A 144179-nucleotide genomic window follows, 5' to 3' on the forward strand; every position below is an offset into this window, starting at 1 on the left:
TGATTTGACTGGTAAAAATACAATGGGCCACTTTTAGATTCAGAGAGTTTATCACTTCCATAGTCAGCAAAACAAACAATGGCTGGTGTCACTAACTCCCCGTAACCCTGTGTCCCACAGAAGAAAGGGTAATGCTAAAACAAAATGGGACAGAGGCCCTGACTCCCATTGCCGAGAAGCCTAATGAAGATTGAAACTATGTAATTTTGCTTTTGCTGCTCTATACTGAGAGAGACAAAACAGAAAGCCCAGTGCCCCAAAGAAGGGAAGAAGTGGTTAGAAACCACCTTGTGACAGAAAAAAGAAATAAGGATCTCCAAGGGAGATAGTCTGGAGGCAGCTCCTCACAGGTCTCCCAATCTCTGGGACAGGAGGATCACAAGTCCTTCTCCAATATTCTTATATGCTGCACCTCAAGCCTCTGTGTGATCCAAGGTCTTCATCGCATAGTGGATCTGAACATTCTAGGACATTCAGTAGCATCTGTACCTTCACTCCATTGACACTTGTAGCACTAGCCTCCAAGTGGACAAAAAAAAAAAATGTCTCTAGACATCGCTAAAATTTTTTAGGGCCAAAACTTCACCCAACTGAAAACCACTGATGTAGAGTTTAATCCACTTTTCACATCCAAACATTATATCAGGGCAAACATTTCAGTATATATTTCTCTTTTTTTTCAGTATATATTTCTAAAATAGTTTTGAAAGCAAAAGCACAATGCAATGCCATTGTCACACCTAAAAAATTAACAATGTCTTCATACCATTCAGAAATTAGTCCAATTTCTAATGGTCACATAAATATCATTTTTTAGTGTTTTGAAATTTAAATACTAAGACTATGCTCTACATTGGTTGCTATTTTATGGACTTTATGTAATCAATGGATTTCTTGCCATTGTTTGGCTGAAGAGGCAAAGCTTGTTCTGCAGAATATTCTCCAATCTGGACTTTGCTGATTGTGTCCCTGGGTATTAGTATACTTCTTTTATCCCCTCTGTATTTCCTGCAAATTGCTCTGAGATCAAGAGGTGTGGCCAAAGTCAGGTTCTGTTTCCTTGGAGGACTATTTTATAGATGGTTCAGAAGCACAGAGTAGTTGAGCTTGTCTATCTGTCATGTTATCCATAGTTAGTGCTCAATGCCTAGATTGAATCATTCATTAGCGGCAAGGAAGCAGAGCAACTCATTACCGTCTTCAGCAGTCATTTTAAGATGAGATCCTCCTCCCTATTTGATGGCTCAGAGGGACAGTTTGGATAGAAAAGGTTTGTAACAAAATATAAAACACTTGATCCTTTTTCTAGCCCCCAATTTTCAAAATATCCAGCACCCTCCAATTCAGACAAGTGAAGGTTTTGGTGGTTTTGTATCCATAGTGCATTTGCATCCAGCCTTAACTATGTAGTTAAGAATAACTTTGAACTCTTTTTTTTTCCTGTGGAAGTATTTTTCCTCTTTATTTTTTCTCATTATTTACAGGATAGGATCAGTATACACATATAAAATTTTTTGCTGAATATGCTGATGGTGATATGCTGCAGGAACAGCAGAAGTAGTCCCAAACACCACTCAAACAGATCAGGAATTAATCTCTTTTTTAATCTTTTCATATCCATTATACAACTCAAATATCATTTTTTCCTACATATGGTGTTAAAAACCTAGTATGCCTAAATCAAATTCTGTCTCAAATGATTCTTGTTAGCATAGTTATGTTTTTATTTGAATTAACATGGGAGTGGAGATCAGCATCATATTTGCATGACTTGTGGGACCTTTCAAAGGATTTCAATTCATCAGACTTCTCTATACTGTTGTAACCCAGTCCCATAATGAGTATTTCCCTTCAAATCATCATAACGTTGAACTCTTAATCCTTCTGTCTATCTCCCCAAGTGATGGGGTCACAGACCTGCACCATCGCACCAGGCAAATGTGGTGACAGACGACCCCAGTCATTCTGTGCTCCTTCTTTTCTTGACATAGTACTATGAACTTGTGGATTTAAACTTATTTGGGAGGCTTCAATCTATCGAAGTTCTCATTCTTATTGTTGTTTGAGTTTTTCATCTTGGCTGGCAGATGTCTCTTCAAGTTGGATCCCAAGTTCTTTTCACATTTTCTATCATTTTAAAAAAGATTGATATATGATACTCATGAGCACATTGTTAGCAACAGTTTTACCTCCTAAGTCTCTGTACTTACTATACTTTCATAATTGCTCAAAAGAGTGTTGCTGAACACACGTGAACTTGGACAAAATTCAAATTGATGGGCCCACTGAATTAGAATCTCTGATTTTCATGAGTCATCTTGATGAGTTGCCATGATGGAAATTTCAAAAGACAAATTCCCAAAGTGTGTGGAACAATGGTAGGTTCTCTTCCTTTTGAGTTCTTATGGTTGAATGATAGTGAAGTTATTCAACTTACTATTTTTCAGGAAAAAAGGATTACTCTTCTTTGATACTATTTTATCCAATGCTCACTTATTTACTTACTCAAGAAAAAAAAGTTTATAGCAATTATGGGCTTCTGCAGAAGGCCACTGGCTTGCATACAGTTACTCTACTCATGGTTAGTGAGTCATTTTACATAGCTCCTCCTAATACTTTAGTAGGTTAGGTGTTTAAATTATTGCTTTGGGGCCTATTGGAAGTTTTTATATAGCAAACTTTTGGGAACACAAATAATAATAGCTATTTCCTCATGAAAATAGCTCATAATGAGGATTCTTGGGGAAAAACATTTAATAGTTGGGGTTAAGGCTCAGAGGGTAAAGGTACTTGCCATTAAGACTGCCAACCTGAGTAAAACCTGAATTCAGTTCCAGGAATCAACCTGGTGGAAGGAAAGAACCAACTCCCACAAGTTGTCACATCCATGTATGCATGGTGGTACAAGCACATGTGAGTACACACACAGACACACACACAATAAGTGTAAAAAAATGTTTAAATCTATGCTTGTTTTGTTTTGAAGCAGGGGCTCACTCTATAGCCCAGGCTGGCTTGGAAATCACAGTGTAGGCCAGGCTAGACTTGAACTTGAAGCAACCCTCTTGCCTTAGTTTTCCAAGTATGGAGACACAGGTGTGTGTTGCCGTGTCTGATTTCCAGATGTTATGCTCCAGTCTATTAGACCAGAATCTCTAGGGCATTAAAACCAAGCCTTGGTGTTATTGAAAACTCTCCAAGTAATTCTCTATATAATCAATATGGAGAACTGTATTAATCAGGATTTTCTAGAGGAAGAGAACTTAAAAAATGAATATATCTGTGTATGTATATATATATATATATATATTTGTTGCATATACATATATATACATATATGTTACAATTCTGTCCAAGTTCACAGGAGTTCAGTAACACAGTTGTAGAGCAACATGAATATATATTATATGTATATAAACATATATAAAGGGAATTTATTAGAATGGCTTATGGGCTGTGAGTCCAGTTAGTCCAACAATAGCCATCATCTAATAATAGATGGTCTAAGAATCCAGTAGTTATTCCGTCCATGAGGCTGGATGTCTCTGCTGGTCTTCAGTATATGCCAGAATCCAGAAGAAGTAAGCTCTGATGCTAATGAAAGAATGGATTTGCCAAGGAGAGCAAGAGCAAGCAGGCAAAGAGAGAGCAAGCTTTCTTCTCACTCTCCTTTATATAGGCTGCCAGCAGAAGGAGTGGACAAGATTAAAAATGGATTTTCCTGGCCGTGGTGGTGCACACCTTTAATGCCAGCACTTGGGAGGCAGGGGCAGGTGAATCTCTGTGACTTCAAGGCCAGACTGGTCTACAGATTGAGTTCCAAGACAACCAAGAACAGCTAAGGTACACAGAAAAACCCTATCTCAAAAAACAAAAAAAAAAAAAAAAAAAAAAAAAGAAAAAGAAAAAGAAAAAGAAAAAGATCTTTCCACCTCAAAAGATCTGAGTTAAAGGTGTGTCTCCCCACCTAAAAGATACAGATTAGAAGTGGGTCTGCCCACTTCAAGTGACCCAGTTAAGGAAAGATCCCTAGCAGGTGTGCCCAGCCATTTGGGTTTTAGTTTGACTCCAGATGTAGTCAAGTTGACAACCAAGAATATCTATCCTAAGAACCTTATGGAGTGAAACAAAGATGATGCAAAGCTTTATTTAGGAAGGAACTTAAACGTTGAAGTGTTAGGCTCCTTTTTTTAAGAACAGGACATTTGGCGGGCAGTGGTGTCGCACAGCTTTAATCCCAGCACTCAGGACGCAGAGGCAGGAGGATATCTGTGAGTTCGAGGCCAGCCTGGTATACAGAGCGAGTTCCAGGACAGCTAGGGCTGTTATACAGAGAAATCTTGTCTCAAAAATCCAAAACCAAAACCAAACCAAAACAAAACAAAATAAAAACAAAAACAAAAAACCAAAACCATCAGGGCAGTTAGTATACTGGTGGGGCTTGGGGAAGATAATTTTTGCTTGTGCCGGCCGGCTATTATCTTTTGGAGATTTACACACTACTCCCAGAGAAGAGGGCCTAATGAATCCATTTCAGCTCACATTGCAGACTAACTTGTATTGTGGTGATGGCAATGCCACTTTCTGAAAGACGTATGGGAGCTGTGAAGGCAGCTTTTCTTTTCTGGCTGTGGATAGAGCTCAGAGGCTATCACACACTCAAGTGTTGAACCATTGAGACTGAGCTGCATCCCTCAGGCAGAGTATCATCTTCAATGTGTGTTTCCTGATGATGTTCTACAAAGACATCTTCTGACTGAGTAAAATAGGAGATATATGGGGCTTACTAAAAGCTTTTATCTGGCTAATTTGTATCATTAAATGTCATCCAAACTAAATGAAAAGCTTTCAATTCGAAGGCTATCCAAAGAGAGAAAACTGATCAGAACATTGCAAATGCTGAGATACTGAAGCAAGTGTGCAGTGAACAGAGCCTTTGAAGTGCCCCAGTCCTGAATTTCAAACTCAGTTTTGCACAAGCTCTGAGACCTTGGGAAAAATCATTTAATATCTCCAAGTACTGCTTGTTATCTGCACACTAGGCATAGTGCCTGCATCTGATACAGAGTAGGGTCTCATAATTTTTAAGTATTGAAACTACAAGCAATGTATTCTTCTGAATATCTCGATAGGAGATATCAGGTCAGGCTCCCACTAAGGAATGTGTAGCAGGCAGAATAACAGGACATCAGCCTCCCAAAGATGTCTGCCCTATTCCTCAGAAGCTGGGACTACATACATTAGCCTACATGGCAGAAGGGACTCTACAGATGTGATTTAAGATCTCAAGGTGGGAAAAAATCTCTCTGCATTATCCAGATGACCCAAGGACATCGCCAGAGTCCTTCTAAGTGAAAGGAGGCCAGCGATTTAGAAGATGAGATTATTCATGCAGAGGCTTGAGTGATATGATTGCTGGCTTGCCCATGGAAGAAAGCAGGCCAAGAAATGTGGGCAGCATCTAGAAGTCAGAAAGGCAGGGAACCAGATTATCCCTTGGAGCTTCCCAAAGTGCAATCATGTGGCCATGTTGATTTTTAATCCAGGTAGATTCACTTCAGGTTTCTGACTTTGGTCCAGAACTTTAAGATAATAAATCTGCATAGTTAAACTTTGTGATAAATTGTTAGGAAACTAACAGAAAATTCAACCAACTCAATGGGCATTCAAGGATTTTGAGTGCAGATTTTGCAAGACAGTCACATTGGAAACACATTTAAAAATCTGTTAGTATCAAATCCAAGGATCATAATGACAATCTATTTGTAAATGATTGCATCTAACCTGCCATATGATCTTGATAGCTTGTCAGACTCATTTGTGCCATACTTGGATGACTCCTGGGAAGACCCTCAGGACTCTACATTATGTGATGCAGTATTGGGAAACTGAGTCTGAGCATGGTGTGGCACATCTGTAACCCTAAACCTCAGGAAGTAGAGTCAGGATATTTGTAAGCTAGAAAGGTCATACTTGAACTGCACAGTGTGACCCTGTTTTTTGTTTTTTGTTTTTTGTTTTTTTTTTAAAGAAAGAATAGAAGCCTGGAGGTGTTGGTGCATGCCTTTAATCCCAGGTTGGGAGATGAGGCAGGTGAATCTTTGAGTTCAAGGTCACCCTGGTCTACAGTTCCAGAATGGCCAGGGATACATAGAGAAACCCTGTCAAAAAAAAAAAACACAAATGAACAAAAATAATAGAACTGATTATGGCAGATACTAAGCAAAGAAGACAGTTGTTTAAGTGGATGTAAGGAAATGAAAATGTGATCAAACAATTGGGGGATAATTTGATTACAGTATCAAAAAAATGTTAAAAGCCTTGAAAAGGCAAGTACTCTGACTTAACAATTCTACTTATAAGAAAAATCATTGGAATGGAAAAAAAACAGATTACTATGCATATCATTCACATACTCCAATTCTTTCATGGTTCCCATGATTCCATATAGAATAACATGGTGATACCGAAGGGAGACAGCAGTACACCCATTTAAGGTAAACAATGAAGACTGGCAGGTGAGCATACCAGTTGTAGCTTTGTCTAGATTTGAATCTGGTTGAATTACCTCAGAGGTCCTTCACCCACTTTTGGTAGATTTGATTTTCATTAAAATCGCTGAAACTGTGACTGTGACTAGCAGTTGCAATAAATTGGTGTCTGGCTTCGTACAGTTATCAAAACTACCATTCAATTTTTTTGGGTTAAGGAAACAAAAATTTAATTTCATAGATGCATGAAATTAAGCTATTACATGTAAAAAACTATCAAGAGTTTTACTTATCTACTGTGGTGGTTTGAAAGAAAATTACCCTCAAAGGGAGTGACACTATTAGGAAGTGTGGCCTTGTTCGAGTAGGTGTGGTCTTGTTGGAGGAAGCATGTCACTGTGGAGGGGGGCTTTGAGGTCTCATATATGTTCAAGATACTACCCAGTATCTCAGACCATTTCCTGTTGCCTGCAAGATGTAGGACTCTCAGCTACATCTCCAGCACCATGTCTGCCTGCACTCCGCTATGTCCCACCATGACAATAATGGACTGAACCTCTGAACTGTAAGCAAGCCATCCCAATTAAATGTTTTCCTTTATAAGAGTTTCTGTGGTCATGGTGTCTCTTCATAGCACTAGAAACCCTAACTAAGACATCTGCTGACATTCACTGAGTGAATTTAGTATGCAAAAGTTTTACATTTAAAATATGCTCAAATCCAAGTGGGGAATTTTTACCCATTTTTGTATATAGTATTATGTGTTTCAGTCATGTTAGACTCAAATCCCATGAGGGAGGGACCAAAATTTACACAGCTTCCTGAGTGTGATGGCGGCAGCACTTGGAATTTTGATTAAACTGCACTACATGTGTGATTATTACTTGTAAACAGATGATTAGATATTAATTAGACAATAAGTGATTGTAAAGCACTTAGAATATAAAAGTGTTTATAAATACCACCAAGTGATAACAACAATAATTCTTTACTGACTACACAGCTGCTAATGTCAGTAAGAATGATTTTTTACAGCTAATAGCAACTCTAATTTCTGCCCCAAATCCCTGTTATATCTGGCTTACAATAGAAAGAAAATATATACCATACTTCTACTGAGTTTAACCATCAGTATTTAGATAAATGCATTGTATTTTAAGGAAAAAATTGTATTTCTTTTCAAGACTTTCTCAAAAACAGGTACAGCCACTATGCTCCGCTGTTTGTCCCCTTTGGTGCCAAGAACTTGAAGTGTCAAATATTTGTTTTTTGGGGTTTTTTTTAGTTTTTAATTATTTATTTATGTGGTATGGGGGGGCACACATGTGTATCTGTCACTCACACGCCACAGCATGTGTGTGGAAGTCAGAGGACCACTTATGGGAGTTAGTTCTTTCCTTGCACCTTCTGGGATCCATGGACCAAACTCAGGTTATCAGGCTAGGCAACGCCTTTCCCTATTGCGCCAGCTGGCCAGCCTGTTTATTTTAGATAGAAGATGTTAGATGAGAATTAGTTAGCCACACTTTCATTATACAGTATATTGATGTTTTGGGTTTATGCAGTTGCCCCTTAGTGCCACAAAACCGTGCTCAGAAACAGTATATTTTGGTCAAATGAGTGAAGGCTAACTTTTTCTTGGTTACTATAGAAGTTGAAAAAAGAAAAAAAATACATTTTTAAGAACAAAACAAAGCACTTTAATTCTATATTCTCGAACTTTTTTCTTTTCAAAAAAATAAGTTTTGAAGTTATGTTATGCCTCTCCCAGTGGTCTTTATGGATCATGGCCTTGTATGAACCTTGTTCTTAACAAAAATGTTTGATTGTTCTATCATAAGTAAACATGAGCACCAACGTAAGTTCAGATCCATGGTTGTACAGATTTGAAATGAACTATATGAATCAAAGTGAAGAGTGCTTCATGTTTCATGACTTCAAGAGAAAAGGAATAAAGGATATAATGGATGACGATATATACCTGAATCACCCAACAGTTTTGTTAACAAAGTAAATCTAGTTATACTGAACAGTGAACCAGTATAGCTTATTGGAAAAGAAAGTTCAACTTTGATTCAAGAAATCTAGACTTTTATCATTTACTATGTAATGCTGGCTAAGTCAACTAATCACTCTGAATCATTGAAATTTTTAAGTATTAAACTTTGTGCTACAATGATATCATCTAATGAGTGAAAGCACTACAAAAGGGTGAGATGCTCTCCATTGTGAAATATGTTTATTACCATAATTTTCCTGGAGTAGATGAAAAGGATTTGTGCATGGGTTTCATTACTTAATATAGTTGGTTTTCTCCAGACTGTCCAGGTTTAGACCTTAACCTTGAGCCACAGAGGGACAACTGGGGATGTGACTCAAATGAAATTCAACAAGAGAGGGAGAGGTTATAGAATCTAGATGTGCCTCAGGGGGAGGGTTCTAAATAACCTGCCCTATGACATTTCCTCTACCTCTACTAATTACAGATAGTAAGCCACACCCTTACTCCTTACTTCACCTTTCTTATTTCTTTGCCCTGAGATCCACATACCTTTCTAGTTGCACATGTGCTAGCCAGTCTTGCCTCACCCCTAGCTCTTGATGCCTTTTAGAATGAGGGTAATGTTCTTTTACCCAATTTCAAGAGTAATGTAGCCACTTATGGTGGCACACGTCTATAATACCAGCTGCAGGGAAAGGGGCTAGAAAAAGCCAAGACTAGGCTGGAATAGCATTAGTAGTCATGGCCCTGGTTATAGAACTGGCTCCCAGGGAAGCTAGAAGCCTGAGCTGCCAGGTTCAAGAACTTAGAATGAGTAAGAGTCTGACATAGGTTACTCAATGAAGATCGGCATCTTGTGTAGAGGCAGCCTTTGGTTTGCTGGGACAAGGAAAGAAGTACAGGAGAGGGGAGAGTATCTTCCCATCTAGAGACAGAAAAGGCTGGGGGTACAAGGCTGTGGTCCAGGCCCTGGGACAAGAGGGCTTCAGGAACCAGCTAGACATCATAACTTAGCTAACTAAGCAAGCAAACTTCCTACCTTGCAGTGAGCCTCCTAGTCTAGAGAAGAAATTCAGGGACCAGTTAAGAACCCTATAGGCAGCTCAGTGACCCAGACTACCCTGGGAGTTAGGTGCTTTCCAGTGTGAACATGTGACTGTAGCCCAATGTTTACAAACTTTAGCATATGTTACAATACCTATTAAACCAGGGGTTTCTCTTAAAAACCCAGATTCCCAGCCTCCACTACCTCAGTTTCTCATTCAGCAGGTCTCAGATGGGTGAGACTGTCTGACAAGTTACCAGGATTTTTGCTGCTGCTTTTCAGGACATAACAGTTTGAGAACCATTTCCCTAAGGCAAAATAAAATAAAATAAAGTAAAATAAAATAAAAATATAAAATAAAATAAAAAAAATCCAGATGGAAAATGTCAAGAGTAAGAATGACAATGGCACTCTCACATCATCCACCATAGGAGGAAAGGAGCTTTTAAATAAGAAGAAAAGTGTAAAAGCCTAAGTGAAGCTCAGGGGTTTCAGAATGACTATTCTAACCATATAGAAAAAGTTCATTGAGATGTATAGAGTTTGGGACTGTTTGAGTGGCTACCTTAATCTAGTTGTATGATGTTTTCATTTGTGAGTTCACTACAATAAAGTGATTTTTTATTTTAAAATATAGTGCAGGGTTTGCTTCTTACACACTGATCACCTCAGTAGAGCAAAACCTGTAGCTTGAGGTGTTTTGGGTTTCTAGAAAGGCAGGTAGAATAGGAAGGAAAGGACCCCTCTTGAGATGACCCAATAGTTGCTGGGATTTTTGCATTACTAGAGTTGTCTTTCACTCAAAGATATTTTTAGTTATGTGTGTGTACACGTGTCTGTGGAGGAGGTAGGTGTGTATGTATGTGAATATTGGTGCTTGGGGAGGTCAGAGGCATTGTATCTCCCTGGAACTTGACTTACAGGCAGCGGTGAGGTGTCCAATAATGGTACTAGCAATTGAACTCAGGTCCTCTGCAAAAGCAGCAGTATCTCCTCTTAACCACTGAGCCATCTTTCTAGTCCCTAAGTTCTCTTAAGCATAGGTAATACACTGTCAAGTGATGTCGTCCTGACTTAAATGGCCAGGTTTTTGTTTTTTGGTTTGGTTTGGTTTTTTGAGACAGTGTTTCCCTGTGTAGCACATCTGCAGACCAGGCTGGCCTCAAACTCAAGAGATCCACCTGCTTCTGCCTCTAGAGTGCTGGGTATTTTTATTCCATCCTTTGAAGTACTGTTTCTCAAATTATGGTCTCTGTACCTGTGGCATTAGAATTACCTAGAAGCTCATTAAAAATGCAAATACAGGCCCCATCTCAAACTTACAAAGTTTGGTTTTGGATTTGTCATGGAACTAATAATTTTCATTTCTAAAACATTCCCTGGCAGTGATTCTGATGTTATTACTGCTGGTCTGGGACCACACTTGGATAAAAACCATGGTTAGAGACAAAAATGAAAGATTTAGAAGCACAAGATTTGTCTTAAGTGACTTCTTCCTTAGTTCCTTTCTGCTATACCTGCTGCATCTCTGCTCCCCACCCTACATTCTTCAAATGTCGGCTCCATTGCTTATGAACTTTGAGACCCTAAGCAATTACTCTAAGTTGCAATTTTCTCACTTATAAAGTGGGGATAATAATAGGATCTGCTTTGGGTTCTTATGAAGATTAAGGAAGATCTAAGTACAGTACTTGGCACTGCATCTGTGCTTAATAAATACTAGTGATTTTATTTCTTACTAATATTAGACATGGCCTTTCACTAGAACAAATACCTCTGCAAGTTCTTTCCTTTGAGCGTGTGTCTTCAGAATGCTCCTCTTAAACTGATGTTCCAGGACAATGTAAACACTAAGACACATCATTCTGTGTTTTTTCTCGGATTGCCATAAGCACTTGGACGAGAGCAGGGTGCTTAGGAGAAGGGACTTGGAACTGATAAAATGAGAGTATAGGTCCTATACTGTAGGAAGGAATATCGGGATGCTAGATAAGAGTACTGAAGAACAATTGACGGTAAGACTGAGAGGGAACGACTGGCTGAGGGAGGAAGAGAGGGCAGGCAGACCTGGCAGGAAGGCTGGCAAAGACAACCTACCGCCTTCAAAGTTCCTCTTGTAGCAGCCCCAGGGATAGACTCCAGGGTTACAACAGGCCTTAGGCATCTGCCAGCATTCCTGTTTTATGCCGTCCAGAGGGTGAACACTCAGGGGCCCTCAGTGAATTCCCCAAGAAGCTCTCGGAGGCAGCGGGCAGTTGGCCCAGTGGTTTGGGGCTTTAAAGTGGCTCTGTCTTCAGAGTGACTCTTATTTAGCAAATATTCCGACTACAACTGCATCATACACTCATGCCAGAGACACGGTCCTTTATAGCTATGCTCTTTAGCGAGGCGTCTGGGGCACCTCAGGAAACAGCTTTATCTTATCTAGGAAGTGCAGGGAGTCCTTACCAGGCACGGACAGAGACCTTCAGAAGTGAATTAAATACAAAAAACAAAAACAGCAAGTTCAGGCCCCGTGGGTACAGCAGGCCAGCCAATGGGCCCCGGCCGCTCCCAGGTGGAGTGGTACTATGATGACAGTAACCAACCAGCGCGCTCCATGCAAATGAGGATACTGTATCCGCACCAGACGCTCCAGTGCTGTCTGGTTGTTATAGTGATAAACTGAGGCCCTGCCTCTGGGCTTCTCTGAGAAAGGGGTGGTGTGTGTGTGTGTGTGTGTGTGTGTGTGTGTGTGTGTGTGTGTGTGTGTGTGTGTTGGGGGGGTAACCTTTTTACTTCCCCCCAGGGAAGACAAAAAGAAGGGAAGAAGAAGGGGGATGGGTAGGGAAGAGAAAAATACGTGACAAAGAAAACATTCTCTGCCTGGGAGGAGACTCCCAGAGGGTGTAGAGCCGGAGGGAGCATTCACTGGCCATGCCAGTACTTACCACTGATGCTGAGTCAGAAACAGGTATCCCAAAATCCCTTTCCAATGAGCCTCCCTCAGAAACCATGGAGGAAATAGAGCACACATGCCCACAGCCTCGACTGGTAAGTAAAGACAAAGGATGGAAATGTATGCGTGGCTATGGCACAAAAGAGTTCCTTCTGTGCCCGCAGTCAGCGAGGAAAAAACGATGCTGACAGGATTTTCATGTAAATGAGAACGGAGCGGCAGCCTAATCCTTCTCAGCTGTTTATACTTAGCTCCGATACCGGACACAGTTCTCAGCTTACAAAGCATTATTGTATTGGTCGGGTAGGAAACGGGCTTCTCGGGATATGGTGCGGTTTTTTTGTGCTTTGGGAGGAGAAAGAATGATCTTTTCCCCCCTTTTAGGCGTATTGTCATCTAGAGGTGAAAATCCTACAGTACAGTTTTTAAAATGGTTTTCTTCTTCACAAACCTTGGACTGCTTCCCCGGTGAAGTTCTAAATTCTAGCTCGGGAATGATCTGTCCTCCTCAACTGTTTTCTTTCTTTCCTTTTCTTTTCCTTTCTTTTCTTTTCTTTCTTTCTTTCTATATATCTAATGTCTGTTTTGGAAAAAACGAAAACGACATAGAAGCAAAACTCCCCCACTCCTTTGATATTTTCAAAATAAATAAATGGTCCCTCGAGGATGCATATAGAAATAATGCGCATTTAAAATGAAACGTGAACCTTTTCGGAGGGTACTGGAGGTTTCTAGTCAAGCAATGGCTACATTTATTTAGAATGGGGACGCATGCCTTTAAAAATGAGAGTATGGAAACAGGGTACTCGAGCTTCCTTCTCAGAAACTGCAGCTCCATCGATCAGCTTCTCTGCCACTGGTTCTGATCCCTTAGATAAATGGGGAAGTTTCTTCTCAAACACTTCAACAAAGTAGCCTCAAGGAATTAAAAACATGTCAAATGGGTTGTGGGTTTCCTGTGGCTTGAAGTCCTATAGAACTTGGGGAAACTGCTCTTTGAACCCCCAAATCCAAGACACACACTGGAGGGATCCTTTTTTCAGTGATTCTCCCAAGTTAAAACGTAAAATGTTTTGATTGGCTGTGGAGTTTGACACTAGAGAGACTTTTTTTTTAAAGAATTTTTTTTGGTGTAGAATTTTCTGTGAGCCCCCACAGAACTTGGACTTACAGATTTCAATGCTAACGTATTATGGAAGTGTTATTTCTTAATAAGGGTTTGAGGGCAGGCTTGGATCAACTTTCTGAAATCAGAAAAACAGGGGAAGTTATATTAGAGCAGTTTCTATGTCTTGAAGCATGCTTTTAGGGTAATTTAGGATTAACTGCTTCTTAGCCCTTTATCCAGTGACTGGATGGCATACCTCATGCAGCGTCTTATATCAGTACATTGTTCTGATAAGTTGGTTACTAAAGTGGCTACCCCCTCTGAACCACTAAACAGTTCAAGCTTTCGCAGTGGGAAAAAAGTTGACCACTAAAGGTGTGTTACAAAATCTCCCACAATATATATTTTTAAGTAAATGCAATACAAAAACTTGAAACCATGTATGTTTGGATAAAGAGAGGGCACCGGAGAGAAAGGCGTGATCCAGCACCAGTTTTTATTACTTCTTTTCATCTTTTCTCTTTCATCTTTTAGCTACTCTGCTCCCTGGTTTGCTGGCCTGAGAGAGGTGTGCACAGATAATCAAGTTCAGGTGGCCTTTTCACTTTCACTTTTGACAGCTCCTCTCAGGTGCCACACTGTCACCTTCCACCCATTTTCAGAAATAAGGACTTGAGAGAATGCCTTCAGAGAATATAAGTAACTTCCCTTTGCCACGTTGAAGGGTCACAGCTGGGCACTAAGCCCAGAACAATATACCTGAAAAGTCCAAGCTCATTCCTGTGGAACATATTCTTCAAGGGAGATATAGTCTCTTCTGTCTTTTTGGAGGGGGTGGGTGATACAAGCACATCAGAGGTATGAGAGGTATGTCCCAAAACTGAACTGTTGAAATAATTGTTTTGATCTACTTTGATAAAAAGGTTCCATGGGCTGCTGAAATTGGCAGTTTACATACTGGCTTAAACTAAATTTTAATGAAGATTCTTTCTTCTTAGGAGCAAACTTTGATCACTGTGGAGTTGGTTATGTTCTAAATTTTTATTTAATTATCACAGCTAAATTTTCTTTGCCTGGGATTTTACTTCGGTAACTAAGGCACATGCTAACTACTTAATGAAGTTTTTTGAAGAGGAGCAGCACAATGAAATGGGTTCTTTTTTTTTTCTTTTTTTTTAAAAATATTTATTTATTTATTATGTATACAGAAGAGGGCGCCAGATCTCATTACAGATGGTTGTGAGCCACCATGTGGGTGCTGGGAATTGAACTCAGAACCTCTGGAAGAGCAGTCGGTGCTCTTAACCTCTAAGCCATCTCTCCAGCCCTGAAATGGGTTCTTTAGCTCTTTCTGTTGATCATAAAGCACTGCCAATAATTCCATCATTCCAATGCTATTAAGTCTGTGTTTGTCCACTCACCAAGCTAATCATATGTGGGTCACTAGTGATACAGCCATCTACAGGGTGGGGAGATTGAGTTGCATAAGTAACTTTGGAAAGTTCATGAAGGATTTGAGAGAGGCCTGTTTAGGAATGAAACTCCATACTCAAATTCCATTTCAGATGTCAGGTCCTGTCTTCCAGTCATTGAGGAAGACAGAAGCTGGCATTTCCTGAACAAAAAAGGCTCTAAAGGGATCCATATTTTAAGTGCAAATCTATAATGGTATTTATACTACTGAAGGTGAAATTTTTTCTGAAGGGAAAACATATAGTCTTTCCAGCTGCTTTATTCCGCGTTGCAGAAAAATTCAAAAGGAGAGGACTAAATAGAATAAATTTGCATTGCTGAAGAAATTATAAAAGTAATCACTAAAAATTATTTCACTTTTATGGTAGTTTATATTTTAGGAGTATAACCTTATTACCCTTATTACCATGGTATCCAGTTGGAGATGTTTCTGAGAACTTTTCATTTTATTATATTTACTCTTTACTGGTTTTCTGCTCCGTAATGTTTCCTGCTTAAATATGATGCAACGTGACTCAGAAGCTTGGATGTGAAGAAGAAAATCTGAGTGGCCTTGGGTGATATGATGTAACAACCCTCCTTGGAAACCTAACTCCTGAGGGAGGAGCGCTCCTTTCAAGCATGGACTGTCCTCAAATCTCCCCAGCCCTCTGACTATGCCTGGACAAATCCTCTGGGACCAGCAGGGGCTCCATAAACCCTTCCTAACAAGGACCAGCTGTCCTAAAAGCTGTCTGCTTGAGGATTTAGTTAATGACCTTGGTCAAGTTCTTTTGGGGTACATTCTGTTGTCAGAAGGAAGCTGTAATTCTAGCCTACAATGGTCACTTCCATGAAGATGGATGTGGCCCTGATCAACTTAGAATGCTTTGGAAATTAAAAAAAAAAAGGGGCTGGTTCAATATGCCACGTTAGCAGGAGTTCATTTGGGGTTTTACTTCAACGTGGAGAAGCGCCAAGAGACTGCTGTCTTGCAGAAGGTGCTTTATGTCAGTTGGGATGTAGATACTTCCCCACTGGTACTCAAAAAGATGACTGGATTTCCAGCTCTCAGTGTATTTCCTTTACTAGTATCACCATCTGTTTAGAGCAGCATGCATTTTAAAAGCAAGATGCTTTTAATGTGCTGCATTGGTGCAAATAAATGAACATAAGCTTCCTTGGGTATTTACTGTGGCCAACTGGAATTCTGCCCAAGGTTCTTGTTAGAAGTCTTCCTGCTGATCCCTGTCCAAAGAAAACATCCATTTCTTACCGATTGATAATTGTCAGGTGTATTGCCCATGGAATCAATGAATTTATTCCTCTTACTATTCTTCCAAGCACTCATTTGTCTAATGCTAAACTTCTTATGGGAAAAAAAGCTTAAGTCAAATAAAATATCAGTACTTTGCTTTATTTTGGTGTTTGGGCATATAGAAATCACAAGGATGCATAGCTAATCATTCAGACAGTTGGGGGATTGAAAGCATCCAAACGATACAGGACTTTAGAAAGTAACTGAGAGGAACCTCAGTCTCTTACCAAGCAGATTCACAGCCACTCAAGGGGTGACAACTTCTAAATACAGCAATATGCCAGGTGATGTGGAGAGGACTAAAAGAAGTGACTCCATAGCCCCCACCTTTAAAGATCATTTCCACTTAATAGAACACAGTAGTCTGGTACATGAATGCATGCCAGGATGCTGAAATCCCTTGAGAACATTTTTGTAAGTGTGACTTTAATATATTGGGCTTTCTTTTTAAAAATTTTTTTAAAATGTATTTATTTATTTATTTATTTATTTATTTATTTATTTATTTATTCATTCATTCATTCATTCATTCATTTATTTATTTATTTATTTATTTATTTATTGGTTTTTCAAGACAGGATTTCTCTGTGTAGTTTTGGTGCTTGTCCTGGATCTCTCTCTGTAGACCAGGCTGGCCTTGAACTTACAGAGATCCATCTGGCTCTGCCTCCCGAGTGCTGGGACTAAAGGCATGCGCCACCTCCGCCTGGCTTTTAAATTTTTCAAAGATTTATTTGTTTATTATGTATACAGTGTTCTACCTGCATGTGTCCCTGCAGGCCAGAAGAGGGCACCAGATCTCATTACAGATGGTTGTGAGTCACCACGTGGTTGCTGGAAATTGACTTCAGGCCCTCTGGAGAGCAGCCGGTGCTGTTAACCTTTGGGTTTTCTTAAAGGCCATATTTTATCCATTGAGCAGTACTTCTGAGCAGGGAAGACTCTGTTAACCTTATCCCCAAGTTAAGAAAAGTCCCACCATTTGAGGGAAAGATTCTATTTTCTAAGCCTTAACTATATTTTGAGACAAGAAAAGGATCAGTTTGGAGCTAGGGAAATGACTCAGTTGGTAAAGAGCTTGTCTTACAAACATGAAGTCCTGAGTTTGATACCTAGCACCCATGTAAAAGCTGGGCATGGTAGCACACACCTATAATCCCAGCACTGGGAAAGTGGAGGCAGGAGGATCCCTCAGACTTGCTGGCCAGCCAATCTAGCTGAATTGGTAATTTTCAGGTTCAGTAAGAGACTCTATCTCAAAATATAACATGGAGGGCAATTGAGGAGGTCACCCAGTGTCAATCTCTGGCCTCCATACCTACACATGTGTACCCTTACATGTGCAAACAGATACACACACACACAAGATCAGTCTACTTTTTAGGGTCTCTTAAAGATCTGTTGTAAGCAGCACACTCCAGCCTTTAGAGCAGTGCTATCCAATGGAAATACAGTTTAAGTCATATATGTAATTTAAAGTTATCCAGCAGCCTCAGTTTAAAAAGGGAAAACAATTGTAACAATGTACCTTACTATTTAATGTCATATCATGACAATTATGTCAACATGTCAGCCATATAAAACTATTGTTTAATATATTTGTGTGCATGTGGTATGTGTATACATGATTGTGTGTGAGGGTGCATGAGATGGCACATATGGTTACAGATATGTGCCACCATATCAAGCATTCATATGGGTTCTGGGATCTGAACTCAGACCATCAGGCTTGGGTGACAAGTACTCTTACCCACTGAGCCTTTTTCTACTGTTTTATTCATACAAAGTCTAAAATCCAGTACATATATTACACTTAAAATACATCTCAATTCACAATAAAGTTTCAAGTGCTCAGTAGCCATATATGTCTTTCAAGGAAACTCAGACACCTTTTTGCCTAGGCCAGTTCATGATGAGATCTGAGGATTCACAATATAAGGTTGGGACTATAGCTCAATGATAGACCACTTGCCACCTAGCATCCATGAGGACCTAGGTCTAAAGCCCAGTACTGCCAAAAAAGAGGAATCTTCACTGTTTAATGCACATATACATACAGGTAGTCATAACAAGCATTGAACACCACCTCCAATTTTGTACTCTTGTATTTTCAATGTTAATCTATTCTGTTTCAGTTAGTAGGCTATTGCAGTAATCTAGATGTGAGTTAATGAGTTTGAGGTTATGGGGTAAGTGGGGAAAGAAACCTGGACAGAATTGGGAGATATTAAAGAGACAAATGCATCAGGATTTGATAATTTAGTCTGAGAGTTGGCAGGGTCAAGGAAGACTAGTTTTCCTAGCTCCACTAAGCGGGTGCCATCACTGCAAGTGAGCATCAAGAAGGAAGAGTGTGTGGGTGATGTGGAAGACACCATGGGGATTTCCATTTGCTATTATCTAGTTAGTGTTTGTGGAACTCAGGGGAGACTTTTCAACTGATGGTAGAGATTGTAGAAACAGCACAGAAGAGAGAGACATCGAATTGATGACAGTGAAAGTGGGTCACCTTCTGGATATAGAAGGAAGTGGATTGAAATAATTATCAGGAAAGATGCCTCAGGATAACACTAATGGTGGGTGACTCATTCCTGTAATACTAGCACTTGGAGCCTAGGTGGTGGCCTGGCTAGATTTATGCCAACTCAACACAAGCTAGAGTCATTTGGGGAGAGGGACTCTCAGTTGAGAAATACCTTGGATTTGCCTTGGACTAGGCATGCCTTTATATCTCAGCCCTTGAGAAACAGAAAAAGGTGAATTTCTGTGAGTTCAAGGCCAACCTGGTCTACATTAGCAAGTTACAGGACAGCCAGGGTTATAGAGAGACACGTCTCAAAAACAAAACAAAAACAAAACAAAACCAAACAAACAAAAAACCACGGATTTGCCTATAGGCAAGTCTGTAGTGCATTTTCTTGATTGATGATTGATATGGGAGGGTTATGGCTCACTGTGGGTGGTGATACCCCTGAGCTGGCAGTTCTCTGTTGTCTAAGAAAGCAGGCTAAGCAAGCCAGTAAGCAGCATTCCTCCATGGGCTCTGTATCAATTCCTGCCTCCAGGTTCCTGCCCTGTCTGAGTTCCTGTCCCAACTTCCCTCAGTGCTAGAGTGTGGTGTGAAACTGTAAGCTAAAATAAAGCCTTTCCTCTGCAAATTGCTTTTTGCTCATGGTGTTTTATCACAGCAATAGGAACTCTAATTAAGACAGATGGGAATATTAACAAATGTGAGGCTAGCCTGTACTATATAGCAAGACTTTGTTTCAAAAACAACAACAAAAACCCCACATAAAATAAACAAATCAGCCAGCCATGGTGGCACACACCTTTAATCCCAACACTCGGGAGGCAGAGACAGGCGGAACTCTGAGTTCGAAGCTAGCCTGCCTGGTTTACAGAGTGAGTTCCAGGATAGCCAAGGATACACAGAGAAACCCTGTCTTGAAAAAAAAAAAAAACCCAGAAACCAGCCAACCAACCAACCAACAACAACAATACAATAACAACAACAAACCCCAAATCTAAGCAAACCCAATCATCAGTCACCCCAAACAATCCTGTGGCAAGGCTAACTCTAGGAATCTGCCTTAGTCAGGGTTACTGTTGCTGCGATGAAACAACCTGACCACAAGCAACTTGGAAAGGAAAGGGTTGATTTGGCTTACACATCCCAAGTGACAGTCTGTTGAGGGAAGCCAAAGCAGGACCCTGGAGTCAGGAGCTGATGCAGAGGCCATGGAGGGGTGCTGCTAACTGGCTTGCTCCTCATGGCTTGCTCAACCTGCTTTCTTATAGAACCCAGAACCACCAGCCAAGGCCCCACCCACAATGGGATGAACCCTTCCCCACAAATCACTAATTAAGAAAACAAACTGGATTGCTTCTCGGCCTTTTGGCTAAGATCAAGTGTAGAAAATGAACTGGGCCCCTCCACATTACTCAATCAAGAAAATACCCCACAGACTTGCCCACAGACCAATCTTCTGGAGGCATTTTCTCAATTTAAGTTCCTTCCTCTCAGATGACTCTAGCTTGTGTCAAGCTGACATAAAACTAACCAGCACAGAATCCATGTACACTAAACCATCCCAGTGTGTTCTTGGGAAGGAGAACAGAAGAGCTGCAATTAAATCTATTAGAATATTTCTAATTCTTGCCCGTCTGTACATGAAATTTGGCTAAATTAATCTATTTTTATCCTTAAATCTTCCCAGGACAGAATCCCAAGGAAGACATTTAAAGAGCCAACAGAGGAAGGTTTATGGAAAGGAAAGAGAAATATATTTCTTAAATGACTTGAGAGATCAGGGTACCAAGGGGAGGGTAAGTTCCCCGCGAGAACATCCAGCGTCAGCAGAGAGATCAAATGAGGTGAAAAGAGAGAAGGAAGAATTTCCTGCTGGATTTAGGAAATGGTCAGCGGTTATGTTTTGGTAAAGCTGTGTGAGTAGAGGTCAGCTAGCAGGCATCAGGCTAAGGACACTTTAGAGGAAGTAGATGCTGAACTAAGAGTTAAGAAAGCAAACAGAATCTGTAGTGCCCGGAGGTGGGAAAGCAGCATTTAGAATCAAGGGAGACTAGCTTGCCCCTTCTTTCTTCTTCCCTTCACTCCTTCCATCTGTCTTTCTTTTCTTCTGGTTTTCTTTCCTTCCATTCATCCAAGATGCTAACGCTTTTGGTTGACTCATTCTTTTAAGATGACAGAACTTGTACTTGAATGTAAATAGGGAAGGGCCAGTGGGAGAGGGAGTAGGTAGAGGTGAAGGTGGCCGAGAGAACCGAAGGATGAAACTCCCCTTGAGGCTAAAGAGGTTGGGCACCCGTGCAATACAGAAACATTGGCTTCAGGCAGGAAAAGGGAGAACACTAGAAAGGAATGTTTGCATTCAATTAACGTATGAGAAAGGCTAGTGAAAGTTTAAGGTCCCTCTTATCTGATAGCTTCTGCAAAGGGAGAGGGAAAGTTAAAGTGGCTTGGTTCTGGCAGATGCAAAAGTATCAGTCTGTGGTTTCTGGGATGCTGGGTCCTGTCACAGAGTGTTTTTCAGAGATTGTCAGACCGGGAGTAGGGACAGGTAGAAATGCCTGGAGAGAGGTCATTTGGTAAAATACTTACCACACAAGCATGTGGATCTGAGTTTGATCCAGAACTTGGGCACAGCAGCACAAGCCTGTGATCCCAGCTCTGTGGAGTGAGATGAGGCTCTCTGGGGCTGTCCTTCCAATCTAGCCAATGAAACAAGCTCTAAGTTCAGAGAGAGACACTCTGTCTCAAAACCAGTCCAAACCAAATCAAACCAACCAACCAAACAAACAAGCAAAAAGGAGAGAATAATTAAGTAGGACACCCGAAATCAACCTTTGACTTACACACACACACACACACACACACACACACGCACGCACGCACGCACGCACGCACGCACGCACGCACGCACGCACGCAACGCATGCCTACAAATCGAGAGACAGAGACAGAAAGATGAGGGGAAAGGTATGTTGGTTCTTGATAAGACAGAATGATGAGAGCAAACCTGGTCCTTTGTGGCCTCCAGAGCTCTACATCAACTGCCAACAAGACGAACCTAGGCTTAGCCTGAGGGAACTGGACTGGCCCACAGTGAAAGGGTTGGGAGTTGGTGAAGCTGAAACCTAGTCTCCACTCACTGAAGCCCGCTGTGTCATTCAGTCCCAGTTTTGTCTTGAAATTATTGTGTGGACCTAAGCAACTCACTTTTCTTCTATACTCCAACTCTAGCACCCTAAATGAGTCAACTAGGTGATGGTTGACCATGGAGTGTGAGCCACTGTGGTATGTCTGTTGGACTTGCTGCTCCAGTCCAAAGTCAGGTCTCTGCCACTCCTTGCTTCTCTTTCATTTTATCCATTTGGGCCAAGATAGGTTGAATGATCTTACGGTAAGACACACCGGCTAAATACTTGTAAGAAATGTTCACAAAGTACTTCGAAATTTTACATGAATCTTGTACAAACCACTTCTGACTTCGGCTTTTTGTCTCGGTTGCCTCCTCAAAAGATTAACTGTATTCCAAATTGTATTTGTTATATTCTAGTCATTGTTTAAAGAAAGCTATGTTGAATCTTCTCTTCATGTGAACAATAGCCTCCTAATTTACCTGTTTCATAATACTGAAGTTTGAAACATTGGCTTTCTTCAAGGCTTGGCAGTAGCACATTGAATTAGAGGAGTTTTCTTAACAGAGGCTGTCCATCTAAGTTCAGTGCTTGGGTTTAAAACCTAGCAGCAGTGGGAAAAGCAATAGTCTTGAAGCTCCTGTGTCTTTAGCTAATGCCTGAGCAAAGCTTCTCAGTGACTCTTAGGGAAATAAACCTAGAAAAAGAATTCTTCTATCTGATCACAGGGGGCAGGAAGAAAAAGAGAAAAGAAGGAAAGTGGGAATGAACTAAGGCAATGCAAGCCCATTTTCTTCCAATAATCTCCCAGGTAACAGCATCTACCTTGCTAGGGTCTGATTACCCGTTGCTGGCCTCAGACCATAGTATTATTGTTTTAACATTCCTACCTTCCTCTTTATCCCAGCATGAACTGGGTTAGAAGGGAGGCTAGAGAAGCTGACCCTGCTTGGGGAAAGACAGTTTAGCACTCAATGATATTGAAGGCGGACTTGAAAACACAGTGATTAGAAAATAAAGCAGTGAGCCCTGGTAGTGTAAGCCTGTGTAATAATGTGCAGGGCCACACAAGGCTAGCCTATTGAGCAGGATTCATTTTCATATAATCTCCTCCCTCCAGCCAAAGTCTTTGACTTGGTGTTTTTGTTTTCCACTCCGTAATTCATGCATGCTGAACCTGACATCAGTGTAAAAGAACACTGAGGGTTATTTAAATGGGCATTTAAGAAAAATAACAACAGCAATAATAGGTTAATAGAAAGATCATGAATGATGTGTAGAGCTTATTGCCAAATGAATGATGTTGAAAGCCCATTCCTAGGACACATAGGTTTCTATGCTTCATCTCTAGTTTGCCTAATAGTGATTGTAGGCACAGTCACATAATAATAAATTGTATTGTAGCTCCAAATTGTTTAGTTATAAGGTAATTGTTCTATCCTGGTTCCAGGCTGGAGGTCTTACTCATTTTTCTCTGTAGGTGATGGAGAAATGGTACAGCCATTCATAGTCACACTGTATTGGGCACTGTGTTGAATGCCCTATATGTGTTAAATACATTTAAACAGGCCACAGACTCATGAAATAAGAACTATTATTCCCTACATTATAAGAAAATCAAGAAAAAAATCCCGAACACCAGATACTAACTGATTAAGCAGAGATTTCAAATTAGCTCTGTCTCACTTCTCAACTACATACGACCTCAAACCAGTGAGCTACGAGTTACCTGCGCAAGCCCCCAGGGAATTCAGAAACAGTATGTGTGTGGACGGAGTTTGAGGAATGCTGTATTTAGCCCTCTCATGGCACATTTTTAATTTTCAGGACTGGGGCTGAGAAACAAATCTGATAGCTAAACTTTTTGTAGTAAAATTAGAAATTCAAAGTACTATTTTTTACAATGCTGGGGAATAAACTCAGGCCTTTTCATGTTAGGTGTGTGGTCTATCACTGAGCTACAGCCCAGTCTCAAAGGAAATACTTTTGACCCAGTAATTCCTCCACCAAAAAAACTTGTACATATGACACACGCACACATATGTACATATGACCATACACACACACACACACACACACACACACACACACACACACACACACACACAAACAAACACACACAACTCCTTAGTATGTTTTACCCAAATGCTCAGTAGAAGAGGACTAGGTAAATAAGTTCTAGTATATCTATATGACAATGAGAATGAAGAACAGACAACCACCAGCAAGAAAGTAGTTAAGTCTCACAAGCCAGACATGAAGTAATATGTACCACATAGTCTTCTTTCCATAACATACAGAATAAGATAAACAGAGCTCACCAGTGATGTTAGAAGTCAGCATATAGTGGGAGGGTCATGGGATGGATGATAGCAAAGGTCAGTGACTTGATCTGGATGCCCTCTATAGCCAGGTTTTTAGAAGGGAAAACCAAAGAGCTGTTGTTAAGGCTATCTAATCCTTCCTATATCTGTCGATCTCTACAGGAATTCTGGTTAAATTAGTCTTCTTCACCCCCACAGTCTCCCAGGACGGAATCCTGGGAGCAACACTTTGAGGGCTAATAGAGGATGATTCCCATGAAGAAGACAAAATGATATTCCTTATGTAGGCAGGAGATTGGGAGTCCAAGGGCAACACCATTACTTCATTGATAATTCCATTGCTTCCCCATAAAATAATAAATTAGTCTTGGCTAAAGAAGTCATATATTTTGCAGACTGTATCCTCTTTGGAGCATATTTGTCCATTGCTCAGAAAAGCACTTTTATTATTAAAATCCAATCTTGCACATACTTCAAGCTGAGACATGTTAGAAATAGCTGTACTCAATCTGACTGCATAGCAAACCTCCCACACTACATAATTTGTTCTAATGCTTGTTTCTTCCAATCCTCAGCAATGTTTTCTATATGTCTTCTAAACATATTTTCTGACAAAAGAATGCATTTTAGTTTGACATCGGTTTTTTTTTTCCCTCCTACATGTTAGAGTTACTTGTTTTACTGTGGCAGGAAGAAGAGATTTTTTTTCTCTTTTAAACTACAGGAAACTGAAAAAATACTTCTAAATATTTATCATTACATATGACAGTATTTTTAAAGTGTTGGGTTGAGTATCCCATGACTTGAAACATAAAACTTAAAAGAATCATTTGTCGCCGGGCGGTGGTGGCGCACGCCTTTAATCCCAGCACTCGGGAGGCAGAGCCAGGCGGATCTCTGTGAGTTCGAGGCCAGCCTGGGCTACCAAGTGAGTTCCAGGAAAGGCACAAAGCTATACAGAGAAACCCTGTCTCGAAAAACCAAAAAAAAAAAAAAAAAAAAGAATCATTTGTCTTCATGTTCTGAATGCTTCATTTTAGAATACTGTGCTAATTACAATAGATTTATATTGCCTCCATTAGCTGATATTTTGAGGTATGATATATGCTCAAACTGGACCGTCTTGGCATTTCTGATAGTCTTCTGTATAATAATTTTCATTTTAGCTGTCTTCTTGTCAGATGAGATTAAGTCGTCATTGGTTGTGCCTGATCATGTGGCTGATGCAGCACTCACACAGGGAATAAAAGAGTCAGCTCTGTCATTCTGCTTCCCTTTCTTCTTCTCCCTCTTCCTTTTCTGTGGCCCTTTGGTTTTTGTTTGTTTGTTTGTTTGCTTCATTTTGTTTTGTTTTAAGGCAGGGTCTAATGTATCCCAAAGTGACCTCCAACTTGCTATATAGTCAACGATGACCTTGGACTTTGGATCCTCCTGCTTATACCTCTCCAGTCCTGAGATTATAGGCATGTGACACCAAGCCTGGTTTTGTGTGGTGCTGGGGATCAAATTCATGGCTTTGTATATGCAAGGCAAGTACTCTGCCAACTGAGCTACATCCCTAGTCCAAGGTCCGCCATCTTCTTGTTGTTTACCTATGCTGCTATTATTTTTGCTTGCCTATTTTGTTGTAAGAAATGTTTCTTGAAAGATTCATTATTATTTTTAATTATGTGTATGTGTGTTTGTGGAGGATATAGGCACATGAGTGTGGATGCCCTCAGAGGTCAGAGGCATGGGATCCTCCTGGAGTTGGAGATATAGGCAGCTGTGAGCTGCCTGGATGTGGGTACTGGGAAACAAATTCAGGTCCTCTGCAAGAGCAATATGGGCTCTTAACTACAGAGCGATCTCCAGCCCTTCTTATGGGCTCTTAAGTGGAGCCATCTCTTCAGCCCTTCATTGCAGGAAATATTTTAAGCCACTAGCTGCTCTTGTGAGTATCTATCTAGTTAAAATTAGGTAATACAATCCACAAAGGCATTGATCAAAGCCTAGGTGAACTATATATAAATCAGGCCACCCAAGTTGGACTCTCCCTTTAGGACACTGACTTGGTTAGGGTTTCTCTTGATGTGAAGAGACACTATGACCAGGGCAACTCTTATAAAGAAAAACATTTAATTGGGGTTGACTTACAGTTCATAGGTTTAGTCCATTCTCATCATAGTGGGAAGCAAGGCAGCATGTAGGTAGACATGGTGCTAGAGAAGGAGCTGAGAATTCTTACATCTTGGCCTGTAGGTAACAGGAAATGGGTGTTATACTGAGCAAAGCTTGAGCAAAGGAGACCTCAAAGACTGCCCCTGCAGTGACACCCTTCCTCCAACAAGGCCACACCTACTCCAACAAAGACACATTTCCTAAAAATGCTACTCCCTATTAGTTTATGAGGGGCATTTACATTCACACTACCACAGACACCATATATACTTCACCATGACAGGGATGGAGTGCCAGTGTAAATCCATATGTTAATGTAATGCTGCCTTTCTTGAATGATGAGATGAAAAGTAAATCAAAATATAAGCACAAGAGTCACTGTCCACTGCGTTGTGTTCTGCCTTTTACATAAGGAACCAATAGTCTATACATTTCAAATCTTGCCCTTGGGTGCCACTGTAACAGGGGAGATCTGCATTTGTAGACTGTGTGTTTTGTCCCTTAGAGAAATGCTTTTCAGCTGCTTTTTCTTTCTTTGGTTCTGGGGCTCTTCCTGGCATGGGGAGTGCTATGAAGGCAAACCTTCAAAACAAAACTTTCTTCATCTAGGAGCTGTTACTGAGCTTGCAGGGACTGCGACCACATCATGTAACATATCTTTTAAGGTAGCATGGTGCAGGGGACTTCTTCCAGAACTTGCCACCAAGAATGCTGGGATTTTTCTCAATAGCTTTTTTTTTTTCCTTCCTTAAACATAAGAACAATGATACTACCTGGTACCTTTCTTCTCCTTGTTACTGGGACTGCTCAGAGTTAAAGTCGTCTTTGCAGTCCACCTCTCTAAAATGCTGATGACTGCAGCATGCCCTCCTGCACGCTCACACGCTTCCTTTCCTCTCGATCTTATCTTCTGATGTTTAGAGCTAGCGCCCGCACACCAGCACGTGCCACGTAAGCATTCTATCACCGAGCTTCCCTTCCGGCCCTTACCCAGGGTCTCTTAAAAAACTCATCCATATTTCCTTATTTCCCCAAATTAAGCAAGTTTTAAACTCCCAAGTTTGACTCTTTTTAAGCCACTTGAAGATTTGGGGTACAATATAAGAGTACAATATGTGACTGATGCTCATCATAAGCTCCTTAAAGCTCCACTACCTAAGAAAACATAACTTGGAGTAAGGAATTTCTTATCTCCAGGTAAAGATTCTTTTCTTAGTACCAGTGCCTATTAATGCCATGGATCTGAGATCTGTTAACTGTAAGCTGCCCTTCCATTTCAGAGGGTGTCACGTGTGAAACAACAGCCCACACTGATTATAGGGCGAGATTTGTTGGGAGACACTTCCCAATCTTGAACCCATTAAAATATGAGGGAAGGAAACAGACATTTTACAATCAGTGAAATGTGATTTCAGGTTTAGTTCTAGGATTCTTCATGCTATTGAAAGTCACTGGTGTGTGTTCTGAAGGTAGCCACATGGGAGGGCCTTGCAGTTTATAGGTGGCCATTGTTTTTAGAAAGCCCACACACCAGGGCATACATAATACAGTGTCTCACCCCTGATCTCCAGAAGGCAGTGATTACTAGTCTGACTTAGATGCAGGTGCATAGACACTCACTTGGTTTTGTTTTGTTTTTTAATTTGTGTTTTTGTTTTGTTTCTGAGACGAGGTCTTACTCTGTATCCTTGGCTGTCCTGGGACTCTCTATGTAACCCAGGATAGTCTCAAACTCACAGATAAACACCTGCTTCTGCCTCTCCAGCTGGGATTAAAGTCATGCACCATCACATACAACTGGTCTAATTTTTATGTTTTTAAAAACTAAACTATCAAACCCATCTACATTACCCATTGCCTCTTCTCCAATGCCTCCCATATCTCCTTCAATATGTTTCCCTCTTAACTCCATGTGCTTTATTATTTTTGAGCCCATGGAGTCCACTTAGTACTTCCTGTATGGAGATGGGTGTGGGACCATTTATTGGAGCAAGAATAGGCTCTCGGGTGCTGCATCCCTGAAGAAAACTGATTCCTCTTCTCCCAGCAGCCATTAACTGCCAATAGCTCCTCGGGTAGTGGTGGTACTTTGGGACTCCCTCCCTAATCCAGTTCGCTCTTGGACTTTATCTGGCTTGATTTTGTACAGCTCTGTGCATGAATGCACAGTCACTGCATGTCTGTAACTCCAGCAGCCCTCACACGTCCAGATGACTGCAGTGAAGTAGTTGTGTGGAGCTTTTTTCCTTAATGGAGTTCTTACAAGGCAAATCTAAATAAAGTAGCAAATGCATTTTTAAAAGATATTTCAGGTAACTTTTTAACTGTGCTGTATTGTTTTGCTTTTAAACAGCTTCAACCTACTTATTCCCAACAATAGAAAAGTGGGCAAGGACAGGTTATTCTCAGAAGAAAATACAAATGGCTAATAAACATTTGAAAAATGTTCAATCTTTCTTCTAATCAAAATAATGCAAATTGAAACAGCATGATGCCATTTTTGGTCTATAAAATTGACAAAGATAATACTTAATGCCAGTGAGATTGCATTTTTCCTACATTGTAATGTGAGTGTAAATGATTCAGCTTTTGTAGAAGGTAATTTACCAATATATGTTAAAACATTCTTCAAATGTTTATCTTTAAAATGTTTACACCCCTGATCTAAGTAATTCGGCTCCTAGGCATCTATGCAGAGAAAATAATCAGAGGTTCACAATTATGTTTAGAATGTTACTTTAATTATGAAAACATTTAAAAAATTAACCCTCAACAATAGGGAACTATTTATGACTTTTTTAAAGATTTATTTTATTTTTAATTATGTGTATATGTGCATGTCTGTGCATGGGTATGTGCGTGTGTATGCATAAGTGTCCATAGAATCCAGAAGAGGGTATCCAGTTCCCTGCAGCTGGAGCTACAGGCTGTTGTGAATTGCCTGATGTGGGTGCTAGGAACTGAACTTGGGTCTTCTGCCAAGAGCAGTATGAACTTTTAAACACTGAGCCATCTCTCTGGCTCTATTTATGATTTTCCTATTTAGTGTAATATTTTATTGCCTTCCAAATTAGTGGAGGTTGGAAACTATTTAAATGATATGATAAAATACTCATGATGTGTTGGATGAAAACAGGACTTATGCAGTGAAATTCTAAAGGTGTTACTATGTATACATGGCATATCAGAAAGGCTGAAACTAAACCTCAAAAGTATTAGCAACAGTTGACTCTGGAAAACAATCATTGGAGACTTGTTTTCTTCTCTTAACTTTCCCTAGTTTCCTAAAATATACTATGATGATAAGAGACATTTATGACATACTGTTAATATGTGCACTTCCTTCCTGAGTTTAATGTCTATTTATGTCTTTATTAGTAATCACTTTTTCCAACTACCACCCAACAAGTATTTATTAAGGACCTACTCTATGTCAGGTACTGCATTGGGGAGTAGAGCTATAGCAACAAAGATGGCAGACCAAGTCCTTGCTTTCTTGGAGTTTCTGTAATGGTGGCAAAAGACTGGCTACAAATTTAGTGTGTCCTCATTTGCCAATTTGGACCCCTCTTCTACCTGCATTCATGCTTTGAAATGCTACAATGTGAGTTTATTCCAATTGCCTTAAGTATCACTTATATTCAGTCATCTTCCTATTGCCAGCTTAGTCTTCTCTCCCAAACTTCAGACTTGTACATACAAGCCTGACATCCCTACTTGGAGATCTAACAGGAACATCAAAGTGAGGGAGAACAGAACCCCAAATCGCTGCATCCTTCCTACCACAGATTTCCTCTTCTAGTACCTTTCCTATCCAGAGAATGGTAACCCAAGTGGTCCAGCTCTTCTGCCCAGTTATTTTGGAATTATCCTAGCTCCTCATTCTTTCATACATCATATTCAATTTATTCCAAATTTCATTTATCCAAAATCTATGTAAAATTTGATTTCTTATTACCTCTGCTGCAGTGGTTTTGTTTCTACCTCAGATCCCTTAACAGTTTATTTTCAGCATATCTGCTAAGGCTCTGGTAAAGCACAGTCAAAGCCAGATGTGGTGCTGCATGCCTGTAATCCCAGCATAGGAAAAGCTAAGGAAAGACAATCAAGAGTTAAGGCCTCCACCAGAGAAATAGTGAGTTCAAGGCCAGCCTGAGGTACATAAGATCTTGTCTCAAAAAGAGAACAAAAACCAGAGGCTAGACAGACGGCTCACTGGGCAAGAGTGCTTGCTGCACAAGCATGAGAACTTGAGTTTGGATTCCAGCATCCCTGTTTGAAAACAAAAAACAAAAAAACAGATGTAGTCACATGCATGTATATAACCCAGTGCCGTAGTGGGGAGAAATAGGAAGATTACTAGGACTTACTAGCTGCCAGCTTAGATTCCGTTTCAGTGAGAAACTCTGTCTGAAAGAAAAAAGGCAGAGAGCACTAGAGGACACTAGACATCCTCCTCTGGCCTCTGGATACACACACACAGGGATGGACGCACACCCACACCTACACACATACACTCACACACATAGATACCCACACCCCCACACTCCCCCCCCCATACCACATATTTAAACAAAAAGATCAGATCACACTTCTTTCCTGCTGGGAACTGAACCTGAGCTCTTGCCCATCCTAGGCAAATGCTACCATTGAGGTACACCCCAAGCCTCTTCTTACTTCTGTTTGGAGACAAGGTCCCACTAAATGGCCCAGGCTAGCATTGAACTGACTCTGTAGCCCAGGCAGGTCTTGAACTTCAGCCTCCTGAGTCGCTGAGGTTACAGACTTGCCATTTTTCTTTCTGTCTCATTTACTCTTGAGCTCTCTATTGCCTTTCCTCACCTTATTTTTTACGTAGCATGTGATCAGCACTTAACACACTACATATTTTACATTCGTTTTGTTGTTTATCATTACTGTTTAGTGTTATGCAGACAGAACTTATTTTATCTGTTATGGCCTCTAATGTGACCTCAGAATCTACAACAGTACCTAACACACACTAAGTAAGTACTATTCAAGTGGTATAAAATGTTGGACAAATGAATAATGGGTAGATATTATGACACTGATTTAAATCCTTCAAAAGCACAAATGAATTCTAAAACTTCCCTATACATAGGAATTATATCAGCTAGTTTATAGATAATAGGTGAATAGCTCTTCTTTCCTATAAGACCTGCCCTCCAGATTCAGGACAACTGATCCTTGATTAAATTTTCTGCAACTCTGAAATCACAGAAGAGGAAATACTTTAAATTTATTTTTACATTTTGCAAATTACATGAGTATGTTCTCATCATAAGAACAAAGCAAAATAACGGTATATATCTACTCTCTAAAGAGGTAATTAAGTGTCTGATGTTTATTTTTCTAGGCTAAGTAGTACTTTCTATGATGACAAGAATATTCTCTATCTACACTGTCTAGTATCTCTATTGGCCATATATGGTTACTGAGCACTTCAAATGTGGCTAGCATGACTGAAACATGACAGAGATTCTGTTTTAAATTTTGTTTCATTTTAAGTATCATGTTAGTATAAATAGCTACATGTGAACAATGGGTATCATGCCAGCATAATTTTTATATATTTCTATATTACTCTTCCCCCTCCTTTTTTATCATAAATGATATTACACAGTACTAATATGCATTCATACTGTTTAGGGATTTCCATTTTACATTCAGTAAAATATCTTAGAAATGATTCCTTGTTGATATATATATATATATCTGTCCCACTCTTTGTAATGATGCCTATTACTTCTTAATATGTCCACACAATACTTAACAGAATGAGAAAATGGATACTTCTTGGTGTTGAGCCATATTCTGGGCCTTGTTGTCCTCCACTCCATGGAATTCTGCTGGTAAGGCCTTCATATCAGCTGCCTGATGTGGGATTCTACATAATCCATGAGCCAGTTCCAGAACCTAGTGGCTTGTATATGTCAGACCTCTAGTCAACTGTTAGATGGTCTGCTTTTCTTTCTTTTCTCTCTTCAAAAAGACCAAACTGTTGTGATCCTAAATTAAATCTGGATTTGAAATTATGTTCAGACATGAGAAAATAGAAGTTTTTATGATGTCTTTTTAAAATTCTCAATCTGATCAGTCCAGTTGTCGGTCGGCGATGGACAGTGCATAAGTACAGCTACTGTATGTCATGTTTTACACTCGAGTAATAACTGTATCATACAATTTATAGAGTACCTGATAGCTCTCTCTGTGTGCACGTGCATGCATGTGTTTATGTGTGTGTATGTGTTTGTGCGTGTGCATGTGTGAGAGGATGCATGTGTATGTGTGTGTGCACGCACGTGTGCACACAAGTGCATATACACTATACACGTACATGTACGTGCACTTGTAGAAGTCTTACTATGTAACCCTAGCTACCCTTGAACTCCTATTTGACCTAATCTGGCTGGGAACTCATAAGCCTCCTGCCTCAGTCTCTTGAGCCTCTCTTCTATACCTGGCTATCTAACAGCTTTTGTTTTAGGTAAATATTTGACAAGTCTCAGTCAAAGAGGTTCTACAAAAGCAACGTCCAATATGTAATGTCCTTCCCTTTACAAAGCCTTTGGGAGTGTGGCTTTTTTTATGGCACTGTGGTCCACCGTGACAAATAGGAGGCATTTTCACAAGTAATGGTTGGGATTCTGAAATATTAAATTAAGTAGGAAGAACTCTGTGGCCTAGCACCAAATCTATGGTCTTGCAAGGCCCTTGTCCATGTGAGGTTCAGGGCACTGGGCCAGGGCTTCTTAACCCTTAAAACCCTCCCTTTTACTTGGAACATAATCTCCTGTGCTTCTCCAATTTTCAGTTTTGCCCGTGGTTCTCCAGGGAGGCATGGTCTATTGTTCAGATGACCCCCACTATTCTAGCCACTTAATTTCTATGATTTGTATGTTGAAAAGAATGGGACTTTGGTTACAAATATGAAATGACTGGAAATTGTGTATGCCTTTTGAACTACTGTCTTCTGTTGTTCTAAAAGTGCCACTCGTCACTTTGGGAGATTGCTGCCCCAGAGTCACTCTCTTTCCTGCCTTTCTTATTTGTTCCTTTTTTAAATTCTTATTTGTTCCTTTTTTTAACCTACCTTCCAGACATCTAGCATCACTTAACTGTGTAGCTTGTGCTAATAAACACTAGAAAATGTCATCTGGGTCCCTTAGAGTTGGTCCAAGCTGAGGCTTGCAATGACTACATGTGAGACATCTGACATGCTTCTCTAAGTTGGGGTAAAAATAATGGCCACATGCTTTTACTTCTTCAGTTAATTGTTTGCGTTTGCCCTTCATGGTTATAAGGAGTTTCAGTATCTTCTTTCTGAGGTCTCCTCATCCTGTCTAAGAATATTGAGCTTTTCCTTGGTTCAGAGGGAGCCCAAAAGGCAACTGAATCGAAAGGATCTATCATTGTTGTTGCTTCTTGTCATCAATTGATATCACTATTGAAGGCAGGTATTGTATAGTTCACTGGAAATTGTACAAATCTTACAGAGTTGTTGTACAAACAAAATGAGCACGTATATTTGATATTTTATGTATCACTACATATACAATCAAAGACTTAGTTGATTTACTGTGTTATTGGGCCCCACTTTCATGTCTTACAAAAGGCCTATGTCTGGAATATATCATAGTATACTAGTAAGCATTTGGGCTTTGGTAAATGCTGAGGAATGGGTAGGGACTTTGGTCCCCTGTAGACATCTAGATAGTTCAAAGGCCAAGTTGGCCCCATCCTCTGTCCTCCTAGGAGACTCCCAGTATCTTGTTCCCAATGGTTCTGAGGTTGACCCATTGCTTATATGTGGAGAAAACAGAACCTAATGAGCATAGATTCCTTAGTAGTCAAAGGAATTGTTCTGCTCCTGAAAGGGGATTGTTTTAAAAATTGTTGTCTAAAGTTCTCAGATGAAAAAATATTACTTCAAGTCACATGAGGTAGTTGGTGTTTGCCAGGCCCTTGCTAAGTCTTGGTGAGTATAGAGTTTAACTATTTTTAACTTAAAATTTATTATTGTCATTATTAATTTGTGGGTATAGATGTCATACTTGTAGAGGTCAGAGAACTGTAGCATGAATCTTTTTTTGTTGTTTTGTTTTATTTTTTTAATTTTTTTTTAATTAAGAAATTTTCTACTCACTCCTCATGCTATCCACACACACACACCCTCCTCCCTCCTCCCACCCCCTAGCCCTCTTTCCCAAGCCACCCCGCATCCCCACATCCCCCAAATCGAGGTCTCCCATGGGGATTCAGCAGAGCCCAGCTCACTGAGCCTAGGCAGGTCCAAGCCCCTTCCCACTGCACCAAGGCTGTGCAAGGTGTCACACCACAGGCACCGGATTCCCAGAAGCCTGCCCATGCACCAGGGACAGATTCCGATCCCCCTGCCTGGGTGCCCCCCAAACAGTTTGAGCCAAACAACCATCTTCCATGTCCAGAGGGCCTAGTCCAGTCCCATGGGGGCTCCATAGCCACCAGTCCACAGTTCATGGGTTTCCACTAGTGCTGTAGCACGAATCTTAAAAGGTCTTATTAATAAAAACAAACCTGGAGCCAGGTATTAGGGTGAATGCTGAAAGATCAGAAATAGAACAAGCCATAGCTAACCTCACCTTGCCTGTTTCTCAGCTGATCTTGTTTCCTCAAACTGAAAGCCTCTGTGTCCTCATCTGAATGGATCTCAGCTGAACTGCTGCTAAAAGCTAAAAGCTTAAAAAGCCTCTAGTTCCTGGTCCTCATGCCTTATATACCTTTCTGCTTCTGGCCATCACTTCCTGGGATAAAAGGCATGTGTCACCATGCCTGGCTGTTTCCAGTATGGCTTTGAACTCACTGAGATTCAGACAGATCTCTGCCTCCTGAATGCTAGGATTAAAGGTGTATGCTACCACTGTCTAAACCTGTGTTTAATATAGTGGCTGTTCTGTTCTCTGACCCCCAGATAAGTTTATTGGGGTACACAATATATCAACCACATTTCCCCTTTTTTCTTTAAAATAAAGTTATAACAAATATAATAAAAAAGTATATACAATACATATAGTCAAAAATTACATTAACAATGTCTAGTCCATTCACATTTGACAGATTCAGACAAAAACTCCATTATATATATTAACAATGTCCAGTCCATTAACATTTGACAACTTCAGACAAAAAAATTTGTTTCTTATCCTATTTAAAACAAGTAGTTCCTTTTTAAAAGTAGATTCAATAATCTACCTTTTATCTTATCATATCCATATTCTCTCTTTTTTCTTTTCTGAGTAGATTCAAAAGTCTATCTTATCATTTTTATATCTTTCAACAGCTTTGTGGAGTGAGTTCTCTCCATCTACTTTTACATGGGTTCTGGGAATTGAACTCAGGGTGCCAGGCTTGAATGAAAAGCACCTTTACCCACTGAGCCATCTCATTGTCCCAATATAGTGTTTAATTCTCAACCCAAGGGTTATTCTGCATCACTTTTGAAAGGATATTGTAGTTGAAGTTTTCTCCAGTCCCACTCGGGCCTGCAGCCTCTCTGACCCAAGTAAACACACAGAGACTTATATTACTTATAGACTGTATGGCCATGGCAGGCTTCCTGATATCTAGTTCTTATATCTTAAATTAACCCATTTCTATTAATCTACAAGTTGCCACGTGGCTTGTAGCTTACTGGTACTTTTACATCATGCTTCTCATGGTGGCGGCAGATGGCAGCATTTCCTGACTCAGTCTTCCACTTCCCAGAATTCTCCTCTCTGCTTATCCCGCCTTTACTATACTTCCTGCCTGGCTACTGGCCAATCAGCTTTTTATTTATCAAACAATCAGAGCAACACATTTACAGCATACAGAAAGACATCCCCAGCAGGATATCTTCTGGAAAGCAGGGCTGCCCCTTGTTTATTTTTACATTGTCCCCATTCCAAGCATAGTTGTCTTGTATATTACAGAAAATAACCACTTCCCATGACAACTGCTGTTACAGGTGCTCACCTGTGTGCATGCTGTACACACAAGCACAACCATGCACTTAGGGATTCTGTCTGTCTTCCATCTCTTCAGTTCTCCCATTTCCTTACTTCCAGGTTATGAGAATCAACAGCAAAATGCACAGTACACATAAACTCTATCTTCATCTTTCAGTAAATGTCGTTTAAAATTTTTCTGTTTTAAATGCCACATCCTCTTAATACACTTTCCTTATGAAATAGTACTTTGTCTAATAAGTTTTGTGACTAGTACATAAAATACTTCTAAAGTCATTTATTTTAGATCATTTGATAAAGATTCACTGTTGTATACACACATAAATGAAATGGCTGTGTATGGTGGTACACACATATAATCCAAACATTTGAAGACTGAAGTAAAAGGTTTATGAGTTCCAGGTTAGCCTGGGCTATATAGCAAGTTACAGCTAACCTGGGCTAGCATGACAGTAAGACTCTATCTTTAAAAATCACCGCAATAAGAACAGCAGAACAGAAACAGGTAACGAATTATTAATAGAAGATATTCCCATTTGGGTCTGGAGACATGGCCCAGCAGTTAAGAGCACTTGCTGCTCTCCCAGGAGACCTGGGTTTGATTTGCAGTGCCCTTGTCAGGTGGCTCACAACTACCTGTAACTCCAGTGCAGGGGATTGGCTGCCCTCTTCTGGCTTCTATAGGTACCCACATGCACACACACATAAAGACCCTCTCATTTGCAACCACATTACTAATTTGGATTGTGTTGTCAAAATGCACTCATAAGTCATTTCTCTTGTTTGTATGGAGAACTACATTATCTATCATTGTATAAAAATATGTAGTGCTATGTGTGGTCTAATGAGTAAGGATAGCAACTGTAGGTACAATGCATTGGGTACTAGGTAGAGTATACATTATGATCTCTGCTTCTCACAACAGTCATGCAAGATAGTTACCCCTTTCACAGATGAGGCTGAATTCAGATAAAGAATTTGCTTTTAGGAACACACAAAGTCAAATAACTTTCTTACCACATATATAGCTAGTTCCTGCTAAAGAGGCAATGTTGGGTCAACCATGACTTTCCCTGCCACAACTGTTGGACCCAAAGTACACCTTCCACAACTCCAACCCATTCTGGTTGTGTCCTAATTTGAAAATATGAGCTTAGCCAGACAGATTCTACTTTATGACATTTTTTAATGGTACTGGGGATAGTACCCAGGGCCTTGTGTGTATTAGGCTACCTACTACTCTACCGCTGAGGAAGATTATGAATTCAAAGTCAGCCCTGGGCTACCTGGAAAGACCTTGTCTTGATACAAACAAGCAAATAAAACAGCCTTAGGGGCAGCTTGTGAAGGGAAACTGAGAAAGCCATATATAAGCTGAAGTTCTAGGGAATGTAAAGCAAGCAGAGACTTGACTGTGGGAGAAGGATGCAGGAGGATGGGAGAAGGATGCAGGGGGATGGGAGAAGGATGCAGGAGGATGGGAGAAGGATGCAGGGGGATGGGAGAAGGATGCAGGAGGATGGGAGAAGGATGCAGGAGGATGGGAGAAGGATGCAGGGGGATGGGAGAAGGATGCAGGAGGATGGAAATGCAGCAGAAAGAAGTACATGCTGTGACAGCCAGCTTGGTGCAGAATTCTTGGCATGCTGAGGCTACACTCTGCCCATTTCCTCTTTCCACTTTCTGTGCCTGAAAATAAATCCCCCATCCCTTGAGCTAACTTTAGTGAGTGTTTTTAACCAGAAGAGCCTAATTAAAATGTGCACTCAGTAAGTGCTACAAAGGATATTTGAACACTAGTCTTACAAGCACAAATGGAACTCCTTTGCCACATTACACATGTTTCTCTGGTCCTTTAGAGCCCACAAAGTCACTTCAATGTATCTGAGAAAAAAAAATGGAGTCACATTTCCCAATTCTTTCCCCCAAGTCTTGGTTTGCTTCCAGAGTCCCGAAGGACAGGGTGGGAGTTACAAAAGTCTCAGGCAGCTAACTAGGAGATCTCCAAACAAAATTGCCCTAGGATTCCTACTTCAGAGTGGAAGGTATTGGATGGGACTACAGGATAGGGCCGGGGCAGTGTTCTGTTCTTGCCAGTATAGAGAACATGGTGTCTTGTAGAACATGGTCTCATCAAGAGCAGGGACTAACTTCCAGGCATGATGGTACATGCCTGCCTGCTAGCCCCGCACTTGGGAAAATGAGGCACGAGGATTCTGAGTTCAAGGTCGGCTTGGGCTATATAACAAGCCCCTGTCTTAAACAAGAAAATTTTAAAAAGCCAGGGACTGGGCTAGACTTATCTCCACATCCAGCCTCAGATTTTAGTATAGCACCTGATATATATGTAAGTGAATGAATGAGGGACTGAAGAAATACGAATAAATGAATGGCAGAAGGAAATCACATCCCCTGTTCAAATGCCTAGATCCTTCCTCAGTCAAATCTTCCCACGTTAAGGAATAGAACCTGTCTCCATCTCTAATAAGCAATTCATGCAGCATTATGAGTAATGTTTACAGTGACTAGTGAACCTTAGCTTTAAAAAAAATACAACTGAGGATGATGTAGTGGTGACTGTGGTAATGGTAATGACATAGCTCAAAGACTGCAAATGGACAACTCTGGATTGCCCTGTTTACAAAAACACCACCCGCTTTGTCTTCCTCTGTCTGGAGAGAGTGAGGTTTTCATTTTAAGAGGCTGACTAAAAAATGCAGGGCCACTTCCTGGGCAGGCTTCCAAGTGACTACATCTTTTTCACAGCATTCCCCAGAGCGTCAGCCCAGGCTGCCTGGGGCGGGGCCTCTAGCCATTGGTGGCTGGGGAAGCTACCACAGGAGCAGTTATCTGCAGCCCGCCAGAATTGCTGTGCTTTTAGGCTCTCTCCGGGTGCAGATATCAGCCTTGGCCTTTGCATTGAAGAGACGTCAGCATTTGTGATTGGCCAGGCTGGTGTGTGTGTGTGTGTGTGTGTGTGTGTGTGTGTGTGTGTGTGTGTGTGTGTGTTACAGGAGATGTCGTGCCACGCTTCCGAATATGAGGTTCCTTTCAGCCGAGTGTCCCGGGTGTGGGTGAGTCTAAATATCTGAAGACTGCCCTTGTTGGTTGGAAAATGCTCAAAGCTGGGCATTATGGTTTTCCAAGGGCATGACTTAGCATATTTCTTAATCTTACTAAGCCTCGGTTGCCTTTTCTGTGAAATAGGCACAGGATGATGGTTTCCTATGGAAGGCTAGGAATATGTGTGCAGCTAGTGTGTTGGGAGACCAGAAAGAGATGAGAGCTCCAGAGCATCTCATCTAGCATCTTGCATATGGTAGCCACTGTACAGCTCTATTATATCTTCTTTTTAAATTTTATTTGTTCTTATTTTTTTAAGACAGGGTCTTACTATATAGCTCAGGTTGGCCTTGAACTCTCCATCTCCTTCCTCTGCCTCCTGAGTGTTAAGATTACATGTGTGAGCTACCATTCCTGACTTGCTCTTAATAGTCCTGATGCATCAGTGAAGGAGGACAGGGAAGAGACTGTAACAGTGCTTTATTTCTAGGAGTACAATGTTGCTCTGGCAGGCCCATCAGATATAGTCTACTTCTTCCCCCAACCCCTTGGGGCTCACTCTTTGAAGCCCGAGGAACATTGAGAAACTCACTACATAGCTCACGTTGGCCTGGAACTCACTGTGATCCCCCTGTCTTGGTCTCTTGAGTGGAACACTGGGACTACAGGCGTGAGCCATCATGGCCTGCTATATTATTCTTAGTCTTACCTGTCTACCAAACAAGAAACTTCAAGGGAGGTTGATGGTGCTAAAGAAATGTTTATCAGAATGTATTCATCCCCTTTCTCTTTTTTCCCCATCTAGACCCTGACTGCACCTGCCCCATTTGCAGATGAATCCAGCTGCCAGTGCCAAGCACCTCACGAAAAACTAACCATTGCCCAGGCCCGCTTAGGAACACCAGGTGAGGCTGCTGTTCTCAGTTTTCAAATGGGCTTTGTCTTGACACTTGAAGTATCACAAAGCATTATGTGAGCAGTGCTCACTTTCAGAGTGGAATTTTGTGATTAGAGCACAGTGCAAGAATGGGGACATGGATGTTGAGAACTAGTTGGATGTGGTAGCTTACAACTATAATCTCAGCACCAAGGAGACTGAAGCAGGAGGACTACTGTGAATTTGAGGCCAGCATGGGTTTTGTAGTGAGTATTCCAGAACAGCCCGGGGTGCAGGGTAAGACCCTGTTTAAAAAAACCCAACGCAATAATTTATACAAATCAAAATAGCCAAGGCAAAAATGTCATTTATTAATTCTACAGACACTGGCAAGTCATGAAAAATATCTGAATCCATCTTCTCACTTGCAAAACAGGGACAATGTCTTGCTCCATGTGTTTTTTTGTGAGAGGTAGATTCTGTTAAAAGTACCATTTTTCAAGGTGTTGAAGAACTAAGCCACTATAATTGTAACTATTCTGAAATGTCTTCATTTTTATGTTTTAAGTGAGCCCTAAAAAAAAAGACCATTCTGTTCCAGAAGTGTATTGCTCCATTCATTCCTTTGGTCAATATCATAGACCAGTGGGGAAAGGATGTAAAAGGAACTTAAAGTACCATTTCCGCTTGCCAAGGGCTCTCATGCTAATTAAAGAGACAAGACAATTAGACATGAAGGAAAGCCATAGGCCCATGTACAGCACTGATGACAAGTTCCGAGAATGGCACATTCATGTGGCCTGGAGAGGTCGGGCAAGATTTCAGGGAGGGAGCAGAACCTAGCTGGTTCTTTAGGGAAACGTTTTGGACCATGTATATAGAAAACAGGAAGGTATTGTGGGAGGGTAGAATAGGAACAGTGCAGGAAAGCACAGTAATAGAGCTGTGTGAGAGTAAATGGAGATCATTCCAATTGGTTAGGATGGAGTGGAAAATAGGACTAGTTGAGTGGGTTAAGCTTTGAGACATATGATGGCATAACAGAGTAAGTTCCTACTGCCGTTGAAAAACCCAACCAACCAAAACTTAAAGGAATCCATGGGGCAAGGGGCAGTGGATTAGCTAATAGTAATAGGCATTTGTTAAAGGAACAGGGTACTAAAGTCCTTATGTGTCTCCTGCCATTTTCCTCTCACAACTCAACATGGTCAGTATTTTCAGTATTGCACACATAAGGAAGCAAAGGCCCAGGGAGTCTGCAAACTGCATAAGGTCTTTCAGCTGGGAAGTGGCAGGGCTTCCTACACTGGAGCCTGCATCAGAATCCCCAGGAGGACTTGTGGACAGACAGATGGCTGGAACGCCCCACTGGAGTGTCTGATTCTGTTCACAGGGGGGTGGGACCCAAGAAGCTGCAACTCTGACAACCTCCCAGGGAATAATGCTATTCTGGAAACACCTGTTGAGTTGCAGCGCTGGGGTCTCAGCTCCAGAGTGCTGTAGCGCTTGACCCTCTGAACCATGACACTCTGCTTCCTCGTTAAGGATACCCCTCAAAAGTGTTGAGGTCATTGATCCAATTTTATACTTAAGTGTGTAAAGAATCACATGGAGGGGCTGGAGAGATGGCTCAGCAGTTAAGAGCACTTACTGCTCTTCCAGAGGATCCAGGTTCAGTTCCCAGCACCCACATGGCAGCTCACAGCTGTCTGTAACTCCACTTCCAGAGGATCTGATGCTCTCTTCTGACCTCCATGGGCACTTGCGTGCACATGGTACACATACAGAAAGCAGGTACACAAACACACATAAACTACAGACTACAATAAAAATAAGTATTAAATAAAATAAATACAATAAAAATAAGTATTAAAGAAAGAGTTTCCCTAGTTCCCCATTCCTCTGCCCTCAGACCAGGAATGGGGATGGCCATCTGAATTTTTTGTTATTTTGTCTTTTTTTTTTTTTTTTTTTTTCAGAGCTGAGGACCGAACCCAGGGCCTTGCGCTTGCTAGGCAAGCGCTCTACAACTGAGTTAAATCCCTTACCCCAGCCATCTGAATTTTTAACAAACAGCCTGGATAATCTTTAAGTTGGTGGTTAGAGACCACATACTGAGAAATACTGGCCCAATAATAAAGTCAAGAGATTTTTATATTTCTGGTTGTGAGCCTAGCCTTTAACGGCTGAGCCATCTCTCCAGCCCAAGTCAAGAGATTTTTAAATGAAAATTTGCGTGTGTATTAGTACTCTTTCTATCATTCTGATAAAATACCTGAGGAGAGTTAGGAGGAAGAAAGATTTAGTTAGGCCTCGCCTCCTTGTTTCCGCCATCTCCCAACAGAACTGTCTGTCACCTGGGAACCAAACCTTCCATGTACAAGCTATGGGGGCAGCGGGAGTTGGGGCGCAGGCGGAGTGAAATGAAGATCCAAATGAAAACAAGGTGGTTATGTGGAAAACAGAATGGACCTAAGGTTAAAGGATACGCTTCAGATCTGAGCAGAAAAGGACCTTAAGTTCCTGTAGAAGTTAAGAGACATCTACTTGATAGGCTATCCTGTCCCTATCTCATTTAATTTTTGAGAAATCCCAGAAGACCGGAGAACTGCTGTCAGAACGGAGTAGACCTAGGACTTCAAAGCCCTTTCCCCTCCAACCCCTCCTTTATCCAGCACAAGGGCCTTCCCTGTGAAAGGCTGTCCTCAGCTAACCTCGGGGCCAAGTGAAAACATGCTCAGGCCCTGAGCCGAGCTGGAAGGTGTGTGAATACAGCAGCTAAACAATACTTTCATTGGAATGATTTGCTCTGTGTTTTCAACTTCTGTCAAGCCACAGTCTCTCTCCTCTCTCTCCCTCCCACCCTCCTTCCCCCTCTCTCTGCCCCCTCTTTCCTTTCCCCTTCACCCCCTTTGAAGAGACCAGGAAACCAGGTTCCTCTCTTTGCTTTAGGCCCTGCAGGAGTTTCCCAGTCTGGAAATTGCTGACACGTCACAATTTTCAAAAGTGATCTTACTGCAAAATCAACTCTGCAGATAGTCTTCAAATTTACTAAATGGCCCTTTCCCCAGTAATTATGTCTTCTTTCTTTACTTTTCTTCCTCTCTGCTTCCTGAATTCATTTATCCTGATCACCTCTGAATCATTAACAAAAACTTCCACAAAAATGCCATCTGCTTTCTTGTGGGATTTATATCTTAAAACAAAATTTCCTCAATTGAATTGCAATTGAATAAGAGCATTGAAATCCAAGATCCCTCATTAGACAGTTTGTTATTTCAGAGCATTTTCTGTTTACTGCGACTTATTTAGAATACAGTATAAGCCTGTGAAAGCAATTCTGTCTGTTCAAAATAGTATATAATTGAAAATAGTTGCAGTTCTCAATTTGACATAAAAATCTCCGTATTTTTTATTGGAGAAATTTAATTTATTAGCAACGTTGTACCATCTGAATCTATTAATGTAATATGTCTTTATGTTTTAAATTAATGAGGATGAGTTGCATCAATAACTAATCACAATTTTAAATCTAAATCCTAAATCATTTAATAGAAGTTTGCAGTGATTTCTTTGTTTCCAACTCCCCATTTTTCAGTGTGTGGTGCTGAAGTTTGAACTCAGGCCTTTGTATATGCTAAGCAGACACTCTACCATGAGGCCATACTCCATCCCCTAAATATTTCATTTTATAGCATTAATATAATACACGCATATATTTTCAAAGTCAGTAGGATTCTTAGGTTTATACGGAAAATCAGCAAGCTGGTGAGATGATTCAGTGGGTAAAAATATTTGCTGCACTGTCATGATGACCAACTTTGAGCCCTAAAACCCAGTAGGAGTGAACTGATTTCTGAAGTTGTCTTCTGACTTCCACATACATACTGTGGCATGCATGCATGTACTCCCTCTTCCTCCTCCTCCTCTTCCTCTTCCTCCTCTTCCTCTTCCTCCTCCTCTTCTGCCTCCTCCTTCTCCTCGGCTATCAGGATGGAGATACGAACAACAACTTTCTTCCTCCATTTTGTGCCCACTTTATATACTGCATTAGTGAAATCCAACTATTCAGCATTCCCTTCTGATTAGAAGGAAATGGGTCTCTGGTCTGGCTCAGCAATAGCATCCTATAGGACTAGAGAGGACTAGAGTACTGATTGGTTGTTTCTAACCCAGAGCACCAACCCCATATAAAAAATTGATACATTGACTGCCTTCTCTTTTGGGCCACATGCCCCCTCTCTCTTATACCACACGGGGACGTTGTACAATGGTATTCTGGGAAACATTTTGCCTTCCAAGGTGAAATGAGACTTGCTTTGTAGCATTTGCCTATATCTGGGGTAAAAATATTCCCATTACAGCTCACTTTGGCCACCAATGAACTTTGGAATTGGAAAGAAAGATGAGCAATAATCTGAGCACTGAGTAGACATCAAAGCATCACTGTGTTTGAGAACAGGACTCAGGTCTTTCTTCAAGCTCTTCCATTTCTGAGATCTTGATGTTCTCACCAAGTATGTGATAAAGAATAGGAATTTTAAAAGCCATATCCAAATAAACGTGGCTGCATGTGGTGGCACATGCCTTTATCTCAGCACTCAGGAGGCAAAGACAGGCACATCTCTGTGAGTTCAAGGCCAGTCTGGTCTACATAGTGAGTTCCAAGCCAACCAAGGCTACATAGAAAGATCCCATCTAAAAAAAATAACATGAAAAAGAGTTTGCAGAGGAACATTAGAAGCCTTTTCTTACCCTGCCATTGCCTCCGTCCAAGGAACAGAGCCTATATAAAACAAAGCCTCAGATTCAAATGGGAGGGAACCCCCCCCCCCAAATATGCTGCATGCTGGATGCTTTGGGGACTATATTCAGCTCACTTCCACTCTTTTTTTAAAGATGTATTTATTTATGTATCAGATCTCATTACAAATGGTTGTGAGCCACTATGTGGTTGCTGGGACTTAAACTCAGGACCTCTGGAAGAGCAGCCAGTGCTCTTAACCTTTGAGCCATCTCTCCAGCCCCTCACTTCCATTCTGGAGGGTAATTTTTCCTTTCTTAATAATTGTCTGTTTTTATTCCATGCCTCACTTAAAAGGTAGGACTATTTCTTCATCTGTCTTCCCGGTGGTTGCCAGGATTTCTCCCTAAATTCTACATTGTCCTCAGGTCTCTTTCTGAGTCCATTTCTAAAATCTTTACTTAACAAGATGAAGAACTCTAAAAGTCAACCTCAGTTTTCCCAGTAACAGGTAGATTCCACTGGTTCAGACATCTAGATTTTATCTGGGGTCAAGAGAACTCTCAGTGCTCTGTGTCTTCCTTGTTAGGTAACACTGTGAGTTGGGTTCTTGATTTTTTGTTGTTGTATTTTGACGCCTTTAGAAGAGTCTATTTTTTAAAAAAAATCAATTTCCTGCACTAATGTTAAATTGACAATGTGTGGATATTGTGTCTTCTGTAGGTAAACTTACGGCACTGTACTGATGGGAGGGGCTCCCTTATTCTGCACTTGTGTTAACCATGTCTCTTTCTTCCACAGTTGACAGGCCTGTTAGAGTGTATGCAGATGGAATATTCGACCTCTTCCACTCAGGTCATGCAAGGGCACTTATGCAAGCAAAAACATTGTTTCCCAACAGCTACTTGTTGGTAGGAGGTAAGAAGTGCATTTTCTTTGTCCAGAAACTCCCTTATAATATGCTTCCTGAAAAATATCCCTTTCACATGTCCATCAATAAAACCTGACATTGTTAATGTTTCCAGTTCAGCCCATACCACCTCACTTGTTCACTACCTGAAATTTAAAGTGACATTTAAAACCATAGGAGAAATTACATCATGAGATTGTACACCATTGTACCAGAGAGAGAGAGAGAGAGAGAGAGAGAGAGAGAGAGAGAGAGAGAGAGAGAGAGAGATTGGCCATTTCATATTTTCCATTAATGCTTTTCTCCTGCTATTTTTGACATGATCCAATTTATGTTTCTAAAATTTTCTAGATGATCAAGGAAAAAGCAATATTACTCTGATTTCAAATCTCGGAGAACTAAAGGGGTTTAGGATGATTGGTGGAGCACAAGGTCATTATCTACTTAATTGTGTGTGACCTGAAGCACTTAGGACAGTGTCATGCTGATAAGATAGGCCTAACTGTTTGCACACCCTAAGTACAGTGTGGTGATAAAGAAATGGAGATTTATACATCCAGGCCATCGGTGTTCACAATGAAGGAGCCGACTTATTTCCTCAGTATAGAAAGAGAAACATGGTTTGATGTAGACGGACATTTCATCCTTCAGAAGGCTTACCTATTCCAATTTTGGTGAAAATGTAGTACTTGACTGTGGAGATCTGCACATCACTTCTGTAGCTCTGGAAGCAGTACATCCAGTCATTGTGATTAGTTTCATATCCATCTACTGGAATCAGTGTCCATGCTGTTACATTGGACTAGGCACTATAAACCTTGAGATCTCCAAGAAGGAAAAAAATCCAGGACATTCTAGTATCTAATATCGTGTTACATTATGCAAATATTTAAAAATAGTACTTTCTGGAAATATTTCAGAGGGAAAACTTGCAGATTTGGCTAAGGGTGCTAACCGTGTGACTATTGAATGGAGTTCTTTGAGAATGATAAGATGGTAAAAGCAATGGCTAGTAGGCAAGTCATATGAAGGGAGCCAAAGGAGAAACGATTTCATGTTCACGTCCCTTTGTCCTGTCTCCAGGGCAAGTACTGCCACCTGGAGTCTCCTGGGCTACTGGAGCTCTGGGGAGACCTCTGCAGCATGTGGACTCTGGTCGTTTAGGTGCTCTGAGCTCAGAGGAAGTTTGGTATGGGTGGGTCACAATCAACTATGTGACCTAGAATTTGAAACTCTCGCGTGGGTCCACGTGAGCCTTGGCAAGTCGTCACTTTACATTTTGCTGCCTCTGGTGCCTTCAGAGGTTTCTCCCTGTGGATTTCTGGTCCAGTAAGTCATGATATATATTCTATATATTCATATTCTTGCCCGCTTTCTCCCTCTCTCCCTCCCTCTTCCTTTCCCTCTTCCTTTCCCTCTCTTCTCTTTCTGTCTCTCTCCCTCCTTCTTCCTTTCTCTTCCTCTCTTGGGTAGATGTTTACCCTCTGCCTTTATTTCTCTGAGAAATCTATGAAAGCTTGTTGGTTTTTCAGTTATTTCTTCCTTTCACTTTTTATAGTGGTGTGGTGACATTTAAACTCTAACTCTGCCACACCAGGAGCCGAAAGTATAACACTGAAATTCTAAAACAAAATTATACCCCGAAATGCTGATACATAATGGTAATCCTAGAACTGGGGAGGTTAAGGTGGGAGAATTATAAGTTTGAGGCTAGCCTGGGCTATGGAGCAAGTTCCAGGCCAGTTTGAGCTACTCAATAAACCCTGCCTGTCCAAAAACAATTAAATTAATTAATTTAGTTAGATAAAATTGTTTCTCAACCACTTAAATGCCTCCAGTGGCATCTAAAAACTTTGAAATGTGCCATTATACATTTACAGAATACAAAAAACTTTTAATTTTTTGAATACTTTATAAATTTCCCCTTTTCTCCTCAAATTTGTTCTTGCCTATAAGTTTCCTAGTGTGACACTTCAGTGTTTATAAATCTTTTAGTTGCCTCTGTCATAGTCTCTAAAAGAGAAATATGTGTGTAAATCAGAACACAACCAAGCACCACATCATGCTTTTTGATAAGTCATTATTAAACAAAGGTAAATTTGATCAGCAATTTCTCTCTTAATAAAATGAAAAGGATATCCTTACTTATGGATGTACCTGTGGGTGAATATAACTTATTGCTAGATTGAGGCAAGGTATAACAATAATTTTGTTTATGTTTCCATTGCTGTAGTAAGTACTGAAATATTTGATCACACAAATGTATAGATGGGAATGGAAGGAGTTAGTTAAAGTGATACCACTCAATTCATTGAATTCTTTCTGAACTATTTGCCCTAACTCACAAAAACAATTATTAGCGTCGCTGAAGCAGTCTTATTTGTTTGTCAGGTAGCAGTTTGATAAGATCTCTTGCAAAGAATGGATTGAAAATGGTCTGACCTGCAAAGAGATTTCTTACAAGCTTTTTAAGAGTCATTTGTTCTTTCCCTTTCTGGGAAATTATAACAAAAGGTTTTATCAAGACTTATCAAATGGCTCTTAATTATCACCCTTGCTTCTTGAAAGCAACTTATTCAAGCAGATACATGCAAAATGAGAGGGGAAATGGAAGTATTGGTAATTGCGTTATACCATTGCCAATCCAACAATTTCTGAAAAAAAATGTTTTTGGCATTTACTTTTAAAACATTTAAAAAAAACGAAGTGTTGGGGCTGGGATTTTAGCCTACTGAATTTGCACAATATACCTTCTAATCTAATTGGCAAAATGAGTCCTGTAGATGGATTTTTCTTTGGGCTGCCAGCTCACAAATGACACAGAGATTTATAATTAATTATGAAAGCTTGGCCTTAGCTTAGGCTTTCCCCCAACTAACGCTTATAATTTAATTAATCCATATTTTTTAATCTACATTTGTCCTTTTGGCTTGGTTATCTTTGATCTGTCTATATACGTGACTTCTTTAGTGTCTCATTGGTGTCTTTCTGCCTGTTTTCTTCCCAGAGTCCTCTCTGTCCCCACAAGTCCCGCCTAACCTCTTCCTGCCTAGCTATTGGCCATTCTGCTCTTTATTAAACCAATCACAGCAATATATTTTCACAGAGTATACAAATATCCCACAACAGAATCCTTATTGTCAGATTTACTAAAACCTGGAAACCAGCATAATGGTTTTTATCAACTATATTAATACATTCCAGGAAGCTTTATGAAAAATACTGAGAAATGATCATAAAACGTACTTTATAAAATAGAATCATTCAAGATTAAAATAATAAAGATGCAGCAAATATTATAAACAAGACAATGAGCCAGCATCGCTAATTTGTTACAATGTGATACAATTCACAGAGAAGATTAGAGGGTTTTTATAAGAAGAGAAATAAGGATTTTCTTTTTTAAGAATTATTTTCCTATTTTTAATAATGTGTACATGTATGTGTGGAGGGGGCGTTCTGCGCATATGAGTGTAGGCACCTGTAGAAGCCGAAGGTGTTGCATGTCCCTAGAGTTGAAATTACAGGTGGTTGTAAGCCAGAATGTAAGCCACTTGATGAGGGTGCTGGGAACCAAGCTCAGGTCCTCTACAAGGGCGGTACTTGGTCTTCCATCCTGCCCCGCCCCCCTGCTCTTTTGAGACAGAGTCTCACATGAGAAAAACATTTTTTGGTTTTGGTTTTTTGAGACAGGCTTTCTCTGTGTAGCCCTGGCTGTCCTGGAACTCACTTGGTAGTCCAGGCTGGCCTCGAACTCAGAGATCCACTTGCCTCTACTTCCCGAGTGCTGGGATTAAAGGTGTGTGCCACTATCACCCAGCAAGAAATACGTGTTTTAAAGGCAGGTTATTCTAAGGTAGGTGTGGTGGTGCACACTTTTAATCCCAGCACTCAGGAGTCAGAGGCAGGTGGATCTCTGAATCTGAGGCCAACTTGGTCTACAGAGTGAGTTCTAGGACAACCAGAGATTCACAGAGAAACCTTATCTCAAATAAATAAATAAATAAAACAAAATAAAAGGCATGTTATTCATTCTTTGAATTCTGTGTGTGTGTGTGTGTGTGTGTGTGTGTGTGTGTGTGTGTGATTGTAATGTTTGTCTTTCGGGAATAATTCCATAAAATCAAATGTAAAAATCAGAAATAACTCAATTATCTTTATTAGGTACCATGATCAAAAGCTTCCTAAGTATTTAAAGAGATAAAGAGGCATATTACTAAAAATAAATTATAGGTAACTTTAATTTTTATCATAAAAAGGTAGAAAACAAACATTTTAGAAGGTAAAATTAGATAAGGTCTGTAAATGAAATATTTTATGATGGGAAATTATACAGTAGTTTTTAATCTTCCTCTAAAATAATGCATGTAAAATATAATGTAATGCATATAAAAATAATGTAAATGTTTTACCCAGGCCTTTATTCCAGTGTATCTTAAAAAATTTATAATTCTGGAAAATATTCCAGATACATTTTTGAGATGTAGCAGTAGCAGCCTATACAGCTTTGGCTTATTAAAGTGATTTTGAAGTGAATAGCTGGAAAAAATGCTTACTCTTAACTACAAGAGAAAAGCCATTTTTAGGATTCAATATGAGTGTTGAGAATAGCTGGAAAAATGCTTACCCTTAACTACATGAAAGAGCTATTTTTCACATTCAATATTTCTTTCCAGTGCTCCTTTTGCTTTGAATTCCTGGACCTTGGCCCTCAAGATCCATGTGTTCTTTGATAATACACGAGAGAAGCAGAAGCAAAATTGTTAGGCCAAAATTTGCATCATTCTCCATTCTACTCTGCTGGGTTCCTAACACCAGCTTTCACCTGTAACAGAAGTGTGTGTATGGGGAGGGGAAGACAAGGAGGCACTAGAGCAGGGCTTCTCAACCTGTGGGTTGTAACCTCTTTGAGAGTCCAAGGACCCTTTCCCAGGGATCGCATATCAGATATCCTGCATATCAGATATTTACATTGCAACTCATAAGAGGAGCAAAATTACAGTTATGAAGTAGCAACGAACATAATGTTATGGTTGGAGGTCACCACAACATGAGGAGCTGTATAAAAGGGTCGCAGCATTAGGAAGGGTGAGAACACTGCTCTATAGGTCCATGGTGCTCTACATGATCTTTAAAGTTTGTGCCTAAAGTGTCACCCTCACCCTTCGAAGTGCTCCATAGTGAGGTTTGCATGGTGCTCCTTTCTGGAACTGTGATGAGGGCAGTTTCAGATATAAAGACTTCCTCTGGCATATTAATTTTAAGAAATTATACTGCCAGAGGCTGAGGTTCTGGACATCGGTTCCTTTAAAGCTCCCTGTTCTCAAGTACTCAGCCACCCCTGCATGCCCTTGGGGCTATGTGTACCCAGTACAAGGAGATCTTTGTCTTAAATTATCTTTTCAGAGTGTCACAAACCTTAATTTAACAGCAGACAGCTCTAGCCTAATGAGAGTTAGGACACATTTAAAGAAAAGCTATTCTGTCTTGTTGGTTGAATGGGTGACTCTCGAGCTTATGTGTAAACACATAAAAATGCTTGTGCTGAACTGAAAGGGTGTGTCATACTAATTCCATCTACAGGTAGATTTATTGTAGGAAGTCCTCTGAGTGATGCTAAGCTAACTAAGGTTTCATTCACAAAGCCACTGTTGTTTGTCCAAGTACATGGACAGGTTCTTGGTGGAAGTCTTTGGTGTTCAGCAGAATTTATTTATTTGTTTGTTTGTTTGTTTGTTTGTTATTGTGTGTGTATGTGTGTATGTAGGCATGTGTGTGCCATGGCACATGTGTGGAGGTCAGAGGATTACTTGTAGAAGATGATTCTCTCCTTCTACGATATAGGTCTCAGGAATCGAACTCAGGTTGTCAGGCTTGGCTGCAAGTGCTTTTACCTGCTGAGCCATTTCACTGGCCTCCAGAAAGAATTCATTGAAGGATCAGAAACTCAAGTGCTGTGCATTACTTTTCAACTTTAGTAACAGACACTTCCGTATTTCCATTATGATTACAATACTTGCATGTGTGATTTTTAAGCATACAACCAGTAATTATTTGAAAATTTTCCTGTACAATCATACCATGTTGGCAGCATTTTAATGAACTGAGAACAGCCACTTACAAAGTACTGTTTTATCCATTTTAATATTAAGGTGCAGCTTAATAAATTAAAAATTTATAACAGAGAAGATTTTTTTAAGCTTAAACATTTTTTCTTTTATTTATTTTTGTTTTATGTGCATTGGAGTTTTGCTTGCATGTATATGTGTAAGGGTGTCAAATCCCCTGGAGCTGGAGTTACAGACAATTGTGAACTTCCATGTGGGTGCTGGGAATTGAACCTGGGTCTTCTGGAAGAGCAGCTAGTGCTCTTAACCACAGAGCCATCTCTCCATCTCTAAGCCTAAACATTTTTTAAAGGGTAAGTCTCACCAAACACCAACCTCTACCTCAAACAAAGGGAACAAAATGAAATAATAAACATGGTACTATTACTACTATATGGTAACTTCGAGTACAGTAGATGTAAATATTACTTCACAAACTTGGGTTTATGCTTTGTTGTATTTTTATTAATTAAAATTATGTATTCCTATACAACTGAGGGTATAGGTCTATGGTAGACCACTTGTCTAGTATACAGAAGGCTCCAGATTTGATTCCCCTTGTAACATGAAAATATAAACAACAGTGAAAGTGGTTCTTTAAAAAACCATATTCTTCTAAGATTCCATGTTGTATGGTAGATGAGAAATTCAGTCTCAGTCCTTATTGCTTCATTCTGCAGTCAAAGTGTCTGAAATGTCTGTAAAAACAGGACAGGGGCTTCCCACTCCTCACATTCTCCACTACCCTCTTCATCCAGCACCGTGTAGTTACTAGCAGAGAGTGAATTCATTGTTCCTTTCTCAGCTGAGGGACTTGGGGTCTGCACCCAGATGTCAACACCAATCACTAGAGACATTCATCCCTCATCTCTCTTTAGCCTTTAGCCCCCCTTCTTGTGGTTTCCATAGACAATTGGCCCTGTGACCACTGCTTGAAGGAATCTTCCCTTTTGTTGCCTTCTCTCTTATACAAGTCCTCCCAGGAGCTCTAGCCAGGAAGCAACCTGTTGACCAGCATCTTGAACATTAGCACTTCTACAAGGAGTTTGTAGCAAGAACCCCAGACAAGCAATTGGAGTTAGGGTAAGGGAAAGACAGCACAAAGCCCAAAGTAATATTTCCACCAATAGTCCTACATTATTGCTATTATTAATAAATGGCTAATATTTTAAAGCATTACTCTTTGTTCATGTGGATCATCAAATTGAATTCTCAAAATTTCACCCTATTTCAAAGACCAGACAATTAGAACAGCTTTCCCAGTAAAAGAGGAGCAGAGCTAGGATTAGAATCTGAGTCTTTGGGGGTCCAAAAGTCAAGCCCTGTGCTAGTTTTCTCTCCTGCAGCATGCTTTACTTTGAGCACAGTGAGCACCAGGATGGATTAGCTGCAGCACAAGCCCCCAGAGAGTACTATGAATTCATCCATGGGATACCACTGCTTGGAGTTCTCCATCTGGTTGTCAGAGTGCATTTGCCAAGATTTAAGAACAACAATGCTGCTATGGGCGTAATTAATGTTTAGACAATACGGGTCAGCATGTTCAGCTGCTTCTTGAGGTCACTCCTGAGTACGAAAGGAGCCGTGTGTTGCCATAAACAGGACGTTTGTTTTCTTTGCAGTCTATCAGGAGGCCATTATCTTGGTCATGTAAAAGTCATATGAAACTGCTCAGGTGCAGATTCGAAAAGGGGGGAGAGAGGGTTATGGGCCAGACCTAGTTTTGTGCTCTCTGAAATATAAAACTGACAGAGCTGAAATCCATTTCTACTTAATATGATTCCTGATGTGGTATCTTAATAAAGTTCTAATAGAACATCTAAAAAACTCCTAGATCTGTTTTTAAAGAGAATAGTGTAGCCCATAAATGGTTCCTATTTATGGAATCAAAAGCTGGTGAATTAATGTCTAGTCATTATGGCCCTACTACTTGCCCTCCCACACCCTCTCCTGCTTCTGACCATGATGGGTGATTTAGAGACAAGCAGATCTCTTTACTCAAGTTATTCATATTATGCCTCGGGGGACTTGCAAATGTTATAAGCATCAGAATCACCCATGAAGCTTGTCAAAGACAGAGCTGTGTGTGGACCTCATCAGAGACCCACTAAATCAAAACCTCAAGGAGGAGAGTACACACACACGTGAGAGAGAGGGAGAGGGAAATGGAGAGAGGAGAGAGAACTTTAAAAATATTCATTAGATTTATTTAACCATCTAAAAAAGTGCTGCCTCTAGGTTATGCTGGCCAGATAAAGAACATTCCATGACACATGCAGCTATGGCAATATACTACAACAGACGAAGCCATTATACAATGGTTTTCACCCCAGTTGAAATTTAGCAGTGGTCAGGGTAGCTCGTTTAAACTAAAAACATTGCCAACATGCAAATTGTTTTTCCCATCTGATTGAAAGGGCTATAAATCCCAGACATGGACAAAGGAAGTGATGTAGTCACATAGGTAACACCTCCCCTAACTGCTTCTACTTACTTCCTCCGCTGCACACTCAGCTATACAATTTTCTAGATTGCACCATGGTTTTGATGCTGGCCTACTGTAAGTGACTGAAACAAAGTGGTTCTGGTAAGCTGACCTTGACGCCTGTGTGATCTTAAAAATAGAGAGAAATGGCTATGGGAGCCAAAGGATCATTGTGACTTAATGTGAAATAAATAAGTGATCACACACGTTTTCTTTTTTTTCTTTTGAGACAGGGTCTCACTATGTAGCCCTAGCTGGACTAGAACTCACTATGTAGACTAGGCTGGCCTGGAACTCAGAGATCCCCCTGCTTCTACCTCCAGAGTGCTGGGCCTAAAGGTGTGTACCACCATGTCTGACTCAGACATCTTTCTATTTCATAAGCTCCTTGGATGATTCAGCCATGCAGTTGATGTTTTGATAATTTAAACTGCTACAATAGAAAGCATCTCAGGAAGTATTTATAGAAGATATCAATATACTAGAGCTGTATAGGGTTTTTTTTGTGTGTGTATCTACAGATTTATTAGTCTCATGTGCATATGTGTTGTCAAAGTGTACCTGCTGATAAACATTTATTGATTTAAAATAACAATCAACATTTATTGAGCATTGTTATGCATCAGACACAATTAATTCACTCAACAAATCTTTGTTAAGAATCTACTATGGGCCGGGCGGTGGTGGCACACGCCTTTAATCCCAGCACTGGGAGGCAGAGGCAGGTGGATCTCTGTGAGTTCAAGGCCAGCCTGGGCTACTGAGTGAGTTCCAGGAAAGGCTCCAAAGCTACACAGAGAAAGCCTGTCTCGAAAAACCAAAAAAAAAAAAAAAAAGAATCTACTATGGCCAGGTACTATTCATCAGAAAATGAAACAGCCACACTGGCCATGATGGTGCACACCTATAATTCCAAAACTTGGAAGATTGAGGCAAGAGGATCTCAAGTGAAAGATCAGCCTGGGCTATACATTGAGTCCCCACCTCAAAAAAATAGTCTATACAATTACATGCACTGCACAATACTTGATAATGACAAGAAACAACTATCTTATTGGCTTAAGTATTTACTATACCATAGGGGTTTTTTTGTTTGAAACAGGGTTTTGTTATGTATCCCAGGCTGGCCTCAAATTCATGATCCTCCTGGTCATGGGATTATAGGTATGTACCACCAAACCCCTGTTATACTCGGCTTTCTATTGTTAATTTAGAGTATACCTACTGGTTTAAAAAGCTTACTGTAAAACATTATTCAATCTTACATGGGCAGCATCCCTGTGCATCTTGTATTTACTGTCTTTTGGTTGCATCAAAAGGCAACATCTAGTTATTGACCTGTACCAGCTAAGTTTGTATAAATACATGCTTTAGTGTTTGCACAGTCATGAAATCAACTAGCAATGCACTTCTCAGAACTTGCCCTTGTTATTAAGTGACACATGACTATTATTGACATAATAATTGTGTATATTTATTAGGTACAATTTGATGTTTTGCTCTATATATACATGATAGAAATCAAGGTAATTATGTAGTAATTACACCCATATGATAACATATCCATCACCTTACCAATCTCACTTTTTTGTTGTGGTTGTGAGAGTGTTTAGAATCTGTTTTAGAAATTTTAAAGTAGACCAAGCTTTATCATTAAGTGGTCACCCTGTAATATACTGGATCACTAAAATGTTCTTCCAGTCTCACTGAAACTTCGGGTCCTTTAATTGAGATCACCGAGGCCAAAGGAATATTTCCATAAATGATAACTTGGATATTAGATGTGGGAAGGAGCTATAAAGGCTAGTTTTCTGGATGCTGAGCATGGCAGTTGGCTACCCTTACTCTGTGGCCAGATTTGGTTCAGGGGATCGAACATGATTTAGTTCCAAAAAAAGAGGATAGTTTTGTCTGTAAACACCACCTTCTACCCTTAAGATCAGAGAGTTTACAGTGTGTACATAATACTTCAAAGGGGGAAAAAATCTCATTGCAAGAAGCAATGAGGGCATCTCTGACCAGTTTCAGCAAGATGCTCAGTAGGACCCAGTTAAATAAACACTGTACTTGTAGTGGCCTTTCTCCCTGGCACACAGAGAACACTAGGAAATCTGCCTTAGCCAACCAAAATGTAGGCGAGTAAGTATGATTTTTGCTTAGTTCATTTTAAAACACTTTTAAGTAAATCTTCAAAAAATAAAAACCTTTCTGAGGCTGAAGGTAAAGGAAATTACTTTTCCCATTTAAAGGCTTTAGAACCTGAGATCTGGAAAGGACAGGAAGTTATGGGAAGGTTGAACTCTGTTCGATAAGATCTTCTACTGTATAACTCTCACCTCTTCGTGGTGTAGCCTAATGTGTAGTGACTGGATCTCTATCCAGGGAGTAGATTCTTAAGATGCACATTTTTCTTAACTGGGTTACTAAGTACAATAATTTTGTGAAAGAATTAGAATTGAAATTTATTGGTCCGACCTTGTACAGGGCAGGCCTCTCGGCTTATCTTCTCTCTTTCTGTTGTCTCTTCATCTGGTTTCATCTGGCCATTTCATTTCTGAATAATGACATTCACCAAAGGGTGAGTTACGAGGATGAAAAGATCGAAAAGTCACATTAGATAGTGTGCAGAATAATTTTGATAAAAGCCTCAGAAGAGAATGCTGCTATAATTAACAGTAAAATGAAACTCTTAATTCCTAGTGGATTTAGGTTTGCTTTCCTCTCATAATCCTTTGTTCCTGTAAAAAAAAAAAAAAAGAAAAAGAAAAAAAATGAGTTCAATGATGCCAAGTACCTAGTGAAAGTACACTCCTTTTGTTTTGCCCAAGAAACCAGGTCTACCACAGGGTGGGTGGCAACAGTATTTAATACCTTTGCCTGTTTCAGTTTGCAGCGATGACCTTACTCACAAATTCAAAGGTTTTACTGTGATGAATGAGGCAGAGAGATATGAAGCTCTCAGACACTGCCGCTATGTGGACGAAGTCATCAGAGATGCACCATGGACTCTCACACCAGAGTTCCTGGAAAAACACAAGGTACCTCTCTTTCTGTCACCTTCTCCCTGTAACAGGATTAGGGACTCTGGCTCTGTAGCCAAGACTGCAGGAAACCTAGAGACTCTCCCAGTTTCTAGAAGGGGAAGCTTTAGGGACTGACATGTGGCATCACTTGATGTAACACCTCTCTTTTGTCCCAAACTAAGGACTGCCTTCTTCTCCTTGCCTTGAGTGCAGGTATTAGAGCTGGGCTAGCCAGGTCCAAATGCTGCCTCCCTCCTCCTCTAACTAGAGAACCATGAGCAAGACTCTTAACCACACCGGACTCAGTTACTTCATCTATAGAACTGGATGAGACTGCTGGCCTCCTCGCAGGGCCATTTTAAGGAGCTAATGAAAGAATCTGAGCCAAACACTTGGGAAACTGGCTAGCCTGTGGCAGGAGCTCCAGGGACGCCATTGTACCAGCACCCTGTTCGTGCTCACAGACTCACAGGCATCCTTAGGCATGGAACAAATGAACACACATCCCATCTGGGAGGTCAGAGGTGAGGCTTTAAGGAAAGAACTTTATAGCTATGATTTTGTGATTCTGAGATTCCTACTGACATAAGATTTTTATTAGTTGAAAACATGAGACATTCTTTTGATCTGCATCAAATTATGTTCTTTGTATCTCCCTACCAGCCCCACACTAGGAGCTATTCTTTCCTTTTATAAGCAGCACAAAAAAATAAGATTAAGCTGTTCTAAGAATTTTCTTTTCTATTTTTAAATTCGCAATGCAGAAGAGAATAGAGAACACTGATAAATGTGCATGGGTAATAGCAGAGGAGACAATTTCCTGGTGAGAATGAAAAGAAAAGAGAAAAAACTACAATATGATTTACTAGCAGTAATCATACTTTTTTTACTTAGCATATATTGTATATATTCAACATATGACAGGCATTTTAGAGGATACTAATAATGACCATGATAAATGCCATTTATTTTTTACCATATGCCCAGGACTGTGCAAAGGACTTTGTTATTATATAAAGTGGGTTCAGTATCATGGCTACCCTGAGTTATTATTATTATACATTGAAGAGGGGGAACTAAGCTTGAGTACTGAGGATAGAATTAGTAACAACCACAATAATAACACATGTATTGCGTACTTACTTACCATGTATCAGCTTCCATTTTTAAGCACTGTTACATATCATTTAATATAGAAATTCTTCTTTGAATTTACACCTCAAAGGGCATTGTCTGGAAACATTTTGGTTGTCATTTCTAGGGGGTGCCACTGACATCTAGGGGGTGGAGGAATGAGATGCTGCTCAGTATCTTCCAGTGCACAGGACACCTATACATATGTACCCCCAAATTATCTAGCCCCTACTGTCACTACTATTGAGGTTGAGAAATCCTGATTAAATTCCTCCTTTCAGTTTATGAGTTTTATAACTTGTAAGTGGTAGTTAGGAATGATACCCTGGCAAATTAAACTATTAATCTAAACTGCTTCTCAAGGTGGATAAAGGATCACTGTAAACAGCTTTAAAAGCTATGCAGAGAATGTTTACCTGGTGTAGTAGGAAACAGGGGTGAAGATCAGCAGGCATGAAGACCAGAGGAAAATTGTTCGAGAAGGCATATTAGTTACTTGTCTCATTGTTGCCACAAAATACCTTACCAAAGCAGTGAGGGAGGGAGGGAGGGAAGGAAGGAAGGAAGGAAGGAAGGAAGGAAGGAAGGAAGGAAGGAAGGAAGGATTTATTTTGTAAATTCCAGGGGATACAGTTCATCATGGCAATGGATGTGTGGGAGCAGAAGCAAGAAAGAGCTGGGCGCACTGCATCCAGAGTTAGGAAGCAGAGAGCCATGAAAGCTTGTGCTCAGGTCAATTTCTCTTTTTTATTTGGTCCAGGAGCCAAGCCCATAGAATGGTGCCACCCACATTCAGGGTGGGTCTTCCCACTCAGTTAGCCTAAGAATCCCCCACAGACATGCTCAGAGATGTTTCCATGGTGAGTCTAAATCTCATCGAGTTGACCGTAAAGATTAACCATCCCAGGAGGACAGCCCACATGACCACAGGATGGCTTGTAGAGGAAGTCCAGATGGAAGTCGGTGTCATGACTCAGATGACAGGGACTGCTTCTGTGATGCTGATCTGGAGGGGTTCTTGAACGTTGTCACAACTGTTCTGATGAAGATGGTTAATGGCTTCTTATGCCCAGAGGACAGCATTCTATAACTGCTTTATTTTAAAAGGCACTGGGGTGGAGAAGGAAGGAGTCATCAGACTCTTTCAAATCTGTAAACCTGCCCCTCCACGCCAGTGGTAATGAATGTCCTTTTTGCCTTTCTTCAACAGATTGATTTTGTGGCTCATGATGACATTCCATATTCCTCTGCTGGTTCTGATGATGTTTATAAGCATATAAAGGAAGCAGGTGAGGCATTTTCCTGTCCACCACAGCATACAGCCAAGCATAACGATAGCTGTTCTAGCTCTACACCATGTGTATATGGAGTGTTGGAATATCCACTATCACCAAAGTAGCCTGGTCTGTACCATCCATCCTCTTTGCAAGGACTCCCTTAGAACTCAGGAGACCTTGGTAAGACCTGGGGACCTGACACTTTTCAGTCCCAACCTTTGCTTGTAAGGAGTTCAAAGAAAAGAAATCTTACACGTTTCCAACTTGGAAAGGTACAGAGAAGCTGAGAAACACTGTGCAGAGGGGAATGAGAAAAAACCTGGTTGGTGCATGAGTTACATCATGATGGGTCATGCCATGGGGGATAAATACCTTCTTAAGGTCTGAGCTGCAAGCCAACTCTTCCTTCCCTAAAAACAGCATCAGAGAATAGAGCAGGGATTTGGATCAGCTAAGAGACCCCAAGGTTAACTGAATTGCTGCTCAAGAATTCCTTAGCTATCTCGGTCATTTGGTAGTAGTTTCCTTCCTGGGTGAGTGGTCTCTAGTAAAGGAGGAATAACAAAATTACTCCCAAGGTAGTGATTTTAAAAGGCTGATTTTGTTCATGACTTTTGTGGGGCAGGGTCTTAACAGGGGTCTTGGCTGAGTGCTTCTTTTCTCTCTCTCTCTCTCTCTCTCTCTATCTATCTCTCTCTCTCTCTGTAACAGACTCTTACTCTGTAGCTCTGGCTGGCCTAGAAACTACTGTGCACATTTGGCTGGCCTAGAACTCCCAGAGATGGTCTTCTCTTGCTTCCTAAGACCTGGGACTAAAGACATATGCCACCATGCCTATTGTGGGGGGAGGGTTTTGTTTGTTTGTTTGTTTTTTGTTTTTTGTTTTTGTTTTTTTTCTTTTTTTTTTTTAAAGTGTGGTAATGGGAATTAAACCTAGAGCTTCCCATATGCTAGGCAATCCCTGACCATAGGCTGAGAGCTGTTTGCTTGAATCTTTCAAATAGTTATAGCCAAATGCTGATAGGAGCTGCGGTCATCCAACTGTAAGCCAGGAGCTCAGCTCTGCTTGTCCCTAGAGCACCAATACATTGTCTCCATGTTGCCTGGGCTTTTCACAGCATGAAGGCTGGGAGCACCTATCTACAGAGCAAGCAAATTTAATAGATTCCATAAGGCTTCCCATGGCCTAACCTTGGGAGTCACACACCGTCATATATAACCTTTTTAATATAAGCAAGTCACTGAGGCTAACCCAAATTCGAGGGCAAGGGAGTGTGGGCCTCTTTTAAGAGTTATTTTTCTGTAGTCTTATTTTCTGTATGTGTATGTGTATCTCTTTCTAAAACATTTGCTTTTTAAATTTATCCCTTGAGAATTTCATACATGTATACAATGTATCTTGATCATGGCCAACCCAAATACTTTCCATAGCCTTCCAAGGCCCCCCAATATCTCCATCTTCTACCTTCATGTCCTCATCTTTTTAAAAAATATAATCCACTGAGTCCAATTAGTGCTGCCCATGGGGCCATGCAATGGAACACGGGCAACTTACCAATGTGACCCTTCACCACAGATCACTTTCTTTTTTTTTTTTTTTTTTGTTTTTTTCGAGACAGGGTTTCTCTGTGTAGCTTTGCGCCTCTCCTGGAACTCACTTGGTAGCCCAGGCTGGCCTCGAACTCACAGAGATCCGCCTGGCTCTGCCTCCCGAATGCTGGGATTAAAGGCGTGCGCCACCACCGCCCGGCTCACATCACTTTCTAAAGCGAAGAGTTAGGTGGCATTTTGTTTCCTTAGAAGTACAGACCTAAGACTAAGGGTATTTGACTTTGTTTGCACAGAGATCCTTCCTTATGGTCCATGAATCTGCTCCACCAACTCCTCACTAGGAGGAAGAATTACTATAAAGATCTAGTTGGAATATACATAAAGAAGGCCATAGAGTGGCCACTGTGGAAGAGAGAGTCTCAGAAATTATCTGAGCGCCCACATGCAGCTTTTATGCTCTATGGTTTATTTGGAAAGTCAAAAATCACTTTAAATGAAGCCAGAGATATCATGAGTATAATTTAAGCAGTACAACATTGGGCTCTGTTTGTCAGAACTGAGTGTCAAAATCCTCTAGCAAAGCTGGAAGGAAAGATGGAGCTGAGATAAAATAGACTGTAAGGTCCACATTACTCATTATCATTCTGATAGTGCCTACTACTGTTGAAAGTTGCTTTATTAACATGTGCTTTGCTGCTTCTTAAAATAGCTCCATAACCAAATGCTGCAATTCTGAAAAGCATGATAAAAAAGGTTCTCTGATCATGCTCATTACTGAATATTTTTAGCAGAGCAATAATTAGGATTTGGAGGAAGCTGGGTGCCTCATTATGTCAGCAGAGGGCTTGTCTTCTTTCAGAGACCTACCTCTCAAGCAGCCAAAGCAAACCCCCAGCTCCAAATCTGCTTTCAGTTACTCAGCCACAGAGACCCAAGTCTCTGACTTCAGACAGGGCGAGCTCATGTCCCCTGTGTCTAAGTGACTTGCTAAAATCAATTAGTCTAACAAACCTTCACGTTTCATCAATCCTGAAAGAAGATAGGATGGGTTTTTCACCAGAAAGTCCTCGACTGTTCCAGTTAAGGTGAGGATGCTGTCCTGGACCTGCTGGCTTGGGGTCACACAGGGACCTACCACCTACCAAAACCCTGCTCCCATACTTCGTCTCGCTGGAGTTCTCTTTGCATACATGTGGTTATATGTTTGCATTTTCTACTTTCCATTTCATTTTTATGTGTTTGGTTTCACCCTTCTAGAAGATGATCATAGAAGTTTCAGACCTAGTGGCCAACCCCAACTCTGTCCTCTGAGCCACGGGCCAGAGTCACATGTTCTATCTCCAAGATCAGCAGTGCCATCCTGCTGCTGACACAGTGAATGTGCAGATGACATGTTCTTAAAGGTCCCAAAGGGATACCTTGGGGCAGCAAGACAGAAACATTCAGAGAGAATTGGATTTGGAAGGATGCCCAGCATCAGTATTCATCTTGTCGTTTATTCAGCAAGTATTCTGCTAGCGCCGGCCTGTCACCTGGTGCGAGACTATAGAAGAAAACAAGAAGGGTGTGGTCCTGTCCCTCATGCAGATCGTAGGCAAGAAAGACAGTTGCTAGTGGAAGTGTTCCGTCGAACACCTTGCAGTATTTGAAGGAAAAGAGCAGTGGGACTGACAAACGGGACGGCCTGCTTTGGGGGTTGAGACTTAATTTCCTTGACACTAAACCCGAAAACCCAGTGGATGACCAGGAGTTAAGCAGACAGAGAGACTGTGACAGACCGAGAGGAGAGCTGATAGTTTTAGGACACCAAAGAAGCTCAGTGTGGCTAGGGCTAGGTACTGGCCCAACTTCACAGAGTATGTCTTAGTGAGGGTTTCTGTTGCTGTGAAGAGACGCTATGACCACGGCAGCTCTTATAAAGGACAACATTGAATTGGGGTGGCTTCCATTTTCAGAGGTTTAGTCCATTATCGTCATGGTGGGACATGGTGGCTTGCAGGCAGACATGGTGCTGGAGAAGGAACTACCTTTTGCTTTGCAGGCAACAGGACGTGAACTGTGTTCCGCTCTGGGCATAGGTTGAGCAAAGGAGACCTCAAAGCCCATAGTGACACACTTCCTCCAACAAGGCCACACCTACTCCACACCTAGACCACATTTCCTAATAGTGCCACTCCCTGGGGGCCAATTACATTCAAACTAGCACAGACTATAGGAAAACAATCCCAGCCCTTTGTACAGTACAGCAGCCAGAGGCTGGGAGATGAGACTAAGACAAGAAGGAAGCGCAGGAAGGGGACCATGTAAGCTGTGGCATAAAGCCTAGTTAAAGGCTTTATTCTAAACACGACAGAAAACCAATGAAAAGGAACAGGCAGGCATGCAACTTGCATCTAGAAAGAGGACTCTGTAGATCTTGGCTGTGTATGTTTAAGTGGACAAAAATGACATCACCGGAGCTGGAGAGATGGCTCAGTGCTTAAGAGTGCATACTGCTCTAGCCCAGGCTGTCCTCGAACTCACAGAGATCCGCCTGCCTCTGCCTCCTGAGTGCTAGATTAAAGGTGTGCATCACCACCACCCGGCACATACTGCTCTCTCAAAGTTCAGTTCCTATCATCCATGCCAGTCAGCTCACAACTGCTTGTAATTCCAGCTCCAGGAATCGCTTAGCCTCCCTGGGTACCTTCATTCATGGGCGTGCGCACACACACACACACACACACACACACACACACACACACACACATGCACTGTGACATGGCTAAAGATTGATTTTGAGGCTCTTGATGTAATCTTTGAACAAGGTGGTTTGGCTTTGGCTAAAGATGGAGAAAAGTGGTTAAATTAGGGAAGCATTTGAGGATCAGGTTTGTTACCATACATTGATTGGATATGGACAGTGGGGAGAAAAGCCAGATGAGCCCAGGTCACCTTGTCTAGCTAACGTCTCAGTTGAGGGAAACAAAGGTCAAGTAGCTTGCCTTCAGAGGTTGAAGTGACTTGCTGGAAACCGAGACCACAGTAACCTTGTCCACAGGCTTGACTGTGCTGCTGATACAGGACAGATCTAAATGATTGGAATGATATGGACTAGTTCTCAATTGCCAACACATAATTTTGGTTGCCAATAGAATTTTGAGCATGAATTCAGTTCTTACTGTGTTGGCATCTGTGACTCCTTTATAGCCTGTGTTGCTGGCAATGACAATATGTCTTTGACCTTAAGGATCTTGTTTAGCTACACTTTTTCCCACATATTCCAGATGAAAGGGTCCCGGAGTGGTGATAAAATCATCTAGCACATCACACACATATCCTTAGACAGAGACAATAAAGACTCCCTTTTTTCCTGTGGGGATAATGTGACGCAGACTTCTGGAGGGCAGAAGATTTGCTGTGCTCTGACTCATTCATTGACTCAGTTATTATTATTCATTCACTTTGCATTTATTGAGCACCTTCCATGTATACTGATCTGGGCACTGGCAATTCGAAGACAATGAAGGCATAAACTGCATTCAAAATGTCCATTTCTTTTCTTTTTTTTTTTAGACAGGGTTTCTCTGTGTAGCTTTGGAGCCTGTCCTGGAACTCACTCTGTAAACCAGACTGGCCTTGAACTCACAGAGATCTGCCTGGCTCTGCCTCCCAAGTGCTGGGATTAAAGGCATGTGCCACCACCGCCTGGCAAATTCTTTTTTTAAAAAAGATTGATTGACTGATTGATTGATTGATTATGTATACGGTGTTCTGCCTGCATGTATGCCTGCATGCCAGAAGAGGGCACCAGATCTCATTACAGATGGTTGTGAGCCACCATGTGGTTGCTGGGAATTGAACTCAGGACCTCTGGAAGAGCAGCCAATGCTCTTAACCGCTGAGCCATCTCTCCAGACCCCCTGGTTTTTTTTTTTTTTAAGAAACAAAGAATTAAATATAAAAACCACACAAACAGATGCCCATTTCTGTACAGAGACAGGTATTAGACATATGGTTTTGTTAACTGAAGATAGCTTTATATCCAAAATGCTGTGGGTTCTCATGTTAATTTCAGGAAAGACTTCACAGAGGTACAACCTTGAAGGTGGACCATTGAGGGTGAGGAAGAGCTCTGTGGATGATGGGGGTGGGAAATGGGTGTCCAGGATAGAAAGGAAGAGCTAAGCATGAGCAAATGTCAGGAGCCAGGTGAATGGATGGTGTCTCCTGGACCAAGCCTGGGATGATGACTATGCAGTGTTATGGTAAAGGAAATAAGTGGTACTGAGGCTGGAAAAGCCAGCTGGGACCAGAAAAGAAGGCCTCCCTGGCTACCCAGAAGCTCCGATTTTATCCATCAAAAACGGATCATTAAAGGAAAGAGGCTCACTGAGGTAATCTTCTTACCTTTATCTTTTTATTCTTACTTGGACAGGCATGTTTGTCCCAACGCAAAGAACAGAAGGCATCTCAACATCAGACATCATCACCAGAATTGTCCGTGACTACGATGTGTACGCCCGGCGCAATCTTCAGAGAGGGTACACGGCCAAGGAACTCAATGTCAGCTTTATAAATGTAAGTGTGCCTCCCCATGCACCGTGAGGGCCACCATATTATACTGTCATGACTGTCGTTTACTGTGTGCTGTGTAGTGCTCTTAATGCTTTTCATTATTGTCTCATTTAATCCACATTAAAAAACCCAATGGTGTCTTTTAGTTTTGAGAGAGGGTCTCACTGTATTGCCCAGGCTGGCCCCCAAATCAGGACCCTCCTGCTTCAGCTTCCCAAGCGCTAGATATACAGGTCTGCCTCAGCACACCTGCCTCGGTAATGATGTATATATTTACGGCTGAGGAAACCAGTGTACAAAGAGGTAACGTGAGTCAACCAAGGAGCATAGGCAGCTTCACATTTTATAATGGAGCTTCCTTGTTTCCCTTCCCTGCCCCCCATGCCCCCTCTTTAGTTTTCAGATGTGGCAAAGGGTTTCTGGAACATCTGCCCCCTGGGAAAGGCAAGTGTTGTCTTCTTCTCAAAGGAGAGGAAGGCGGGCGGAAGCAATGAGATGCTAAGCCCGGAGAAAATGCTTTCTTGTTTTAACGTTTTACAATTTTCATTTTATTAAGGCCTTACAGATGCTCATTAGAAACCTTAACAGCCGTTTTTTATTGTCCAGAGAAATTACAGCTGCTTAAATAAAGCCTGGAGCCTTTGGCTTCCTTTTCTATTTCCACCTTATTGTTCGCACAGAGCTGCTGTTAGTTTAATAATAGAGCACTGTTAAAACAATCTTTAAAACAAGCAAAACAAGCTGTTACAAGGCAAAGAGAGTAGCTGGATGGTTGGGGGTGATGTTAGTGAGTCTGGACAACTGAGGTTACTAGGCTTCCAAGGAGCCCATGATTTTGATCCAAACAAACGCTCTCCATGCATACAGAATTCCAGCCCCCAAATAGATACTGTATTCTCAAAGGGTGATTGTCTGCAAAAGTAGGCATTTATAATTATGTGCAGCTCTAATTATCTAGCATCTTATACAACTGATCATTGGTACCTTCAAAATAGGAGGGGCTCATTAATTGTAAGTCAGTGATTATTCATTGTCCCGATAAAGCAGGGAGTGTTGGGATTCAGGCCCCTCTAACTTCATATAAGCCAGGCAACAAAATGGAAAATGCCGGGTTCGAGTGGCACCAGAACATGTGGCTGAAAAGAATTCAGCTAACGTGATGATTTGGTATCTTAGAGAGAATAAAGCCCTGGTTATTTCAATAAATTAAACTGTCTGTTCTTTTAAATTGAATTCAGTCAACCATCCAAGCATAGCAAGCCATTTCCAAAAGTTATTGCTCACTCTCTTTAAATGGTCTTTAGATAAGCCACTTAGCTCAGGGAACCGTGAGGACAGTGGGGGTGTGCTTACTGTCTTTCTATGACAACAAGGCTGGCTGCAGCTCCGAGAGGAAATTGAATGTGTTGGATGGGCGTGTAAATGAATCACAGAACCTCAGAAGTGGCAGAGACCTGATGAGGACCAGTCATCCAATCCATGTCCCCTGACTTTGAGATAAGGAAAACGGAGCGCAGGGAGTAGACAAGGCCAAGGGAGGCTGAGGGAGAGGTGGAGGTGGCAGTCCCCCTCCAAATCTCGTGACTCCCAGCCCAGTGCTCACTCTACTGTTATGTGCTGACACTGAGCATTAAACAAAATAGCCATTTCCAGTGTTGAACAAAATGTGGAAGAGCGTGATATGAAGACAACAGCTAACACTACCTAGAGCCGATAAGATGCTCAGCTAAGTGTCTTGCCTGTATTATCTCATTTAATACTTGTGGTAAACCTACTGGGGGCGTGTAATGACACTATCCAACTTATAGGTGAGAAAACAGAAGCCTAGAAGGTTAAACAACTCACCTCAGACCACACTGTAAAGGATAAAAGACGGAGTACCTCCCTGTGGTACATATGTATGATTATGTAGCTCAGTAGCGACACACATGGCTCATAGCCAACCCAACCCTGAGATTGCAATACAGTTTTGAAGGGTCTAAATTGGGGAATCTTGACCTAGTTTCATAATATTTGAGGTATTTTACAAAATTCTAAAGCACAAAATGAGCTTGATTTCCACATAGTAAAGAAAAAATTATCCTGACTCCTTAGAGACAATATATTGAGATTTCAAAAGTGAAGACCCTTTGTGTGACATTATTTTCATTGTTTAGATAACATGCTTATCAGGTAATGTAGATAAATGTCTGTGGTACTTTATGAGAACAATGTAGCTAACCCAGATGGAACAAATGCCAGGCTTTGAGCCACACATTTGCATGCATGACCTTACCTGATTGTCACAACAACCCTGTGAGGTAGGGATGATTACCACCCCTATTTTATTAATGAGAAAACTGAGGCTTAGAGGAGACTAGTGTTTTGCTCAACACAATATGGCTTCCTGGAACACAGGTAGACAACATCATTGTATGAAGTCTCTAAGCATGAAATCCAGAGAAGCGATAAAAATAAAAGCTTTCTTTTTATCCAACAAAACCAATGCAGGCCTCATGAGAAATATGATCCTGACAATTTTAGCATGAAACATAGGTCCTAAGCCCAGTTAGTGGACAACTTAATATAAACAGTATTGGGTTTAACACTACCTCAGTAAAACAGAATTTTCAGGCAGACTCTGAGCAACCATTCTATACACAATCCATTATTTTATCTAAGTTCCAGAAGAATTGAGTAGGGGTATTTGCTCAATAAAAGGTGGTTCTTCTATATGTTTTGTATTCTGTCTCATACGATTTCAACTCATAGATGTTGAACAGATTGAACATAGCACAACATTTGTACCTCCCTTTATAAATCCAAAGAGATTGATGTGCAAGACATGTGCATTCCCAGCAGTCTAGCCCTTGGGAAATAGTGACAGCTACTCTCCATCAGGAGCAAACTCAAGTTGATATAAAATATAACCAATAGAGATGGACTTCTCTGCTGTCTTCTTGAACCAATCTATTCCGTCAATTTTAACCAGGAGAAGAAGTATCGTTTCCAGAACCAGGTGGACAAGATGAAAGAAAAGGTCAAGAATGTGGAGGAAAGATCAAAGGAATTTGTTAATAGAGTAGAAGAAAAGAGTCATGACCTAATTCAAAAGTGGGAAGAAAAATCAAGAGAATTCATTGGCAACTTCCTGGAACTGTTTGGGCCAGATGGTGCATGGGTAAGTGGTCATTTTAATTGGCATTGATATGGTGGGTATTTTCAACTTATCTTCCTTTCATGGAGCTACTCAAGGATGTCCCTTATCCAGTGGCCTCTGCTTAGACATCACCTCATGTCACTGCAAGTCCATGTCTTTATTCAGGATGATTCATCCCTCAGTATGGTACCAAATGGCACACAAAGTGGGGTCTTCTCTGTTTCTGTTTTCAGAACTTGGAAGCCATTCACTTACCTTTGAATGTCTGGTATTGCAGAAATTGGTCTTGTAGCTCATCCCAGTCTTCCAGTTGGAGGTGGTACAAAGCTTAGGGTTGATGGGAAAGTGAGTCAATGCAACATGGAGCTTGTGTTGGAAGTCAAGTCCAAGGGTTCTTGTATCAACTATAGGCACTTATGTTTGGGGGAGGTGTGTTTTGATTTTTCCCGGAGAGACATGAATAAAATCTGCTCACCCAGATAAAGTACCAATGACAGACCAAAGTGATGACTCTGCTCAGTCCTAGCTTTGGTGAGACAACGAGTTGATTAGGATTAACGAGCATGAGTGAAGGGTTACTAACAGGTGTGTGAATGACTTCAACACATGTACATCAGCCAAAGTCCCAGCTCAGAATGGATAACAAATTTCCTATAGCTGAATAGGTAGAGTTCCCTTTCCCTTGGTCTTCCATACTTTATAGATTCTAGTAGCTGTCAAGAGGACAGAGAGCTGGGGCAGAATTACAGTTGGCAGGGAGGTGCAGGAAGGAATGACTGGAATCTTGGATGAGGATCTAATGACCCTCCGCATGCTCTCACTCGATATGTCAACAGTCTGGACCCTTGAAAGTCTCCTGGGGGTATTCAGCATCTGCTCTGATTAAGCAAGTAGTGGTTATTATGCTTCGGGCGCAATGCTCCACATTAGGAGATGTCAAAGGATGGAGATGCCTCACCACTCTATCACTGGAGAGAAAGAGAAGCGGCACAATTTTGCCTCGTAACTGTGCAGATAAAACCTTGATTTTCCATTTCCCCCCTTGGCATGAAGTTGTTGATAGAGGTCCCAAAAGTCTTAAGGGACGGAGACCATGATACAAGAAAGGAAAGGTATATTTTTTTTCCTCACCCAAATTCTTTAGACAATTGTGATTCATAACTGTAGAAAAGGAAAAGAAAATTCTGGAAGCCACAATGGTATTGTATGTGCCCTCTATGAATTAGATAACCAGTGCCATCAGCCGAGTTGATGAGGATTGTCAAAGAGCTGTCTTTAAATTTACTTCCTTTTAGAAAAAAATACTATGTTATGTTTTCATGTGTGTGTGTGTGTGTGTGTGTGTGTGTGTGTGTGTGTGTGTGTGTGTGTACATGTGTGGGATATGGATACCTGTGTGCAGAGGCCTGCAGACAATGTCAGGTGCCCTCCCTTATTCCTTCAAATCAGAGTTTCTCCCTGAACACAGCACTCCTGTTTTCCTGGTTAAGATGGAAGCCAGAAAGTCCCAGCAACCCCCATGTCTCAGCAAAGAAGAGTGCTTGCTGCATAATCCCGAGGAGCTGGGTTTGGAGCACGGCACCTGTGTAACAAGCCAGACATCCTGTACACAGCTGTGAGCCCACAGCTAAGTGTGGGGAGATGAACCCAGTTGCTGGGGCTTTCTAGCCCCAAGCCAACTTCCTTTTTTAACCCACAAAGAAATGATTCCATTTGTTCTCCTTAATCTTAAATAGCCAAGATATCCTGTTAGGATATGAGGAGTCTCTAAGGAAATCCACGTCTACTTAATTATTTTATTGATGGGTTGTCACTTGTGTCTTTGCTCAGTTGAGCTCATTCGTTATAGAATTATGTAAAAGTAAAACCCTCAATTAGTATAGAAAAAGAACAATGTTCTGAGAGTTGGAAGAGACGCTTCAAGTCTCTCCAAGTCTAGTGGCCTCTACTATGTTATAAAAAGGTGTTATGCCAGGCGGTGGTGGCGCACACCTTTAATCCCAGCACTCGGGAGGCAGAGGCAGGCGGATCTCTGTGAGTTCGAGGACAGCCTGGTCTCCAAAGCGAGTTCCAGAACAGCCAGGGCTACACAGAGAAACCCTGTCTTGAAAAAAAAAAAAAAAAGGTATTATAAGCCACCTATATTCTATGTGTAGGCTGAGTTTGAAAGGGAAGGGCTAATTGAGCCATTAAGACCTCCCCGTGAGGACTGGCAAGAGAGCAGAAACCACGCACCAGCTCCTTCTCCCTTTTTTGGTTCATTTTCAGTTCAGATGATTGAATTCATGGCCCATTTAGTAACGTTCTCGTCTATGCATGGTACCACAGAAGAACACAGACAAAGTGAACATCCTGTTCTCCGCTCGTTAGTGTATGAATTCTGAACTCGCCCTTTTGACCCCGTGGAGGCCTTACTACTTTGCTTTCTCACAGTTTTCTGACTTGGAAGAAACAGTGAGTGGTTTTTAATGCAGCCATATAGCCGCTCATTTGCTTACTGGGCTTCCGAAAAGTAATTCTGCCAGAAGCCCTCGGACTGTAACTCACTGGGTGGATGCTTTCTCCACCTGGGGTGAGCAAAGGCAGGGCAAGGTGGGTATCATTTCATAGAGACTTCACACCCCCAGTCTTTTCAGGCTCCCAGCAAAGGCTAAAAGGTAGCTGGAATTGTTCTTAGGAAGTCTGGTGACAGCGAGCGGAGGTGATTTTTAAGAAATGAAATCCAGCTTAGAGACTAGAGGTTTTTCTTTTAAAAACTTGCTATTAGTGTCAAAACTGTTATTACATTAATTTACTGTATCAGCCAGACTTAGACATTACTTTTTTTTCTGTTGACATTAAAAGTACAGGAATAGTTACAAGGATGTTAAACGCCAAGATAAGTAATTTGCTTTTCATGAATATGCTATTATTATAATAATTCTTTATTTGTGGATTTGTGACTGGAACTCATTTCTTAAAACAGGGGATCTGCATTACCTGCAAGTACAGTACTGGTACAAATAATCCAGACTTAGAAAGACACAAAATAGAAAGATTTAAGGTCCAAAATTTGGTACAGCAGGATTGGTATGCAGCTTTGCATGTAGTTTACAGTGGGTACTCCAAACAAACATTGCTTCATTGAGTGAGTGCATGAAGGAATGGATTCTGAGGAGTATCTATTCACAGACCTTCCTCACATCTGCAAGGGACATGGTAAGGCCAAAACTCTCCACACGCATAGTCTTCCTTTGTTTATGGTACTGGATACAGTTTAGTGTCTCAAATCTAATAGGCAGAACTTTACAATAAATTCCAAGCCAGCCTGTGCTATGTGGGGTCCAGACCAGTCTAGGCTACAGGGTGAGAACCTGTCTCAAAAAACAACCAAAACAAAACCAGACTGACTTGTTTTTCTTGGTGTTTATATTTCTTTGACTTGCTCGCTCTCCATGGCCACATCCCTTTGCCTGCTTCCTCTGCCTCTCCCAACCTGACTCACATATTTATGCTGCTGAGGTGGGCCAAAGGAATATTTGAATTTGCTCCTTAGCTGTTGTGGGAGGACCCTACATACAGATCTAAACAGCAGAAGTGGGGCCCTAGGAGGCTCTCTTGGAGGCTGTGGGCCACAATGACATTTTTAAGAATTTAAAGCTAGCAACCTATTAACTGCTGTAATAGATTTTCCAGGTCCTGCTTACTCAGTCTGACTGGTGGGATATCAGGGCTCAAATTGTTCTTTTTTTTTACTTGCATCACTTTATTTATTTAACTACTATTAATTGATTCTTCTAAGTTGTCTTGAGTCATACTCAGAAGGTGGCAAAGAGAAGCCTTCTGTGTCAATGAGCTTTACATTACTGTAACAAAATACCTAAGACTACTTAAGAAGACAAGTTTATTTCATACACACTACTGAAGGTGGGCTTAATTTATTATACATGAACTTTTTAGGATGAATAACAAACTATAAAAAAGTTTTTTGGTTTTATTGTTTTGTTTGTTTGTTTGTTTGAGACAGGGTTTCTCTGTATAGTTTTGATGCCTGTCCTGGATCTCACTCTGTAGACCAGGCTGGCCTCGAACTCACAGAGATCCACCCTGCTCTGCTTCCCAAGTGCTGGGATTAAAGCTGTGCACCACGGCTGCCCAGCTTGTCCTCGTTTTTTAAGACAAGGTCTCTCTGTGTAGTCCTGACTGTCCTGGATCTTGCTCTGTAGACCAGGCTGGCCTCGAACTCACAGAGATCCGCCTGCCTCTGCCTCCTGAGTGCTGGGATTAAAGGCGTGCGCCACCGCTGCCTGGCTATACAAAAGTTTTAACCTTAGTTTTCAGCCACGGTAGTAGTTGTCTTTAACATGTGCACCATGTGTATGTAATAGATTCTTAGGATGTGCGCAGTGAATCAAGCTTTCCTCATGGGAGAGAGAAGGAGAAGGAAACAGAGAGCGAGTGGAATGTGAGAGAAACTATTAGGGCTCACTGCTGGGGGGCTTTGGGGCAGCACGTCATGGCGGAAGAGTGTGAGAAGAAGCTGCTCACCTTGTGACACTTGAGGGAAGGGAGCCAAGGGAAAGAGAAGGCAGCAGGGTTCACCCCAGTGATGAGGAGACGCCTCAGTTGACCTCTCTTCTGAAAGTAGTCTGCAGGAACAAACTCTGAATACAACGGGCGCCTGGGCAGACTGTCCCCATCCAAACAGTCACACCTTTTCGACAAAGACTCAGTATTCCCTCTCCTTGTGAGTATTGTCTCTGAATGACCCACTGTCTCCAAAGAAGAGCTCCACATGCCCTTAACTTTGAAGCTTGATCGTTTATGGTGGGGCTGATGCTGTTTTTCTCCAAAATGGCAGAGAGCGAAGGATGCTGGCTTAAGGGATGTTGGCCCAGCATGCAGGTTTATGCTTTGGGTATTGATCGTCTTAAGGCAGCTCCATTATTTGTGTTTGGAGCACCTGAATTCATAGAGCAGAAACATTCTATTTAAATATTAGCACCTCAGTCACAGGCTGGTGTCTGCCACTATATTCCTTCAGTGACTCTGAAAATAAACTTCTCTCCTGTTGTTTAGAATATGAGTCCATTTTATTTTTACCAATCACATTTTATTTTTCCTCTAACACAAAGATAAAAGACCAATGGAAGTTTTAAGTTCATCTTAGATCAGTTTATTTTCTTGCCCCAGACTAGTCTAATAGATCCCATGCCAACCAGACAGACATGTGCCATTTGTTACATGCAATTATTTTGTTTTTAAAAAAGACTGTGGAGCTGATTTGGGAGTGGGAAATTTATACAATGCAAGGTCCGCTGCTGTTTTTTAAATTGTGGCATATGCATTCATGTACATCATAAAATTTGCCATTTTAACTTTTTTTTTTTCCTGAGACAGAGTTTCTCTATGTAGCCCTTGCTGTCCTGGAATTCACTCTGTAGACCAGGCTGGCCTTGAACTCACAGACATCCACTGGCCTCTGCCTCCCGAGTGATGGGATTAAAGGTGTGCGCCACTACTGCCCAGTTTAACTTTTTATTTTGAGGCCTGAATATCAAAACCAGGACCTCATGCATGCTAGACAAGTGCTCTACCACTGAGCTACACTGCCAGCCCCATTTAACCATGTTCAAGCAAACGGTGGCATTAAGTCCACTCATCACCACCATCCATCTCCAGAATGTTTCCACCATATCAAACAGACACTACACCTTATAAGCACAAACTTCCCACACACAAGCCACTGGCAACCACCCTCCTACTTTCTCTCTGAATCTGATTGATTACCTAGGTAGCTCATATAAGTCCAATTGTACAGTATTTGTCTGACTTATTATACTTACTATATTCAAGGTTCCCCCGTGTTGTAGCATGGATCAGTGTTGTAGAAGCTTTTAAAAGCTGAGTAATGTCCCCCTGTGTACATACCACATCTGCTTTATCCATTCCTCTGTTGGTGGATACGTGGGTTGTTGCCCTTTTGGCAGTTGTGAATAACGCTGCGATGAACCTTTTGGTGATGTGCACGTAGCAGTTCTCTTGGGCATATACATAGAAACAAAACTGCCGGGTCATACGGTGACTCTGTGTTGAACACTTGAGACGCTCTCCTACCCTTCTCCACGGCGGCTGTACTGTGTGCCATTCCACCAACAGTGCACAAGGGTTCGACTTCTTCCACATCCTTGCCCAAATGCACGGTTGCGTTTAGAATACAGTCATCTTCATTTCAGGCACACTGCTAAGTTTTAGGATCATTTGGATTTGGATAAAAGAGATAAAAATGAAGTTTGCATGTCTGAACTGGATTTTACATTGGGAACACTGTCCACCAAAAATGCTGGGAACTGAGCACAGAAACTGGCAAGTGCCTTCCTGGTGAGCCACATTCCTGGCCTTGCCAGTAAAGACTCTTTGCTAGCCCTAAAGTATGTATCTTTAAGCAAATATACAAGTCGAGACTGGGTAATGTTAAAGGTTTTAGCCCTGAAAGAGCCTAGTTACGGAAGAGGTGGTCACGAGCATGGACTCACCTCTTAGCGGTGTGGCCTTAGGCAAGTCCTTTTGCTGTTATGGTTTCATGAGTGGTTTCCTTTTGGGAATTCTTTCTCTAAAGGTATATTCAGTGCTTTACACATGCTAGTCCAGTGCTCCACGACTGATACTAGCCCTAGCACTAGCCCCAGCCCCAACCCCAGCCAGACCTGGCCCAGGACCCAACCAGGCCCCAGTCTCAGCCCACCTTGGCAAGTTCTGCATCTCTACACCTCAGTCACATCATCTGTAAGGGAAAAGTAAGCTTTGCTGCCTCCTAGGTTTGTCGGGAGGATTAAATCAGTTGGTAACAATGGCCTCAAAGCAGTGCCTGGTACCCAGACCATGTCAGCCACAGTGAAGGGTCAGTCACTGTTGACGGCGATGGTTATCGATTTGTTCGGTCAGAACGGAAGCACCAGCTCTTCTGTCTTCTTGGGTTTCATCTTCCTTACCAGAGGTCCAGGCCAGATAATACCAGGTTTTTGTCTCACTTCACTTGAACTCATGTGCCGGGTTGGAAACGCGACAGGCTTTAAAGGCTTTCATCAAGGTATCCGATGCCTCACTTGATGTTAAATTCTTCTTAAAAGGGAAAACTTTGTAGGAGGGAAGGAGAAAATGACTTTCACATGGACAGGACTATAAACGGGATTATGTTCTTAGGGCAAACTTTCTAAATGGAAACCTCTTACTATAATAAAAGATTGAATTTAAATACCTTTTCTCTTTGAAAATGTCATGCCACGGTCTTCATTATTTGTTATATTTCTAAAGTGCTTTTCTTCCCAGGAAGCTCATTATGAACTGTCTCCTGATTGGATTCAATTCAGCTCCTGTGTAGGGGAACCACCCTGGAAAGTCCAGCAGAAACAGACCGGAGAACCTGCAAGTCCAGGCCCGGCTGCTTTTGCATGGGTAGCAAATTTGGTGAAGTGTGACACCATTGTTTATCATTAAAGATTCAAATTCTTTCATCCCTTTGGGCGGAATATTCTCAAGTTATGAGCTTGATTCAAACTAGAGTAGACAAGATGTAGATTTCTTAGAAAGTGGGCTTCTAATGGAAATGCTGACAATCCATTAACAGCAGGAGGGCTAATGGCTGCCACTAAAAATATGCTGAAAGATTATAGTAATAAAAACACATATTTTAAAGTGCCTGCTAGAAGTTCAAGGATTTTTTTTAATGTTACTGTTAATAATAGGCTACCCAATCCTTTTGGCATTTGATTTTGTCTCATAAATGGGCTTAATCTCAGGTAATGCTGTTGTACTGCACAATTTTTTTCCTGTCTGATTTCACGGGGGTTGGCTGTCTTTTGGCAGAATTATCAGTGCTCTTAATGGAAGGTAAATAATTGCTGTATTTGTAGACAGGTGGAATTTTCAATCTGGGAAGAATCTCAGTGATCAGCAAGCTTTCTCTATTATACTTTCCAGAGGAAACTTTAGGCTCTAAAAAGTGATAGAGTAGGGCTTAGCAAGGAAAATGTGCCTGGAGGAATTAACGATGTACTTCAGGTCTTACTGTTTCCCTAGCGATGTCACTATTGAAATGTGGCCCGATCTCCCTAGCCAGGCTATCTGAGTTTCTTTCTTCCTGTCATAATACGTTTCATGAAGGCAAAAGCAACATGCAACAGCTATTGCTTGGTATTTGTTGGGGACCAGTCCAGGGCTTCCTTCAGATATCAAAAGCTGTGGATGCTCCAGCCCCTTATATAACCTGCATAGTGTTGGCACAAAATCTACACACATCCCCCTGTATACTTTAAATGACCTTGATGACCTATAATAGCTAATATGATGTAAATGCATTAGGCAATATGCTATATTGTTCAGAGAACGATTGCTAGAAAAAGTCTGTACATGTTCATTGTAAATGCCAGTTCTGATCTGCACACAGCTGAAGCCACAGATGTGAAACTAGCACACATGAACGACTGAGTGTATTCATTATGGAATTACTAGGAGGTAATGACTAGACAGGCCTGGAGACACAGTATTATAACCCCAGCTAGATGAGAGAGCAGGGCAGGGGGATCAAAATTCAAGGGCGGCCTGGGCAAATAGAGAGACCCTGTCTCAAAAAGTAAAAATAAAAAGCCAGGTGTGTTGGCGCACGCCTTTAATCCCAGCACTCTGGAGGCAGAGACAGACGGATCTCTGTGAGTTCGAGGCCAGCTTGATCTACAAAGTGAGTTCCAGGACAGGGCTACATACAAAGACCCTGTCTAAAAAGATAAGGGGACCTGGGGCTATAGATTAGTGGCAGAGCACTTGCCTCGAATGTCTGAGGCTCTGGGTTCAATTCCCAGCAGCCCTCCTCACACACAGAGAGACTAGAGACAAAAAGCTCACTTGCACGCCTATTGCCCAGATCTTCTCCATCAACACTATATACAATTCTTCTACAGTACTGAAATCATGCCGAACATATGATCCTAAAATCATTTTGAATTTCCAAGAGCATTTTTCATGTCACTCAGTATTCTTTAAGAAACGGACTTTTTTGACTGGAAAGGTATTTCAAAAGTGAAGAGCTCTTTTTGCTTTGCAGAGGACCCAGCTTTGATTCCTAGCACCCACATGGCAGCTCACAACCATGCCCATCTGCAACTCCAGTTCCAGGGCATCTGAGGCCCTCTTCTGACCTCTGACGGCACCAGGCAGTCATGTGGCACACACACACACACATACATGCAAAGAAACACACATGAAATAAAGTGAATAAATTGCTTTTTTTTAAAAAAAAAAAGAACTTGTTTTTTGTCAGCTGCTTAGTATATCTTCTTGAAGTTATATTTCTCTAACTTATTTCAGAAGTTTACACTTTCATCTGTTACAATACTGCAACATGGATACTCATAAATGTTTGCTAACATCTCTAATCCCTCGTAGAGAAAGAAGCTGCTGCTCTTGCCGTGTTATGGCCCTCCCAGGGTAGCCGCAATGTGGCTCCTTCCCTGCTCTCATCCACACTCACCATTACCAATTAAGGAACCTTGGGCAATCTGGTGTAGTAAAAGAGGTTCTTCCCTGGCTGGTTAGCTCAGTTATTAGAGCATGGTGCCAATACACACTGTCTCATTCTGATCATTTGGTTACTAGTGAGGTTGGCCGTTTTTAGTTCATCTTATATATACCCTGTGCCTTTTTTAAATCTTCTTTTCTCCTACCCTCTCTACCCCCTTTCCTCTTCTTCTCTATTCCACTTTCTTTTTTCTTTTTATGAGACAAGGTCTCCCTCAGTATTCCAGAAAACAGCACCATGCAACAGTCACCTGAAGTCTCAAAGACTGGAAAAGCACACACCTGTAATTTCAGCACATGGGAGGCCAAAGCAATAAGATCGGAAGTCCAAGGCCAGCTTCAGTTATTTAGTGAGTCTGAGGCCAGCCTGGGCTACATGAGACCCTGCCTCAAAAAACAAAGCAAAACAACTCCATCCCCCCCACACACACACAAAAAAAAAAGGAAAAAATTAATTTTACCACCGAACCCCACTTTTATCCCACAGTCTTGCTCAACCCAGCAAATGGCATCACCCCTTTACAGTTACACCAGCTAGAAACTACAGTCACTTGATATGTTTTCCCATCTGTCAGCCAGTCCTGTGGCTTCTACAGCCAGGCTACATACTGAAGGGCTCCATTGAAACGCCATTCTGGTAAATGTCAAAAGTTAAGGGACAGAACACAGGTCTGTGTTGAGAGTCTTGGAGAAGAGGTGATGGATGACAAGAGGCCAGGAGAGCATTTCGGACTCATGAAGTCTCTGGGCCTAGAGTGGCGTGCCTGGTCACACAACTATGACCGCTCGTCAAAACGTGTACAAGTACACACAAAACAGGAGGGTTTACTAGACCTTAACTTAAACGTGGGGGAGAGACGCTGGCCATTTCTTCCTTGTCATCGTCAGAGCCATCCCTCTGAGCCAGGTGCCATCATAATCTTAGACTCTGACTGTGACAGGTTCCTCATGCATCTCCCTGTTCCCACACTCTTCCCAGCAGTGTCTTCCCAGCACACCAGCTAGAAAGGTCACTGGAAAAGACAAAAGCAAAGTGTGCTACTCTTGCTTACAACTCTGCAGACGACGTTTCTTTTTCCCTCCGAGAAGGTCCTGTGTGAATCAATCCCCCACACCATTTCCCTGGCCTGATCTCCCCTAAGCCATCCACTCTCCCCTCCTCACTAGATCTCTCCATTGCTGAGACAGCTGTGCTCCTTCCCCTGTCCCTTTAAACATGCCTGAGTGGTTCTCCACAGAGGCAAATACAGACGTCCCACAATGGCTGCCGAGAGCCTCCATGACAACCCCCTGCTACTGCTCCAGTGATCTCCTCCTAACTCTTCCTCATGGTGCCCTCCAGGTAACAGACAGACCCCACTCTAGGCCTGTGGTCTGCTTGTTCCTCCTGGCTCATGGCTTGCTGTCTTCTTGAGGCTGTCGGTCTGGAACCGGCTTCCCACTGATTTCCGCTGGTGGAGTGGGTCCTCCCTCATCTGCAGGTCCCTGCCCAGATCAAATTTCCTCAGTGAGGCCTACCACGGGAAGCCCATTAGCAGTGGCAGCCCAGTGCCCCCAATGTGATAACTTTGCTTTTTGAGGTGGTCTCTTGTGGCCCTAGGCTTGTCTCAAACTCTTCCTGCCTCAGCCTCCCAAGAGCTGGCATGCAGGTGGGGGTCACAAGGCCTGGCTTGGTATCCTCTCTCGTCTTATTTTTCTCATGGATCACATTTCCATCTGCTATACCACATACTTTGCTCAGTGTGTGATTTTTCCTAATATCCACGAGGACAAAGGTTTTTGTTTTATTTTACAAGACCCTACCACTACTTAGGACATTGCTACTTTGTCTGGCAGTTAAACTGTACAGATGAAAGAAGAGGAAAGTCCCATCCATCAGCAAGGACTGTAACCTTAGGTATAAACTTCTCACTGGCCCCAGAGTTCACTCATTTTCCCTCTTTATAGCCTCTGACAAATGGAATGTCATACAAGTCTGTGGGTGCAGGTGTTTTGACGAAGCAGCTCTCCATCCCACTCTTCCTTTCTCTTCATCTGCACTCAAAATTGTTGTGTTAACAGCTACTTTCTCTCAATCTTTTCTCTAGAAGCAGATGTTCCAGGAGAGGAGTAGCCGGATGCTACAGGCCTTATCTCCGAAGCAGAGTCCCGTGAGCAGCCCAACCCGGAGCCGGTCCCCTTCCCGCTCCCCGTCTCCCACCTTCTCATGGCTCCCAAACAAGAGCTCTCCCCCCTCCTCACCCAAAGCAGCCTCAGCCTCCATCAGCAGCATGAGTGAGGGGGATGAGGATGAGAAGTAAAGGTGCCTGGCCAACAAGAGCCACACCACACAGGATGGGAAGGGGTCCCAGGATGCCTGGGTGGGGTTGAGAGCCGCAGCTCAGCGGGGAGATGGGTGTTCTGCCACGGGAAGGTACTGGGGTCAGCTCCTCTTCCTTCTCCGTACAGCCTGTCTGGGGCTCAGCATGGAGGTTCCCAACCTGAAAACCCATACAAATCTTCTTAGCGTCATAGAATCGCCCCACTGTAGCCCTGCTATGAAAAGGTGCAGAGCACTCCATGAAGAGGGGTGACTTCTGCTTTGGTCCACACATCCATCCGTATCAAACAAGCCACCCGCAGAAGTGGCTGCTGCCTCTGCCTGCTCTCTCCAGCCCTCTAAGAGCCTTGCACGCTGTCTCCTATCTCCCAAGCTCTCCCAGAATGAATTCCCTTCCACCTGAGGTGGCTAAGTGCTTCCACACCAGGCAAGTGAAAGACATTCCAGCCTTCTCAGTTCAGCCACTAAGGCCCGAGGATGCAATTGTCAACTCTTTCCTGTTCCAGGACAATGACTCAGACCCAGCTTTGCTTTGGCCAGATCGAAAAGTGTGAACCTTAACTCCTCATTCAAAGGACAGTTGTGTCAAGGTGAACTCCACCTAAGGCCTGACATGCTTCTGGCTGTACTTTTCATCACTGGCATGATGACACTGTTTTCCAGAAATGACCTGAATTGATGGGAATCACAACAAGGAAACCTGTCTTGTCTAAAAAGAAATAACTAAACCAACCAGGAGCTGCTTTGCTTTGGCTCCATGTATGGAAGATAAAAACATCTCTTGGAGCTTCTTAAAGAATGGCTCTTTCCATTTCTGGCCACTTCACAGTTCCTAGTCCTCAAGTAACAGTTTGACGTAACAAACACTTAGTATACCGATAGGGGTGCTACCTGCACGTATCTGTTCTATGTACCCTTCAAATATGCCACCCCAGGGTGTATACCATATGCAATATGACTATATGGTGGTGGTGTTTGACTATATACTCCTCTCCTGCTCTCCCCCCAATACCCTGCTGAGATGCTTGATCGAAAGAACCATCTGGTTCCCTCATGACTTGGGCACTTTGTCAAAAGCTCAATCAAATGTTAGATTCCTGTAGAGATGTTTTGTCCCAGAAAATTCCTGTTGCTCTTCACCCGTGACATTTTGGGTAAAGGAAAGCTCTGAAGAGTCTTGTAAAGAATTGAAGGCTCAATCTTTTGCATGGTCTGAGAGATACTGAAGTGATTTCTGGCCCTAGCTTCTCTGAATGGGATGGAGCCTCTCAGATTACTGTAGAACTGTTTGGGGCTGTTCCCTAATCATGTGCAGGGAATGAGCAGGTCCAGCTAAGGTTCAGAGCCAATCTCTCAAGTACAAATAGAAGTCCCTGATTCTCCTGGCAAAGTCACACAGCACTGAGGCTTGACAGAATGAAGGCCGGAACCTGTAACTTGTGGGCAAAGCCTGTCACCTCCGGTGGCAGAAGCATCCCTTTGTTCAGAGGCTTTGGGGACAAGCCTCCTGGGCAGCAATCAGTGGAGAAAGAACCCCGCCTTTCCCCTTTGTGTTGAGGTCGAACTACCTCCACGCTCACCTGAAGATCAGTGGTGACTGTTGCAAAACGAAACTGAGGCTAGACCAGCTTGGAGCTTCCTTGTTCCTGGCACTTCTTCCAGAACTCTGTAACGTGCTCATGAAAGATGGATGGGCTTGGTGGGAATATGGCCTGTGAGGAAGAAAGCTCTTTTCATAGTCAAGGCCCTCTCCGAGCGTCGCTCTCTCCAGAGGCAAGGGCTTCCACTCTTCTTCCATTGTGTGTTTGACCCCAGCCTTCCACCATGCACCCAGGACAAACCGTGCACGTATGCCTTCCATTTCCGCCAACTGACACTTGTGGTAGTGAAAGGAGATGACCGAGCAGATGGAAATAGTGAGGACAAGAGGAGAGGAGAAGAGAGGATCCTAGAGAAAGAAAAGAAAGATAAAAGAAGATCTGCCCTCTTCAGGCACTTCAGGTTGTATGTGCGGGAACTGTCTTTGATGAGGTGTTTTTAAAAAGCTCTGACTCTATGACCCAGGGCAGAGAGATGCACTTTTACCTAAGTTTTGCTCGGAGGTAGACAGAGCAGGGTGGATGCATCAGGCAACTATAATTTTGCAGGCCCTACACACCATCCTAAAAGGTACCATACACATGACTCATCAGAGAGTACCGCTGTAGCCGGGGATGATGGGAGATGGCCCACAGCAGAATCATTCCGGGTACAGGCCCAAAGGACTCAGAAGTGGGTTTAAACCTCCTTCTCATTTCCAACAGGACCTCCTCACCTTCCTAAAGCCGCACGCCTTCCACAAAGAAGTGGGGCCTTCTGCTGTTTAACCGTTAGCCCTTCTTGGCCGCCTCCCAGTATTTCCCAGCCCTTACCCTACCTTACCTCTCCCACACCCAGCAGGAGCTGGAATTGAGTCATTCGGTCAATTTGCATGACCAAAAGTGAGTTAGGGATGTAATGAGAGCACAAATACGCTACAAGCTTGGAGAAGTAAGCAGAAATGAAAAGGAAAAAGGTTCTTTTTCTCCAGAAAGGAAAAGAAAACTTAGGGAATGGGAAGATGGGGAAAAATGAGACTAAGTTGGTGAGTATGGGAGAATTTGTATTTTCTGCTTTCCCCTAGGCCCCTACCAAGTGAAGGAGGAAGGCTTCCTATTATATACTTCCATGGTTAGTGGGTCCCATGCAGCAGGTGGGGTTCTGGCCTCTCCAGCTTCTCGGGCATATTAACAATTCCCATATCTCCCCTGAAACCGAGTACTGACTCTCTTCATGTAAACAACAGGGGTGGAGTTGTAATGTGATAGTCACACTGAATGGCCCATTTTGGTCAAGAAACTTCACTGTCAGGATATCCCAGAGGCAAAGGTAAACCAGCCCTATGACAGACGTAGCATGGCTTCTGACCTGCTGTGGACCCAGGAGACTCAGCCACTCTATGACCTAGGCTACAAGACACTGCAGCAGCCCTGGTGGGTTGCGGCTCCAGGAAGAACATAGCCCATTTTCCTTCCATCTTCAGGACTCAGTTAATACCCAGTCCTACCCCATAGATGAGCTTGTTTTCAGGCATCTGCTCAGCACCAGGCCTGTCCTGACCATCTGCTCAGAAAGGGAGGAAGAACAAAAGAAAGTACGAGAGAAAGAAAGAAAGTGATGAGTGAGCTCATCAGACTTTTTTTTTTTTACTTCTCCTCTTCTCTGGTTTTCTGTCGTATCACTGCAGTGTGTCTGGGGACAAAGCCATAAGAACAGCATATCTACTTAAAATTCTGCTGTACATACATGTAAGACGATGACTCGTCTGGATTCAAGAATGACCTTATGCCCAAGCATTTGCTCTGGTGCTGAATAGTGCAAACTACTGGAATCACCCCACCCTCACCACCGAAACTCCTAAACCCTCTTCCCCTGCTCCCAAATGATCACAGTATTCCTAACTTGTTTATAAATAAAGGGACGCAGAGTCACACCTTTGTTGCCGTGTTCATTGTGTGTTGCTGTGTTCCTATCTAGGAGCTCAAACTGAATGTGCAAAATATATGCATTGTAGCCACTGCCTGCCCAGATGTGGCTTCAGCACTTGGAAGGCTCTCGCCTTGCTTTCTGCTAAATGGATCCAAGTCTTGAAGTTGCCAAATGACCCACATCTTTACTTACAACATAGGAGCAGACCCACCTGAGGGGAGGTCAGGACTGAATTACAGATCTTACCACTCACTTGCTTTGTGACCTTGACCACATCACTTCTCTAGCCTCAGTGTTTGGTCTCAGAAAACGAGGGGGGTTTGAGGCAATAGCTTCTGAGGTCTCCTTTGTCAATACAGCACTATGGATTTTTGAGGTAGCCTGCATTGTCCCTCAGCTTTTCTAAGCTACCACATTGACCAGGAAAAAGGGCTTACTCCCCACAAAGTAGAAATCGCCCTGGGACCTCCACAGTCAGCAGCATTGGTGATCTTGCTTCCACATTTTTAGCATCAAGATGAAAGACTCTCAGGTTCCAACTACCTTTTATCATCTTGCTATTTTTTCTTCAATTTTAAAAATTAGCATAAAATTGATTTCATTATAGCATTTCTTATTTTGTGTGTATGTGTGTGAATGTTCATTTGTATGTAGGTGCACATGCACATTTGTGTACATGCATGTGGATGCCTGTGGTTAACTTGGTGTTGTTCCTCAGGCGCCATCCACGTTGTTTTTCGAGGCAGGGTCTCTCACTGCTCTGGATCACACCAGTAGGCTAGACTGGCTGTCTTCACCTCTCCAGTGCTGGGATTACATGTGTGCACCACATCTGTTTTGTGTTGTTGTTTAACATGGATTCTGGGGATCAAACTCTACTGTGCTATCTCCCCAGCTCGTCATTTTGGCAGTTCTATACATCTGTGTAATTATATGTTCTCCTTCTTTGTCTCCCTTCCCCTGCTCTCTTATCTTCCCTCTCGTTCTTATTAGTCCCCTTCTTTCCAACTTCTGCTTTCATGTCACATGCATTCCATTTCCCTCTCTTATTTCTCCTCTCCATTTTATATCTCCCCCCCACCCACCATGAGCTCCATGTTCAATGAGAGACCCTGTCTCAAAAAATAAGGTGGAGAACAATTGATGAAGACACACAATGTCAATCTCTGGTCTTCATATGAACACACACACAAATACATATGTAAATTTACATACAGATTCTGTGAGCCCCTCAAGGCACACAAGTGGCCAGGCCTCTCCCCTGAGTACCTCCAACTGCCAGGTTCCACTTCCTGAACACTCTAACTGCCCTAATGGCTGGGCCCAGCCCTTACCCTACAGAGTAAAAAGTCCAAGCTCAGAACTTGAAATTCCACCAATCCCTGAGCTCGCCTCAAGCTCTGGACTTGAAATCCACCAATCCCCACCCTGGAAAGCTCCCCCATCCCAAGAAATGCTATACAAACCCTGTCTTCTGGTCAGTTCTCTGCTGCCTCTCACCTAAGCAGAGGCGGCCACTCTTCCGGGGTTTTCCCTCCCAATAAATCTCTTGTGTGAAGTTTGTTGTACGGTGTGATTTTATGGTGCTCCTTGCCTCCACACTGCCAGGATACCTTTCCCCTCAGAGCTGTAACACTTACAGATTCTGCATATGAAAAGGAACATGTGATGTTTATCTTTTTGAGAGATAACTAAAAAAAAAATCAAACACCCAAACCCTAATCATCCAATCAATTAATGGGCTAATGATTAACTGAACAGTTCTCAAAATAGATCAAAATGGCCACTAAAATATTTGGAAAAAGTGTCCAGTATCTTTAGCACAGAGAAATGCAAATGAAAGCTTCTTTGATACACCATCTCACTTCAATAAGAATGGCTACCATTAGGAAAGCGAATAGCAAAGGCTGGTGAGGATGCGGGGAAATGAGAACCTTTCTTCACTGTTGATGGGAATACAAACTATTAACTGGTACAACCACTATGGAAATCAGTATGTCGGCGCCTTCAAAACTGAAAATAGAATGCTTCTCAAGTATAGCTAGACTTTGGCAAGCGGCCAATTCAACCACTTTTCCATTTTTAATCAATTGGAAGCACACAGATGGAGGCAGATACACTAAATCATGATTCCAAGTGTCAATACTGAAGGGAGATGTGGCTGTTTTAAGAGTTTTATGCCATTGCCCCAACCAATTCAGGAGCTTTGATTAACTCCATCTGGAGCTGGTTAGCTCTGTGAAATGACTGCAGTTAACATTAGCATATGATCTAAAATAAAGCAAAGCTATATAGTCAGTAAGGAAAGCAATTTTAAAATAGGCCATATTACTTGGATTTACCCCACAGATCAGGCACATACTTATTTTAGATTCAATCTTATAAAATATATAGATATGGGTTTTTAAAAGACTTATACAGTGTTCTGCCTGCAGGCCAGAAGAGGGCACCAGATCTCATTACAGATGGTTGTGAGCTACCATGTGGTTGCTGGGAATTGAACCCAGGACCTCTGAACTTCTGAGCCATCTCTCCAGCCCCAATCAGATACATTCTTGACAGGCTGGATTTAAGTAAGCTCTTGGTTTCTTTTGTTTGTTTGTTTGTTTTTGTTTTTGCTGTTGTTTTTCAAGACAGGGTTTCTCTGTGTAGTCTTGGCTATTCTGGAACTCACTCTGTAGACCAGGCCGGCCTCTAACTCACACAGATCCTCCTGCTTCTGCCTCCTGAGTGCTAGGATTAAAGGCATGCACCACCACTGCCTAGCAAGTTCTTGGTTTCTTCTTGACTTCTACGATCCCACAGACAAGTTCCGAAGGAAGAAACAGTACATTCTGTTCTATCATAAAACTCATGTACACCATCAAAAATATTTATAGAAACACATCTTTTGCATTGGAGTCCTCATTGGCTATTTACGTTGAATGTTTAAGAGACAACTCCAAGTATCCAGACAGCCATAGTGACACTTCTTTCTTTTTTAAAAAACCTTTAATTTATTCTTCGTGTCTTTCACATCATGCATCTCGATCCCATTCATTTCCCTGTCCCTTCGCATCTGCCCCCTGCCCTTGCAACCCCCCCCACCCCAGTAAAATAAAATAAAATTGAAGAGAAATGAAAAAAAAAGAAAAAGAAAAATCTCGTTGTGGAAGCTGTAGTATGACATGGTGAGACACACAGTTTACCCTTTTATCCACATAGCTTTACCTGGAAGTGTTGATTGCAAAGTCTGGCTTGAGGCCTCTGCTTTCTGCTACACTATCGATGCTGAGCCCTCGCTGGGGCTCCTCTTGGATATCCTGTTCTTATCCTGTGTCATGGAGATCCTGCCGCTTTGGATCTGCAGGTCCAGCCCCTTCACGTGCTCCAGCAGATCATAGATGAGGTGGATGTTAGGGTGGGCTAAGTCATAACCCTGGTTCTGCGTCTGGGTGGTAGCTGGGTTGGTCAGTCCACCAACTGCCCCCCATCCTCACCACCAGGGTGAGCTCTCCAGCATTGGCCTGGCTAGTTCACCCTAGGCCGCAAGGAGCAAGGGGCGGGGCAGGTGCTCCTGCTCTCACGCCCCAGGGTCATCTCACCCACACCTACCCCACCAGGGCCAGCTCTACTGTGCTGCCCAGGGGAGGTGGCAGGACTTGCTCTCCTGAGTGCTGCAGCTGGTGAGGGGTTGGGTCAGCGCCCCACTTGCTGCAGGTGGTGAGGGGTGGGGGAAAGGGCACCTTTCCCTCATCCATGCCACCCCATGGCAGATGAGGGGGGGCAGGACCGGCAGGACCAGCTCTCCTGCTCTCAAGCCCTCAGGGCCATCTCGCCGATGCCCCCTGGACAGGGTCAGCTCCTTGGTGCTGCCCAGGCGTCGTGTAGGGTCCGCTCTCCCTAGTGCTGCTGCCAATGAGAGGGCAGGACCAACTCTGTGCAGCCCTATTCTCTCAGTCTTCAGTGGTAACAGGAGCCATAGCCATCAACACTGACTGTGGCTGCATCAGGGCCACGGACCCAGACAGCAGCCCAGGCCTGGGCATCACCATGGCCCTAGGTGGCAAGCACGATACCAGTCTCAGCCCACTCTTTACCATCTTCACCTCTTCAGATATGACTCTCTCCAGAGGACAGAAACCATCTCTCTCTCTCTCTCTCTCTCTCTCTCTCTCTCTCTCTCTCTCTCTCTCTCTCTCTCTCTCTCCCCCTCCCCCCCCCCCTCTTCTCTCTCCCCCATACCCCACCATGTATTTGCTCACAATAGTGTCCGACCACTCGGCAATGCAAGGCACCAAGTGGGCTCATGTTTTCTCCTCGGCACCCAGGGCAGGACACCTGGGGCAGGCATGTGGGTCTCCTCCTGCTCATCATAATGGCGCTGGACAGGGTTGTGCTTTATCCTCGACGCCTGGGGCAGGCCCTCTTTCTTTCCTTTTTCTTTCTTTCTTTCCTTCCTTCCTTCTTTCGTCTTTTGTTTTCAAGACAGGGTTTCTCTGTGTAGCCCTGGCTACCTTAGAACTCACTCTCTAGACCAGACTGGCCTCAAACTTACAGTCCTCCTGCCTCTGTCTCCTGAGTGCTAGGATTAAAGGCATGCACCACCACCACCCAGTGACACTTTTTAAAATATATGACAATTCACATATATCAAAGTACACCCAGGGAACAAATTCATTAAGAAACCACCCAATACCCAGAAGTGGTGGCTTTGAACTCACCATCTTCCGGCCTCTGTCACATCGCTATGCCTGCTAACTACTTACTAAATCTTTTTTTCTGGTTAGAAACATGGGAGATATCTCAGCCAAGTAAGACGTTGTCAGTAAACATTTGAGTGGGTCACTAGGTGTTGGAGACACAAAAGTCAAAAGGCTTTGCTTGTGGTCTGTCAACTCAAGTTCGTCTCTCCACCTGTCTTTACCATGTTTAGAGCCACAAAAGCTTCTACTTCTTCCACTGACGTCTTCCTGTCATCCCAGGCCGGCAGAAGGATTACCACAAACCTGAGGCCAGCCTGAGTATTAGCCTGAGCTGCATGGTAAGAACCTGTCTCAAAACAAACATACGAAAAACTATTCTGATGCTCTTGAGTAAAATTTTACAATTATCATACCAACTCACCAATTTCACTTATCTCTTTGGGATAGAGCTCTCTAACTGCAGAGTGTGAAAATTTCCAATTAACACTCAGAGGGGAGAAAAACTAAAATGTAAAAACATTTTCTATTTGAAATCATTCTTGAGTATGTTGAAAAGAGGAGACTGGCAATATTATCTCACATCCAGGTCCATAAATAGCTACAGTGAGCTCCCAAAGTTCTTGACATACACTTTCCTTGAGGATCTTGGCAAGAAAGCCTCGGCATCTCTAAGAATAGACCAAAGTCTATTTTATGGATGAAATGCCCATCCTAGGTCTCATCCTAGTTTTTTTTTTTTTAATCACAATGTCTGAAACACAGGTTTCACTCTCACAACTGAAAAACAGGACATTCATTTACCTATACAAATTATTTTATTACCAGTTTTAGGAAGAGCAGTTTTCATATAGAAAGCTCCATTCCAATTTTTGTGCTAAGGTAACAATAATTAGAAAACTTTAGAAAACACGACACTAGTTTATTTAGCTGTTAAAAGAACCGCTGAGGAGCTGGAGAAAGGGTTCAGCTCTTAATTGCACTTGGTGCTCTTCCAAAGGACTGAAGTTTGGTTCCCAGCAACCACATTAGGAGGCTGATAGCCACCTGGAACTGCAACGAAAGGGATCTGATGCCCTCTTCTGGTTTCCTTGGGAACCTGCACACATGTGGCACATTCAGAGACACATATACATAAATTAAAAAGCAATCTTTAAAAAATGTTAAAAGCTTCAGCATCTAGTACAGTTGTTGAAATTACTAACAATTTTATTTTGATTGAGGACCAACAGATTTTGCTTGGACAAGATGCCAGGGAATAGTGAGTAATGTGAATAAAACCTTAGAGTTTTATGCACAGAAGGAAGCAGCGAGCCATGTAGTCCCAAACCGAAGCCGACAACACCTTTTCTCCGTTTTAGCTTTCCAATCGCCTGTTAAGCAGGGCATCAGTAATGTTGCTGTGCCAGAGAGGTGGGTTTGCTACCAACACTGTAGCCACTCTCCGAGGGTCTGAAACACCTGAGAGTCACCTAAGGGAGCTCTCCAGTGAGTCTGGAGTGGAGGCCAGGCCTCAGAGATCTGGACACAGAACCAGGTCCAGAGCCTGTGCGCTATGGTAATACTTCCTCTCAGGGAACAACGTGTCCCTGGGAGGAGCTGGGTTACAGAGGTGCCTGACCTGTGGGTAGCAAAGATGAGACCTGTTCTTGCTGCAGCTAGGGTGCCGGCAGGAAAAAAAGTATCATTTTGTTATTTTCTCATCCAAAAAGAGACTGTTACACTGGTGATGTTGTTATCAGTGCTCAGGGAGGCCAAGGACAGGCCAACATTTGGAAATGACAGTTGCCATCAAGCACCTAGGCCAGTGACTGGTGGAAAACAGGCGTTTAATGTTGTTTCTGAAAATCCAACAGCGGGAATGACTGTTGATGGATATTTGATATGACTAGCCACAGGTGGCTACATATTAAAAATTAAAATTCAAAAATGCTTTTCAGTTGCAGTAGGCACATTTTAACTGGTGAGGTGGCCAGTGTCATCCGTAGCTCACAACAGAGACACAGAACAAGAACAAGATCAAAGCAGAGTTTGAGTGATGGAGGCTAGTCTACAGGAACTGTTCCCAGAGGGCAATCCCTTCTACACAATGCTTCATGATTTATTCATGTGATCAAAGTGTTAATCTATGTGTTGTTATGAAGTGAACACCTGAAAACATTATCAGCGGATAATCACTTTCAAGCATGCATTATGAAGTCATTTGGGAAGGATTTGGAACTGAAGGACAAGGAAATAAAAACACAACACATTGAAGCATAAATGTCTGCAGAAACTTCATGGAAGGGCACGATCCCAAGTGGAAGACTCTGACAGTCTAAACTATACTTACTTTATGAATTCAAAGCCAAGACAGGAGCAGCTGCTACGAGAATACAGTTCCCAAGTCATGAACGACTCCTACTACAGTGGCTGACTATTGCTAAAACACAGATGGAAAAATTCGGAAGCCAAAACTCACTTCGAAGAGTTTTGCATTCTTAAAGCAAAACGGGTAACATGAAAGTAGTTTACCTTTATTTGGTGTTTTGAGACAGGATCCCATATAGCTTAGGCTGACCTTGAATTCACTATGTAGCTGAGGATGACCTTGAACTCTTGATCCTCTTGCCTTTACCCACCCAGTGTTGGAATTACAGATGTGTGCCACCATGCCTGGCCTAAGTAGCCGATTACTAATCACTTAGGGATTTTTTTTTAAGTACCATAAAACATAATACTTGGTAAGGGCCTAAGAACCCATATAGTCCAACTGGATAATTTGATAGAGGAAACAAAAGCTCACTTCAGAACTAACTGAACAGATCAGGATTTCCTGACATTAACCCCCTTTATAATCAATTGCTACTGGTTTCTATTGATAAATACATAAAAGAGTGGCTGCGGCTTTGATATTAATTTGAAAACAACACTCTTCACTACTGAATCCTTAGTATGAGTGACACATGCGAAGTAAAATGAAGACTCCATCTTTGTATCTAGGAAGCACATAATTGCACCTAATATATTTGGGGGCAGTGACATTGTGGCTGCCACTTTCCCAAAAGATACCACGGAACAAATGGTCCTTTAATTGAAACCTTCATGGTATCTTCAGAACACTGTTGCAGAAGCTCCCGAATTCGCACCTCTAGAATCACTCTCCTGAAGCACTTATTAATATTTCTGAGCCATAACCCCAGGGAATGTGAGTCAAGAGAGTGAAGAGAAGATTTAGGGCTTCACATTTCGTTATTTCAGGTAATTCTGATGTAGGTGGTTTGCCCAGAACAAGTTTATACCTCTTTACACGGTCTACAGCATAACAGTGCTCCTTTCGCTTAACAGTGTCCTGACTGGACAGCATATGGTCCACTTCCCCCACACGTGGGCCGTATTTATGGACATTTACTGCTATGAATTTCCTGTGTTTACACATAGGATGGGTATGCCCTAAAAATGTGCTTTCAGCGTCCTTTGCTACAGAGAACACAAATTATGATTTGTTTTACTTTGATCAATCAAAAGAACCCATCAGTGTCCTTGTGCATCCCAGGCAACTTGCCAAGGAGCCTGCTGCTGCTTATGTGTCAAACTTCAGAGACAGAAGGTAAAGTTTATCTACGAGAGAGTGATGAGGACACAGAGAACTCAGAGAGCTCAGAAAACACCACACTAATGAGCCGTGAAAAACAACTGCCACTTTATTGTTCTGGTTACCAGGGTACAGAACTGCCCGTGTGAGGCAGGGTAGGTCTGCTTATGACAAACAACATTGCTCAGCAACTCAAGAGGAGCGTGGTCCAAGTCACACAGGTCTCCAGTTGTGTTTTTCCAACAGTCACAACATACTTCTGTCTGTGGAACACAGAGTGACAAATGACCCCATCTAGTCATTCTTCATTCATGACAGCATAACTTATGGGGTTGAGCTTCATTCTGCGAAACACAAGGTTGCTTGGGAACTGTGGACATGTGTGTACATTCATTACTGGGACTAAGTCAACAGAGGCACGGAGTGAATCAGGTCAGACTTGAACTTATGGGTACAAACTGCAATGGACATTTATTACATGTGTAAGTTAATATTTGTCTCTTATCAAACCAGCAATTATTCCATTTAGACAACACTAATAAGTCAAGGAGTTACAAAGAGAACCTGGCAAAGTGTTGAACTTTTCACTCACACCTCTTTCGCCTAGTTCAAGCATCTCCCAGGCATTCCAAAGTTGTGTTCTAAGGAAACAGTTTCATTTCAAGCACTTGGGTGGGAACTTGGAACAGCAAATGCTCTGTTTATAAACCATAAGCAGCAATTATGACTTCAAATCAAGTCAAAGCCCAAATTCAGCAGAGATTAGGGCTGGCCATCCCTTTCTTCTAAAAGTGTCCTTGTCCAGGACTGACTCAAGCACAACTCGAGCTCCAAATCTGAGTACAGAGTAAAGAGAGAAGCATCTGGAACAATGAACAAAAGGGAAGCTGTGGGGACAATAGGAGCCAATTCCTGAAACACGTAGTATAATTCACAGTCATTTGTTTCCTCTCGTTTCAATGCTGGGGTAGAAGGCAGGCCTCCACACAAGCCATCGAAGCGCTCAGCCGCAGCGCTACATCCCCAGCCCAGGTCCTTGCGAATTTGAAATCACTTAGTGCTTTATACATTGTAGGTAAGCTTTGCCTTTGCTGTCCACCTGAGTCCATACACTTATTAGTCTTAAAAAATTTTATTGGTCTAAATCATGTGTCAGCTCTAAGAGGAACTTTTTGATGTGAAAAGGATCCAAATGATGTTGTGATGTTTTCCCCAGGAAGGTATATAAACGCCCAACAAGAAAGGGAGTAGATACGGGGTCTTCTAGACTATGCCTTCGATTTCCCTTTTCATGCTGGACAAACAGCTGGGAAAATTCTGCCTCCTGAAAGGACTTGCCAAGTGAGGCTGCACGATCCAGCCTGGGCCCTCTTTAGTGGCAGACAGTCTCAAGTCTTCTCACATCCCTATAGTGACAGGCTTCAGTTGCCAATAGGCTTGCACATCCTAATTCAAGATGTGGGATAGTAAGCTCAACATTTAAGTTAAAGGCATGAGCCAGTTCTTCCTAAAAATATATAAGGATTTTCAGTTTCAAAAATAAAGATTGAAGTTTCTCAAAATAGTTTGAATGACAAGAAGAAAATGGAAATTAGGGGAAAGGGATGTCACGATGTAAACAATATCACATTTGATACTAACCCTGAGTCCACAACCTCTTTCTGGATATGACATTCAGCACGGCTAAATGATAAGTGTCATTGACACATCATCACAGTTAACTCTCACAATTTCTTTGAGGCTAGCATGCATCAATACTCAAAACAGAGTTTATACTGAACATTAATATTCTATTTTTCTTTATCAAGAATCTGAAGGTAAGATCATTTTAAACATAATGTAGTTCTGTTATTAATGTGCATTCTGTTGGAACTGTGCCATTTTCAATTAATTTGTGATGTCAAGTTGAATTGGAAGCAGTTAGACCAGTCCCACCTGCCAGACTCTGGTATCTTTTTACTGAGCAAACTGCAGGGCCAGCATTGCTTAGTTACCGCACATACAGGATCTCTGACATCTGCAAAAGTTATCCAGAGCACTGAAATTAATAGGCACTTTTAAAGGAAGTCAGAATGACTTAATGGGGTGTTCTTTTAATTGAAAGCTTACCATCTCAAAAGGAGCCAGTTCCAAATGAGCATAGAGCCTTCGCTGAAAAGTTACTAAACAATTGGCCAAACAGGAATAAACTGCCGGGGGGGGGGGGGGGGTTCTATGAAAATCTCAAAGGGTGTTAGACACATCTCCATCCTACACAAAGGGAATCTGGGTGTCACTTCTTTCGAAAAGGACAAGTTCAGGCTTCCTGGGTAAGCTTATATTCCTGAGATGACAATACCTTTGAAACTCTCCCTGGGAAATTTAGACGAGTACTATATCTGAACAAAACAGTTGCAGATCTTATCAGAGCCATTCCCTGAGACAGGCAAGGTGAGAGAAAAGCCTTTACTCAGAAAGAAAGAACATCCGAAAACAATTTGATCTAAGTTTCATCTTATTGTTTTAAATTTCAAGTGAGCACTTGCAGGAAGGCACGTCTGGGCTGAATCTTTCATACACGCTCTCCCCTGGTACACGCTCTCCCCTGGTACACGCTCTCCCCTGGTACACGCTCTCCCCTGGTACACGCGCTCCCCTGGTACACACGCTCTCCCCTGGTACACACGCTCCCCTGGTACACGCTCTCCCCTGGTACACGCTCTGCCCTGGTACATGCTCTCCCGATACACGCTCTCCCCTGGTACTTCCCTTAAAGCCACCGTTCGGTGAAGAACTAAACACATAGTTCTCATCATTTACACAAATGAGGTAGAATCCTAAGAGAATTCACTGGAAGGAAACTGTAACTCTTCATTTGTGCAAACTATAATAGGAAAAAGTTAGAGCAAGCTTAATGGAAGCCTGGAGTGATTAGAACTTTTAAAGAATGCAAGTATAATTTGGTACTTTTGAAAAATAGAATGTGAAAAACAAATCCAAAATACCTCTCTATGTAAATTAAAGCCCAAGCCATGGTATTCAAAATTAAAATGATTTACATAATCTACTATCCTCTGTGTTTTTAGTAATTAACCTTCCTGAGGCTGATTTTGTTCTCCTTACTGTTTGCTTAACTAAAACGCTTAATAAAATTTCTACAGAATATATTACCCTCTCCATAGATGAATATTATTTTGAACTACAATCTGACAAAAACCTAACTACATTTAATTATGCCTGATTAATCCAAATGTCACTGAGAGATTTCTAGAAGAGAGACATTTTTTTTCAGGTTAAGTTCATACTCTTTTTCACTGTACACGTCCCGGATCCTTTCTTCCCATCTCAACTCTTTAGTGGTTTTTAAATGTCTCAGCCAAAACCCAATCGTCCTAACTGGACCACAAGACTCCACACATCAAGCTTTATTTCCTTTCACTTCCAAGGGACTTGTGGACAGACCTCCATCAAAGGCTGATGTCACCACTTTGAACTGGTTGGTACTGTGCCTGTCGTCACCCACACTTAAGGAGCAAGCGTGCTGAGAACTGGGGTCAGTTCGGCAATCTGGGTAAATTTCTGCACAGCAAACTGCACATGCGGGCTATGTCGACTTCATTAAAATACTCAAAGGGTACTGTGAGATAAGGCGTGCTTTCCTTTAATACAGGTACAGAACTACCAAAGATCTGCAGACTTTCAGTCCCGATGCTCCAGGGTGATTCTGTCGATGGAAAATCAGGCAGTTTAAAGGGCGGGAAATTGGATGGACCTATGGACACTATTAAAGGGGACACTCTATCCCCTTCCCGAATGAGTAAAGCCTCACTGCTGGGGCACTCAGATCTGTCCCAAGGAGTCAGAGAGGTGGGCCTGGAGAACAAGTCCCCACTGGACCTCTAATATTCCCTCTGAGGGAAAGTGAATCTTCTGCCAGCGAGCTGTGTGGCACACACCAGGTGACAGCCCATGTTCCAGCCACTTCAAACTACCGTGCAGACAGGAGGAATTCATGTCTGTATTTCAGGAACAGAAATATGGAAGTAGAGGTTCCAACAGACTTCTGTGGCTGGAATATCACCTTCACTTTGGCAAGTGCACATAGCTGCTATCAACTGGTAGATTTCAGAGGGAAGCCTTCTTGGATCCCCTTCCTCCACCTCTGAAATGAGTTGAAGTGTTAAACAGAACCCCCTCCTGACCAGCAGCAATTTTAACTCTAGTCTCATTAGCCAGATACTTCTAAGCGTCTGACTAAAACACTCTTACATTTATTTAGTGTGTGAGACTTCGTGTGCCACAGCATCTGTGCAGAGGTTGGTGGGCAACTTGCAGCATCTGGTTCTCCCCTTCTACCATGTGGGACCTGAAGACTGAACTCAGGTCACCAGTCTTGACGGCAAGCACCCTTACTAGCTCAACCATCTCACTGGTCCTTAAATGGTCATTTGTGAAGTCCTAAAAAGATGTATCCGAACCTGTGGTGAGATTTGATTGTGAAAGCTGGCCCCTCTCAGCTGACCACACTCCCTGTTGGCCAGGGAGACAATGACTGGAATGGGCTCAGTCCCACTCTCTACTGAAGCTGTAGTACAAGGACCTCAGCAGGGACCCCACAGAGTAGAGTGAAGAGCCAGACACAGCAGACTGACTCTCACACTTCAGACTGACAGATTAAAAGGAGAAAGTAACGGGAAATCATGAACACTCCCTTCTCTGAAGAATACGCCTGTGCTTTATGAAACTGAAGTCTTTCATTTTCCCCCGCAGTGCTTGTTTCCCAAGTGAAGCAGGAAATGACTCTATCTTGTCCTTACTAGAATAGGAGTTCATGAGGCAGGGATTTCACTCTGCTTTGATCAGCGCCACATGGCCAGCAGTGAGTGTAGTTTCTAGCATGTGGTAGATACAATGTATTGTTGAAACCGAAGACTGAACCACATCTTTTCCCTGACTCCTCTACCTGCCACCTTCACTTCTAGTGTCCCTTAGCTGAGGACAGCTGTGTCCAATCATCTATTTCACAACAGCACAGCGCAAGGCAGACTGACCTCAGGGAACGCTCAGCCTTATGCACAGTTCAGTGGATGCTGCAAGGCTATCATTTGTGGTCCTTGGTTGTGGTATGGGAGCTCGGAAGTTAAAGTTTGCTGCTGGCTGTCTACTAGACTGTCTGGCTACTGAGGCAAGGAAGTTTCAGTTCTACAAGCATTCTAAATAAGCCCTTACCCCATGATCTACCTGCAAATACACTTTCATAGCATTATCCCATGTTCTTCTGTGGTAGGCCCCAGACCTACAAACTACAAATCACAAGAATAAGCCATAATGAAGCCTTCATGCCTCTTTCCTTACATCCTCCCTCCCCTCTTGTCCTGAGTTCTTCCTTCCATTCTTCCCCTCCCTCTTTCTCCCTCTCCTCTCTTTTCACACAGGTTCTCACTATATAGCTCAGGTTAGCCTTACACTTTGTTCCAGCCTTTACCTCCGGCGTGCTGGGATTACAGGGGTATGTATATCAGCAGGACCAACAGAGTTTTCTATTTCTTAATGAACCACATTTTAAAATGGTTGACTGAAAAGACAGAAAACATGTCACAGTGAAGCTCTTAGAATGGTCAACACCCTCAGTGAGGCGGCCTACAAACTGCTAATAAAACAAGCTTATACTTCTCTTGATAACTCTGATTATGCCCTAGTTTGAAGTATTCTGCCATATTTAACTAACAAATTAATCATTGTCAATGGCTGATAAGGTCTCAAGTTCATTAAAATTTCACATGTCCCATCTATTTTCCAACCAGAAGGTACCGCTTTCTCTAATCAGTGTGACAGGAACTGGAGTTAAAAGTTATCTTTTCATCCAGAACAGCAAACAAAACTCCTTCATTGATTAAACTGTTAATGGTGCTCCCCTGCTGGCAATATCGGTTCCTTCTGTTTACTAACATATAGATTATGAAGGACATTATCTTGAAAGTCAATGTTTAAGCATCTGGACCACCGGGAAAGACAGCAGAATAAATATATGTTTGTGTAAGTGTTCTATCCCCCCTGGTCAGCACACATGTCTAAAAACTGAGCAAAAAAATGATCTATGATGAAATTAATAAGAGCCACAAGCCCACAGCATGGTCTCCGGGAGTGTGCCTGACAGAGTAAGCAAAAGATACACAAATACATTCTGGAAAAAAAATGATTTCAGAAACCCTGAAAATTTGAGACCAAATGGCTTAGTCCTCAAAGACATAAGGCATCAAAGAGGACTAACATAATGAGCTAAGAGACGTAAATTAAAAAAAAAAAAAATACGAATATGACAGAAGTGAAAGCAAGCCATGAGGCCTAGCAAAACAAACAAACAAACAAACAGACAGACAAACAGTAGAGAAAACAAGTCGGGGAAACGGAGGATAAGACCCAAGGGGTGGAAAATCACACACGAAGGAAGACAAGGACATGAAAGCCATACAAAAGATAAATGTGAAAGATGGGTGACCCAAAGCTGAGAGAGATCCACATTTCTGAAGAACACAACAGTATAAAATGATACAGAGTGTAATAAGGCCCAATATGTGACTAGTTCACTGTGTACCAGGAAAAGCCAACAGACAACTACCAACCTTGAGCTCTACTGAAATGAAGCTACGAAGTATCGAGGATAAACATGCAACCATGCCAAGCAAGCAAGTTGTCTACAAAACTGAAAGAAAAACCCATCTGTACTCAAGGGCTTCAGGGCACCAGCAGATATAAACAATAAAGTCTCTAAAGAATGTAGTCAGGCCGGGCGGCGGTGGCGCACACCTTTGATCCCAGCACTTGGGAGGCAGAGGCAGGTGGATCTCTTTGAGTTCAAGGCCAGCCTGGTCCACAAAGGAGTTCCAGGACAGTTAGGGCCGTTACACAGAGAAACTGTCTAGGCGGGGATTGGGGGTGGGGGGTGGATAATGTAGGGGAAAGAATGTGATCCAAGGTTCTGATAGGCAGCCGAGCTATTATTGTAAGTAATGGCAATAGAAAGAATGTGCAAGAGCATCTAATTGAGTCTGTAATTGAGTCTACCAAAACACAAAACCATCAACTTCCAAATGTAGAAGCTTTATACCAAAAGGCTGGCAGCAAGCACTGATCTCATACGAATCTAAACTCTAGTCATGACCTACACTAGTCTGAAGTTGTCTGGTTCACAAGGCAAAAGCGGCCGAATCCACTTGTGTCCTCTAACTGTGCCAGAATGGAAACACACCGAAGGAAACTTGTCCTGAGTGTAACTGCCTTGCATTACAGAAAACTGCTGATTTACCGATCATCCTCAAGGACTAATATGCCCAAGAATTCCTCTAAAGAGACCATTCTAACCACTTGACATATTGTTCAGAGCACTGGCCTAGGAACAGGAAGGCCCAAGCACTTGTCATGTCTCCTTGGCAATCACTTAACTGCTTTGGAATTCAGATGAAAAAGGAAAGCTACTTTGCATAGTCCATCTCCTGGCACTCTAAGGATCACATGGGGTCCTGATGCTAAGTTCTTTGGAATCTCTAAGAGGGGCTATAAAATCATGTCGCTACATAGAAAGAAGCCCTTGGATTATGAATTCAAAACCAGACATTCAGAGACAGAAAGAATCAGTTGGCTCTTGTGATCCATTTCTAATTCGGTCACTTCTCCACATTTTAAAGCCATCTCTTAGTACTATAAAAAGAAATTCAGTATACTGCCACAGCTCTTGACTTGAATCACTACCAACTTGAAGCTAGGGATATCTGAAGAACTTAGAAAGATGTTTCCACACCCACCATTGCAGATTTCTATCAGTTTTCATCCTTTGACTCAATAAATACCTATTAAGTACCTACCGTGTGCCAGGTACTGTTTCAAATAGTATACATGGCTCCCAAATACTTAAAATAAGAGTGTAAATTGGAGGGCATTACAGAGAAATGAGGAAGAATTCCGCTGGAAACAGGTCAATATTAATTTGTAATATTTCTAGAAGGTCACAGAGCTAGAGAGACATGCTTAAGCTCAGAGGATCATACACCGTCAGCAGAAAGGATCCATCAATGCTCCAGTCGAGGGGAGAATAAACTTTGAGAATGCAGGATGTTCCTGAAAGTCTCCTTATGGCTGGTTTAGGACTGAGGTTAAATTATTAATTATTGGTGACACGAAGGCAGAACAGCTGGAATGCACTGGGCTTAGACGGACATGAGTTAAGTTAACATGCCCAAGAGTGTTAGTCAAGGACTGTGGGTTCAATCCTTAAGTCATTTAAACAAAAACTGGCTTTTCAAAAAGACTTTAAAAGAACATGACAAGGTTTTTCTATGCCATAACCAACTCTCACATGGGTTTGTTGTGGGAGTGTGACAATCAATGGGCAGCCCTCGAACAACAGGAACAGTGCTGAAGCAAGGTGAGGGATGCCACAATATGACTGAGTCTGTTGCCGCCTTCCTCCCACAGCCAAACTTGCAAGTGTAAAGAAGATGACTGGAACTGAGACTCAGCAAGACATGGACATACTAGCTGGTGTTTCTAAGGCAGCCAGGGTCTTTAAATGTAAAGGCCCATCATTCTCACAGATTTTCCTTACAAGAAAATATGGCTTAACCATCAAGATACTGACTTAGCCCTGTGAGCAATGAGTCTCTCTCATCAGGTTCTTGAAGTTTATCAACATTTCTTTTGTTTGACTATGTCAGCTCTGTAATGAGGGGTTTATAAAGACAAAAAGGAGCTACCAGGAACTCAGGTAGTACAAGGAACTGAAAGAAAATTAGATGCTGTGTGACCCAAAGAAAACAAAGTTACAACTGAGCCAACTTCAGCTAAGTCTGAGCAAATCTGTGAGGCCAAAGCCTTCACTGTGGCGGCAGTGGGTAACGATGTAGCAGGAGCAATACAAGTTAAAACTTTGTTTGAGAGGAAGTCTTGTTACATAGCCCAGGCTATGATCATGATCCTCCTGCCTCAACATTTGGAGTCCTGAGATTTCAGGTGTGGACCACCACGCCTGGCTATAAACTAAAACTTCTAAATCTGGATTCCATACTGAAAAACTGGGCAGAAACATTTATACATACAGTAAATGAAAGCAGTAATCAAGAGGAGCTGACATGCACATGAAAAATTATAATGAACAGAGAAACGCATACCAGGGACCTGAATAAGCTAGATACTGGTTTGACTCCAGACTCTCAGCCTCTGTTATTAAGGATAAATATCACATCATTTCTCTTTCCTTACCACAGGTCCTCTGCTAATTCCTACTTCTAATTTTCAGCAAAAGGGATTATAAAAATCAGATTGATGACCAGGCAGTGGTAGCACACACCTTTAATCTCAGCACTTGGGAGGCAGAGGCAGGCATATCTGTGTGAGTTTGAGGTCAGCCTGGTCTACAAGTGAGTTCCAGGATAGCCAGGGCTGTTACACAGAGAAACTGTGTCTTAAAAAACAAAAATCAGATTGAGTGGATAGTTCTAAAACTGGCAAAAAGTAAAGACAATGAAAACTATCAAGATCTCTAATAGTTTTCAAACTCAACTAAAACGTTTGCCTCTGACAATCTGTGTTACAGTGTGTTAAGGGCATCCCACAGGAACTTCTAGTTCCTAAGAAGACTACAAGAGGAATTGCATATGGCAAACAAACAGTAATGGTTAGAGAAGCTTTCACAGAGACACACAACTGCACTTCCCACTCTTTACAAGTCTGATGTTGACCAGAAGGTAGTTTTTCACTTAAAATCTTTCAAACCAAGGTGTTAAGCGAGAAATTCCAAGACAACTTTTAGAGTGCTTTAATCAATGAACAGAAGTATGCAAATGAACTTTAAAGTAAAAATAATACAGATGAATAGGTTCTAACACGAAAGTACCACACCTCACAGTGAGAATACAGTCAGATGGAAGTAGGCAAAGTCTAAATCAGAGAGTGAAGGGGGAATGTATATACAGGACAGGAAGAACCCTGGGACTGAATTTTCAAGGTGTACTCCACTGATGCCTTCCACTCCCAGACTCCCCAGGCCCTAGCTGGAGGTTACAAACTGCAACAGGAGGATTGCTGTATCTGGAATGAGGAAGGAGCTCAAAATCATGGGAAGACTTCAGACACTAAACTCCATGACAAGATACAGAGTGGAGGGTACAAGAGCGCTAAGGAGGCTCTGTGCTCTTTTGTGATGGGTGTAAATGATGCCACAGAAAGTCACCATGAAAAATTGCTTAGGTTACAACTTTAGTGGAAGATACGAGTAGATTACAGGAAGGACTCCATGGAAACACTAAGCCAATACAAAGGAAGCAACAAATTCAAGCACTGGGAATAACAATAGTGCCACGGTTAAGAGTTGGTAGAATAAGGGTCTCTGGTTAACTTGCAGAAGACAATCTTTCTTCAGAGACGACCACAGCACTCGGCTTTCTAGAAAGTTCTATTAGTCTTCATCTTGTCCCTATGAAGAAAGAATCCATAGAGAGGTCATGAGTATAACCTCCTCTATTTTAACCAAAACTTACTCAGAACATTTATAGTGATAGTTCCAAAACCTCTGCCTTAACTCAGAATTACTTTCTGTAGTTACTACAGAGAAAGTGGCATTTCATTACTTATATTGAAAGGACCAAGCAGATGCTATAACAGGCTGCTCAGTCTTCTCTCAGAGATCAGGTCTCAATTTCAGTTTCCTGAGACTTGAGCAAGCAGTTTCTGGGAGGGCCATGAACAAAAGACATAGTCCTTGCAGTAGCTCCCTTTCGGCAGGTACTCTGACCGCTCAAGGTTCAGCCAGTTGTTTACTGTCTGGGACCCCTCACCAACTTAGAGCTGCGTGCATGGGTCAAGGACAGAGCCTGGACCACTGAGTCAGCTCCATAGTCAGTATGTGCTAGGCCAGCCAGCCCCCATGACAGCTCAAAAACAAAGCCTGGGACTTGTCCAGGCCTGCCCCTCCTAAAATGGGTAACTGTAACCCCCAACTAACCCTAGCCAATTAAAAATTACTAACATGATTGGGGGGAGGGGAAAAAAATTACTAACATGATTGCCACTTGCATAAACCAATCCTGAGTCTGTTCCTATGTAGTCTGTAGACCCCAAGCCCCCCTTGCTTCAAAAATCCTGCCCCATTGCTACTCAGGGTCTCTCCTGCTCTGCTGCTGCATCAGACGGACAGAGAGTCCCAAGTTAACTTGTAACAATACAAAGACTCTTTTACATTGGATTTGGTCTCTTGGTGGTCTTTGGGGGACTCTGAGTACAACAATATAAATTTTACAAGAGTTCTTTACTAACAATTAAGTTTGATTAGAAGCTGGGTATGGTGGCACATGCCTTTAATCCCAGCATTCAGGAAGCAGAGGCAGGTGGATCTCTGTGAATTAGAGAGCAGCCTGGGCTACATAGTGAGTTCCAGGACAGCCACAGTTATGTAGAGACCCTGTCTCAAAAAAAAATAAACAAAATAAAACAACAACAAAATTTGATCAAAACTATAAAATGAGTGCTAATGCACATGGCCTGAGGAAGTCTGAATTTAGAGCAGTAGTGGGGGTTAAAATTTTGAATATACTCCAAACAACTCAACTGTATACTTCAAAAGAGCAAACTGTATGGTAGGTGAATTATATCTCAGTAAGACTGCTAGGGTTAGGGTTAGAATTAACTCAGGGTTAGGGTTAGATTTAACTCAGGGTTAGGGTTAGAGTTAACTCAGGGTTAGGGTTAGATTTAACTCAGGGTTAGGGTTAGATTTAACTCAGGGTTAGGGTTAGATTTAACTCAGGGTTAGGGTTAGAGTTAACTCAGGGTTAGGGTTAGATTTAACTCAGGGTTAGGGTTAGAATTAACTCAGAGTTAGGGGTTAGAGCCAGAGTTACTCAGGTTCAGAATACATTTTGTAGAACTCTTTCCATATAAGCACTGACTTTTCTATTCCCCTTCCTCTCCTGAGATCTTTTCCCACATGTTTAACCATTATTCTATTTGTAGAGCTTAACAATTTTAAATTGCCAAGTTCACAACTTTAGTATTTCACTTTTGTTAAATTTGTTTGAAAACAAGATGCTGGAATTTAGGACTGATCCTTAATTTGCATACAATATGTTAATTTATTTACTGTGGTCTCACGATGTTAACTCTATCTGGCCTGGAATTTGCTCTGTAGACCAGGCTGGCCTCAAAGTGACAGAGACCATCTGCCTCTGCCTCTCATATGCTGGGATTAAAGTCATGAGCCACCATGCCCAGCTAAAGCATGGCCTTAAAAACAGCTTTCAGTTAATACCATCATTCCACACCCCAAATGACTCTTATGAAAGATGGCTTCTGGACTATCTAAATTACTCCATGAAGTAATAATTATGAAGTAAGTTATGAAGTAATAATTAATTTGAATTAATGGCCACATTGATGCCCAACAAGATATTTGGCTTACATACAGACTGCAATGAGATTGTAGTAAACTAATCTGATAGAGAAAGAGACCCAATCAAGCCTTCTGTAGCCTGTCAGAGCACAACTCTTCCCTCGGAAAAATCGCCCACTGTGGGGGCAGCAGGGATAAATTTCCTGCTCCTCTTATATGACGAATGGTGAATGACTTAATCCTTTTTAAATTTCATGTTTTGAGATGAGTTGGATGGAGACCCACTATGTATTTCTTCAGGAAGATTAAAGAGCATACAGATGTGCTTTACCCTTTATACCACTCATTAGGAAACACCAGCATAGCCCTTCGCAGTTGATGGCTTCTGGTGGGAGTGGGGGATGAAAGGACTCAGTTTTCTTTAATGGGCTGGCCACTGGGAGTTTGACCATGTTCCAATGAGTATATGGGAAACCCAAATCGGACTTGGTGTATTTTTTACTTTTTTCGGGGGAGGACTCAAAGGTAGAAAGGTATGGGAGGAGTGGGAATTGAGTGTGATCAAGGTGCGTAGTATGAAATGTCCAAATAATCAATAGTGATATTATGTTGGGAAAAAATAAAGAAAAAGAAAATACCAGCATTTACTGCATGGTATAATATTGCAAAGCTATGTAAATTATATTTGCCCACAAATGTTTCTGTTCTATTATGTTAAAGATGTTAAGAATCAAGGTTTGTATGGTAAGAAGTGTATATAAGAAAAACACATTAGGGAGAAATAATCAATGTTAAAAGAGAATGAAACTATCCATAAGAACTGAGGTATATGGGTATGCAGATACATACATGTATGGGGTGTTGAGAACCCCTGTCCAGAAAAAGAACTTAGAAGAGGTGTGATGAGCACCCATTGCCCTCCATTATCTGTTCAAAAGAACTATAACATGGCTGGTTCCAGTACAGGGGCATTGGAAGCTGAGCTTAGGATATCATGTTAGACAAGAAAGGAGGACAACTTTCAAAATTTAATGCACTTTTGTCAACCCAAGTCAGAAAATCAAGCTCAAAATAACTCCCATTATCCCAAAGTGTGCCAACTTAAGCAGCAAACGCAACAATGACTGTGACAGACAATATTATGAATGGCTTTCCCAGGGAGCAAAGGTGGTAAGGGTGCCTGCTTACATGTGTCTTGTGTTCTGTATTGTAAAAAACCACCTCCAATGGTGCTCAGGGAACATCTATTGCAGAGAGAGGAAGAGAACAATCTGGCTAGAAAGGAGTCTTCCAGGGTATTGGAAAGAGAGATGTAACTGCGTGTCAAGCCATAGACTTCAGATTTGTAGACTTTCCTACTGTATGTTATACTTCAATAAAAAGAAGTGCTGAGTATAATGTCTATAACAGTAAAACACTATTAAATCTACAAGCTCAAAAAGACAAGGCAAAAGCTGGGCAGTAGTGGCATACATCTTTAATCCCAGCACTCGGTTGGCAGAGGCAGGTGGATCTCTGAGTTCAAGGCCAGTCTGGTCTACAGAGTGAGTTCCAGGAGAGCCAGGGCTACACAGACAAACCCTGTCTCAGAAAACAACAACAAACAACAACAACAAAAAAAACCCTTAAGGCAGAAAACTCATGTTCCCTCCTTCAAGGCAGTGGTTCTCAACCTGTGGGTTGTGATCCCTGGGTGGCAAACCAGCCTGTCACAGGGGTCACACATCAGATATCCTGCATATCAGATATTTGCATCACAATTCACAACGGTAGCAAAATTAGTTATAAAGGAGCAATGAAAATAATTTTATAGTTGGGGTCACTACAATATGAGGAACTGTTTTAAAGGGTTGCAGCATTAGGGAGGCTGAGAACTACTGCTTTAAGGTGACTTTTAATTCAAATGCTTACCTTAAAAAATGGGTAAAAGAGAATTGAATTTTCCCTTTAAGTTTAAAGGAAGAAATTAAACACATATTAGAAGAACTGTATTTTATAGTATGGCCTTTGTTAATGAGAATGGGCTGTATTATAGAGGAACATCAGTTACCAAAGAATACTTACCAAAGAATGATTTTTTAAAAGACTATATCATTTTACAAAGACTAATAAAATACTGATGTAGGAACAATTTAATTTCCTCTTTCCCTTTCCCATTTGGGGGTCTTTTATTTCTTTCTCTTGCCTAAATGCTTTCTACACTACGCTGGACAAAACTGGTAAAAGTGGGTGTCCTTATCAGACCAAAATGGTCAACTAGGATAAAAACCAATAGGTAAATAGTTGATGGGTAATTATACTTTTGTAAAGCACCTCCCTCCAAAAACAACCACCACCACCACCAACATAAAAAGACCTCACATGGATTACTTCCTGGTGAGAAAAGGCTGAATTATACTACAGAGCAGTGGTTCTCAATCTATGGATTGTGACCCCTTCGAAAAACTTCTATCTCCAAAAAATAGACATTACAGCTCATAACAGTAGCAAAATTACAGTTATAAAGTAGCAACAAAAATAATTTTATGGTTGGGGGTCACCACAACATGAGGAGCTGTATTATAGGATTGCAGCATTAGGAAGGTTGACCATAGAGGAATCAGATAGCCATCACCTAAATTATGGTCTACCCTTAGCATCACAGATAATGGATCAACCAGAAATCATACGTCTAAACATACAATTCTGCAACAGTACTGATGGAGTATTCCAGTGGGGGAAAAATAAAAAAGCTCCACTAAGAGCCTTTATAACAACTTTGATTTCCATCAAATATGGGAATAAGGAACAAACTAAATACACTTCAGAGAAGAACTAAACACATCAAGGTAGGGATGTTTTGTTGACATAGTCTTTCAAAAACAGCACTTTCTATATTAAAAACAACTTGAGACTATCCAGATATGTCATGTGGCCCTGGAATGGATCCCAGTTTGGAAAACTCAGGAAATTTTTAATGAGATGAAAGCTACTGACATGGAAAAGTAGAGATGGTTAAATGAAACAAATGCATATTGTTCAACAGTATGAAAAGTGATCTCACTTGGAGAAAATACATACATATGTAAATAGCAAATTATCTAAAATAATATAAACAAAACTGTACCCATAGCAATGTCTGAGTTGTGGAAATACAATGATTTTTCCTTTCTTTTTTCACTTATTATTTCCTAGATTTTTTGTTGTTGTTTTGTTTTTTTACAACACATAAATTAATAAAAGATTACTTTAAATTGAAAACCAAAGACTAGATTATTTTATAAACATAAAATAGTGACACTTCACTAACATAAAAAATGTTAGCTGTACTATATGTAACAACTTTTCATTTTTGATAATTTATCGTGATAAACTATACATAATTAGAACTTACTGTCAGCTACTTTTAAGTGAGTAGCTTAGTTGTTTGGGCCTATTCATACTGTTGTACAACCATCACCAGACCAAGTACTTGTTCATCCTCACAAAGAGAAAATTTGTACTCCCTAACAATTCCTCATTCTCCCTCCCCAAGAGGCTTGGCATCCACCCAGTTACCTTCTGACTCTGAAATGACTGCTCTAGGCATCTCATAAAAGTGGAATAGCACTATTTATGCTTTTGAGTATTGCCTATTCCACATCAAATAATGACTTCAAGATTCATCTACACTGAAGCATGTATCAGAATTCCCTTCTTTTTAATGCTTCACTGTGTGAGTAGAATCCATTTTGACTGATTAATTTCACAGTAGAATAAACTTCTACTCACTGTCAATACCTCTGAAGTGCACGGACTCCTAGGACAGTGGGAATTCCATTTAATGATGATTCTAGCTACCCAATTCTTGTTCTCCTTCTCAGCATAAAGACTTTCTCCAATCTTCCTTTCTTTAAGGATCACTTTGGCTGTCCAGTGATTAAAACCACAGAGAATATGTGGCGCAAAAATATTGTTCAACTGTCTGCCTGGTACTTTCTGGAGACACATCAGATATTTTATAACGATAATCAAAGTGGTTTCTTACTGTTTAGCCTTGTATTTTGATGCATCCCTTGGTTCGCTACTGGGATTGCTCCAGTCATCAGCTTCAGGAGTTGTCTTGTAATGGCGCCATGCAGACTTATTGAAAACAGGCAGCCTCTCAAATGATTCACTAGAAAGGGCCTATCAGAAAAAAGTACATACAACAAAGATCTAGGATTCTATTTTTCTCACGTGAAATTCACACATTTTACTCTTTTAAACACCAGTAACCATTTTTGTTTTTGAAATTAAAATTTATTTTACAGATTCACTTAGGCTGGCCAGGAGAAAGATCCTGAACCCTTTCTTTTTTTTTTTTCTTTTTTTTTTTTTTTCGAGACAGGGTTTCTCTGTGTAGCTTTGCGCCTTTTCCTGGATCTCATTCTGTAGACCAGGCTGGCCTCGAACTCACAGAGATCCGCCTGGCTCTGCCTCCCGAGTGATGGGATTAAAGGCGTGTGCCACCACTGCCCGGCCTGAACCCTTTCTAAATGAGTGAAATCATTTGCTCACTCCCTCGCCCAAAATCAGTACAAAACACATATGACAGGAACAAAACACATTGTAATTCAGTCAATACTGCTTTGCAATACTTAATAGTTTTGACAGTATGTGCTTAGATCAAGTATTTTTATTCAACAGGCAACTGCTGCCCTAAAAAAGCCCCAGAAGAAATAAAGCTTCATAAACATTTGCCAACAAATGATATTAAACATAACCTCATTTAGGAGCTGGGAATGTAGCTCAGTAGTAGAGAGCATGTATAGTATCATGCAGGAGGCTATGGGCTCCATCTCCAGCCCCAGAGCAAGCAAACTAACCCCATGTTGAGATATAGACATCCAAATAATGAGTGCAATTGTGATATCATTTCCAGTAATATACTAGGTCACGGTTAAAAAGAATGAGTCAGTTCTACATGAATCACTGTGTTAAGTTCTGTAAGATACATTCCAAAGTTAAGAAACAAAAACAAGCTGCTGAAATGTCTTTTGGATTAGTTGTTTTTTTTTTATCTATTTATAAATGCAGAACCAACTCTATTACAGCTTTTTGATGTTGCTATTTTTTGAGACAGGGTCTCACTATGTACCCTGGCTGACCTGGAACTTTCTACATAGACCAGGCTAGCCTGTCTATGCTTTCCAAGTGCTGGGCTTAAAGTTGTGTGCTACCACATCCAGCTCCTCTATTACATTTTTGTTTGTTTTACTTTTGTGATAGAGGAATAGAACCCAGAGCCTTATACATGCTAGGAAAGATCTACACCACGGAGCTACATCCCCAGCCCCTATAAATACAGAGTCAACTCTAGGAGGATCCATAAGAAACAAAAACCCAGCACCTCTTGAAGACAAGTGTGGCTTAGTGCCAGCAGTGAGATACTTCATTTCCCCCTTTGAAGTTTTTAAATGTTACTATATGCCTCTATTACCTATTGAAATAATATACCAAAATTTTAGAATTCAGAAATAGAAGTCTAACACCACCAGTAAATGAGAAAAATTGTGTGTTAGAGAACTTAGTTATCAGATGAATATTTTAAATGGCCATTATTATGATTTTTTGACTTAAAAAATACTGTACAATGTAAAAGGTCCACTAAGGCATTTTGTATATAATTTGTTTTTGTTGAGTCTCCTCCCATCTACCTTTTCCCTTCCATCCCTAAGTCTATCCCTGTGTACCCTTTCAACTCTAGTCATTTGCTGCTTTTATGTGCTCGTCTACTATCCTCCCACCATCCTCAAAAACTTCTTTTCTCTCATGGACCTCTTTATAGTTTTGTGACCTATACTGATGCTCATTTCCACATATGTACATATATATATATATATATATATATATATATATATATATATATACATACACACAAATTAAAATCTATGGTCTGCATGAGAGCAAGCATTCAGTATTTGTCTTCTGGAGTCTGGATTACCTCACTTGATATAAAGATCTTTTTATATAAAGATACTATCATTACTGAATTCTTTTATTTTTTTATTTTTAGATTTTTTTTTTTTGAGGCAGGGCTCCACTGTGTAGCCTGGGCCATCCTAGAACTTGTTCTGCAGACCAGGCTGGCCTTAAACTCACAAATCTGTCTGCCTTTGCCTCTGCCTCCTAAGTGCTAGGATTGAAAGTGTGCACCACTACCGCCTGGCTTTATTACTAAATTCTTACAACTTGAGAAATAAGCAAAAGACTAGAAGACTTCAGACTACTGTTAATCGGTCTCGTTTTAAACTAGATTTTTCAATGAACATATAATTTTGAAAAACTCCAATTTAGATCTATGGTTATAAAATCAAAAATTTGTTTCATACCTCTATGCTTCTTATTTTGTTGTGTTTTGGCATAAAATCAAGCATGAGGCATAGCATGGTTTCATAAATCTGATCTCAAGGTAAGAGATGATTCAGTGCTCTTCTCAACTAGTTATGGGTACTTCCAGCTTTTAAGAGTCAAGAGGCCTTTATACCAACAGAAACGAAACACATTACCTTCAGATAAATGACAGCATCAGTACCCACTCCTTCCATGGAGTACAGTTTTAGATCTCCCTGAAAATATCTGGCATACAGTCGAGAAATTGGCAAGCCATAACCAAACCCAGCCTATGAAGAAAAGAAAATTAATACAATAAGACTGGTGCAAATGCTTCAGAGGGCACCACTTATAGAAAATTAAAACAAATCCCTGATCTGAATTGAAATCAAATGAAGTAGTAACCCAGTCTTTATAACACTATGTCTATAATCTATGACCAAAAATTTCCAATTTTTATTAAAAAAAATAACCACCCATCAAGTTCGGGTAACAGAAAAAAATTCACTTTTGATTAATGCTTTTTAAAAAGCCATTTTGAGGAAATTTTTACCTATGTATGAGCATAAAATGAGGGTAACTTTTTTTGAACTAGGGTTTCCTATATCATTATATATCTGAGGTTGACCTTGAGCTCCTGACCCTCTTGACTCCACCTCCTAAGTACTGGGATTCTAGGCCGTGAACCACCAGTGCTGGGGATAGAACCCAGAGCTTCATGCATGCAGGAAGGACTCCAGCAACTGAACAACCCTGTGCTCCCAGGGTTACTTTTCCAAAGTGTATACGTATTATCCCCACAGCTTAGTGTAGCTCTGTCTCTCAACAAAGAAGCTCCTTCTTTCTGCAGGAGACAGACACCATCATGGACAGTTACAATTGGTTAAACTGCAGACAACAACTGACCATAGGGTGCCTCTCCAAGACTGAGAAATAAACCTGTAACACAATTCCTACACTTAAGGCTCAGGGGCGTCTTGGAAAGGTGGGCAGAGGATTGTTAAGATGAGCAGGGGATCTGCTGCAAGATAGTGCCTTCTTAAAAACAACATACAAGTTGGAAGTAGAGGGAGGAGGGAAGAGGCGGTGGACGTGGGAAGAGGAGTGGGGAGGGAATGTGATGGAAATAGAAAATATGTTGTATGAAAGTCTCAAAGAATAAAAACATTAGATTAAAAAGCGACTCCTCAGTCAGCTGGAGTTTGTTCGGATGACAACACAGAAGCACATTCACTTCCAAGTTGCATTATCAGACTTCTCTGCGGCCCGAAGTGAATGAATAGCACAAGAGTTGAATTTTGACTTTCTTTTTTGTGGGTTTTCAAGACAGGGTCTCTCTCTATAGCTCTGGCTGTCCTGGAACTCGCTCTGTACACCAGGCTGGCTTCAAACTCAGAAATCCTCCTGCCTCTGCCACCCAGAGTGCTGAGATTAAAGGTGTGCACCACCACTGCCTGGAAAGAGTTGAAATTTACTAATAACAAGACTAACCCACAGAAAAAAACTCCTAAGAGGTTCCTTCCTAAGGGTCTAGAAAAGCTACAGTATATTGATACAGTGAATGGCTAGTTTTAGAAATAAAAAAATTTAGTACCTTTCTATATTTCAATGTCATCAAACTGCAGCCAATATAATTTTTAAACTAAAGGTCACAGATACTGGCAAGAATAAGAACAATGATACTAAAGTGATGTTGTGGCTGGCCACAGGTGGGTATGCGGAGATGCACTCAGGTAGGCTTTAACCCTTTGGATTAAATCTGGATGGGAAAAGGGACTAAGGAAACAGGGCTATGGTCACACAGGCTTCTGACTCTGAAAACTCGAAGTTGAAATCTACATTTCTGTGTGACTAAGCAGTTTGTTCAACTTTAAGACTTTTCCCACCATGAAATGAAAAGCTTACCCCGAGATGATAAGGATGACATAGCATAATAAATGCTGCCCCTGTGCAGGCTAGCACACACTAAAACTCAGTAAGATAGCTCAGTTTGCTGACAAACCTGAGGACCTGAGTCCAACACCCAGGATCTGTCTAAGATAGAAGCAGTGAACTGACTCCACAGAGTTGTCCTCCGACCTCCCACAGTATCAAAGAGTGAACAGGACATGTGGAGACCACGCTGTGCCATGCTCTAACTTGTTTCATACTGTGAAAACCAGTGCCTTTCCGGCTGTGCCTTGTCATGGACAAATCTGCTTTACAAAGTAGCATTTGGCTCCACACCTCACAGTGCATATAGACATCAACTGTCCAGCACCATCAACAGGACACAGACTAGTAATATTTCTAGTGTAAAAAGGTACCACCTATAAATTTATCTAAGTAAATAGGGAACATATGAATACATGGTGTATGAAAATCATTTCAGGTGCTGGGGCTGTAGCTCAGTGGGTAGAGTACCAGCCTAGCACACCAAAGGCCTTGGGTTCGATTCCCCAACACCTCCTAAACTGAGGTGGCACACATGTCTGTCCTCCAAGCAGGAAGATCAAGAGTTCAGGGTCATCCTAGCTTCAGCCAGCTCCCAGCCCACCTGGATGACATCAGCCTCTGCCTCAAAACCACCATCACAAAAAAGATAGCTCTTGTGCTGATAAGATGGTCAAAGCATTTGCTGTGCAACCCTAACAACCCGAGTTCAATCCCTGGAATCAACACATACATACAACTGTCCTCTGACTTCCACACACATGTCTAATAGTACAATTTTAACCGTCTGTCTTTAGGGCTATAGAGATGGCTCAGCAGTTATGTGCACTTGCTGTTCTTGCAGAGGACCCTGGGCTACTTCCCACCACCCATGTGACTGCTCACAATCTTCTGGAGCTCCAGTTCCAGAGAATCCCAGGTCCTCTTCTGATCTCTGCTGGTACTAGGCACGCACGTGGTACACATATATACAAATATGCAGGAAAATACTTATTCACATAAAACAGTTTAAAATTTGTTCAATTAAAAAACAATGTATGAAGGAAGGCAGAGATATGTAAAATAAGCCATTTGGAAAGGAAATTCTTTTCTAGTACTACATAGCCATGGCCCCATTTGAAAGTTGAGGACAGTTTACTAATTGGGAGAGATGTCGAAGCATTTCTTCAAGGGCAGCCACAACAGTATACTACAAGTTAGTTCACAGACAGCCAGTACCAGTTACCATTAATTTCCTTTGCCCCTGTTTCCCGTATCTATATAATAGGAAGGTGAATAATGGTCTCTTGGAGTCCTCTGTTCCCCAAAACAAACAAACAAACATGGCATAAAGAGCTACCCTCAGGATGCTATTTTAAGACCTGGAAATAGATAATCCAGATTCTTTTGAAACAACTGGTGAAGATGCAAGATTTGTACCAGACCCTGGTCAAGGTAATACTGTTCCAAATTGATCTTTTATGAATTTTCTTGAATCCTGTATAAATGACTTCCTCAGTTTTCCACATGCTGAGTTAACAAACTCTGCCTCAAATAACAATGCAAAGTGTTTGATTTTATTCATACAAATAAAATATAATCTTATGTGCTTATCAGTCAGGTAGGACTTTAAAATGAAACTTAATTTATACCCTGAGCCATTTTGCAGACTGATAGATACATTGCTGTGTTTAATGACAAAGGGTTCAATTGTTGTTTGTCAATTAGAAACACTCAGCAGGGGAAGAAAGTGTGGCCCTACCAGGAATAAATGCTACCATGGTAACCAGAGGCTTTTCTCACTGACTGAATAAGGCTGAAGGTTATTTCTAGAGTGCTACACAGAGACCTCTGAAAATACATACACCACCTATATGTTTTGTGCTTAGATTATGAAAATTTCAATGTTTTCATAATTTCATAAACATTTTAATTATATAAACAACTTGGACAGTGGTGACCCAAAGGCTCTGGGTGACTTGGGCCTATAAGGTGTGCAGCACCAAAGCTGTAGCCAAGCACTCTACAGTCCCTTTGCTCACCCGTGGGTAATGTCCACCTCTCCGAGGGGGGGCATGATGATAAGCGGCCCTCCGGCAGCAGTCTTATCACAGAGAAAAGCTTTTTCACACTGTATTTGTGAGTGTGGGAGTGTTTCTTGAACAAATTAAAAAAGCACTCTCAGTCCAAAGAACTCACGAACTAAATAGCTAAGGCAAAAAGGTGCCTCTGCTCCCACCCGTACCAGAAACATCCTCATTCAGGTAAGGCTAGTATAACCACCTGAGGAGAAGGGCAACTCTCTATCCCTGTGGCAAAGACCTTTCCTTCTGTAGCAGTTTGCCATGCTTACCAAGGGAGCAGCTCTTGTAGGCTCCAGGCTGGGGCGAGGAGCAGTTGAATACATGTAGTTAAAAAGTCGGTCTATTTTTCGAAGTGGGACTCCACCACCTAGGTCACTTATCTGCAGTGGACAAAATGTTAAAAATAAAAGGGAGTCAATCTGTGCTTAAGGAGGTGGTGAGAGTTCATTAGATCAAGCATATGACAGAAGGCTCTAAAATGATAAGGGCTTCGAGCTGCCATTGAAGAATGGTTCCTTTGGGGTCAATGTAACCAAAGGGCACAGAGTAGTGTAGCAAAATCTGACAGGCTTGGTACTGAAGTCTTTCTCAGGAACACTCAAGGAGGTAACTTAAGCCAAGAATCCAGCACAATATAGTCACGTTTCCATAAAGGACAGGGACACATTGAGAAATGTGCCAGTAGTCAATGTCATCAGGCAACTGTCTTAGAAGGTGCTTACACAGAATTACTACAATGTCACTAGACAACAGCAACTTAGGGGACTGCCACTATCTATTCATTCATATGTTCAGATCACTCCAGAGAAAGCACTGTTACATGACTTTACTTGCAAACAACACACTCAAGAAATGCCAACTTTCTTTCCTTCCCTCTCATACTATTAAATCAACTGATGATTAAAGTAAAAACGCAAACAAAATCTTACCTTAATGGACAAGTCTTCTTTACCGAGAGTAACGAGAGTTTTGACAGCTGGGTAGCCCTCTTTTCTATGTTCATGTAGTTCAACTGTTGCTCTCATTGAGTTCTAAAACAATAAGCTCTTTTTGAAAAGCCATGCTTCTGACTCACAAAGTACAACTAAATTACATTAAATGTATTGATTATTTTTGGTGCTGAGTAGAACCCAGAGCCATGTACATGCTAAGCATGTACTCTACCACTGAGCTAGCCCTAACCACGAAAAACCACAATTTCAAAAAAGAAATAAGCACAAGATTACTTATAAGTACAGTTATTTTGTGGAGCTACTATTAAGATTTATGGGATTTTTTTCTGTCAAAGAAAATGTTCCTGATGTTCTATTTTGCATTTAATTGTTAAACATGTTTCTTTCCTTTTTTTTGGCTCTAGGGATTTTTTAGGGGGAGGAGAGTGGTTGAGACAGTGTCTCACTATATAGACTAGGCTGGCCTTGAATTCAGAGATACACCTCTCTTTATTTGTCCAGTAATGAGATTAAAGGTATGTGCCACCAGGCCTGGTAGCTGTAGGGTTTTGAAATTATTCAGCTCAACCCAAAAGATTGTTTGTATCAAGTGTAATGAGGCTACAGAAGCTGATTTTTGCTCTTTAAACACTATTTATCAGTTGCATTTATAAAGTACCTTTCCTCTAATGAAAGCAAAAAAACTGAAGGGGTTCATATTTCCCACAAAAATTAATCACTGGATTGAAAGAAGGATAAAATATTTATTAAAAAGAAATTCTGAAAGGTCACAGATGAAGAGGAAGCTCACAATTGAATGCCCACCTTAGAGTTCCACCAGTAGCATTCTTGCTCTTGGGAACAAAACAGCACAACTGATTCTTTAGGTGTTCAATTTAGTGTCTTAGACACTAAAAGTGATAAAATGTTAGCTCAAATACCCTGTATGCATAACACTGCTACCATACATATCACAGGACACTTGGTAACAAAAGCAACAGCTTAGGCCATAGAGAAACTTAAAAGGGTTTTGTTTTCTTTCCTTTTTAGCCCAGGCTCCACGCTCTTCCTCCCTTGCCTCTATCAGGTCTTCTGAACTTATTCAAATTATAAAACAGTTGTAGGATACTTCAGGACTGGAATGACTACACATTAGCACAGTTAATGCTCCAGAATCGCAGACAAACAGAAACGTGTTTTTATTTGGGTCTGGTAATCACCAATAAAACCTTTGCCAGGTTTGAAAACCTAAAAAGCATCTCTAATTTCCTAACTGAAAGAAAAACAGTATGGATTTGATGTGAAGTTACCAAAGTACAATTAAGTTTCAAAACCAATATGTACTAATATTCATAAAACTATACTGTACACAGCAATTTTTCATCTCACAGTGTACAGATTATAAAGCCCACAGGATATCAGAAATAGACTTTTAAAATGGTTATGCAAAATCTTTTTCTTATGCTAATCTAATGAATCCATTATGCCCAGAATCAAAGCCACTTAAAACGAAGACTTCTTCCTATGCTTTAAAATTCCACTTACCTTGAACAGCTCAAATAGCATGTGAAACAGATGTGACGGCACATAAACTACCTGAATAGGTTTGTTTGGTGCTTTGGCTGAAAACAGAGACAAACCATCAATGAATAAGGACCCAAAGTAGGAGAACATAAAAAATGATGCTTGTATTATTCTATTTTCCAAGTATATAAAACAAACCTCCAAAAAAGGCTAATAATACAGATTCCCACATTTAATGGCATAACTGAGCAAAAAACACATGCTTCAGAATCAAGCAAACACACAGTGAACTACACTTCATTCACTGTAGCTTCGTGACCTTGAGCAAATCAATTAAGTTCTTTCAAATTCTGTTAAGCAAAACTGAAATAGTATCATTTGTGTCATGGTATTCTGAGAAACACACAAGAACATACAAACATCTCTTGGAATTTTTCAAATCAGGAGGACAGATCTGTCATCAATCCCAGGAGTCATCTGTGGTAATATGAACCAACTGGGAAGGCAGGTGTGGTAAGCTAGACTTAACAGCACCGCCATGGTTTGAATCTTAACTACTCACTGAAAGGCTCATATAAAAGCTTGGCTAGCTGCCAGATGACAGGCTTTAGGGAAATGGATGAATGTATCAAGAGGGCTCTGACACAATTGCCGGGAGCCATGTGACTTCTTCGGGGGACAAGGCTTGGGAATAGCACGAACAAGTTCTCCTTGTGGCAAGGCTCATGGATAGTTCGCTGCATAGTTCTGGGCACGACCCCAGGAGCATATGTGCTACCCGCTCTCCTTGCTTTCCTTATACAAACCATATTGCTGGCTGCCTCTAGTTTCACTTTTTAGAGCTACAGATGAAATGGCTGTTACATTAGGAAAATTTCCCCCGATGACGCTCCTCTGGGTGAGCCAGAGGGGATGTTGTTAAAAATGTACAGTTGACCTGATCCTAAAGCCTTGATGTTTCAAGTGTGACCATGAATTCAGGATTCTCCAAGAACAGGATGTTGCCTTTCCAACTCACCTTGTCTGAAAGAGTCACAGTAGTTCATGACATTACAAATCTGCATAACTGTTCTAGAGAGAATGATTTTAACCACAAGAAACGAGAATATAGGAGATGGGGTTGGAGATTTAGCTCAGTGGTAGAGCACTTGCCTAGCGAGCGCAAGGCCCTGGGTTCAGGCCTCAGCTCCAGGAAAAAAAAGAGAGAGAATATAGGAGAAATGCAAATAAATAGGATATCGAGAGTTAATGGGAACAGTCTAGGAACCAGGAATGGAGCAGAATTATAGAAACCCACAATGCCCTCCTTTCTAATAGCTGTGCCAATACTGTAAGAAGTCGAGAGGAAGGGGACATGAGAACAGGAGATAAGCAGTGGCAACCATTAAGAGGAAGCTTTTAAGTTATGTAGTGTACAGGATGATAGGAGAAAACCCGGTATAAAACCCGGTATATTCCCATAGCAGATAGAGCAGTACAGAATGAAGAATGAATTGATTCAGCCTTGGCTGATGAGTTAATTGTGAGAACTTAGATTTGACTCGAGGCAAACATTAACCACTACAAGCAAAGCTCTCTTTCACTTTGCATGATGCTGTAATCGTAAATGCTGCCAAGTGGGCACACTGTTGTACCTGTAGGTGTGCCTAGTTAGAAAAACTTTGTCACTTGCAACACTGCTTATGTTCCTGACATTAGAGCTGTGAATCAAGTAGGTAATGGTTACCCATGGGAAAGTGGGGGACAGAAGGGGAATGAGGTAAAGGAACACACTGGCAATTATTGTAACCATTATTAGAAACTTAAGGAAACAAAATTGATTGTAAAACTGTTCATGCAAACCATTGAAATTGTATAAATAAAAATGGCCCAGGCTATCCCAGGCCACTTGTTTGAAGCAGGTGGTCACAGTTTCTTTGCTGTGCTGACTTCACACATCCGTCCCAGGTCATCCGACCTGGTTGGAGTTAGACTCCCAGCAGGTGGCACCCCAACAGGCCTGATAGGCCAATCACTGCAGAACAGCCACAAAAGTGCTCTTTCCTTCCCTGTGAGTCCAATGACATGACTCATGTGTTACTTGGAGGAAATGCTTTCAGTCTTCCAGTGAAATGGATTCTGTCTATATTCTTCCAATTGCTCATCATCACATTACCCTTTTCAGAACATATCACATTCAGTCTGTGGTAGTGTGAATGAGAAATGTCCCCCAAAAGCTCATGTATTTGGATACTTGGTCCCCCACTGGAAATGCTCTTTAGGGAGATTATGGGACCTTTAAGAGGTAAAACTTGGCTGGAGGAAGCATTTTATTTCCTGCTTGCTTTTATCCGCCTCATCCTTTCCCCTCCCCTTCCTGTGTGCTAATGAAAATATGATCAGCTAGCTTCTTCCTCTTGCTTCCATGGCATGCTTTCCCCACCAGGAAGGACACTATCGTTCTAAAACCATAAGCCAAAATGAACTTTCTTTCTTCCTTAAGTAGCTTTTGGTCATGGTATCTGATCACAACATAACATGAAAGTAATACTACACAGTCCATGTCTCTCTTCTATGCCGTACATTTTTCCTATTGTGGCCAACCACTCTTCTCTTGGGTATCCTCACTGTATTACCAAGATACAGCCTTTTCATTTGCATAGTATCCATGCTATTCTTTAGGAATTTTCAAATCAGACTCAGCTGCTTTTTAAACATGCTACCTGGCCATCTCTGAGGTTCTATAATGTCTTGTGTATTTTCTACATCTATATTATACAGCCCATTGACCCAGTTATATGACCTACCTTACTCAAGTGTGCACAGGAAACACATCTCTCAATCCTGATAACCCTGTCTCAGTTGAGGGTTTAGCTAAATAAAGAATCTGGGGTTTGAAAATCATTCTTTCTCAGAATTTGGTAAAGAGAGGCAGATTCTGGCAGTAACAGTATAGCAGAGAAATTCAACGCCAGTTGGGTGTTGCCAAAGTCTGACATACCATGGTTGTGATTTTGTTTAGGAACTCAGTTTAGAACTGAATTCATCACGTGAGGTAGCCAGTGTTCCTTTCCCTTTGGAGATTGCCCATAGTGAGAAGGCTGACTTGGACTTTTTAAAACCTGATCAAGATTCCATTGGCTTTAGAATAAGCCCTTAGCTTAGTAAGGTAGACTACGACCAGAGAGGCCTTCAAATGCTAAAATGAAGAAGGCTTTACTTTGGAATAATATTATTCCCGGAACCAGCCCAGTAAGCTGTTCTTGAACAACATCCATTTATGTTGCTGTGCTGTTAAAGCCTAGACAGAGTAAAGCTCTTCCCTGTCATCTCTCCAGGCTTCTCTTCGACCAGCTTTCAGCTCACCTCTGTCCTTTGGCTTCCCTTCTGTCTATTGTTTGCATCACTCCCCTCTGCTCCCACAGCCCCTCTCCGGGATAACTGGAAAGAATGGTTGCCATCTCTGCAGCAGCCTGCTCCTTTTAGGTTGGTCCTGTCCGGTCCTATCAGTCAGCATACTTCTATCCGGCTGTACTCTTCCAGGAGTTGCCACTAGTGGGTTTCCAGGACTCAGTGTCTGTGTCTCTCTCAATTCACACCTCAAAACTTAATTACCAAAGTGATGGTACTTAGAGGTGGGCCCTTGGGGAGTTGATTATTTGCCAGAATGGAGCCTCATGAATGGGATTAGAGTTCTTCTAAAAAAGACCCCAGAGAGCTCTTTGGCCCCTTCCTACATGTAAAGGCACAGCAAGAAGTCATCTGTAAGTCAGAAAACAGGCCCTCGCCAGACACCAAATCTATTCATACCACGATCTTCTACTTCCCAGGTTCTAGACCCATGAGAAACAAATGTCTGTTATTTAATCCACCCAGTCTCTGATGGTTTTGTTTAGTAGCCTGAAGAGACTAATATACTAGTCCACTTATAAGCCTCCTTGGCTTCCTTTGCTGTTTTTATGGGCTTCTTTGATTGTGGTTGTAATGGGGCTGAGAAGCAAGCTGAGTGCTTCGTCTATCTTGTGGCAAACTGCATCATTACTATATAAACAGCCTCAGAATTCAATTCAACCTTTTCAGTCCAAATCTCAAGGAAATGAAAACATTTTACAGTTTGTTTTCTTCTTTTAAGTTTAAACAACATTCTCTAGGAGTCATCTAAAGGTTTGCTCAATTATGTGTATTTTTCTTTGGGAATATTACAGTTGACATTTCTTTTCTTCTTTTTAAAACCATGTAAAATGTTTTTGGCCATGATTCTTCCCTTATCCTGGGCCTAGTGGCTGCAGTGGATGATTAATAAAGGTTTGTTGGCTTTCTAAAATAAGATGAACGGAATATGAATATTCCCTCTAATAGTACATTTTTAAAAGTCAGTGAAAAAAAGTGGTCTGAGTTTTTATGCTTGAGACTCAAGAAATAATAAAGTCTGTTTTGCACAGTCATTGCTCCAAACACCATTAGTTGAAGCAGCACTTAATAAATGTCAACAGAACTCTATACAGACATAAGGAATTTGACTTTGAGATGACTTTCCTGTAAGTATGGAAAGTGGGAACTGGAGGCTAAGCAGGAAAAAAAGAATATAAAAGAAGAGGTAGCAGCACAATGACGCCTCAAAGTGAATGGAAAAGGCTTCTGAACACAGGATGGACTGCACATTCCTATCCCAAAGGGACTTCTAAGGACACTCCCACTTGCCTGAAGGTACAGGAACCATTTGGAAAGGACACAAAGATGGAAGCGCCACACCATTTTAGGAGCTCTTAGAAAGACAGCTCAGATACAATCAGCATTTAAGTCACCTTCTATGGACTTAACATTAAAATATTTTTTCTTAGCCATACCACCCTGACCCTGTCTGATCACAGCTAAAATGCTTTGTCTTTTACCATTGAATTCTTCCACTTCCAGCTCCGGAGCTACCAGGTAATACTGTTCACAAAGCAGCTTGGCTGTTTCATATGCATCTGCAAGAAAGAAAAATTTAATTGTTGCCTTAATGACACAGATATAAGCACACGGGTGTGTATACAGAAATAAAGTCAATCTGTCTAACTGACTTTAAAAGAATCAAATATTTTAAAGCTGCCATTTGGCTTCAACACATTACTATGACTAAAACATTTCCCTTTCCTAAGTTTTAAGGACCACAGCCTTATCAAAATCATAGACTAGTAATAATAAAGCTAGTTTTACGCCAAGCACACAACTGTTTAACTTTTAAATACTACTAAAAGATATTTTTCATGAAAATGTATAAACCTAGGACTATACTTCTGAACATCACAGAATCGGATTAAATTGTAGCAAAGCAATACTTTCTGTAATTTAAAAACCTGACACCAGTCAGACCTGGAGAGATCTGTGACCTGCTGCTGACCTGGCTCAGCAGTTTAGAGCACTTTTTGCTCTCATGGAGGGCTCTGGTTCAAATCCCAGCACCCACATGGTGGCTCATAGCCATCCACAACTCAAGTTCTAGGGGATTTGATGCCCTCTATGGCCTCTGTAGGCACCAGGCACATATATGTTACACACACACACATACATACATACATACATACATACATTCATGGAGGCAAAACACTCATATACATAAATCTTAAAAAACTGCCAACAGCCATAATTTTCCAGTTACTGGCAAGTGAAACATCAGTAAGAACTTACTGAGTGCACAGGTTTCCATGAAACATATAATTTCAATTATTAGAACCACCCACTGTCTTTAAAATGTCCTTTAAATTGGTTAAGGATAACAGCTTGGAGCTAATATAAAGTCTAAGGTGCAAGAGTTTGCTTTTCAACATGGGCAAATAGACATAAGGGAAGAAAATCAATGTCATTACAAAAATAGCTAGAAGACAGATTGTAGAAAGTTTAAAAGGTAAGGAATAAATTAAGAAAGTAAAAGTGCCTTATGGCATATTTATTAACTTATCTTGAACTGTAAACCATTTAAAAAAACAACAAAAAAAACCAATCTGACTCCTTCAATAAACAGCATTCGGCATTAAAAAAAAAAATAAACCATCTGAGGAGAGGATTTGGGTCTTCACTTGCTTTATAATGTTACACAGAACTTAGGCTAGTGCCTGTTTAGATGACCAATTGCTGTTTCTTGGCTCGGGATCATAACCCTTTTGATAACTCACTTTAAAAACTTTACTGACACCTAAGTCTCATACAATCTGCCATTTATAGCGAACATGCAACTCAGTGGTATTTAGTATTATCTGCCAAGTTTTGCACCCCTTATCACAATTAACATTTTTATCACTGTAAAAGAAGTCCCACGCTATTAGCAACCATTTGTCTCTGCCCAGCCCTTGGCAGCCACCTTTCTACTTCATCTGATTTACCATTCTGGACATATGAAAACAAACTGAATCCTGTAATATGTGGTCTTTTGTGGTTGATTTCTTTACCTCATCCTAGTGTTTGTGATGGTTACTTCTGTCAACTTGACATAATCTAGGATCACCTGGAAAAGCAGTCTCAAGGAGGGACACTGGTCTATAGGCATGTCTTAGGGAGATTTTGATTACATTAACTGAGGTTGGAAGACCTGCCCAATGTGAGTAGCACCATTCCATACGGTCATCTATGTTGTAACATGAACCAGTAGTCCATTCCATATATTTAAACTTCATGGTATAAAAATACTTTAAGTAATAGCCATTGTACAAACATACCACATTTTCTTCATCCATTTATCAGATGACAGACACTTGAGTTGTTTACACTTTTGTTATTATGAATACTGCTATGAATATTTATGTCTATGCTTTTGTGTGAACATGCCTTTTGTTTCTCATGACCCTAGGAACGGGAAAGTGAAGAACTATATGGTAACTCTAATAAACACTTGAGAACTGCCAGACTATCAGAACAAGACTTGAGTTTTTCCTTTACAATTTCCAAAAATCAGATGGGTGCACTCACACTCTTCTCAGCAACATACCAACTTCTTGGAGACAATCAACACTGTGCATAGACAACATACTTGCTTAAGGTTCAAGAGATGAAAGAAGGAAGAAAGAAAAGGAAGGGAGAGAAAGAGACTCTAGAGAACTTAAATGTTAAAATCTGACATTATCATCTTAAAATAATACAAAAGTAAGAACAAGGTTCAGACTATAAGTGCCTTGTGTTGCTACCAAATTAGAATTGTATATTCTAATTATCTAATATTACTTGTCCCCACATTAAAAATTCACATCTTATTAAACTTTCAGAATTAAGCATCAAAACAGAGACAACAGACAAATCATGACAAGATACAATAAAAACAGAAAACAAAAAGGCTATTAGCAGTAAAAACAGAAAATAATTTTTAAAGAATTAGAAGTTTGAAAATAGACATTAAAGTAGGGTTGAATTTTCACCCTGAAAAAAAAAAGTTAAAATTTTAAACTACACCAAATTTGCAAATTTTTCCCTAGAACATAACAAACCTCATCAATTATATATAAAATATTTCTGGAGAGAGAGAGAGAGAGAGAGAGAAATCAGGAACCAGCTCTTTTGCTCTGGCTAGTCTACTAAACAATGCTACATCTCCACCTAGTGACGCGATAGCACAAAAGCTGACCATGAACTTTTAAGACCCCAAATGCTGAAATTTACAATGTTTCACTATCTATATACAAAGTCAATATACCTCAACTCCTCCAGGTAAATAATAATTTTTAATATTGAACTTCCTTTCACTATAAAACCGTGACAGAATCCAAACCTACTAAATGTTCTAATTATCTATGGCATTAGCTTTGGCATTACTATGAGTACAATAACACTGAAAACATGCTAGGCATATACAATGTGTGGAAGACAGTGGAGTCCAAATAAAAACAACCAACTTCAAACTTAGTATGGCTCCTAAAATCACATGTGAATAAGAATATTTTAGTTTCATTATACACTGTAGTAGATCAATGTTACAATTAAGAATTACTTCATTATTCTTGAAAATCTTAAAACATTGCAATGTAGATTTTCACACACCATCCAGAGAATGCTGAGAGTATTACTAATAAAAATTTGTACCATTATGGGTAAATTCTCATAGGATACTAAAGTGCTTTGGACAAAATACATACATAATAAATATCTGATTAAGGGCTGAGCATGTATCTCTGTAGGAGAGTACTTGCCTAGTTTATGAAAGGCCTTGGGTTCAATCCCAAACACTACAAAAGCAAAAATAAAGCATTTGCTAAATAATAATCCTTTGGCCAATGATAAAGTTTCCACTATTCAAGCAATTACTCTAACAAGTGTTCCCTTTAGTTAGATTGGACGTCGGAGTCCCAGAGTGGTAACCAAGGATTAGGAAATTTTAAAAGAGTATAGATTATTATTAATTCACCTTTTGGGCAGGGTCAAGTGTAAAGAGTTCAGATTATGAAATAAACCCCTGAAAATTCTGAGGCAGTACCTCTGTTTTGAGGCCTAGGGACAGACATTTAAAAAATATCAGCATAAGTAGGATAGGTGTGGTGGCACATGCCTTTAATCCCAGCACTCAGGGTTAAAAAGCAGAAGCAGCACTCAGGGTTAAAAAGCAGATGAGTTTGAGGTCATCCTGGTCTACATGGAGAGTTCCAGGCTAGCCAAGTGACTTTGGAAAGAATCTAGATTAAGTGACCACTTGCTTGAAAAGTCAAGGCTATGTCACCTATTTCTGCATTCTCATGACATAAGCGATCATGTGGATACTGGGTGTTTGGGAGCACTAAAACGGCATTCTTTGCTTAAGTAAACTTAATTTAACATAAAAATTAAAACCTTTTTAAAAATCCCAACAACCAAAATTCAGCCAATGGTATGGAAATTTCCTTTACACCTAGAGTTTTTGTAAGCTCTCCTTACATTAAATTCTCTAAATAAAAATTTACTATTTTAAAATTAGAAATCAAATTGTTTTAAGAAGACATTGCCAAACTATTTTTACCTGTACTATATTTCAGCCAGAATATACTACTAATCTTGAAAAGGGAACATGGGAAATTATTATTATTGCCAGTAAATTTAAGTGATAGTCACTGCGCTAAGAACGTTTGCAATGGTAATAGAGTACTTCCAGCAGATCCATCTTTAGCCATGAATCAGTTTTCAGAAACAACACACAGGAAATTCTAACAGATCATGGAGCTTATTTAATTATAAGTCTCTACTCCAAAGCTTCCATATAACTCTTCCATCAACTATCAGATTTTATACTTAATCCACTGTATCACTCATTTACAACATAAGGAGCTAGAATTTGAGTACTGAAATTTTTTAAATGAACACGTCATACATAATAACTTTAAGTCTAACAGAAAAAAGAAAAATCTTATAAACTCAAGTTTAAAATTCCTGTCAGAACAAAGTACACATAAATAGCCATGAAATACTGCAAAGCCACAAGACCATTTTTATTTGTCTTTTATGTGTGTTTGTCTATGTGTATATGTGCATGTTCCTGTGTGAGAATGTAAACACACACGGGACTCAGCACACAGGAAAGTGTGAAGACAATCTCAAGGTCAGCCCTTGCCTTCTAGCTGGTTTGAGACAGAGGTTTTATGTAGGTTCTGGGAACCTGAACTTAGGTCTTCATACTTGTGTGGAAAGCACTTTTACCCACTGAGCAATCTCATTAGCTCTGCTTATTTATTATTTTGTTTTACTTGATGTGACTAGGTGTTTTGTATGGATGTCTTCTACACTGTGTGTGTACAGTGGCCAGAGAGGCCAGAAGAGGGCATCAGACTCCCCTGGAACTGGAGCTACAGACAATTGCTAGCTACCATGTGGGTGCTGGGAATTGAACCCAGGTCCTCTGGAAGAGTAGTCAGTGCCTTAAACTGCTGAGCCGAGCCATCTCCCCCAGTCAAGATTCTTTTATTTTTAATGAAAACGACACCACACCATTATTTTCATGTGGTAATAACATAAGGTTAATCAAAGCAACACAAGCAGGTGTTTTCAAACTATCTTGCCAAACCAAAGACACCTAAAACCCCCAATTATTGCCTTCTTATCAATGTGACATTTTATCAGTTGTTTCCAGTTGGAGATACATGGTAACAGAGCAATATTCTCTCCTGTTAGCATAATCTAAGTAGCTACTTTCTTAACTGTTTTAAATCTGGCTGCTCTTCCAGAGGACCCAGGTTCAGTTCCCAACACCCACCTGCTCATCACTATCTGTATTTCCAGTTCCAGGAGTTCCAACACCTTCTTCTGGCCTCTGGGGGCACCAGGCACTCATGTGGCATATATGCAGACAAAACACCCAATACACATAAAATGAAATGATAATAATAATAATAATAATTGTTATTATTATTATTATTTTACAAATTCAGAATGAATTTGCTCTGCACTATCCCATATGAGCCAAACAGTCAGAGCTGGCAGTGGTGGAAGACACCTGGAGTCCCAGTATTTAGAAAGTGAAGGGGATCAGTAGCTCAAGATTACTCTCAGCTATACCGGGTTTGAGGCCAGCCTGGGCTAGCTGAGATCCTGTCTTGACAAACTTACAGAACAAACAAAAACTCCTTAGCCCGCTTGCGGCACATGCCCTTGCTCACTGAGCCACATCTGAGCTGGGGACCTACTTAGCAAGTGTCTGAGATGAGACTGATGGGTTATCCACATCGTCACCTTCTGCACATTTTTGACCCTGACCACCTAGGGGAATGTTTACAAAGACCATACTGACAAAGAAATTTCCAGAACCAATATGCCACTTTTTAGAAACCCCTTTAAGTTTCAAAGAAATATAATGCAATATATATCATTAGCCTCCCTACCCCCAAATCCATCCTAAGTAGAATCCATTAGTTTTCCAGAACAGTAGATCCTCCAACCTCCTAACATAGCCGACTGGGGAAATGCGGACAAAACATCTAACATAAAGACGATGGATCTCCAGGCTAACCATGGCCAGACTATTAAAACTTGTAGTCACAGGTAAAAACAAGATGAACCGAAGCAATAAAAATCTACCTTTTGGAAACTCAAAAGGAAACTCAGATGGAAATTCAGGGCGACCATAAGTTAAAAGAGTACTGAGGAGTATCATGATGTAGGAAGACCTAGAGTACTTGGCATTGTCTTAAGTGAGCATCAGTCAAGTTAACCAGGGCATACCAAAAAAGAAAAAAAAGGCAAGTAGAGAGGCCATAACTTGGCAACTCCAGTTGCAAGATACCCAGAACATAACCCGATATGTTTGTTTCCCAATTCCAGTATTTGTAGCTCTGACTGTAAAGTGTTTTATGTCCTGACCATAGAACCTACTCAATTATTTTAATAAATCTATTTCTGGAGCTAGAGTGAATCTGTTATTGCAACCTGAGGAGACCAAATTGAGAACATAAGATATTATTTCTGAGCTGAAATAATATCATGCACTCAGGAGACCATTTGTATGCTATCATGCTAAGCAATAACAACATATAAAAATGACATGGAAAAAGTTAGCATGGCTGAGAAAGTCAACTTTTGTACCAAAGCAAAGATTTAAGTCTGTATCTTTAAAACACTGTCTCGCAGGATTTTCCATTTGATTTTCTGGTTTCTTACAAAGAAAGGAGGCAAAAGGGTCACCAAGGAAGGCTCCTCCAAAAGGATAATGGGACTTGCTTTATAACACTTAATTCTGGCATTCACTCCAGAGTCTATAATTTACAGATGTATAAAGGTAGAAATTAATGTGCTGAATAAGCCACAAGGGGAGGTTTGCTTAAGAGAGTTCTGTTCAGTTACTGTTACACTGGATGCACCCCTACTTGTACACCTTCATACAACTGTCTAGTCAAAAAATAAAACTAGCACTCTTACCCTCTACATAAGTTTTCTGTAATCTGTCTCAAAAGGCCTAAGTATGCGATCAGTTTTAGTTCATTAAAACTTACGAAGGCTACAAAAACACATGTGTACACACACTAGCACATGAATGCACATGCATATAGGGTCATTTGGAATGGACATTTAGCTGTGCTTAAACCATGCAAGCTCTTCACAGCTGAGGAAGAAAAAAAAGTTCCAGTGATACAGGACTTTAATACCAGTATTTTGGAGGCTCGTGAAGAAGGACAAGTTCAAGGCCTGTTTGGGCTACCGAGTTGAGGTCAGAGAATGCCTGGAAACTTAACAAGATCCTATCTCAAAATAAAAAAAGAAGAGGAGATCAGAATATACTTCAGTTGTGCAGTGTTTCCTAAGCATGTAAGAGACCCTAGGTTCAAGCCGGGCTGTGGTAGCACATGCCTTTAATCCCAGCACTCGGGAGGCAGAGGCAGGCGGATCTTTGTGAGTTCGGATCTTTGTGAGTTCGAGGCCAGCCTGGTCTACAGAGCGAGTTCCAGGAAAGGCGCAAAGCTACACAGAGAAACCCTGTCTTGAAAAACTGAAAAAAAAAAAAAAAGAGACCCTAGGTTCAATCACCAGTGTTATAAAAGATAAAGGTTTATAAACGTAGATAGGTGTGAAGCACCCTGATGGAAAGGAAGGTTGTGGGAAAGGTGATTATGTGGGTGTGGCTTTGCAGTAGTGTATACTTTCAGATCTGAAACCACCCTCCAATGCTCTTAAACTTTAGGAAAGATACTACTGAGAGATGAAAGCTATTCAAAGACTCACAGAGGAACAGGGTGTCTCAGTCCTCCTTCCTCCCCTCAGAATTATGGTGGCAGGATGTGTATGAACGCGCCTGTGCATGTACATGGGTGTGGTGTATGTGTTGGGGGAAGTGGAATGACAGAGGAGTATGGGGAGTGACAGTCACTACACAGAGCTTTGCCAGGAATCTAGGCTTTAGTTGTGTTCCCCCACAATCACACAATAGAATATAGTAAACTGTGTTTGCAATGCACTAGGCAGAAGATTTAAAAAATGGCAAAAGAGTAAAGATAAATCTGTGAGTGGGCTATGCCTGGCAATGTAGGTCTATAATCCTAACTACTGAGAAGCCCACGACAGAAGGATAACAAGTTCAAACCCTACATGGGCTACAGAGTGATTTCAAGGCTAGCCTGGTAGACATGGTGAAACTGGGTCTCAAAATAAAAAGTAAAAAGGACAGGAATAAAGCTCAGTGGTAAAGTGCTTGCCCACCATGTCTAAAGCCCAAGGTTCAATTCCCAGCACAGCAAAAAAATAAGCTGTGAGTATTGGAAGAATGAAAAGAAAGGAAGAGACTGGAGTTGTGAGTGAAATGAACAAAGAAAACTGATGCTTTATGCTTCATGCCTCAATGTCCCCTAAAGGCCATGTGTTAAATGGCTTCTAGCTTGTGGCGCTATTAGAAGATGGGGGACGGGGACGTGGTGCTTGAGGACAGGGGATAAGGGTGAGGAAGTTAGGTCACTGATCTTGAAGGGGATATTGGGACTCTGGCTCCTTTTGTTTCCCAGCTACCATAAAATGAGTGGCTTTGCTCTGGCACACATTCACTGTCACAATATTCTACATTGTCACAGGCCCACAATGATGGGGCCAAGCAACAGTGCACTGACATTTTTTTAAATGAACTCACATAAATATTTTCTCCTGTAAGCTGATTGCCTCAGGCATTTTGTCACACCAATAGAGAGCTGACTGATACAGGGACACTAAGAGACTCAGGCATAAACTTTCAGGATTATTTTCTTTCAAAGTATCTGAACTACTCTGAATAATCTGCAGTTAGTTTTTGCACAAAATTTGAACAACATAAAAGTTTCTGGCACATCCTGAAATTCGTATGCACAGATTAGAGATCAACATAACGACAATATCAGTAGTTACTACCTGCTAATTAACAGAATAATGCTGACAGCAACAATCGGAAAACAAGTTCTTTCGGTCTTAGCAGTCAAGTCACGGGGATTCCTCCTTGAACTGTACAAGGCTTTGATGCACTGCAGCACTGCTTAATCTCTTTGTACTACAGAGGTTGTCAAGTTTCATAAAACTCCCGATACTTATCAAATCCACAGGTTCTCAGTTATAACCTCCCTAAAAATTAGTCAGACTTGATTTTGTAAAAGAACAATGAGATAATTAAAATGAGTGTTTTCCAAACTTTACCATCAAGAATTTCAAACATTTACCAAAGTATAAACCACAGTATAATGAACCCCCATGTACTCACCAAAGCCTCAACTACTCTTCACAGAGGTCTAGTCTTTTTTCATTCCCCATCCTCTGTCTAATTTTGAAGCAAATCCCTTATTTCATGCCATGTACAGACATTTAATATCTCTTAAAGCTATATCTCTAAAGCTATGACTAAAAACATTACCACCATATCAATATCATACCTAAAAACTATAAACTTTGGGACTAGTTAATTCCAGTGTATGGTATTTTTTTATTTGTAATTTCTTAGAAAGATTTTTCACGCCGGGCGGTGGTGGCGCACGCCTGTAATCCCAGCACTCGGGAGATAGAGCCAGGCGGATCTCTGTGAGTTTGAGGCCAGCCTGGGCTACCAAGTGAGTCCCAGGAAAGGCGCAAAGCTACACAGAGAAACCCTGTCTCGAAAAACCAAAAAAAAAAAAAAAAAAGATTTTTCACTTTATTTCATGTGTTTGAGTGTTTTGCAAGCATGTATGTCTGTGCACCTGGTACAGAAGAGGATGTTGAAACTGGAGTTATGGACAGTTGTAAGCTGCTATGTGAGTGCTAGGAAGAGAATCTGGGTCTTTTGCAAAAACAACAAGTGCTCCTAATAGCTGAGCCACCTCTCCAGGCCACATTTTTGAATAATAAGATTATTAAACAATTTTAAGTGTCTAAAATTTATCAAGCCACAGAATATTTATAGATCATCTATCTCTATAGGCACTCCAAGGTTTTATGTATGTTATCAAACAAGTAAAGAAGCATTCCCTGGCCTTACATCAATTACAGCTCAAGAGAAAAGGCACAAGTGTGATGTATCAGCTAGACGTAGTCACCTTAGAACTGAAATAATGTGAGTAAATGTGTTCTGAGAAAACAGTGGTCTAGGAAGCTCCAGGAAAACAGAGTGCACAGGTTGTCCTTAGCAATGGTTGCTGAAGTGCAACCAAGGTCCTTGATGAAAACCAGGAAGAGGTATAGTCATGTCAACTCATCACCTGAGTGTATCAAGTGAGATGAGAAGCAGAGCAGGAAATGCAGTCTGGGGAAGGAGACAGGTTGGGAACACGAATCTGCCCAAAGGAAAAACTTAAGAAGTGCTGGAATCTGCTGGGTTACAGCCAGTTGAGCTTTCCTGATGGAGCATTTATTTTAAATGAATAATGGAGACACCTGTTGTTCAAAGTAAAAGTCTTCAGTTAACCAGGGATTTATGAGTACCAGGCCTGCTCTACCCTGGGACTATTGGCATAGTGTCCATCCAGCTAAGCCCACTTGCTGTATAGCTTCTAACACCAGGAGTATGCAACAGAAATACATGTAGATTTGGCCAATGTGAACTCAGCCCCTTTTTACAACAAGGAAATAGTTTAAAATGATGGCAAGTCAAAATTTAGAACTTCCTGAAATGTTAACTGTTTAAGAAAGAACTAAACCCTGACCAATGAAGTAGAGATTGATATTTGAGCATTAGAAATTATTCATCCTTTCCCAATCTAGAAATACTTCATGTTTGAACTAAGTGGTTTAGACCTAACATGGCCTGATGAATCACAGACTACACAGCAACATAACCCTACAGCTGAGCTGCCTCAAACAAACCACCATGCTATTTCTGCCATGGTCAGCGACACTGGGTTAGTATCCTTACCTTTTACCACATCAGCTACATTACAGGTAGGATCGATACTCCCTATGTGCTTAGGATGCGCAGGATTGGTGTCACCACCAAAGAGAAGTGCTAAATGAACACAAAAGAGAAGGAAAGGTGTTGAAACACAGCAAGCTGAGATGGCCAAGCACAGAAATACATTTCTAATTGTCAAAAAGGATTCTTTATTTTAAGAATCATTTCAGCATCCACAATGACTTAGAATAATGCAATCCAGCTGATGGCTGAGCAAATACATCAGCCAAAAAGGGGAAAGGATGTACTTCAGGTCTCTTCAGTTGCAGTCAGTGGACCCTAAAGCAGCGGCACACGGCAGGGGCCCAATCCTTTCTCCTTCCGCTGATGGAAACTGGATCAAGACACTTCCATGCTTGGCAGCTTATCTCCCTGCTCAAGACTCTTGCAGTCATTTATCCCAATCCCTAAACATTCACAACGTGAAGGCCAGGCCAGTTGTGAGGAACCTTCACTGGCAACACTACCAATGCCTGCATCATGGAGGTTCTTTTTCAATTCTTTGTACATCAACAAGATTTGTTCAAATAATTTAGAAAAATATTCCATTTACTCTATACAGTAGTTGCAAACTTTTATTCCTAAATAAAAACCTAAAGAACCTAAAGAGAAAAAAAGCAACTCAAGCCAAATTTTCATAGGCAGACTTTCTATTAAATCAATCAACACTTGGAAATTTTCATAGGCAGACTTTCTATTAAATCAATCAACACTTGGAAACTGCCACTATCTCAGTAAAAAGCTGGCTAGCATTTAGTTCCCTTTTCTCTATAAATTGTCATACATTTGTTTCTAAATGTATACATAAAGACATACTTAAGAGTTCTATAACATTTGTTTATCTAAATGAGTTTAAAAAAATGAGTAAGACAAACAAAACATGCTTTGTCCATTCTCTGATTCAGCAAGAATGACTCCAAATATGTGAATGCTTTTTCCTTAAAATTAAAAAAAAAATCAAGCCAGGTGACACACTAGAAATCAGCCAAGAAGTTCTTTGCGCTGAAAAGAATTTTAGATGTTTCCCCTGTCTATCACCATGGGGAACAGACTAAAACTCTCAAAGTCGCATCATGGACTGATAATCTTGCTTCCTCAGTTGTTCCTATCACTGTGGAATAAAGGGAATTGCTTATATATCCAACATGCCAATTCAATATTCCCAGTTTTGATGTTTTTAAAACTAAAAAAGAAAATACATGTATGGACTAAGAAAAAATACTCCCAGGTACATTAAATTATTGAGAAGTTAATGTGGCAGCCATTAAAACCAGTCCCTTGTCTCCACAGAAATGTAGCTGCAGAGCCCTTGAAAGACAGGCAGTGGTCCCGCCTCTAATGTAAGCACCCCAAATGTCTTCCTCGGACAGGTTTCAATCAAGAATACTGATTAAGCGATGTTTATAATAGGAAGGATTCACTTAAGAAAAACTGAACTAGAAATGAAATTTCTACAGCTAAAAGTCTAAGTCAGTAAATTAGAAGTGAAACACAAGGAAAACTTTTCAGAAAAATCAATATGGTTACCTTTTCACAACTGGACCCAACATAACCCACTTACTGTGTTGGTTAATGAGCATGCGGAAAGAAATGCGGTTGGTATAAAAACGATCCAGGAAATACTGGATGTTACTGCTAATAAATGGATCAAACCCGAACTTTTCCTTGTATTCTATCACGCCTTGGGCCATTGTAGGAACAACATCGTTGTGTCTGTTTCTGATATTAATGAGAACATGGAGAAAGCTGTATGGGAAGGAAACAAAGTGGTGAGTCTGTATTTCATAGACCGGAACACACTTCCACCTCTGTCTAGTTACCTGTTAGTACTCTTTATAAGAATAAATACTACTTCTATCAGATAGTAAAAGGAAGTAGTCAGCCGGGCGGTGGTGGCGCACGCCTTTAATCCCAGCACTCGGGAGGCAGAGCCAGGTGGATCTCTGTGAGTTCGAGGCCAGCCTGGGCTACCAAGTGAATTCCAGGAGAGGCACAAAGCTACACAGAGAAAGCCTGTCTCGAAAAACCAAAAAAAAAAAAAAAAAAAAAAAAGGAAGTAGTCATAAACATTAAAACTTAATTCAAGCTTTGGTTTGAAACTTACTACCAAAATTCTTTCAGAACTACACAAAGTAGTAAAAAAGTGCTATCTAATAAAGCTTAAAAATAAGTTCAAATAATTTGTTAGGAATGCACTTACATTTTGGAGTTCTATAATTTTTTTTTTAACTAAGAATTACAGAACATATCAATGCTTCTCCTGACAACATGAGGACAATCTTGCCAAAGTCTCTAAGGACTTAGAAATGGAGTCTTAAAGCAGCGCTTCTTCTCTGAATAAAGAATGCCAAGCTTTTCATGAGCAAGAATTTGAAATCATCTCCTTCCTGCAGTGTAACATGAGGTAACGTAGATATAAAAACTCAACAGAAATAAACTCATTTGCCGGGAACAGTGGCACATACCCATAGTTCCAGATACTCGGGAGGCAGAAGCAGGGGGGTACTTGGGCTAAGGTGTTTAAGAATAGCCTGCACCAGAAGAGCTAGACTATATAAGACAAACACACAGGAAGTAGGCCCCTTTTGGAGAGCTCTCTTGGCTGAAGCAGGAAGGGTAAGGCTCTTAGTTCTGACCTCTTGGCTTTCTTCTCTGAATCGGCTCTGTGTTTCTTATTTAATAAGACGGTTGGTTACATCTACAACTTCTTCAACCTCGTTATCTTTAATAGATTTGCTGAAAGTTTTTTATATCCTCTTGATTTAATTTTGATAAATCATGTGTGTCAATAAATGTATCTATTTCTTCTAGATGTTTTCTGAGTTTTGTAATACAGGTTGCAAAGTATTCTCGAATAATTAAAAAAAAAAGAGTAGCCTGCACAATATAGGAAGATGCCCACCTCCAAATCAAACTCACAAATCATCTTCAAGGATTCTGGCACATTACTGTAAAGATGTATAGAGAAGGGACTGAGAGATGGCTCAGTGGTCAAGAGCACTGGCTGCTCTTCCAAAGGAACCAGTTTGCATGGACACTGTGGTAGCTTGAATAAAAATGGTCCCCAGCTGGGTAGCAGTGGTAGGCACCTTTAATCCCAGCACTTAGGAGGCAGAGGCAGGACTATTACACAGAGAAATCCTGTCTGGAAAAATAAAAAATTTAAAAAATGGCCCCCAAAGAATGCTTAGGGAGTGGCACAATTAGGAGGTGTGGCCTTGTTGGAGTACGTGTGGCCTTGTTGGAGGAAGTGGGTTGCTGGGGGCTTTGGGATTCCAGATGCTCAAGTCAGGCCCAGTGTCTCTCTCTTCCTGCTGCCTGTGGACCCAGATGTAGAACTTTCAGTTCCTCCTCCAGCTGCCTGCATGCTGCCATGCTTCCTCCCACGACAACAACGGACTAAACCTCTGGAACTCTAAGCAAATCCCAATGAAATGCTTTCCTTTATAAGAGTTGCAGTGGTCATGGTGTCTCTTCACAAGAATAGGACATTAACTAAGACACACATGGTGGCTTACAACCGATTTTAAGTCTAGTCCCAGGGGAGCTGACTCCCTCTTCTGGACTCCATAGGCACCAAATACTCATGTGGTACACATGTTTTGTAGACAAAACACCCACACATATAAAATTAAAAATAATAAATTTAAAAACATGTATAGAAAAAAATATATGAAATACAGTGACTTTAAGAACAGAAAAATAAGTCAAGCAATGAAACAAAAAAAAAATTATGAAGCCAGGCTCAAAGGTTGAGTAAATAGCTGTGCACCAAAATGTAGCATATTAAGAGTATAACAATGTGGGGTCTGGAGAGATAGCTCAGCAGTTAAGAGTACTGATGGCTCTTCTAGAGGACCCAGGTTCGATACCCAGCACCCACATGGCAGTTCACAACTGTCTGTGGCTCCAGTTCCAGGGATCTGACACCCTCACACTGACATACAAGCAGGAAAAAACACCAAAGCACATGGAATAAAAATAAATTTAAAAAAGAATGTAACAATGTAAGTCAGTAAGGGAATGATTAAACCGATTAGGCCAGAGGTCTAATCATAAAACAATTTCAAGCCTTTAAGCCCCAATTAAATGAAAAATGAAAGAGTGAGACTGGGAAGATGGCTTAGGGGTACAGTGATGAGGCTCTGTACCCAAATGAAAGCCAGGTGTGGCAGCACATCTCAGTAACCCAGAGCTAGGGGAGTGGAGACAGGTGGATCCCAGTCAAAACATCGAGTTCTTGTTCAGTGAGAGAGCCTGTCTGGAAAAATGAGGAGTGATCAAGGAAGACATCTGATGCCAACCTCTGGTCTCCACATGAAAATGCACACATATACATACACACACATGTATACACATAAACCTTACATAAAAGTTCATTTCTTTTTTTTTTTTTTTTTTTGGTTTTTCGAGACAGGGTTTCTCTGTGTAGCTTTGCGCCTTTCCTGGGACTCACTTGGTAGCCCAGGCTAGCCTCGAACTCACAGAGATCCGCCTGCCTCTGCCTCCCGAGTGCTGGGATTAAAGGCGTGCGCCACCACCGCCCGGCTAAAAGTTCATTTCTTTTGAAAAAGATAAAAATGTTGAGTGAAATCACAAACAATAAAAGAAAGCCAGCTGAATTTAGTATGTAATTTTAAAATAAAGAAGGCTGTTCTAAGCTTATTAGCAAGGGCAGAAACACATAACATAAAGAAACAAAGATAACTGTAGAATTTCAGAAGCACACATGAATAAAAGAAGGCACAAAAGTCCTTATACTTAGTGAAGATGAACATCCTATTGAGAAACTAGGAAAAGGGTCTAATATTAGTGGGGAAATCTATGAAAAAGCAAGCACAAATGCCAACCAATTAACCAGCACAAAAGCAAAGTAAACTATGTGAAACTGTTCTTTCTTTCTTAGGATGGCAAATAATAGCCAGGGTAGGTTGCGTGTGGGCACTAAATGGAACATTTGCTAAGGGCAACTTAAACCAAATATATCTGAAATCCAAAGAGGATAATTCCACTTCTAGGATCAACGCTGGGGAAACAACTGAACAAGGTGAATAGCTGTTTTTAAAAACTGCTTTCACACACATACATGCATGCATCATACACAGAGAACATGGGGGTGGAGGGTGAGGGGGTGGACATGAGAGAAAGAAAATAAAAGCTGTTTTGGGAGCACTGTTTGAGCTAGCAAGATGGCTCAGTGGATAAATGCACTTGCTGTGTAAGCCTGGTGACCTGAGTTTGGATCTCTGGAAGCCATGGAAAGGGAAGGCAAAGACCAACACCCAAGGCTATCCTCTAACCTCTACACAAACAACATGACAAACACCTATGCACATATACTCATACATACATACATACACACACACATACATACATATATATAAGTATTTTTAAAAACTACAAACCAGTCTAAAATTCAACACTAATGTGTCAAATTGCATGACCTATCTGTAGAAGAATTAATAATATGTGCCAGGCAGTAGTAGAACACACCTTTAATCCCAGCACTATGGAGGCAGAGGCAGGCGGATCTCTGAGGCCAGCCTGGTCTACAGAGAGAATTCCAGGACAGCCAAGGCTAGAAAAAAACCGTCTCAAAAAGCCAAATGTGTGTGTGTGTGTGTGTGTGTGTGTGTGTGTGTGTGTGTGTGTGTGTATAAGTACCAGCTATGTGCTACACAATAACATTTCAATGACAGACTCTATACACAACAGTGTCCCCAAAAGATTATGTCCCCTAGTAAGGCTGTCGTCCTCTTAAGTTTGTATGAGGATACTCCACAGTGTTCACACAAACAAATTTTCCTCATGAAGCATTTCTCTAAAGGTATCGGTCATTAAGTGATGCACAATTGTATTGTGAAACTATTAATAATGTCCAAGAACTATTGTAGACACTTATTTCTATAAAAATTGCTAGGCAGTGGTGGTACATGCTTTTATCCTAGCACTTGGGAGGCAGAGGCAGGTGGATCTCTGTGAGTTCAAGGCCACCCTGGTCTACAGAGCGAGTTCCAGGACAGCCAGGACTACATACAGAGAAATTCCATCTTGAAAAACCAAAACAAACAAACAAAAACCCAAACAAAAACAAAAAACTTCACACTCATGTAATATGAATGCTTAGGGTACATAAGGGTAGAAGAAAATGTTAGCTGTGGTTGTCCCCTAGTAATTTAATGGAAATTTAGGATAAGTTTTCTTTTATTTAAGTCTTATTTTTCTCAATGGAATACTTCTATAACAAATATATACATACAATGATAGCAAAGATGAGTAAACTCTGAAACTAGAAGTTCATAATTAGCCAGGCTTGGTGACACACATCTTAATCCCAGCACTCGGGAGGCATAGAAGGCAGCTAGATCTCTGAGTGCAAAACCAGCCTGATCCACACAGTGAGAACCTGTCTCAAAAACAAAACAAAACCAAAAAATGCCCAAGTTCACAATTATTCACAAGAAATTTTACAATGGGTAATTTTTCCTCATATACCTCTTTCCAATAACGTATTTATAAATTAAATATCAGTAAAATGAAACAATTCATTATAGTGCAGAAACATCTTTACTTGAAGAGAAGAGGCTTACTTTAATGGATGAATTCTCAGAATACTTCCCTACTCTCCTGGGCTTTTTTTCTATCTCCATCATGATGATCAATTTGATTTACATAGATGACCCCCCAGTTAGTGATCCCATATAACCTCTAGCTGAACAGAAAGGGATGTTCAGGACACTAGCTCACCTTTCACTTCTTCCTTTACTAACAGCATGGGGCTTCTCCAATCTCCACTTTCCAAACTAGCTGCATAAAGCCAGCAAGTTATCACAACTCACCGACTGAGAATTACTGACATGATCTAGCACACACTGGATTCGGTACTCTCCATTTACATATCGTCCTTGATGGAAATTTTGTTACAGAGACAGGACTCCAGAAAAACCATAGCAATGAATTAATAGTTGTGTACTTCTCCAAATCTATATCCTCAAATGTAGAACTAGGGGCCAGCTTCGCTTTGAGAATTTCAAAATGTCCCCAACTAATGATTTCAGGAAACAAAGCTCCTGGAATCAATCCCTTTGATGTCAACACCTTAAATGACAGCAGTGACTAGTATCAAGGAAGCAAGTGTGGCTCTAACCCAATGCTTGCACTTTTCACACTTCACGGATCCATTAGAGAAAATACAACTAACCCTGAGCTACCTTCTTCTGACTGGAACTAGTCATTTCGGCAGTATGGTACAATGCAAAGAACCACTACACTAAGGAAAAGGAACCATGACTCATAGGTGCTCTGGTATGCGGTGTCACAACCTTGAGAACATTTTTCTACACTTCTGACCTCCGTATTTCCTTGTTTGTGAATTCACATCTGGGTGAAAAAACACTCCAAGGTTGTTTGTGTAGTATAGTGTTTCCCTAGTTCTTTTCATGGAACATCCGAGTCAAGTGTCTGTCTCACAATTATATGGATTATGTCTATACTTAAAAGAAACTTCTCAGCGAGCATTCATTGTACACTCCCAAAACAGGAAGAAATTAGGGTAGAAATACTTAATTTCTCTTGGGGAAAAAAGGCCATTAACAGCTATGGTTTTCTGGAGTTATGTTTTGTTGAAGAACAAAAATGAAAAACAGAAATACTTTCCAGTAACATGAGAATTCAGTAGTCTCTGTGCATAGTGTCAGCAACAGAATTCAGGTTGTTGTATAAACACACACACACACACACACACACACACACACACACACACTTATGTTTCTCCAAAACAAAATCACTACAGTTTTCTGAGATCAACTGTAATATCTCATTGGAAAATATGTTTTAAGTCGATGGATTAGGTAGATAATTCATGTATATTTCATGTGTATGTGGAGGCTACTGCATTCTTCAAACTACCACTAGATGGAACATTCACCACAATGCTTATATTAAACTGGTGTCCAGCTCACCCTGACTAAATATATTAAGAATTATGTCATGAAGTATTAACTGGAGTTTCATTATTCTTTGTGTACTGTGCTAAATTCTTAAATTTAAAAAAATTCAATAATGTCATTACCCACAAGAAAATTAAAACTTTTGTCTGAATTCTACTTTCTTGTGTTCTCAGATGTATGTGTAGTATATATAGGTATATGCATGTTAGAATGTGAGTACACAAATTCTCAAACACATACATGTGGAGGCCAGATTAGACAACATACATTGTTGTCTTCCTTATTCACTCTCTACCTTATCGGTCAAAACAGGGTATCTCACTTGAACCTAGAGCTCACTTATTTGGATAGTGTAGCTAGGCAGCTAAACTTAAGAGCTCACAGTTTGGGGTAGTTTAGCCCCCAGCTTCCCTGGAGACTCCCAAGTACTAGAATACTAGGCAGGTTGCCAAACCTTCCCAGTGTTCATTTGACTACTGCAGATCCAAATGCAGGCCCTTACTTGTGCAGGTATGTTAAGCACTTTAACAAGCGAGTATCTCCCCAGCCCTGAATTACAATTCTTGAGGCCCAATAGCACGAGTTCCAATTATCAAAATATTCTTTTGCCTACATAGTTTTACTTTCAGGTAAATTGCACCATACTTACGTATCTAAAACCCGTGGGTCTTCTGGGCTCTTGTTTTCATACTCTAAAAGTTCAAGGAAGCTTTGCATGTACCTAAAAAAGAAAAGTCACCATATTAGCTGCCTGTCTCACATCCTTTCCCTTTTCATAAGAGCACCCCAAGTTTTCACTCGGGTTTTACCCCTGAAGTGCTTCAGGCAAATTTGCTTCCTCCGAAGCATGTAGGTAGCTCCATTTTTCTCTGGGAGATCCGTTTTCTCTTGTCAGTTATTACTCATCAGTCCAATGGTCCTATGAATCGTGTGCATCCCTGAACACAGGGACTGATTCAGGAATAGGCCTAATGCTTCAAGTCAGGCTGAAAGAAGTACACGGAAGACTTGCTGGAGGTCTCTGAGAGAGAAACGGACTTCTCTGCTCTTCTACAGTGTGCTGTACAAACAGGAAATCTGCCACTGCTAAAGGCAGTGTGCCACCTGGAAGAAAGCTCACCTGAAAACAAAGCCAACACTATAAAACACAGCTTTGCTAGCTTCATGGGTCTCTGACTCTAACTAACAGGAAAAGCTCATCCTATGACTGCCCCTTTTAGTTCTACAAGCCAGCTTCAGCTGGATCGTCTGCTATTACAAATGCATCCCAGATCTTGGAGTTACAGACAGTTGGGAGCTGCCATGTGGGTGCTGGGAATTGACCCCGGGTCCTTGGAAGAGCAGCCAGTGCTCTTAACCACTGAACCATCTCTCCAGCCCCTTATAATTTTTTTGAAACAGGGTCTCACTATGTAGCCTTGGCTAGCCTAGAAATCAATATGTAGACCAGGATGAACTTGAACTCATAGAAATCAACCTGCTACTGCTTCCTGGATTCAGGGATTAAAGGCATGCACCACCACACTTGGCAAAAAGAACATACAATTTTAAGAAGTGCCCTGGGTTGATGCTGAAATGTACATCAAGAATACAAGAAGGCTCCTTCTCAGAGTAAAATTAACTTCACCAATATATATTAGAAAAATACATGTTAGGCCTTCAGAAAAAGATTCTGGATTGATCATATTTCTCAGTAAGGGTCAAGGTGGGAAAGAGAACATAAACATGAATTATGAAAGAGCAAATATAACTAAATGTTACTGGTGAAGCTGGATGGCAATTCTTTCTACTGCTCTTACAATTCTTAAGTAGGAAATTATTTTTCAGAACAGAACGTGTAAGGATGAAAAGAAATGGTATACATATAGTCTGAAGTAGACATGGACAATGGGGAAGATACAAAGGTCAAACACAGTAATCTAAGTCTATACTTCACTTTGCCTGTGTGTGTGTGTGTGTGTGTGTTTGTGTGTGTGTGTGTGTGTGTGTTTGTGTGTGTGTGTGTGTAATAAAAAAGTAAATTTGTTATTTACTTCTGGTTCCTGGTACAGTTCCTAAACCTTCAAACTTACAGAATGACAGGAGTATTTTTGCTATGCATAAGAAGCATCTATTGTTCACATCTGAGTTATTCTAATGATGTCAGTTAGGGTGGGACATTTAGAGAGTGTCAACATGATCCTGATCAAAACAATGAGCAAGTGACTGGGGAGCTATAACTTTTGATCCAATCCCCAACCTCTGTGGAGGCATGAGGCCTGAAAATGAAACTCTCTAAACACGCCTGAATTAGAAGATTCTGAAATCCTTGT

General features: G+C 41.2%; 2 protein-coding genes across 3 annotated transcripts in view; one reads left to right on the plus strand and one right to left on the minus strand.

Annotated features, from left to right (window-relative positions):
* The first annotated feature begins 12271 nt into the window (after positions 1-12271).
* On the plus strand, positions 12272-84752 carry Pcyt1b (phosphate cytidylyltransferase 1B, choline). Its single transcript, XM_059250928.1, has 8 exons — positions 12272-12571; positions 40371-40470; positions 45988-46104; positions 57575-57726; positions 60056-60134; positions 66091-66233; positions 69202-69390; positions 81009-84752. Exons 1-8 carry the CDS (start codon positions 12455-12457, stop codon positions 81219-81221), a joined length of 1110 nt encoding a protein of 369 aa, XP_059106911.1. The 5' UTR covers positions 12272-12454; the 3' UTR covers positions 81222-84752.
* An 18465-nt stretch (positions 84753-103217) lies between these two features.
* Positions 103218-144179, minus strand: part of Pdk3 (pyruvate dehydrogenase kinase 3) — a 64609-nt gene continuing 23647 nt past the window's right edge. For both annotated transcript variants that reach the window (XM_059250147.1, XM_059250146.1), the window contains 10 exons: positions 142517-142588; positions 135480-135664; positions 133883-133972; positions 123018-123095; positions 118168-118244; positions 116620-116721; positions 115960-116070; positions 111872-111985; positions 109369-109508; positions 103218-103451 (listed from right to left, as the gene is read on the minus strand). In XM_059250147.1, coding sequence (XP_059106130.1) covers positions 103421-103451; positions 109369-109508; positions 111872-111985; positions 115960-116070; positions 116620-116721; positions 118168-118244; positions 123018-123095; positions 133883-133972; positions 135480-135664; positions 142517-142588 — 1000 coding nt within the window. In that variant the 3' untranslated portion in view covers positions 103218-103420. The remainder of the gene's footprint in view (positions 103452-109368; positions 109509-111871; positions 111986-115959; positions 116071-116619; positions 116722-118167; positions 118245-123017; positions 123096-133882; positions 133973-135479; positions 135665-142516; positions 142589-144179) is intronic.

This window comes from Peromyscus eremicus, chromosome X (assembly GCF_949786415.1).
Source record: "Peromyscus eremicus chromosome X, PerEre_H2_v1, whole genome shotgun sequence".
Lineage (NCBI taxonomy): Eukaryota > Metazoa > Chordata > Mammalia > Rodentia > Cricetidae > Peromyscus > Peromyscus eremicus.

Bases quoted from the DNA above. Each gene is read 5' to 3' on its own strand.
- Pcyt1b (XM_059250928.1), top strand. From the start codon at position 12,455: ATGCCAGTACTTACCACTGATGCTGAGTCAGAAACAGGTATCCCAAAA. The intron at 12,572-40,370 runs GTAAGTAAAGAC...TTCCCCATCTAG, and splicing joins CATGCCCACAGCCTCGACTG to ACCCTGACTGCACCTGCCCC. The intron at 40,471-45,987 runs GTGAGGCTGCTG...TTTCTTCCACAG, and splicing joins GGCCCGCTTAGGAACACCAG to TTGACAGGCCTGTTAGAGTG.